Source organism: Hyperolius riggenbachi, chromosome 2 (genome assembly GCF_040937935.1).
Source record: "Hyperolius riggenbachi isolate aHypRig1 chromosome 2, aHypRig1.pri, whole genome shotgun sequence".
Taxonomy (NCBI): Eukaryota; Metazoa; Chordata; class Amphibia; order Anura; family Hyperoliidae; genus Hyperolius; species Hyperolius riggenbachi.
In genome coordinates, this window is record NC_090647.1 from 422,893,646 (window position 1) to 423,037,824 (window position 144,179).

General features: G+C 44.0%; 1 protein-coding gene across 9 annotated transcripts; it reads left to right on the forward strand.

The window, feature by feature from the left end:
- The first annotated feature begins 5,546 nt into the window (after positions 1 to 5,546).
- Positions 5,547 to 115,755, forward strand: PNPLA4 (patatin like phospholipase domain containing 4). 9 transcript variants are annotated; one of them, XR_011025901.1, is made up of 8 exons: positions 5,547 to 5,602; positions 28,609 to 28,794; positions 56,803 to 56,897; positions 57,140 to 57,275; positions 77,484 to 77,549; positions 105,922 to 106,098; positions 109,878 to 109,963; positions 115,587 to 115,755. XR_011025901.1 is itself a non-coding variant. In XM_068265616.1 (7 exons), the coding sequence occupies exons 2-6, from the start codon at positions 28,615 to 28,617 to the stop codon at positions 106,096 to 106,098; spliced, it is 654 nt and encodes a 217-aa protein (XP_068121717.1). In that variant the 5' UTR covers positions 5,547 to 5,602; positions 28,609 to 28,614; the 3' UTR covers positions 115,587 to 115,755. The 9 variants fall into 9 exon arrangements, 7 of the variants coding, with proteins under 7 accessions (XP_068121717.1, XP_068121715.1, XP_068121716.1 ...); XR_011025902.1 differs by having other exon boundaries at positions 105,922 to 106,074; XM_068265616.1 differs by lacking the exon at positions 109,878 to 109,963.
- Positions 115,756 to 144,179: the final 28,424 nt, after the last annotated feature.

The following is a 144,179-nucleotide window of genomic DNA, read 5'->3' on the forward strand; positions in this document are numbered from 1 at the left end:
GCCCTTACCCAGAGGTTGCTTGGCCTTTACAGTGTTGAGATCTTTACAATCCTTAGTATATTGGACACATTGCTATGCTTGTGCTTGGGAATTGAGTCCTCAGGCTAGGTTAACACTAAAATTGAAATGTTTCCATTTCTTGGACTAAGGACTGACTGACATGTCGGTGGACTATGTTAAGCAAAGGAATCATCCAGATATGTTCTAACATGCCTGATCTGGCCATTGTTTGTTATGTATGTTACAGTGATGGAAGTCAAAGTCCAGACCTACACAACTTTTCCAGACATTGGACTAAGGCCATATATGTTCTATAAAGCATGTTATCTATGACATGTAGGCTGCAAGGAACACAATGAAAGTAGTTTGAACTAGTGGGTCATACCATGGACGGTCACACTGAATCTGCTGTGACCGCCCATGGCAGAAACCTGTTGTGTTGGTAATATCTGTAGCAATTTCTGTCTCCTATTCTAATATTAACCTTCCCTTTTTTTACTACTAACACTTAACTCCCCTCTCTCAACTCCTAGCACTAACCTTTCACCACACTCCCTTCTTCACTCCCTTATTATAATTCCTCATTCCACCTCTATATGAGTTCAGCTACCATATAGCCAAACTCATTACCGAACAGTTGTGCTGTTGCCACCACATTGTGCGCTCAGCTGTCTCTTATCTCAGTACCCGCACTACTGCCAGGTGCCTGGGCTGAATACAAATACCCGGCACCCCTGTAGCTTCCGCCACTTCTTTTGCTAGGCTACATCATAGCCTAGCACCTGTTCTTCTGTAAAACACCAGTGCAAATCTAAGTACCACTACCCATAGCCACAAATTAGAATTACGATTTATGGAGGAGTTGAAATATGACAGGCATGCCAATTTATAGAGAAAATCCGAAAGCACTTATAGATGTTCTCAGAAACAACAGAATTTTGTTTAAAGTTCGGACACAAGTTGAATCATAAACTGTGTCTGAACTTAAAAAAGTTTGGTTTTCTGTGTTAAGTTTGGTTTTTGTTTTTTTTTTTTGAAAGTCAACTTTGCTAACACTAAAAAGATATCCACCTGCTTTATCCTTTCAATTAATTCCTCTTCCAGGCACCCTGTTCTACTTATAGCTCCCAGATATTTAAACAATGAATTTTAGAGGCTAAAGGGGCCCATACACCTAACGATTTTCCCGCCGATATACGGCCGGTTCGATCACAGTGATCGAATCGGCTGTGAAATCACTGCGCACACCGCTGACAGAACGATCAATTTCCGTCTGAAATCGATCGTTCCCGTCGATTCCCCTCGATACGTCCGTGCGGAACATTTTTCTCGATCGCCGGCGGGTCTGGAGTGCTTCGATAGCGGCGTTCGAATGCCCGACGACCGACGCAATACAGCGGGTATACACTACCTGTTCTGGCCGGTGTGAGTCCCATGGTCCCGGCTGTCTTCTTTCCGCACTGGGTTCCGGACCGGCTGCAGCTACACAGAACTTCCTGTCCCGGCAGGAGCGCCCTCTACTGTTTAAACTTCCCCTGGACAGGAAGTTCAGTAGCTGCAGGAACGGTCTGGAGCCCGGAGCGGAGAAGAAGACAGCCGGGGGACTCGCGCCGGCCGGAACAGGTAATGTATGCAGGGGGGCTATAGCAGCGGCAGCTCCACAGATTGTGATTGGTTTCAGGCTGAAATCGATTCACAATCTGTTTGCAGTAAAGGTGGCCATACGATCCCTCTCTGATCAGATTCGATCAGAGAGGGATCTATCTGTTGGTCGAATCTGATGGCAAATCGACCAGTGTATGGCCACCTTAATATGATGGTGCATGATATCCCTTGTAACCTGTTCTGTTTGTTTTTGCTGTGTTGATTTTTATGTTGTCTCTGGGTAACTGCTCATTCCAGATATTCAAGCTTTCTTGTGGCTTATTGACTGTTCAAAAACTACAATGTCTTCTACAAATGAAAGTTCACATATCCATAATGCTTACAGTCTATGGTACCACAAAAATATCTGAAATGCATTTAGCCGCATTAGAATAACTAGATCTAGAAATAGGAGAATTAGTTTCTAAGGCCAAGGTGCGTTTGTAGTTTCTGGGGGGGCTCAGCGCACCTCTGATTGGAGGCCATTCAGAGGCGGCCTGGTGTTGCGCTGATCCACCTTTTGCGCAATTTTCAATTTTCGATTTTATTTGATTAGCCGCACCCAGGCTATGCATATACATAGGTTAGGATTTAGTTAGTGTTAGGCCCCTCCCATGGAGGATCGACTTCTTCGCAGTGGGAGGGACGAGTGCTTAATAGGTTGCATGCAAGCTGTTACAGGAAACTAACATCCTCCTCCAGTGGTAGACAGGTCATGTGTATGCTCAGTGTGTATTCAACTCCACAAGTGGGGCTTGCACTCTTTTGCAGGTAGGCACTTGCCTGTTTTTAAGTAGCGCTGTTCATTTCCTTGCTATGTGGTTTCTAAGGGCGCCAGCGCCAGAAGCAAGGGTGTTAGGAGAAATAAGGCTGGGAAAATAAGGCTAATTGGAGCTAGGGGAATTAGGCTTGAGTCAGATCTCCAACAGCCAGTGCGAGTGGACAGTGTATTAGCCGCTCCGATGTTCCATTTTGGTCTAGTTGTTGCCTGGAGCAGATGTATTTCCCAACGTAAGCTATATGGCAAACGTATCCACTCTTCAAGGAAATGCACACCGCTCACTGTACCTGATTCATTGCAAATTGACAAGTGTGAACTGATCTTATTTGTAAAATAAGATATGTCCACTCTTTTTTCCATTGTGGCTAAACAGACAAAAATGAAGTTTTCTCCTATAGTGGGAATCAAGCCTTTAGATGACTAATGGTTAGGAGAATGAGGGTTATACATTCTTAAAGAGACACTTAAACCAGAAAACCATAAAAAAAATTAGTTTGACTCACCTGGGGCTTCTACCAGCCCCCTGCAGCAGTCCTGTGCCCTCGCAGCCACTCACTAATCCTCTGGTCCCCCGCTGCCAGCTAGTTTCGTTTTTGCCGACAGGCCCGTCAGGACTGGCCACGCGTAGCTTTTTCCGCATTCCCAACTGTAATTAGCGCTATTGCGGGCCGCAACGCGTACAAAAATACGCGTTGCCGCATTACGTACGCATAGATATGCGGCAATGCGTATTTTGGTACGCGTGGCGGCCCGCAATAGCACTAATTACAGTCGGGAGTGCGGAAAAAGCTACAGTGGCCAGTCCTGATGGGCCTGTCGGCAAAAACGAATCTAGCTGGCAGCGGGGGACCAGAGGATTAGTGAGTGACTGCGAGGGCACAGGACTGCTGCAGGGGGCTGGTAGAAGCCCCAGGTGAGTAAAACTCATTTTTTTTCCCTGGCTTAAGGTTCACTTTAAAGGGATAAGGCGGAAAATGGATGTGATCCCTTTGATGGGCACAATAGGCTGCCTGTCACATGACAGGCAGCCTATTGGGCCAAAGTACAGGGATCACGACAATTAAAGCCAATGGACCCATGGGTTCAGTGGAGGGGGTGTTATGAGCAAGGATTGCAAGGTACTTAGCAGCGCATGCTGCGCTGCACTACCCTACAAAGCGGTAGTATTTAAAATGCCTCCAAACACCACAAAAGGGCAGTCCCCATTATCCCACAGGCATGACGGTTAGTTGAGACTTGAATTCTGGACAATTGGGACTTTGCTGTACATATTTTGGGCCAGCCCCCTTTGCAGTGACTAGTACCTCACCTTCGTCTTCCACCATCTGCATCCGCCGTAATCCGGCCCAATAATCCTGGGAGTTGGGGGCTTACTGCGCATGCACTGCCTCCACAATCCGAGCCGGTGATTTAGCTAGTCGGTACATGCTCAGCCCGGCTGCACGTGTTCCACCATTGCACTCCCATTGCCGGGAGAGATCTGTGCCTACATAGTACAGGGAAGTGCATGGGCCGGGCTGCGCATGCGCCGAGTGGCCAAATTACAGGGTTGAATTGCAGAGGATGCAGGCGTCGGAGGATGGTGACGAGGGAGCGTTCAGGCAGAAGGGGGCTGGAGGTAGGCCCAGGTATGCATAAAACTTTTTTTATTCCTTCACCCCAGGTACACTTTAAGGACCACCAAAACAGCTTAGAATGGGTGGGACCATTGCAGTTTTGTGAGAAAAGTCTGAATTTGCATATCATTTAAAAGGAACCTGAAGTGAGAGGGGTATGGAGGCTGCCATATTTATTTCCTTTTAAGCAATACCAGTTGTCTGGCAATCCTGCTGATCCTCTGCCTCTAATCCTTTTAGCCATAAACCATGAACAAGCAGCAGATCAGGTGTTTGACATTTTTGTCAGATCTAACCAGACCAGATTAGCGGCATACTTGTTTCTGGTGCGATTCAGACACTACTGCAGCTAAATAATCAGCAGAGCTGCCAGGCAACTGGGATTGTATAAAAGGAAAAAAATATGGCAGCCCCCATATACTTCTTACTTCAGGTTCCCTTTAAGCAGCCAATATTTCTGTGGCAAATGATTGTTTTGGCAAGCAGATTTCACTGCAGGTACCCTCTAATTTCTTGTTGTTGTAGTTTTCTTAGATACTTATTAATTTGAAAGGTGAGTGTATAGTCTTTTCTCCCCTTTCCAGGTTTTCATTTTTGCAAGGACAATGCTATCAACATTACTTTTACTAGTTGACCTAAGCCCGTTTAAAAACGGGCTCTAGGTCTCGGTCCTGCCACCGCCTCCGCCTGTCAGTGCGCATGCGTGCACCCGTCCGCCTGGCGCGCGCGCAACCGTCCGCTCGCGCTAAACTCGCAGTACGCTCCCACTTGCCCGGCCCGCCTCCTGTCCCAACAGCTGTGTCAGTGCAGGACATGTGGAGCAAAAACACTGACCCACGGACAGGATGCAGAGACACTTGCTAATATTAGGTAGGATGCCCCATTCACACCTGGGCGCTTTTTTCCTACGATTTGCACTTTGCTGATCACTGGCGCGCTTTGGGATTACTCTAACTGCAGCCATTTGCAATTATCAGCAAAATGCAATCCCTGAAAAAAGTAATTTGCGTGTAAATGTATGAATGGGGCCTTACAGAAATAAAAATATAATAAATAAAAAATAATTAAAATGTACAGTATGTGGGATCAGCTTTATGTGTCAGTGCAGCCAAGTAACAGCGACATTCTGCGAATAATGCACTACACCATGATAGGATTCTTTCTCTATAATAGCAAAATATGATATATATACTGTATATAATTATTGTGAGTCCTGCAGTAGCAAAGTGAAGGTCTGTGACAGAATGAACCTGTATTATAAATCCTTGAAGGAAAGCAATACCATTCAAGTTACAGGTAGTCTTTTGTGCTAAAAGGACAAAATGTGTGATAAACGGAGAAAGGGAAAAGAAACCACTCTGCAGCCAGATATATAACAATCTGAATAAGCAGCTTTGCTCAGGGGAAGCAGAAACTTCTCTTATCTGACAGACGTACTACATCAGTCTGAAGTCTCTATTGGCTGTTAATATAATCTCTGTTATTGGTTGCTGCTGACATAGGAAGTAAGGCGTTGGAGGGGGAAAAAATCCTTCCCGGTTTCTATGGCAAGACAGAAAAGGTCAGAGAGCTGGAATAAGTAATGTTTACTGCTTGCAGCTCGCTTGGAAAGGGCAGCTGTGGGCTATGGGAGCTGGCACAGATCACCGCACAGAGTGACACGTCCCTTTCTATAGCGTGCTGGAGGAGGAAAGTGGCTGGGGAGCTCACATTCCCTGCTGCTGCTGCATTTCTCTTCTGGTTTTATGATAAGGCTGCTGTACGCAAAACAGCAATTGTATGCTATATGCTTACGCTGGAATTTTTAATAAGGCTGTTCTGGATTATTAATGATAGATGTGAACAATGTTAGTGATATAAAAACAAGCTTGCAGCCAGGAAGCCGCAAGTAAAAATATACAATCTAAGCAGAGAAAAGTTTTAGTAATGGATGGAGCAGTAGTGATCTGCAGAGTGCAATAACCCGGAGCAGACCATCAGCTATTCGTTTCCTAAAGTCAGGTCAGCTAATACTCTGCCTTGAGAACTGAAGTGAGAAGAATAGGGATGGGACGAATCCACAATTTCTTCGAATCCGAATCCGGATCCGAATCTATAAAGGTTCTCGAATATCTCGAACCTTTCGAATCCCGAATCTAACGAATCCTGCACATAAGAATTGTGCGATCCATGGTATAGTTGCCCGCAGTATAGGTACCCAGGCATAGGTAGCGAGGTAAAGGTGCCTTCAGTATAGCTAGCTAGGTATGGGTGCCTTCAATATGAGTAGCTTTCAGTACAGGTAGCAAGGTATAGGGGCCTTCAGTATAGGTAGCAAGGTATAGGGGCCCTAAGTATAGGTAGCAGGGTATATGGGCCTTCAGTATAGGTAGCAGGGTATATGGGCCTTCAGTATAGGTAGCAGGGTATATGGGCCTTCAGTATAGGTAGCAGGGTATATGGGCCTTTAGTATAGGTAGCAGGGTATATGGGCCTTCAGTATAGGTAGCAGGGTATATGGGCCTTCAGTATAGGTAGCAGGGTATATGGGCCTTCAGTATAGGTAGCAGGGTATATGGGCCTTCAGTAAAGGTAGCAGCATATAGGGGCCTTCAGTATAGGTAGCAGGGTATATGGGCCTTCAGTATTGGTAGTTAACCTCCTTGGCGGTAACCCCGTGTGTGACACGGGGTAAGCCGCCGGAGGGTGCCGCTCAGGCCCTGCTGGGCCGATTTTCATAATTTTTGTTTTGCTGGACGCAGCTAGCACTTTGCTAGCTGCGCCAGCACTCTGATCGCCGCCGGCCCCTGCCCGATCGCCGCTATCTGCTGCGGCGCGGGCCCCCCCCCCTCCAGACCCCAGCGCTGCCTGGCCAATCAGTGCCAGGCAGCGCCGAGGGGTGGCCCGGGACTCCCAATGACGTCCCGACGTCAGTGACGTCGGTGACGTCATCCCGCCCCGTCGCCATGGCGACGGGGGAAGCCCTCCAGGAAATCCCGTTCTATGAACGGGATTTCCTGATCGGAGATCGCCGAAGGCGATCGAAGCGGGCGGGGGGATGCCGCTCAGCAGCGGCTATCATGTAGCGAGCCCTCGGCTCGCTACATGATTAAAAAATATTTTAAAAAAAAAAAAACTGCTGCGCTCCCTCCTGGCGGTATTTTTCATACCGCCAAGGAGGTTAACTAGGTATAGGGGCCTTCAGTATAGGTAGGTAGGTAAAGGGACCTTCAGTATAGGTATATAGGGTATAGGACCTTAAGTATAGGTAGGTATGTAGGTAGGTATAGGGGCCTTTAGGTAGGTAGGTATAGGGGCCTTTAGGTAGGAATAGGGGCCTTTAGGTGGGTAGGTAAAGGGACCTTCAGTATAGGTAGCAGGGTATAGGGCCTTAAGTATAGGTAGGTATGTAGGTAGGTATAGGGGCCTTTAGGTAGGTAGGTATAGGGGCCTTTAGGTAGGTAGGTGTAGGGGCCTTTAGGTAGGTAGGTAAAGGGACCTTCAGTATAGGTAGGTATGTAGGTAGGTAGGTATAGGGGCCTTTAGGTAGGTGGGTAGGTAGGTGTAGGGGCCTGTAGGTAGGTATAGGGTCCTTTAGGTAGGTAGGTGTAGTGGCCTTTAGGTAGGTGTAGGGGCCTGTAGGAAGGTAGGTGTAGGGGCCTTTAGGTAGGTAGGTAGGTAGGTATAGGGGCCTTTACGTAGGTAGGTAGGTAGGGGGGCCTGTAGGTAGGTAGATGGGTGGGTAGGTATAGGGGCCTTTAGGTAGGTAGGTAGGTGGGTAGGTAGGTATAGGGGCCTGTAGGTGGGTAGGTAGGTATAGGGGCCTTTAGGTAGGTAGGTATAGGGGCCTTTAGGTAGGTAGGTATAGGGGCCTTTAGGTAGGTAGGTATAGGGGCCTGTAGGTGGGTAGGTATAGGGGCCTGTAGGTGGGTAGGTAGGTATAGGGGCCTGTAGGTAGGTAGATGGGTAGGTAGGTATACGGGACTTTAGGTAGGTAGGTATAGGGGCCTTTAGGTAGGTAGGTAGGTAGGTAGGTAGGTATAGGGGCCTGTAGGTGGGTAGGTAGGTAGGTAGGTATAGGGGCCTGTAGGTGGGTAGGTAGGTATAGGGGCCTGTAGGTATGTATAGGAGCCTGTAGGTAGGTATAGGGGCCTCCCATGCCTCCTCCGCTCACTGCCAACCCCCCTCCCCGGCCTCCTCCCCCCCCCCCTGCCTCCTCCGCTCCCCCCGTGCCTCCTCCGCTCCCCCCCCCCGTGCCTCCTCCGCTCACCCCTGCATGAATATCTACTCACCTGTCCGTGGAGCGCAGAGCGGCAGACCTCTTCGATACTTCCCTGTTCCCTCTAGTGGCCGGACCGGCTCTTACTGATGACATCATTGTAAGAGCCGGTCACTAGGGGGAACCAGGAAGTCGGCGAGAGGTCTGCCGCTCTGTGCGCTCCGCTCAGGTGAGTTGATGCTGGCGAACGGAGGAGGCGCGGGGGGGTCGGAGAAGGTCGGGGGAGGACGAGTGCGGGCCGAGGGAGCGGCGTATGCGGCGATGCAGCGTCGGGATTCGGCGGATTCGGAAAGTGAAAAATGGCGTCGGGATTCGAATCCACGAATCTCGAATATTTCCCAATATTCGAGGGATTCGTGGATTCGCCGGATTCGTCGTCCCACCCCTAGAGAAGAATATGGAGGCAGCCATATTAATTTACTGTTAACAGATACCTTAGCCCTTATTTCGTTTTGTAATTGACGCCATGTGTGTGTGGGGAGATGCGCATAGGCTGACTGCACCTCCCGTGCATCCTCTAAAAAAACTCCATGTACAAAGCAGGGGTCGGCGAATCTGCAGTATGTCCGGGAGTATGCGCGCACTCCCGCACGGGGTCACAGGTGCTCAAGCATGCGGACACAGTATGTCCGTTTGAGCACCTGTGACCCCATGCGCCAGCAACGTCTTCCCGCGGATGTGCGCGTACTCCCGCGGACATACTGAGGCTGCACCGACCACTGCTTTGTACCGGGAGCTTTTTTTTTAGAAAAACTGACACAGATACCGGGCCATGGGAGGTGCTCTAAGCCTATGCGCATCTCTCCACACACACACGGCGTCAATTACAAAATTAATCAAGGGCTAGGGTATCCGTTAAACAATACCATTGGCCTGGCAGCCCTGCTGTTCTATTTGGCGGCAGTCAGGGCCGGATTTACCATAAGGCACTGTAGGCACGTGCCTGTAGGCGCTTGATGCTGGAAAGGCGGCTCACTTACCTCCCCTAGTGCATCCCTCCCTCCTTCCCTATGCAAAGTCCAGAGTAGAGCGTAAATGAGAGGCTACTCACCCTGCTCTCAGCATGCCGCTGACGAGATCTCCCTTCAGTCAGGGCCCAAGGTTACCACTAGCTACTTAATACTGAGGGTATCTCTGTTGTCCTTTAAACAATAAGGGCCCTTTTCTACTAGGCTGCTACTGTTTTGCTAATTGTAACGGCATCACGTTAAACATATAAATTGTAATGCTGTTTGTCTTCCAGTATCGTGATTAATTTTTTCTTCCCAACTCGCAATCACTGGCCTGTGCGTTTTTGTTGCTACTGCACCCCCCCTGTTGTATTCGACAGATCGCAGTGCAAATACAGCAACATCGTGGCAGTGGAAATAGAAGTTAAAGTGATTGCAACGCAGGGCGATTGCGGTTGTGATTGCATTACTTATTGGAAAAGGGACTCAACGGTTGCCTGGCAGTCCTTCTGATCTTTTGTGCAGCAGTAGTGTCTGAATGCCCCATCTGTCATCCTTTAAAATATGCTGCATATTTTAGTGTCATGCAAATCTGTCAGCTGTACTAGTTTCTCAGTCTTGCAGTTGGAGCAAGTGCGCAGCATAAGTGGCGTCTATCAACAAACCGGTGCCAGGGAAATTGGGTTACCAATTAAAGCCATCATTTCACCAATATTCTATTAGTGCCTTAACTAATCTTTCTCTCACACTAACCCTTCCTCTATCTATAGTACTTCTAACACTAACCTACCACTATCTAAACCTAACACTAACCCTTCTTTCCTACTCCTAATTCTAACCTACCACCATCTAAGCCTAAATAAGATAGCAATGCTCTTTCTTAGCCTAACACTTACCCCCCCTTTCTTACTCCTAATTTCATCTAAGCCTAAATATGTTAACCAGCCCTGTCTTAGCCTAACACTAACCTATCTCTACCTACTAACACTGTAGCTTACTCCACTCTCCTCTGCTTTTCATCCCTCCATTGTCCCGATGCTTCTGCTGCAGTCATCATTTCCCATGCCCAAATCACCACTACTGGGTGTCTATATTCACAATTGCTATTGATATCTTAGCGACGCCCATGTTTCTTGTTGGCTGTGGGCACCTACATTTTGTTGGATCGGCATACCAGTGTTGGTATAATCTAAGGAAAGCATGATCACTTTTGGGGTACCACACCAATAAATATGGCAGGGCAGCATGTACACCACTGAAAACTGTAGCTATTATTAATATTATTATTATTTTATTTATATAGTGCCAACATCTTCCACAGTGCTGTACAATGTACAATACATACAATAATGGGGAGCATAGATACATGAGCAGTTCAACATATTTTGATAAAAAAACGGGAAACACAATGGACAGGTTCCTGCCCTTGCAAGCTTACAATCTAGAGCAGGCATGGGCAAACTTGGCCCTCCAGCTGTTAAGGAACTACAAGTCCCACAATGCATTTGCCTTTATGAGTCATGACTGTGGCTGTAAGACTCCTGCAATGCAATGTGGGACTTGTAGTTCCTTAACAGCTGGAGGGCCAAGTTTGCCCATGCCTGATCTAGAGGGTAGTGGGGTGGAGACAATGGGGGAGTAGATGAAGTGGTTCTCAGATGAGGCAGTGAGCTTCAAATTATAGGCTTGTTTGAACAGGCGTGTCTTGAGAATATGTTTGAAAATGTCCAGGCTTGTAGCAAAACAGGCTGTGGTAGAGAGTCCCAAAGGAGAGGTAACACTGTGGTAGACCGTACCAAAGTGACAAGTCCTGGATACCAGAGTGAGAGGAGATGACCAAGCTGGATGACAATAGCGTCTCATTGGAGTAGCGAAGGTTCCAGGAGAGATGATACATGGAGATTATTAAGGAAATGTATGGAGGGGATAGCCTATGTAGAGTTTTGAATGAATTGTGTGATGCTGGGAATACACAATGCGTTTTTTCAGTAGATAGATGGTTCGTTTTACAGCTCGACTTCTCATAGAAGTGAATAGAAATTGATAAGAAAAGATAAGAGAATGGAGTGGGAAATCGAGCGGAAAAACGAATAGAAAAACGATTAAATGACAAATCCCAAAAACGAATTGTGTATACCCAGCATCAGGAGTTTGAACTAGATCATTTGGGTGATTGGCTAGAAATAGAATTAGCTTTTCTTCCTGGATCTTTTGGGTGCTGTGCATAATATCTTTATTCTCTAAGTGAGGAAGTGTATTGACTTGGCATAGATGTTATAGCTAGGACACTGCTAAGAAGAAAAAGTTGACCTCTACTATCTCCACACATATTGCTATTTACATTACCCATCCCTTGCCTCCACTTTGCTCTTTTACAAGACCCCACAAGTGTATGCCTTTTATAAGGTCCTAATCATTTTGTCGTCTTACCCATTGCTCAGACAGTTTGACGCATATGCAATTGATTTTTCAGCACTCTACAACTGAAAAAATGCTAACATGTAGGTAAAAAGTACTAGCAAAATTATGTTGAGTATTTTCTTACCTGCTTGTGGTTTAAAGGGCATTTTATTGACAAATTAAAAAATATCACCTATTACAAAACTCAAGAGAAGAAGTTAAATGCATATGGGCCCTTATCCTATAAGGCAGGGGTGTCAAACTCAAATACGAAGTGGACTAAAATGGAACACAGGGAGGCCAACCCCAATGTCTAGTGGCCACCAGCTTCCTTATAAGTTATCTAGTTGCCACCTTCCCTCCCCTGTACAGTTCCCTGGTGTCTAAAATGCCTCCACCTCCCTTATACAGTTCTCTGGGACTGTCTAGTGGTCCCCTCCCTCCCCTATACAAATCTCTGGGGTCTATTTACCTTCTCCCATTCCTATACAGCTCCCTGTTGTCTTGTGGTTTATCTTGCAACCCTTAATACTTTCCTGATGTCTAGTGGTTCCCCTTGCACCCATAAACAGTTCACTGGTGTCCCACCTCTCTCCCCTATAAAGTTCCTTGGTGTCTAGTGCTATCCCCTTTTCCTATATGGCTTTCCTGGCGATCTAGGGCTTCACCCTCAATATAGCTTTTCTAATGTCTAGAGTCCGACATGCATAACCAGTGGTGCTCATCCGAGCTAGGATATCCGAGATACTCGGATATCCTTGCTCTTTTTTCACTATTCAAACTCGAATACCGAGCTCGAATAGTATTAGCTATCCGGGCTGTGCTATCCGAGCGCTCTCGGATAGCAAGCAGCTATCCGGAGATATCCTAGCTATCCGAGCTCGGATAGCGTCACCAGTTCGGATAGCGTCACGTCAAACGTCACCTCGAGTCCTCACAAGCGAATCAGAGGGCTCCCAGCCCTCTGACTGCAGCCAATCACAGAGGGGGAGCCTGGCCAAGCCCCCCTCTATAAATAGCGGGCGCCATGTTGCCTCACTCGTCCTGCTTGTGACTTACTGACTGACTGTACTGAGAGACTGCTCCAGTGCTTTTTGTCTGTGTGCAAGTGCATTTATTGTGTTCTAAACCAAGCGTTTTTACACTCCAACACTTGATATTCAACTGTATTGCTTTGTATTGTAGATAGATTGTATTTTAGGCAGTTTAGTTTGTGTGATTAGGGACTAGGGAGGGAGAATGGCACTGGTGCTGCTGCAGCTGCCGCCAGCAGCTAGGCCCTGTGCCTAGGCAAGGCAGCCTGCCCTGCTCTGTGCTCTAGTCTCTAGTTACCTGTGCTCTCACCTGTCCTACTGTACTGTACTACTTCTGTGTTAGATAGATTTGTACTATTTTGTAGTTAGCAAGGCCCAGCTTTACTGCTATACCTGTCCTGTATCTGCTCTCTGTAATCTAGTCACACCTGTTTTATTATTTAGCTATATTCTTCTGTTGTTTAGTTAGTACTGTAGTGTACTCTAGTCTGTGTATAGAGACCGTCTGTCACCGCGTTACCTAGGGTCTTTGTGTGCGCAGTGCACGTCTGCGCTGTCCGCACCCTCTCGTTAGTGCTAGACCCGTCCTATTTGTTTATATTACTTCTATTGTGTATTCGCTGAATTTTGTACTGTACTGTAGTCTGTGTATAGGGACACCGTCAGTCAGCGTCAGCTAGGGTCTTTGTGTGCGCAGTGCACGTCTGCGCTGTCCGCACCCTCTCGTTAGTGCTAGACCCGTCCTATTTGTTTATATTACTTCTATTGTGTATTCGCTGAATTTTGTACTGTACTGTAGTCTGTGTATAGGGACACCGTCAGTCAGCGTCAGCTAGGGTCTTTGTGTAAGCAGTGCACGTCTCCGCTGTCCGCACCCTCTCATTAGTGCTACACCCGTCCTATTTGTTTATATTACTTCTATTGTGTATTCGCTGACTTGTACTGTACTGTAGTCTGTGTATAGGGACACCGTCAGTCAGCGTCAGCTAGGGTCTTTGTGTGCGCAGTGCACGTCTGCGCTGTCCGCACCCTTTCGTTAGTGCTACACCCGTCCTATTTGTTTATATTACTTCTATTGTGTATTCGCTGACTTGTACTGTACTGTAGTCTGTGTATAGGAACACCGTCACTCAGCGTCAGCTAGGGTCTTTGTGTGCACACTGCGCACTCTCTCGTTAACGCTACACCGATCTCTGCTGTAGAGTACACCTGTCCGTCACCTCACACACCCACCACCACCACCAGTCCCACCCCATTAAAGTACCCCACTTGTCCCACCCGCCTATACATAACTTTTTTTTTCATTTGTATAATATAAAAAATATATGCTGTCTGGCACTGGCAGCCGCGGTTTGGGCAAGGGCATCGGCAAGAGAGGAGGTCGTGGGCGTGGCAGCCGCGCCACCACCACCACCATGAGCAGTTCTGCGTCTGCACCAGTGGCTATTCCGCCATTAGCCACTGGCCGTGGACGCCTTGGCCGCCCAACAGCTGGGAGTCACGCTGCAGAGACACAGCAGCAGCAGCAGCATGTGGCGCAGATGTTCCTCCCACCGCCAGGTCGTAGCCGTCCTATTGAGGAGAAGGACGCAGACTCTGTGGTGGAACTGATGGTGGATGAGCAGGCCACCATTAGCTCTGGAACCGAGTCCTCCACCCCCGCCAAAACTCCTGTTCGCAAGAGCAGCAGCAGCCGCCCAGCACTGCCTGGGGAGGAGGAGGAGGAGTGCAGTTCTCCAGCCCCAGCGGGCAACACCAGCACCCTGTCACTCAGCACCTTCTTATCCCCAAGCACAGCGGAGCTATGGAGTGCTGTTGCGGCAGAATTGGCAATGGAGGAGAAAGAAATGCTGATGGGCACTTTGGGGGATGATGCTTTGGACAGTCAGACAGTGGTGAGTGTCCATCAGCCCATGCATGCAGAAGGGAAGTTTGTGGGGTCATCCCAGCAGGACATGTTTGCGGAGGGGGAGGATGATAATGACAGGGTGAAGGACAGAGACTGGGTGGCAGATCCTGGGGATGTCATCAGCTCTGAGGAGGAGGAGGAGGATGCGTCTGTGGGCCTTGCTGGAAGGATCAGCATCGCAGGCATAGGCAGGATCAGAAGTGGGCGTGGTATGCAGGCCACACAGGGTGCTGATCCGGAGGCCGAGAGTTCTGCCAGTGCCACCAGCTGCACCAAGAACCCCCCCCCAACCACCACAGGGAGACCAGCGGCAGCAGCACCTTGCAGCCGAAGGGGCAACTTCACCTCCCTAATTTGGAGTTTTTTCACCCTGCAATATGTGGAGTGCAAGTATGCCACCTGCAACCAGTGCCGCTAGCAGCTCAGCAGAGGGAAGGAGCCCTCTGCGTACGGCACCACCTCTCTGGTGACCCATCTGGCAGGGAAACACTTTCATGAGCATGAGAAGTTCATGAAGTTGAAGGAAGCTGGCAGTGGCAGACCCGCCACCACTGCGAAGCCGTTGGCAGCAGCCACCCGCCCTCCTCCACCTCCTCCAGCAGAACCAGCAGGAGTGCATCAGAAACGCACTGCTCCTCCTCCCTCTGCAACTCCTGCTGCCGACACTGAGGCCTGTTCTGGCAGCCAGTCCTCAGTGGCCTCCTTTGCTCCCTCCAGGGATTCCCGTGCCAGCAAAAGGCGTCGCCAGACCCTGCTCAGCGACACCTTCCAGGGGGTGGTCAGGGTTCTGCCTCCCAGCAGCTGTCGCGTGCGTCAGCTGAACGGCTTGCTGGCACGGGCCATGTGCTCCCAACTCCTGCCTTATTCCCTTGTGCAGGAGGGGAGCGACATGCGTGCGCTCCTGATGTGTGCAGCCCCCGATTGGCCAATCCCCCTGCACTTCAATGCTCTGTGATGGCCAATGTCGGGAGAGGGCTGGATCACGCGGTGGGTCAACGGGTCCACGTCACCATGGACTCGTTGAGCAGCCGGTTTGGGACAGGCCGCTATCTGTCCTTGACCGCGCATTGGGTCAGCTTGGTGGAAGGGGGTGAGGACAGGGAGTGGCATCGGGCACTGTCAGAGCAGCAGCAGCAACAACGCAGTGGGTGGTGCCACCATGCAGGGTCAGCGGAATTGCAGCAGGTTCCTCTGATCCGCTTCCATCCTCCGGCACACCAGCCCAAACCCCCCGCCTCAGCAGCAGCGTGAAGCCCCGCCACTGCCAAGCGCTGCTGGAATTGGTCAGCCTGGGGAAGACCAAACTGACGGCGAACCATGTCCTGGCCAAACTCAGAGAGCAGAAGAGGAATTGGCTGACCCCCAGAGGCCTCAGAGTCGGAGAGGTGAAGTCCGACAATGGGGCAAACCTGGTTGCTGCAATCAGCAAGGGAGACCTGACCCACATCCCCTGCCTGGCGCACGTCCTGAACCTGGTAGTCCAAAAGTTCCTGCGGACCTACCAGGGGGTGGACCGACTCCTTGAGGTGGCAAGAAAGGTTGTGCGTCATTTCCGGCACTCGCCTGCAGCTGTAGCAAGCCTGAAAAAGGTGCAGAAGGAGCTGCACCTGCCACAGCACCAGCTCATGATCGATGTTCCAACTCGCTGGAACTCCACCCTGGCGATGTTGGAGCGTCTGGTTGAACAGAGGCAGGCTGTCAGCCAGTACGTTGCACGAGCAACAGTTGCCTCCCTCACTGCAACTGGGCGTGCCACCACCAACCTCCCGTCCATCATCTCCATGGAGGACCTGGGCACATGCAGCAGGTGTGCTCAGTCCTGGCACCCTTCCTGCAGGCCACCAACATGGTAAGCAGGGACCATGCAATGGTGTGCGAGTGGGTCCCCTTGGTGGGTCTGCTGGACAGGGCCCTGTATGCACTGCTGGAAGAGGGAGTGGCAGCCTTGGACCAGCAGGAGCTGCAGGCAGCTTCACAGGCCACCTCTGAGGAGGAGGGCTTGGAGTTAGTGGAGGTCCCTGACCTTGCTGCTGATGAGGGGAAGCAGCAGAGCGCAGCTGGACTGGTGCGGGGGTGGAGAGAGGATGAGGTGGAGGAGGCAGAGGAAGAGGAGGACAGCACTGTCGGCTCTGGGGCTGCCGATAATGTGCCAGCAGACATGGCCAGACTCTTCCCAATGGCAGCGCACATGCTGAGGTGCCTGCGCAAGGACCCAAGGGTCATCCAGATGAAGAAGAGGGAGGACATCTGGATCTGCATGATGCTGGACCCACGTCTGAAGGGGAAGCTCAGCCAGTTCCTGCCTGCAGGAGGAGACCATGCGCAACAAATGAGGGATTTGCAGCTGTCCCTTGTTGAGCGCTTGAAGGAAGCCTTCCCTCAGCCATCCACCCCCACTGTCCAGCCAGCACATAGGCAGCAGCAGGTGCCTGCATCCACCAGCAGCAAGCGCACACGCACCACAGACCTGCTGTCTCTGACCAACGAGCTCTACATAAGTGTAGAGCTGCCAAGGACTAGAGAGGACGTGCCTGCAGCAGCATCCTTCTCCGGTCACAGACAGCGCTTGACCCGCATGGTGACTACATGGGGTCCTTCAGCGGGCTTGACAGTGTTGCCCCTGTTGATCCCATGGAGTATTGTGTCAAGCACCTGCCGATCTTGAGCGAGCTTGCGCAGTACACCCTGGAAGTGGTCTCCTGCCCCCCTTCCAGCATACTGTCAGAGCGTTGCTTCAGTGCAGCCGGTGGAGTCGTCACTGAGAAGCGATCTCGTCTGTCTCACAAGTCTGTGGACAGACTGACGTTTCTCAAAATGAACCAGGCTTGGGTGCAAGGCGAATTCCTGGCCCCTGTTGTCGGCGAGAGGGGGACATGAAGTGGCGCACACACACATTACACCTGCTGCTGCTGCTGCTACTGCTGTATTTCTTCCTGCTGTCTGTCTCCCCACTGCCAGGGAACACATTAAAAGGTGCTGCTGCCCATGCGCCACCACCTATTACGCTCAAAAATAGCTGCCTGCATTATTTTGAAAAAAAAAATTGTAATTATTTTAGAGGTGTCCGGGTTGAAAACTGTGCTGTCCCAATTGTGTATTGGACACAGTGTGGGCTTCACGACCGCTGTCTGGAACCTCATTGTGTTTATTTACGGCCCTGGAACCACCGCTAGGACTAGTGATGGGCGAACACCTGGATGTTCGGGTTCGGGAAAGTTCGCCGAACATGGCCGAGATGTTCGGCATGTTCGGGCCGAACCCCGAACTTCCCGAACATCCCTATTTTGGGGGCCCTATGGGGTCGCAGGCATAAGGGGGGAGCATGCCCCGATCGCGGGGGGGGTCGGAAATTCCCCCCACCCCCTCCGCTAGCGCTCCCCCCTCTGCCCGCTTCCCCATTCAAAAGTTTCAAGAAGTACCTGTATAGCGGATGGCCTGGCAGTGGGCGGCACTGTGGAGTGAGGAGGAGGAGGAGTCTGGAGAGTGACGAGTTGAGGGAGGCCGGGCAGCGGGCGTGAGGTCAGCGAAAGGGCGGAACTTCCGCCCTTTCTCTGACCTCACGCCCGCTGCCCGGCCTCCCTCAACTCGTCACTCTCCGGACTCCTCCTCCTCCTCACTCCACAGTGCCGCCCACTGCCAGGCCATCCGCTATACAGGTACTTCTTGAAACTTTTGAATGGGGAAGCGGGCAGAGGGGGGAGCGCTAGCGGAGGGGGTGGGGGGAATTTCCAACCCCCCCCGCGATCGGGGCATGCTCCCCCCTTATGCCTGCGACCCCATAGGGGGGCCGTATTGCGGCCTGTTCGGCCGAACAGGGCCCTGTTCGCCCGAACAGGGGCCCTGTTCGGCCCTGTTCGGGGGCATACAGAAGTTCGGGGCGAACCCGAACTTAAAAGGCCGAACACCATGAGGTGTTCGGCCGAACTCGAACATCACCCGAACAGGGTGATGTTCTGCAGAACCCGAACAGTGGCGAACACTGTTCGCCCAACACTAGCTAGGACCCAGGGCCTATTATGTCTCGCTGCCTGCCCTCCTGCCTGCTGCCAGTCTGCCACACACTCAACCTCCTCACGCTGCCTGCTGTTGTATTTCCTCCGGCTGTCTGTGTCTCCACTGCCAGGGAACACATTAAAATGTGCTGATGCCCATGCGCCACCAGCTATTACGCTCAAAAATAGCTGCCTCACTGCCTGCATTATTTTGAAAAAAAAAGTTGTAATTATTTTAGAGGTGTCCGGGTTACATAGTTACATAGTTATTTTGGTTGAAAAAAGACATACGTCCATCGAGTTCAACCAGTATAAAGCACAACACCAGCCTGCTCCCTCACATATCCCTGTTGATCCAGAGGAAGGCGAAAAAACCCTTACAAGGCATGGTCCAATTAGCCCCTAAAGGGAAAAATTCCTTCCCGACTCCAGATGGCAATCAGATAAAATCCCTGGATCAACATCATTAGGCATTACCTAGCAATTGTAGCCATGGATGTCTTTCAACGCAAGGAAAGCATCTAAGCCCCCTTTAAATGCAGGTATAGAGTTTGCCATAACGACTTCTTGTGGCAATGCATTCCACATCTTAATCACTCTAACTGTAAAGAACCCTTTCCTAAATAAATGGCTAAAACGTTTTTCCTCCATGCGCAGATCATGTCCGCTAGTCCTTTGAGAAGGCCTAGGGACAAAAAGCTCATCCGCCAAGGTATTATATTGCCCTCTGATGTATTTATACATGTTAATTAGATCCCCTCTAAGGCGTCTTTTCTCTAGACTAAATAAACCCAGTTTATCTAACCTTTCTCGATAAGTGAGACCTTCCATCCCACGCATCAATTTTGTTGCTCGTCTCTGCACCTGCTCTAAAACTGCAATATCTTTTTTGTAATGTGGTGCCCAGAACTGAATTCCATATTCCAGATGTGGCCTTACTAGAGAGTTAAACAGGGGCAATATTATGCTAGCATCTCGAGTTTTTATTTCCCTTTTAATGCATCCCAAAATTTTGTTAGCTTTAGCTGCAGCTGCTTGGCATTGAGTACGATTATTTAACTTGTTGTCAATGAGTACTCCTAAGTCCTTCTCCAAGTTTGATGTCCCTAACTGTATCCCATTTATTTTGTATGGTGGTAGACCATTAGTACGTCCAAAATGCATGACCTTACATTTGTCAACATTGAATTTCATCTGCCATGTATGTGCCCATATAGCCATCCTATCCAGATCCTGTTGCAATATGACACTATCTTCCTGAGAGTTGATGATTCTGCACAATTTTGTATCATCTGCAAAAATAGCAACATTGCTCACTACTGCATCTACTAGGTCATTAATGAATAAATTGAAGAGCACTGGACCCAGAACAGACCCCTGTGGGACCCCACTGCTAACAGTCTCCCATTTTGAGTACGATCCATTGACCACAACTCTTTGTTTTCTGTCCATTAGCCAGTTCCCTATCCATGAACACAGACTCTTCCCCAGTCCTTGCATCCTCAACTTTTGCACCAGACTTTTGTGGGGAACAGTGTCGAAGGCCTTTGCAAAGTCCAAGTATATCACATCTACAGCAATTCCAATATCCATATTAGCATTCACTACCTCATAAAAGCTGAGCATGTTAGTCAAACAGGACCTGTCTTTAGTAAACCCATGTTGATGCTGAGAAATAAGATTATTTTCTACTATGAAGTCATGTATAGTATCTCTTAGTAACCCCTCAAATAGTTTGCATACAACTGATGTTAAACTTACAGGTCTATAATTTCCTGGATCAGATTTTTTGCCCTTCTTAAATAATGGGAAAACATGGGCTGTACGCCAATCCACTGGGACTCTGCCAGTTGCAAGAGAGTCACAAAAGATAAGATAAAGGGGTTTATCTATAACTGAACTTAATTCCCTTAGGACCCGATGATGCATGCCATCCGGGCCAGGTGCCTTGTCTATTTTTAATTTATTTAGTCTTGCCTTCACTTCTTCCTGCGTTAAGTATTTAATATTACAGTTAGAAGATTGAGACTCTTCCGCCTCTGTAGTTTGCAACAATGCTGTTTCTTTTGTGAAGACAGAAGCAAAGAAAGCATTTAATAACTCTGCCTTACCTTGGTCATCCACCATTGAGTTCCCATCCTCATCCTTTAGGAGTCCTATACAGTCAACCTTTCTTTTTTTAGAGTTAATGTACTTGTAAAACTTTTTTAGGTTAGATTTGATATCCTTAGCAATTTGTTTTTCAGCTTCAATCTTTGCCTGCCTAATTTCTTTTTTACAATTTGTATTGCACTCCTTATAATTGCTTAGTGCAGCCTCGGTCCCCTCCTGTTTTAAGACCTTATAGGCATTCTTTTTCCTCTTCATTTTATCTTTAACCTTTCTATTCATCCATAGAGGCCTTTTTTTTTATTCCTAGACATTTTGTTTCCATATGGGATATACATACTACAGTATTGATTGAGTATAAGTTTAAAAGCTTGCCATTTCCCTTCAGTGTCTTCCCCTTGTAGTACATTATCCCAGTTCACCAAACTTAGTGCCTGCCTAATTTGAGTGAACTTTGCTTTTCTAAAATTCATAGTTTTAGTGGTCCCGCTGCCCCGTGGCCTATCAGTCACCAGATCAAACGTTATCATGTTGTGATCACTATTTCCCAAATGTTCTTGAACCTGCACATTTGATACATTATCTGGTCTATTAGAAATGATCAGATCCAGTAACGCATTCCCCCTAGTTGGTTCAGTTACCATTTGAGTCAAGTAATTGTCCTGTAGTGCTGCCAGAAATCTGCTGCTTTTACCAGAATGGGTAGCCTCAATACTCCAGTCAATGTCTGGAAAGTTGAAGTCGCCCATAATTATGACCTCATTTTTACCTGCAGCTTTTTCAATCTGCTGTAGTAATCGCAGTTCTGCAGCTTCATTAATAAGAGGTGGCCTGTAGCATACCCCAATAAGCAATTGGCAACTTTTATTTCCACCATGAATATTTACCCAAACAGACTCCACATCTTCACAATCTTCCTCCATCTCATCGTTGAGGACAGCTGTAAGAGAATTCTTAACAAAGAGACAAACCCCTCCACCTTTTTCCCTGTTCTATCCCTCCTAAACACATTGTATCCTTTTAAATTAGCTATCCAGTCATGGCTTTCATCCATCCATGTCTCGGTTATTCCCACAATGTCATAGCCTTTGTCATTCAGAATGAACTCTAGTTTGTCTATTTTATTTGCAAGGCTCCGAGCATTGGTTACCATGCACTTTATATTTTTACCACCACATTTACCAATTTTGTTTACATGAAATGGGCTACTTGAATTTTTACCAACCTCCTTAATCTTTACACTGTCCCCACCCCCCTCTCCACCCTCCATAATGATAGGTTCCCACTGTCTTTTTACCTCATCTTGTCTACGTATTGAGACTTTATCCTCCCGCCTCCCCCCAGATCCTAGTTTAAAATCTCCTCCAACCATTTAGCCATCTTCTCCCCCAATGCAGCTGCACCCTCCCCATTAAGGTGCAGCCCATCCCTGCTGTAGAACCTGTAGCCAACTGCAAAGTCTGCCCAGTTCTCCAGGAACCCAAACCCTTCCTTCCTACACCAATTTCTCAGCCACTTATTTAACTCCCTAAGCTCCCTCTGTCTCTCAGATGTAGCACGTGGCACTGGCAGTATTTCAGAAAACACCACCTTGGAGGTCCTTGCTTTAAGTTTATCTCCAAGTACCTGAAAATCATTTTTGAGGACCTTCCATCTCCCACTAACTTTGTCATTGGTGCCAATGTGTACCATGACAGCCGGGTTTTCCCCAGCCCCACAGAGTAATCTGTCAATTCTTTCCGCTACATGCCGAACCCGAGCACCCGGGAGGCAACAGACTGTACGGCATTCGCGGTTTCTTCGACAGATTACCCTATCTGTGCGCCTAATAATTGAATCCCCTACCACCAGTACCTGTCTAGCCTTAGGGTTGAAAACTGTGCTGTCCCAATTGTGTATTGGACACAGTGTCGGCTTCACGACCGCTGTCTGGAACCTCATTGTGTTTATTTACGGCCCTGGAACCACCGCTAGGACCCAAGGCCTATTATGTCTCGCTGCCTGCCCTCCTGCCTGCTGCCTGCTGCCAGTCTGCTACACACTCAACCTCCTCACGCTGCCTGCTGTTGTATTTCCTCCTGCTGTCTGTGTCTCCACTGCCAGGGAACACATTAAAGGTGCTGCTGCCCATGCGCCACCAGCTATTACGCTCAAAAATAACTGCCTCACTGCCTGCATTATTTTGAAAAAAAAAATTGTAATTATTTTAGAGGTGTCTGGGTTGAAAACTGTGCTGTCCCAATTGTGTATTGGACACAATGTGGGCTTCACGACCGCTGTCTGGAACCTCAGGGTGTTTATTTACGGCCCTGGAACCACCGCTAGGACCCAGGGCCTATTATGTCTCGCTGCCTGCCCTCCTGCCTGCTGCCAAATGCCAGTCTGCCACACACTCATCCTCCTCACGCTGCCTGCTGCTGTATTTCCTCCTGCTGTCTGTATATTTCCACTGCCAGGGAACACATTACAAGGTGTTGCTGCCCATGCGCCACCAGCTATTACGCTCAAAAATAGCTGCCTGCATTATTTTGAAAAAAAATAAAATAAATTTGTAATTATTTTAGAGGTGTCCGGGTTGAAAACTGTGCTGTCCCAATTGTGTATTGGACACAATGTGGGCTTCACGACCACTGTCTGGAACCTCATTCTGTTTATTTACGGCCCTGGAACCACTGCTAGGACCCAGGGCCTATTATGTCTCGCTGCCTGCCCTCCTGCCTGCTGCCAAATGCCAGTCTGCCACACACACATTACACCTGCTGCTGCTGTATTTCTTCCTGCTGTCTGTGTCTCCACTGCCAGGGAACACATTAAAAGGTGTTGCTGCCCATGCGCCACCAGCTATTACGCTCAAAAATAGCTGCCTGCATTATTTTGAAAAAAAAAATTGTAATTATTTAAGAGGTGTCCGGGTTGAAAACTGTGCTGTCCCAATTGTGTATTGGACACAATGTTGGCTTCACGACCGCTGTCTGGAACCTCATGGCTTTTATTTATGGCCCTGGTACCACCGCTAGGAACCAGGGCCTATTATGTCTCGCTGCCTGCCCTCCTGCTGCCAGTCTGCCACACACTCATCCTCCTCACGCTGCCTGCTGTTGTATTTCCTCCTGCTGTCTGTGTCTCCACTGCCAGGGAACACATTACAAGGTGCTGCTGCCCATGCGCCACGAGCTATTACGCTCAAAAATAGCTGCATCAATTTGAAAAAAAAAATGTAATTAATTTAGAGGTGTCCGGGTTGAAAACTGTGCTGTCCCAATTGTGTATTGGACACAATGTGGGCTTCACGACCACTGTCTGGAACCTCATGCTGTTTATTTACGTCCCTGGTACCACCGCTAGGACCCAGGGCCTATTATGTCTCGCTGCCTGCCCTCCTGCCTGCTGCCAAATGCCAGTCTGCCACACACTCATCCTCCTCACGCTGCCTGCTGTTGTATTTCCTCCTGCTGTCTGTGTCTCCACTGCCAGGGAACACATTACAAGGTGCTGCTGCCCATGCGCCACCAGCTATTACGCTCAAAAATAGCTGCATCAATTTGAAAAAAAAATGTAATTAATTTAGAGGTGTCCGGGTTGAAAACTTTGCTGTCCCAATTGTGTATTGGACACAATGTGGGCTTCACGACCGCTGCCTGGAACCTCATGCTGCTTATTTACGGCCCTAGTACCACCGCTAGGAGCCAGGGCCTATTATGTCTCGCTGCCTGCCCTCCTGCCTGCTGCCAAATGCCAGTCTGCCACACACACATTACACCTGCTGCTGCTGCTGCTGTATTTCTTCCTGCTGTCTGTGTCTCCACTGCCAGGGAACACATTAAAAGGTGCTGCTGCCCATGCGCCACCAGCTATTAATCTCAAAAATAGCTGCCTGCATTATTTTGAAAAAAAAATTGTAATTAATTTAGAGGTGTTTGGGTTGAAAACTGTGCTGTCCCAATTGTGTATTGGACACAATGTGGGCTTCACGACCGCTGTCTGGAACCTCATGTTGTTTATTTATGGCCCTGGTACCACCGCTAGGACCCAGGGCCTATTATGTCTCGCAGCCTGCCCTCCTGCTGCCAGTCTGCCACACACTCATCCTCCTCACGCTGCCTGCTGTTGTATTTCCTCCTGCTGTCTGTGTCTACTCTCCACTGCCAGGGAACACATTACAAGGTGCTGCTGCCCATGCGCCACCAGCTATTACGCTCAAAAATAGCTGCATCAATTTGAAAAAAAAATTGTAATTAATTTAGAGGTGTCCGGGTTGAAAACTGTGCTGTCCCAATTGTGTATTGGACACAATGTGGGCTTCACGACTGCTGTCTGGAACCTCATGCTGTTTATTTACGGCCTTGGTACCACCGCTAGGAACCAGGGCCTATTATATCAGTCACATCACACTGCCTGACACACACTACTCCTCCTCCTGTAGCTGCATTGAGCTTCTGCTGTCTGTGTGCTGCTACCACTGCCAGGGAGAACAGAAGAAGAACTATTTTCTGCTGCCAGCCTGCCACCTGCCCACCCACTCTCCTACCAGCTATTACCACACTACAACTTGCAACTACTTCCTCCTCCTGCTGATGTCTGTGGTTTACCACCGCCAGGGTACACAGAAAAAGGCGTTGTGGCTTGCAATGTGCCACTACTTACCTATTATGCCATCAACACAAATATAACTATGGTGTTATTAAAATAAAATATTTCCACAAATTAAGTAAAAACTAAATATTACAAAAGAAAGGAAAAACAAGACACATAATATAATGATGAAGAAGAAGAAGAAGAAGAAGAAGGAGAAGGAGAAGGAGAAGGAGACTTTCAACAACCATTTTGGACACACCTTCTCATGCAAACACTTTTCATGAAGTTAATTTACTATTTTTGATACCTTTTTTTATAACTACTACATCACCACATAATCACTTGATGTTTTTCTTCATAAAAAAGGTGGTTTCATGCATCATTGACCTCCAATACAAGTTTTAAAAGCTATTTAAGGCCAGCTCGAATATTTTACTCGACTACAGACTCGGATAGTGACGTCGGATATCCGAGGTCGAATCGGATATTCGATTAACTCGAATATCGAACTTCGAGTGAATTCGGATAGTTTACTATCCGAATTTGACCAAACTCGAATAGGATAATGAGGTATCCGATCAACACTGTGCATAACACAAAGTGGGGAAAACAGTTGCAGGCCACATTTGGCATAAATACTCTAAGGTGATGCAAATATATTTGCGTTCTGCACTTATGCTTGCATGCTCTTAAATACATTGCACACTTCCAAGAAGCTGTGTACATTACCTATGCCCACTGATAAGCCTCACTTATTTTACCCCTTATTTTACCTCTTGACATGTTTCCAGAGAGTGCCTCAGATTTTCCCAGACATTTCAGTGCTTAGTCGCTGTGCACCCCTGAGAGTACAGATCTCTACTAATTTTAGCCACTCAGCTCTTCCAACTGCATGTATGAAAAAGGGACGTCCTAGAATTTGGGCACTGAGTGAAGTCGCTTGTAGAATAACAGTTAAATTACTGATAGTCTGCTATTGGTCACTGGTTAATGCGGCGTCCAAATTTTCTAATGGCTGCAGGCGCCAACATTTCCTGCTTCCCTCCCAACTACCCAACCACTAGTAACAATAGCACAGTTACTGACTAGCTGTAATACCAGTAAACAGAGTAAGAGGTACCCAAGATGATTGAATAATTAATAATTCAATTAAAAGTTTCTGGTTTTATTTAAAAACTACTGCAGCCAAATCGATCAGCAGGGCTGCCAAGCAACTGTCATTGTTTAAAAAGAAATAAAAACAGTCTCCATATTCTTCTCACTTCAGTTATCCTTTAAGGTAGGATTTTTTTTCCATCATTTAGTGCCCAGATCTGACTTTTCATTAGTTCATGCCAATTATTTGGATTCACTTAGAGGACAGCTGCTTCTCCTGGTCATGGTGGTTGCACAGTTGAAGTGTGAGCCCTAAGTGGCAGCAGCCTTTATTATTGTGGATATTTCACCTCTGGCCCAAGCCTTTAAAACTTTAAATTCTCCATATAACCAATCCAGTTCCCTTTCTTTTGTATTTATTAGTTGCACCTTGGATTTCATTGTCAACTTAATTAACTTTCATATTTTTTTTTATAGATGAAAGATGGGGCTTCTTTTATAAACTGATATAGTATATGTCTGTGGTCTAGAAAATTGTATTTAAATTAGCCCAATGATAATTTTCAATTAATTATGTTTGTTTAGAACTCTATGGTATCAACTATGTATGTTTTGTATTACATTTTGTATTGTTAAGTGCTTGCTGTACTGTGACCTGGATAAGGAATTGGGCTTTTTAAACAGCTGAAATTAATTTGGGACAGTGGGGTTGATGCAAAAAAGGCTGATAACATTGCACACCGCACACCGGTGTTACTGGCCTGCGATGAACCTAGTAATGCTTATTGGATCAATAGCGAGATGATCGTTACTATAGCAATGCACTTAAACAGTGTCATAGCGGTAGGGTGTGGCTATACTACAACCGTACCGCAGATACGCCATTTATGTGCAATGCTATGGCAACGTTTGTTGCGCTATCTGCACAATGAGCGTTACTAGTTTCGGTGCAGGCTGGTAACATTGCCATTCGGTGTGCAATGTTATTGGCCTTTTCTGCATCAACCCCAAAGGCAGAAACGATGACTATACAGTATATTCAATAAGGATGTGAGAGACGGGTTAGTAAGCTACCTTAAAGGACAACTTATCACGCACAAAAAAATACATTTTAAAAAACATATGAAATGTACATTTCTTCTAGAGTAAAATGCAATATATATTACTTTTATCCTATGTTGCTGTTACTTGTAGTAGGCATTAAAAAGCTGGTTGACAGATATGACAGGTTTTAGACCAGTTTGTCTCCTCATGGGGGATTCTTAGTATTACCTTTATTCTTTCAAAAGTACTCCCTGGAAAGGATCTATACAAGTGTACTCACTATTATGACAATTAAGTTAGAATGAGTAACTGCAGTTCAATAACTGCTTTTGTAAATAAACACCTGAGAATCCCCATGAGTAGATGGACTAGTCCAAAACTTGACAGATTTTCACTACCTGCTGTAAAGACAGCAACAAAAGAAAAATCCAATGTATGCTCTGGAAGTGCATTTACTCTAAGAGAAATTTACATTTTATAAGTATTTCATTTTTATTTTTTGCCATATTTGAACTTTAACCTCAGTGGGTGAGGTAGCCCAATTTTATGGGCAACCTATTTTTACAGGAGCTGGCTTTAATGGAGTTCTGTAGTAAATGCATTACTATATGGAGCTGCAGTTTAAGGGCTGGTTCAGACGGACGTCTGCGTGGCGTCGCGTCTTTGGGCGTTGCGGCGGCTGCGCGGTCAGGCTTTCAGTAGCCTTCGCGTCGCGTTCCGATGCGGTCACGTTTTTTGTTCCCCTAGGGGGACATTAGCCGTCGTGGTTGGCCGCCCCCTGGAAGCTACATGTCGCTTCCAGGGGCAGCTCGAACGCGATCGTGCAAACGCACGCAAAAGCTCAGTGTAAACGCTCCCATTCACTTGAATGGGAGCGTTTACTGCGACGTTCCGAACGCTTGCAGTAAACGCTCCGCAAGCGTCCGACTGAACCAGCCCTAAAGCAGATAACCAGAGTCTATTTTTTTGCAAACTTTGGGTGTTAGGTGGTTAATTTTTTTCCTTGCATTTTACTTTAATTCTGATGCATATGATTAAACTTCTTCCTAAGCTTGCTTTCTTTCTTCTCTTCCTTAGTCACAAAACAACCTACATGTGCATAATTTAGGCTGACACATGCAAATTCCTGATCAACATTGTCCATTTGTTACCATAGAAAGTGTCACACTCCATAACGTGTTGTTTTAATGTCATTTTGTAGATCACAATGAACCATTTAAACCTGTCTTTTGCTGCATGTGGTTTTCTTGGAATTTACCACTTGGGGGCAGCATCTGCTCTTTTAAAGCATGGTCAGAAAATGTTGAATGCTGTGAAACACTTTGCTGGCGCTTCTGCAGGATCCCTAGTTGCTACAGTTCTCCTCACAGCTCCAGACAAAATAAAGGTACTATGTTCATGTTAAATGGATGTTTGTTATTTTGTTGCATAGCCAATATGTTAGCTAATAGCTGAACCTGTGATCACATTGGGGTATGGTTTTATCTTTCCTAGTGTTCCTTGGTATTTCTGTACATACAGTACTTAACGGTAGGTCTTCCATCTATCTCTTCATTTTACAGACTGCACAGTATTCTTGTGTCTTATGTGCAGTACCCTTGCTTGGCCATGTAAATGTTTATTGTCTTGATCACTTAAATGTTACAACACCATGAAAAATGACACTGAATTGCAGGAAAAAAAACAAAACAAAACAAACACACACACACAAAAAAAACATGACATTAATTTTAAACAAAGTCAGCACATTAAAACTTGTGACATATCTAAATCTGTTCTTAGTAGAGAACTGCATTTCAGTACAATAATATTGTTATACATAATTTAGTAATTTAACATATTTCATTTAGTGACTATTTGATTGTTATAAGTGGAATATTAATATACAGTACATTTTTTATGCAGCCCTGTTAAAAACTCCCTTAAACAGGAACAGTAATGACATACATAATGGAATGTAATAAAGTATTCGTGATATCCATTTTTAGCCTAATTACCCTGTTTTAGCATCACTTCCTATATCTATATATTACTGTATATTGGTATGTAATCTTGCTCTCTAAGTGATCTTTAGCGTAGACAATGATGTCATGCAGCCTTCTCCCTCATAGCACTCCAGGAGATCATATAATATCTCTACTCACTTCATGGGGGGATCACACTGCATTGCCAGCAGTAAAGATACCGACATCTAAGGTATTTAAGGGGAACCTGAAGTGAGTAGAATATGGAGGCTGCCATCTTCATTCTCTACTAAAAAGTGTGCCTGATTCATGAAGCGCGAGCTACATGACACCAGCGCAAGGTAAATACAGGGCTGCACGCTATGCACGGTAGTGCTGCATAGCATGACTTCCTTAGTTACAGGCCCTTTTTGCATAGTAACGCCCACTCCTGAGTGCTATGAAGTATTGCGACCGCTATACTTCACTAGCGTGGCTGCTACTATGCTAATTAACATAGTACAGACCGCCCCAATGAAGTATCACCGTCGTGATACTTCACAGCACCCAGGAGCGTACATTAAACAGGGCCTGTAACTAAGAAAGTTATGCTACGCAGCACTACCGCACATAGGGCCATACGCAATTCACTTTTTCACCTGCGTTTTCTTTTAGGTAATATTTTCAGAACTTGTCATAAAATGCATTTTAAGCCACCAGCCAGCAAGAAAATACTAAAAATAAATTTGATAGCACTTTTTCACCAACTTTTGGGTACCTTTTCAATATTGAAATGCTAAAAAGTTAGTTTAAAGAGAAGATGAAAATTATCTCCTAGGATATAACTCAGGTGAAAAAGTTAATTGCATATGGGCCCTAGTGTGCAGCCCTGCATTACCGTGCGCTGGTGTCATGTAGCTCGGGCTGCTATAGCAGTGCAGCCTCATGAATCAGGGCCAATTTCTTTTGCCGAAACTTTGTGCTGATGCTCTGCTTCTAACACTTTGTCACTGGCCCAGAATGAGCATGTATATCAGATACTTTAAATCTGGAGTGACTCCACTGGCTACATGCTTGTTGCAGGTGTGTGACTGGAAAATAACTAAAGGCAGAAGCCCAGGGAATGAAGATAGAAGACTCCTTATTCCTCTCACTTTAGATGTGCTAGTTTAAGAATGTTAATTAGAGTGAGATAACATTTTACAGGGAGCAAACATTGATTAATAAATTAATATGGTAAAAATAAGCAATTTTATTCATGACATTATGTACAGTTGAGTCCCTCATTAAGTGTTAAAGGACTTACGAGGCCAAAACCACTAAAAAAGTAAAGTACCTGCATAATGTTTAAATGCACGGAGGACGCCATCGGCGCCCTCCGTGCAGTTACGCCGGGTCCCCTTAGTGAAATCGCCCCCCCGTGCCGCTCGCGACCCCACAGGCTAGGTCGGGCTCTCCTGCCACCCCTAGTATGGCCGCCAGAGCTGGCCGCGGCTGCGCAGCCCGCATTGCCGCGAGTGCAGCTGCGCAGCTCTAGGGCCTCCCCCCCTGATCCACGCCACAGTGCGTGGTTCGGGGGGGTTGGCCCAACCTGGCCTGTGGGGTCGCGAGCGGCACGGGGGGCGATTTCACCAAGGGGACCCGGTGGAACTGCATGGAGGGCGCGGATGGTGTCCTCCGTGCATTTAAACATCATGCAGGTACTTTACTTTTTTTAGTTGTTTTGGCCTCGTAAGTCCTTTAACCACTTTACCCCCAGCGGTGCGGATTTCTCTGTCCCTTTTTCCACCCTGTTAACACCAGGGATGGAGAAATCCGCACCTGACGCCGCTGTCGTGTTCCCGCTCGCTCATCCGCGCGCCCCCGCGCACACCGCCGCCCGCTCACCCGGAGATCAATGAACGGTAAAACCATTCTCGTTCGTTGATCCAAGCCCCCGCAATGATCAGCTGCTTCTACGAGAAGCAGCGCGATCATTGTGAAAGAAAAAAAGTTTCCCAGCCTCATAACACTTCCTGCAAGCGTCCTTCCGGACGCTTGCAGGACGCATAAACAAAAAGTAAAACTACACCCTAAAGCATTTTTCATATATAAATACATTAGTTATATACTAAAAATTAACTCATTACCTCCCACACTACCCAATTTTTTTTTTGTAATAAAAAAATGTACAATTAAAAAAAATACATAAGGAGTTACCTTAGGGACTGAACTTTTTAAATATTTATGTCAAGAGGGTATAACCCACTTACTTTATAAACTATGGTCTTGTAATTAGGGATGGACGCAAAACCGAAAAAAATGCACCTTTATTTCCAAATAAAATATTGGCATTGTGATAGGGACATAATTTAAACTGTTTTATAACCAGGACAAATGGGCAAATAAATTTCATGCGTTTTAATTACAGTAGCATGCAGTATTTAAAAACTATAAAGGCCGAAAACTGAAAAATAATATTTTTTTTCCCACATTTTTTCCTATTTTCCCATTAAAACACATTTAGAATAAAATAATTCTTGGCATAATGCCCCACCTAAAGAAAGCCTAATTTGTGGCGAAAACAAGATATAGTTCATTTCATTGTGACAAGTAATGATAAAGTTATAGACGAATGAATGGAAGGAGCGCTGAAAGGTGAAAATTGCTCTGGTGCTCAAGGGGTAAAACCCCTCAGTTGTGAAGTGGTTAAGTATAAGTTATCTATTTTCCTGATCTTAAAAGGAGAATTTCAACAAGTTTCATTGGACCGGACCTCAAAAGTTTTCAGTTGCCTAACTCTAGTATAGACAGAATGTAGAAAGTATTAAAGAGTACCCAGAGTACCCAGCAGTGCAGTTTCTAGGCTAAAATGCACCCAGGGGGCGAGGGTGTAAAAATTGTGCCCCCCGAAGCAAGGTATGGGTGCCCGCAGTATAGATTAGCCAGGTCAAGTTGCACTCAGTATAGATTCCCCCAGTATAGGTAGCCCAGAATAGGTACCCCAGTATAGGTAGCCAGTATAGGTAGCCAGTATAGTAGTCACCTGTACAGGTTAGATAAGTTAATGCTCCCACTATAGGTTAGATAGGTAGCTGCCCCTCAGTATAGGTTAGATAGGTAGGTGCCCCCCCATATAGGTTAGATAGGTAGGTGCCCCCCAGTATAGGTTAGATAGGTAGGTGCCCCCCAGTATAGGTTAGATTAGGTAGCTGCCCCCTCAGTATAGGTTAGATTAGGTAGCTGCCCCCCAGGTTAGATAGGTAGCTGCCCCCAGTATAGGTTAGATAGGTATGTTCCCCCCAGTATAGGTTAGATAGGTAGCTGCCCCCCAGTATAGGTTAGATAGGTAGCTGCCCCCCAGTATAGGTTAGATTAGGTAGGTGCCCCCCAGTATAGGTTAGATTAGGTAGGTGCCCCCCCCCAGTATAGGTTAGATTTGGTAGGTGCCCCCCAGTATAGGTTAGATTAGGTAGCTGCCCCCCAGTATAGGTTAGATTAGGTAGCTGCCCCCAGTATAGGTTAGATTAGGTAGCTGCCCCCCAGTATAGGTTAGATTAGGTAGGTGCCCCCCAGTATAGGTTAGATTAGGTAGCTGCCCCCCAGTATAGGTTAGATAGGTAGGTGCCCCCCAGGATAGGTTAGATAGGTAGCTGCCCCAGTATAGGTTAGGTAGGTGCCCCCCATAATGGAGGGGGAAGCCGCAGCCGCGGGGAGGGCAGCCCGACCTCGCCCTCCCTTACTCTCCCCGGGCCGCCCTCTGTGCTCCCCCCTCGGACTGCAAAGCAATGCGCAGGGAAGCGCTATACAAAACTACTCACCTCCCTGGTTCCAATCGCTGCTCACTCGCCGCCAGTCTCCTCTCTGCATAGACGCTGATACAGCTGATACCTGTTTAGCAGGAAGCAGTGTGTGTGAGTATTAGCATCTACTCTATGCAGAGAGGAGACTGGCGGCGAGTGAGCAGCGATTGGAACCAGGGAGGTGAGTAGTTTTGTATAGCGCTTCCCTGCGCATTGCTTTGCAGTCCGAGGGGAGAGCACTGAGGGCGGCCCGGGGAGAGGAAGGGAGGGAGAGGTCGGGCTGCCCTCCCCGCAGCTGCGGTTCCCCCCTCCATCACAGCGCCCCCCTCCCAACAGCACTCAAGGCCCCCGCACGGGCTGCACGGCCCTAGAAATGGCCATGGTACCCAGATAGCTCATGGTAACCCAGAACCAACAGGAGAGTATAGTGGGCGAAAAGAGATCAAAAAGCCCTCTTAAAAAAGGGATGCGGAATATAATTATTCCTTTTTAAAACAGTAGAGTATTGTAACATGTTCGCCATCAGTAATACTTAGGATGATACCATTTATGGGCTAACTTAAGTCTGCTATAAGCTGAATAGTCAAAAGCTTACACCTAATTCTTTTAAGTTAGCCAATATCCTGATTCAAAACTTCTTGATTCTTCTTAAAACAGAAGATATTTGAAATAATTCAGCCTGAAGTCAGCAAGTGTGGTTTCCCATGATGCATCAGTCCTAAATATGAAATTCATATCCCCCTAAAAGCCCATCACAATACAGAACTGCTGGCATATAGTGAGCCTATAGCTTATGCATTTTACAGAGCCACACCATTCCATACATTATGTCTTTAGAGCTTATTCTAAAGGTGGCCACTAACGATTCAATTTCTAGCAAAAAATCGTTCGAGTGATCAGATAATTCTGATTTGAAGAAAAATCGTTCACTACACCATCAAACAAACCAATCTTTGCTTTCTCTCTATCACAACCAACAATAAAATCCAAATTTTGGTTTGTTGAAAATCCAATCGGACCACTATTTTTATAATCGCTTTTAATCGATTGTGCCCATCAACGGAGATTATTTACAACCAATCCGATCAGAATTTCTGATCGCTCCAACAATTTTTTACTAGAAATTGGACCATTAGTGGCCACCTTAATACTTAGGAGTTAATTGCAGTCATGGGTGAGAGAAGGATGTACAATAGCATAAACCTGCATTTGACACCTTTATTCTGTCACATAGACAGTGAGAGGTATCCCTGAATGCCCAGGCAGGTGGGTGGCGGTACCAAACAGCTAACAGTTGTTTTGCGTACAAATCCCACTTGAACTGAAACACAGGTTGTTGGTGCTGTTGTCCTTTCTTATCTCACCCATTCCTCAAGCCTGTATACTGAACAGATTAGCAGAGCCTGTGAATGCCCAGGATCCTGGTTTTACAGTGAATTTGGAGGACTCTGTTACCAACTGTATACAGTCAGGTCCATAAATATTGGGGCAGCTACACAGTTCTAACATTGTTGTCTCTTTACACAACCACAATGGATTTAAAATGAAACAAATATGATGTGCTTTAACTGAAGACTGTCAGCTTTAATTTGAGGGTATTTACATCCTAATAGGTGAATGGTGGTGGAATTACAACAGTTTGCATATGTGCCTCCCACTTGTTAAGGGAGCAAAAGTAATGGGACAGAATAATAATAATCATAAATCAAACTTTCACTTTTTAATACTTGGTTGCAAATCCTTTGCAGTCAATTACAGGCTAAAGTCTGGAATGCATAGACCTCACCAGACGCTGGGTTTTATCCCTGGTGATGCTCTGCCAGGTCTCCCATTTTCCCTTCAGTTTTGTCCTCAGCAAGTGAAATGTATGCTCAATCGGATTCAGGTCAGGTGATTGACTTGGCCATTGCATAACATTCCCCCTCAATGACCCTGTTTTGGTTCATTATCCATATGCACTGTGAAGCACCTTCCATTGAGTTCTGAAGCATGTGGCTGAATATGAGCAGATAATATTGCTTGGAACACTTCTGAATTCATCCTGCTGCTTTTGTCAGCAGTCACATCATCAATAAATACAAGAGAACCAGTTCCATTGGCAGCCATGCATGCAAACGCCATGACACTACCACCACCATGCTTCACTGATGAGGCGGTATGCTTAGGATTATGAGCAGTTCCTTTCCTTCTCCATACTCTACTCTTCCCATCACTCTGGTACAGGTTGATCTTGGTCTCACATTTCCATAGCATGTTGTTCCAGACCTGTGAAGGCTTTTTTAGATGTCATTTGGCAAACTAATGTGGCCTTCCTGTTTTTAAGGCTCACCAATGGGTTACATCTCTAAATACCCTCAAATTAAAGCTGAGAGTCTGCAGTTAAAGCACATCGTGTGTGTTTAATTACAAATTGTAATGATCCGCTCAGCTGTCTGCACAGGCAGACAGCTGTTTGACCATTCCTTAGGTCTGAGTGCTGCAGGTCTCTGGAAAAGAGACCTGTCTTCACTTTGCAAGTTTCAGAGTTACTCTGCTGGTGAGGAATTTGCATACACTTGTCATGCAAATGGATTAGCTGCATCCTTTGATGGATTGCAGTATAAATACCTTTTGCTCCCAGAATTCCCTGCTGGTCATAGAGGTTTGTTCCTGCTAAACACACCTGGAGTGTCAGCCATTGCTATCTTAGTGTAGTTAATTCTTGGGGAGTGCTCCTTGCATTCCTATTTAGTGCAGTCAGTTTGTGTATAATTTGTACTGCCTATTCTGTCTTGTCTTGTCTGTGCGATTGCACGGTCGCCAGCGGTTGGCGATAGTGAATCTTTCTGTCTTGAACTTAGATTGCATTTGCCCTAGCGTTAGAGGTGGTGGATCTTTCTAGTCCGTATCTTGGAGTATAACCTCAGCTGCGGTTGCTACTGGTTACTCCTTCTGTCTTGCGATTGTCTTGTCGCCAGCGGCGGTCGACAGCAAATTGTTCTGTCTGTTGGGATCGCACTCGCCCTAGCGGTAGTGCCGGTGGTTCCTTCTGTACTGTTTTGTCTGGTACGAACGCTTGCTGTAGGCTCGGTGAGGTAACCGTTTAGCAAGCATTCTCGTTCTCTATTTCGTGTTTGCGTTACATTGGTTAGTTAGGGTGGCACGCTTATCACTGGGCGCCTAACGCGCGGTGATCGTGTCTTAAACGCGTTCGCTGTTGCGAATGAGTGAGGTGTTCGCGTTTAGCTAGCGTTTGTTATTTTCCTTGATGTTCTGATCATTGTTCGTTGCTATGTCTTTCTGTGCGCTGACCACGGAGATAATTCCACATTCGTTACACAAATCCGTTGTGGTTGTGTATAGAGCCAACAATGGTAGAATTGTCCCAATATTTATGGCCATGACTGTATATTTACAGTGCTAACACTGCTTTTCGGCATTAATGACAGAGTTAGTTGGCCAAAGGTAGCTACATACTTGTCGATTTTCCCAGCAGATTCAATCACTAAGATCCAGTCTTCTAGAAATCTATGCCCCAACATCCCAGCCCAATTGTAATTTCAATTGATTTTCACCCAGAATCGATCAACATTTTTGATCAGATGGAAAATGTTGATCATGCTGAAATCTATTGCTAATTTATATGCAGTGTGCGAAAGGAAAAAAGCTCTCTCTGATAAGATTACGGCAGCCATCTATCAATGTGTGGCTATCTTAAGGTACATCTTAACTGAAACAGGGAGATGGAGGCTGTCATATTTATTTTCTTTTAAACAATACCAGTTTCCTAGCAGTCCTGCTGATCTCTTTTGCTGCAGTAGTGTAATGTGATGTCCTGTTGCCAAGGAGACGCGATGCTGGATTTGGCGATCAGGTGAGTTTGTTTTCGCCCCCCTTGTGACCCTGCAGGGAGGGAGGGTGGAGGAATTCAAGGAATGCGGTCTGCAGCATCCGGCCTGGGCCAAGCAAAGTTTGCCCAGTCCTGGCCTAGGCTAGGATGTCACAAAGTGTTCTCCTCCCAGTGACGGGTTATGAAAGATTTTACAGTAAGCGGACAATAACTAAATAATCTATAAATTACTATTGTAACAAATACCCAATTTTATTCGTCAAGTTACATTCAGTTATGTTCCTCTTTGTGACCCTTTTTGGCTGAAATCTGCTGTTCAATCCACTGGAATGTATTCTTCACTGTTTAAATTTTGTCATATAAAACAAAGTGCATAATCCAATCTATGTCACTAAACAGAGAAGCCAATCTGTGTGAAAACAGCAATTATTGTTAGAGGTATTCCAAGTTTTTCTGCTATTGATTGCTGAAGGGCATACATATATATGACTCATGTAAATATTGAGCCATGTGTGCACCAAGTGAAAAGGAGCATCTGTAAAGACTGACTCAGTCTGTTAATAATGTGCACAGAGATTTCAATGCAGGGTTTTTAATCAACTGTTCATCACTACCTTTCTCTAGAGGATGGAGAGGGGGAAAGCATTTTGCAGTACAAGAAAGCTAATACTGAATCATAATAGTGTGTAATGTAAGAAAACATGAGCAAATCTCCAGTCCCCTGATCATTTAGAGATCTGCACATTCATGGTCATTCCATGAATACAGTATTGAGAAGAATGCCTGACAAGCATTGAATGACAGACATGCGTGGCAGGTAGAGAAAAGCTGCTTGGGAGTTGCATGTAAAGCTGTCGTGGATAAAATATGAATGCTGCCATTGCCGACCTCCAGGAAACATTCGTTTGCAGCTCTCTTTCTTTGAAACAGAACCCATTATATGAGAAATACTTTTTATTCCTGTGATAGCATTAATTAAGAAGTCATGCTTTGCAAAAAACTATAAATATTCTGAAAGGTAAACCAATACTAAGCAGCCCATGCCACTGTTCTCCAAAAACTGTGGTTCCCTGAGACCCTTTGGGAGGGAGGGAGGGAGGGCCCATTATTACGTGCACACCCAAGAATTTGGCACACCCCTACTTACATCATTTTCTAACCCCTGCTTTGAAAATGGTCAATGATATGCAAAGAAATCTGCATGGAGTGCAGAGTTGATGTAAATTGTTTGCAGCTTGGAAGTGTGGCAATCAGGTGCACTATTTGTCTCTTTTTTGATTGGTTCAATTCGCATGAAATTTGCACGAGTGCTTAGAGTATTTGCATCTAATAAAACATCACTATTGTACAGTAATGTCATTTTTGCAATCTTGTTTTACTGGGAACACCTGCCAATGATTACTGTTGATCTGTTTTACAGATGAAGCAATGTATAATAAATCCATTTTCTTGCTCTGATTCAGCCAATCCAATTCAGGATGCTATAAAATGTCGGAAGTGGTGGTGGGTGGGCGGATTTACACTGCCTGTCTGCTGCTCTGGGAGCACTTGGTATGGACAGTTGAAAGGTGTTCTTGATTGCAGTGTAACTGTACTGTGTGTCAAATGCTGACACCACGCCGTTTGCAAAGATTTATAAGGAACCAGATTTATCAAAGCATGTCTTCTTGAACAGTTCTAAAACATTACAGTTAAGAAACGTGCAAATCCATTCTTAAACTGCCGCAGATTAAGAAGTGCTTAATAGCACTTCTACGCAGATTGTGCAGTGTAGACTGGACATGATTTGTGAAGTGCTCCTCCCACCTGCTGCCAGGTATCCTGTGAAGCTGTTCTGTGCTTAACCCTTCCAGTGCTGGGCATTGATCCTCTGTTTCAGCCACGGCCGGCCTTTGACCTGTGCAACTGGAGAGGTCGCTCAGGGCGCCGGCTTTCAAGGGGCGCATGTGCAGGGGTTTCTATTCCCCTCACTCGCGGCTCCTTCCGATCACTGGAACTCACTGTCAGCCCTGTTCAGCTGTGGGTGAATCGGCAGCTTTGATGACAGAGGGAGCCCAGTGGTGGCACTGTGTATCTCAAATACAGGAAGTGTTAATTTCCTAAATGAGCACTTTCTGTATTTCAATGCTTCTGGGCCACCCACCGCTGAACTATAGGGCTGGCAATCTGAGTGCCGGGGATGGAGGGTGCCACCACAGAGGGAAACTTGTTGCAGCCCACAGGTCTGTGTGACAGGAGCACATCGCCCAGCTCCCCCAGAGTGCCAGCAAACTGCAAGCAAAGGGGACTACAGCACAGAGGCAGGTCAGTCACTCAGGGGGCTTTACATAGATCAAAATGCAGCCCTAATGGACTGGACTTTGTGCAGCAGTACACACACACACTCTCTCACACTCTCTCTGTCTCTCCCTATCTATCTATCTATCTATCTATCTATAATATATATATATATATATATATATATATATATATATATATATATATATATATATATCTTTCCTCCCCTCTCTCTCTGTCTCTCCCTACTCTCTCTATGTCTCTCCTCTCTCTTCTCTCTATCTATCTATCTATCTATCTATCTATCTATCTATCTATCTATCTATATATATATATATATATATATATATATATATCCCTTCTCTCTCTCTGTCTCTCTCTCTCCCCTCCCTCCCTCCATCCATCCCTATATCTGTGTCTCTCTCTCTCTCTCGATGTATATATATCTGTCTGTCTGTCCATCCCAATATTACCTATTCCTCTATCCTGTATGTATCCATCCATCCATATCTGTCTCTGTCCTTCTCTCTCTGTGTGTGTGTATATGATCCATCCCTATATTTTTTTTTATTTATTATTATAGTGCCAACATCCTCCGTACTGCTGTACATATGTCTCCCTTCCCTCGCTCTCTATTTATTCATCCCTCCATCCATCATCTATACCTACCTACATCTATCTATCTATCTATCTATCCTGAGAAGGGCAGTGTCATCTGGCTTTTAAGGGCAGCCGGAGAAAGTGGGCCTTGGTGGCGAACAAAGTACAAATCCGGCCCTGTGTGTCACTGAAATGTAAGCATTTGGCATGATGTGTTAAACTTCAAAAAGGTTGGGAAATACTTTCCTAGGAGAAAAGGTGAACGTGTGTGTAGAGGGTGAAGGGGGGGGGGGGGGGGGGGGGCACCATAATCAGGCTTCGCTCAGGGCGCTGTGAAACCTAAGGCCGGCCCTGGTTTCAGCTGTGATACATTTAAATTATATACTAATTTACATTAAATTTTGTCATTTAACATAAAATAATCTATGGAAAATAATATATTTATGCTATTATAACTTCTCTTTTCTGTATCAATACAGCAGATGTATTGGTTACCTCAGCAACCACAGTTTTAGAAGGAATCTGCACTATCTAATGATTTCTTAAGATGTCTGAGACAGTTCTGCACAGATTTCTAAAAACCTACCAATGTTTTGTCTCGGACACTCTTGATAAATGTCCCCAAAGAGCTTCTGCCAACTATCCAATACTGGACTGGCAAACAGCCTTATTTTTTAGCAGCTAAATTAGTAAAACTATATGCACTCTGCAGTGCCACATTTCTTCAGCTCCTCCCAAATGTGCCATCCCCAGCCTGGCAGCCTGTGCAGAGTGGTAAAGGGAGCCCTTTCATATTTACCTGTTCCAGATGCTAAATTGGCTCTCCTCTTCCTCCACTGAGTAGTGCTGCAATGCTGACATCCTGTTCTTGGTTCCAATCACATAATATGTCATGGATACAGAACAGGATGTCAGCATTGTAGCGCAGTGGGTTGAGAAGAGAAGAGGAATATTTGAGTCAATCCAACGTCCGGAACTGGTAAATATAATAGCGCTCACTGCTACTCACACAGTAGAATCGAGGAGCTGGACAAAAGACGGCGTAGAAGGGATGTGGGTATTGCGGGAATACCAGAAGAGGTCCCAGCATCTAAGCTTCTTAAGTTCTTATTTTTTTCTTTGGACATTCCTAACTTACTGAGGATCAGTTCCCCCCCCCCCCCCCCCCGAAAATTGAGCATGAGCACAGAGTGGGCCCACTACGTAAACGTCATGATGGAACCCCCCCCCCCCACCACCACTACCTGCCTCCCTGTATGGTAATGGTGAAGTATTTAGATTATGCTGACAAAGCAAAGCTGATGGCTGCCTACCATGCCCAGTCTCAAGATTTTCAATATCAAAGTAGCAGAATATGGTTATTTAATAATTTCTCAGCAGCGGCCTCTAAATAATGGCAAGCCTTAAGTCAGATCTGTGGAGCTCTGTATAAGAACAAAATAAAATTTGCTCTGGTAAACCTAGCGACCCTTAAAGTCATGGATTCAGATAATAAAGTGCATACTTTCAAAACACCAGAATGGGCACAGGACTTTTTGAATAATAGCCCCTCATACTTTGAAGTATGGGGCAGTAAGCCCCAGGGAAAGAAACTAAGTTGCACTTACTGGATGGAATTCTTCCAACTGAAGAGCTTAGATGTACCGTATATACTCGCAAGCAAGCCGACCCGCATGTAAGCCGACCCCCCCACTTTTACCCCAAAAAACAGGAAAAAATGATTGACCCTCATGTAAGCCGGGGGTAGGAAACGCTGGCCGCGTGATCCCCCCAGTATGTCCCAGTATAGCTAGTATAGTGCCCAGTATAGGTAGGTAGTGCTCAGTATAGCTAGTAAAATGCCCCAGTATAGCTAGTATAGTGCTCAGTATAGCTAGTATAGTGCTCAGTATAGCTAGTATAGTGCTCAGTATAGCTAGTATAGTGCTCATTATAGCTAGTATAGTGCTCAGTATAGCCAGTATAGTGCTCATTATAGCTAGTGAAGTGCCCCAGTTTAGCTAGTATAGTGCTCAATATAGGTAGGTAGTGCTCAGTATAGCTAGTAAAATGCCCCAGTATAGCTAGTATAGTGCTCGGTATAGCTAGTATAGTGCTCAGTATAGTGCTCAGTATAGCTAGTATAGTGCTCAGTATAGCTAGTATAGTGCTCAGTATAGCTAGTGAAGTGCCCCAGTTTAGCTAGTATAGTGCTCAGTATAGTGCCCCATTATAGCTAGTATAGTGCCCCATTATAGCTAGTATAGTGCCCCCAGTATAGCTAGTATAGTGCCCCCAGTATAGCTAGTATAGTGCCCTCAGTATAGCTAGTATAGTGCCCCATTATAGCTAGTATAGTGCCCCCAGTATAGTTAGTATAGTGCTCAGTATAGTGCCCCCATTATAGCTAGTATAGTGCCCCATTATAGCTAGTATAGTGCCCCCAGTATAGCTAGTATAGTGCCCCATTATAGCTAGTATAGTGCCCCATTATAGCTAGTATAGTGCCCCATTATAGCTAGTATAGTGCCCCATTATAGCTTGTATAGTGCCCCAGTATAGCTTGTATAGTGCCCCATATAGCTAGCATAGTGCCCCATATAGCTAGCATAGTGCCCCATATAGCTAGCATAGTGCCCCAGTATGGGTGGGTGGGTGGGTAGGTGCTGTCCCTCCCCGCTCCCCCCGCGGCCGCCGCTGCTATTACCTTAGGCGGCGCCGCTTCCTCTATCCCCGCCCTCCTCCGGTAACTCATTCACAGCAGCGCGCCTCTCGCTGCTGTGATGACGAGGAAACCATAGAGAGCGGCTTCCTGTAGCGGCGATGCCGTTACTATGGGAACCGCTCTCTATGGTTTCCTGCGTCGTCACAGCAGCGGGGGGCGCGCTGCTGTGAATGAGTTACCGGAGGAGGACGGGGATAGAGGAAGCGGCGCCGCCTAAGGTAATAGCAGCGGTGGCCGCGGGGGGAGCGGGGAGGGACAGCACCTATCCACCCACTTACCCACCCATGACTCGCAAGCAAGCCGACCCCCAACTTTTGGCCCACTTTTGGGGGGTCAAGAATTCGGCTTGCTTGCGAGTATATACGGTATTCTTTGCTCCTGTCGAAGATTGAAGTCAACTCACGGATTTAAGTAATGTGATACAATATGTTGGTTATGTGAAGATGTGGGCAAGTTGCTCAGTTATGTTCTATATTGTTTACTCGTTAATATTTGCTAAGCTGAATTGTACGTGCCAGTTATGGGGTCGGGTAGACGAAGTTAGTAACATGGGGAAAGAAGAGAAGTCATGTACTATGGGAGAGTAATAAGGGAAAGCAGGGGAAGGATATAGGGTTGGGAAATGGGTGGTCATCTTTTCGGTCTGTAGAAACACCTTACAGAGGTTTAAATTTATGCTAACATGAGCTGTGGCCTGAGGTTAAAGTTACAAGGCTACGTGGTTTAAAATAAAGTAATTTTGTGGAATGTTAAGGAGTTACAATCCCCTAATAAAAGAACGAGAATATTAAAACACCTTTGAAAATTGCACCTACTGTATGTAACAGATCGCGGAAAAGCCGCCGCGTGTACTGGCAGCAAGGCGGCTGATTCCACCTCCAGCGCGGCGGTTTGCACGCAGCAGCGTGCGTCTGGTGTGGCTGGGTCAGTTAGTTCACACAGGTTGAGGAATACGAGCGCTGAGAGGCAGAACCTTTATGACAAGCGAGAAGGGATCAGCTGACCAGGTTGGTCAGCTGACCTCAGAGCAAGTGACTATTGGTTGATCGGTGATGGGTGGCGCCGGGGAGCGCCGCTCTATATATAGTCACTGCTGGTCAGTCTCAAGTTGTCTGCCGTTGCGAACACTTACGTGAAAGCACTCAGACCATAGTCAGATCCCATAGTGTGTTAGAACCAGGAGGACCTGGGAATTCACACTGAGCCAGATTACTTCTGTGTTATACTTCAGACTAGTTCCAGGGTGTCAAGACCACGGACCTCACACCCAAGACTAGGGATTCTGTGTTATCATTGTGTTATACTTCAGACTAGTTCCAGGGTGTCAAGGCCACGGACCTCACACCCAAAACTAGGGATACTGTGTACCATCATATTATACTTCAGACTAGTTCCAGGGTGTTTAGACCACGGACCTCACACCCAAGACTAGGCATTGTTTGATATCTGTTATGACCTATTGCATTCCTGACTATCCCTCTGCTTTCTGATTCGGTACGTATGCATATCTGATTACATGTTGCCAACCCTGCTTGCCCTTGGTTACCGAATCAGCTTTCTGTCTCTGTACCTTATCTGTCCGTGTGTTGCCGACCTGGCTTGCCCGACCTTGAGAGCTATGCCTCTCCATTGAGAGATTAGTCTCTAGACCTGCTTGTGACGCCCACCTTCCAGGTGTCACTCAGGCACAGGTCCTTCCTGCTATCCAGCCTGGGGCTCCACCCCTTTGGATCTCTCAGGCTGCTGGAAGGTTTTTGCACTTCCCAGAGGGAGGTATTTCCCATACTGCCAAGGACCACCTGCTCCTCGGGTGGTCCCACTCAAAGTCCTTACTGTTGCACCAAACACTCACACTATATAGGTGTCCAGAGGTTAGTTATACTTGGATTATTAGTGATTCTGCAGATCATCAATAGTCAGGTATATATCTGTATTCTTGGTGATACTGCAGATCACCAATAATCAGATTCTCTCTGTGTGCTGACACCGATCATTACACTGTAGATATGTTTACTACAAGACACTCACTTGGACCAAAATAATTTTAAGTTTATGAAAAAAGTAAGTTCCGGGTAGGGGCCGTTTGCAGCACTCCAGCAGTGCAAAAGAAGGCAGGAGTGTTAACCATTATAGGCAAGCATGTACTGTACCACACCAGGTGGTTGCTGCCGAACAAGATGACAGGGGCCTATGTCTGTGCTTAAGGCTGCAGCTCTTAGGTGAAGTGAGTTTATAATGTTTACGCACCCAATGGGGAGAACAAGCCTTTTTCATAAATTATATTTAATTAGGTTGTGGCTAAGCAAGAAGATGTAACAGTCTTGGGGGGAAACATAAATTCAGTAGTGGAGACAGAAGTCCTATAGTAAAATACGTTAGAGCTAGTGACATGATATTAAAACATTCATTGGGCATGGGAGGAATGGTGGACACATGGAAATACTTGCATCCCTTGGATAGGGAATACACTAATTATTCTCTGAAAAATAAGACATTTTCAGGAATAGATTACCTCTTAATCACAAAGACCATAGCAAGTAGACTGATGCATGTTACCATTGAAGACGTGGTCATATCTGATCATTCTCCAGTTGCAATAGATTTAAGTGACAAAGCAGCGAGGGGACATATTGTGGAGGTTTCCTGTTACATTATGTGGAGATGAGGATTTTGAATCTAGCCTGGAATCATGGTGGCAAGTGTCACAGGGCCCCTAGTGACCGGACCTCAAAATGTCTTCCAATCGGTTTCAGCACACAGACCATGCAAGCTGTGGTCGCAATCGGTGCGCAGAAACCACTTTTTGGCAGCAGACCGACTAGAAGGGAGCCTGTGAGTTATGGTAATTACAAATTACACACTATTTCAGGGTATAACTGCCACCACCTCTGTTACCATGGGACAGAGGAACCCACTGACTGGCTGAGTCTAGACCTGCAAATAAAAACGATTAAACACACTCTATTCTGTCTAGCTAGCAACAATAATAGCGCATCTTCAGAAACCAGGGTTCAGTTTGTGCGGCTGAATAATAGGGTAGCTGAACAAATAAAAGACGTTTACCGTCGTTTATTAAATATGCAATATGAATAATTAATATATACAGAAAATCGTTAAAATCAACAATTATATAGACAAATGATAACACAATATATAAAATAAAAGGTAGAAAATATTTAGGTTCATGGAAATATGTCCTTCTGGGAAAACTCATAAAGTTCTTGGTTTCAGTTCAGTTCAGTTCAGGAGCAAAGTTCAGACAAGATGGCCACAACTGTTCCTCAGAGTGGCAGCATGCTCCCATGAAGGTGGAATTTGGAGGAATGAGGGAGGAGTCCCTCGCAAACACTTTTGACTGATCCCCATCTTTGGGTGGAGGCTTAGGTTCAGCCCAGGGGCTGGAAAGGTGCGGTTAACTCCCTGGGTGGGTGCCTGGTGAGCACCAAATATGACATTTTCCATATCTCGGCTTACGCTACCCGCACACACTTATCGGCCACAGATTCATGTTCCTCAGAATATGACAGTTCATATGACATCAAACTCGGGCGCGTTTGCATGCCTGGTTATGAAATAGCAGAATACCTCGGGTTCTGGGTATGTCAGTGGCCTCAATTTAATATCAAAATATTCACCAGATCCGGACCAGCAGAATGAGATAACTTCCATACCTCTCATATGAACGGTATTCCTTAACCATTTGAGCCGCGCTGACGTGACCTTCACGTCAGCAGCGGCGGGTGCTTTAGCCGCAGGGACGCATCAGTAACGTCCCTGGACTTCCCGGCTGTGTGAACGCGATCGGGAGCGCGCATGCGCGCGATCGCTACGAGTCTGGAGGCAGCGGGGATTGGCTGCAGGGGACTGAAGTCCCCTGAGCCAATCCATCATTGTGCAGCAAGAATGATCGCTGTTTTTGATCAAAAACAGCGATCATTCTGATCAGTAAACAGACAGGCAGCGTGAACGCGATCGGGAGCGCGCATGCGCGCGATCGCTATGAGTCTGGAGGCAGCGGGGATTGGCTGCAATGAGGCTAGTGGCAGTGGTCAGGGGTCAGCCAGGAGGAGGCCAAGGGTAAGCCAATTACCACCAGAGATGATTAACGCCCAGTGGTCGCCTCCATGTATGGTGCTGCCAGACATCCCTGCTTTCACAGCAGCAAGCGGTATTTTAGTGCCCACCGAAAATCTGCAGCCTGCTGACTTTTTTGCTCTTTTTATAGATGAGAGCATTTTACAGCATATTGTGCAGCAATCTAACCTATATGCTACACAGTATATCTCTGACAATCCTACCACTCGTTTTGCTGCGAGATGGACCCCCACGAATGTGCCTGAGCTGAAGGTATTCATTGGCCTGACGTTAAACATGGGCCTAGAAAAAAAACCTCAGCTTTGTGACTATTGGGCAAGAAACCCCATCATCTGCATGCCCGTTTACGCAGCAACTATGAAGAGGGAACGCTATGAAATGCTGATGAAATGTTTGCATTTCAATGACAACACACAACATCTGTCCAGGGACGATCCAGCGCATGACCGCCTTTTCAAATTGAGGCCTCTTTTATCCCATTTAAGTGATAAATTCAAAGAGGTTTACATGCCTGGAAAGAATATAGTGGTAGATGAGTCCCTTATGTCATTTCATGGCAGGCTTGGCTTCAGGCAATATATCCCCAGCAAACGTGCCCGGTATGGGATTAAGTTTTATAAACTGTGTGAAAGAGGTACAGGCTACACATTTGACTTAAGGGTTTATGAAGGCAAGGACTCTCATCTGGAAGTTGCTGGGAGCCCACTGTACATGTGTAGTACTGGCAAAATTGTGATTGACTTGATAAGTCCCCTGCTGAATAAAGGGTTCCATTTGTACATTGACAATTTTTATGTCAGTGTCCCGCTGTTTAAATTTTTATATGCAGCACAAACCGTAGCCTGTGGAACCGCAAGGCCAAATCGCCAAGGTCTGCCCCCGGAGGTCGTCAACAAAAAATTGAAAAAGGGAGAGGTGTGTAGTCTCCGCAGCAATGAGCTCCTTGCTCTAAAGTTTAGGGACAAGAGGGATGTGTTGATGCTGACAACCATCCACAATGAGGCTACCACGACAGCACTGTCACGGAGAGAGGAGATCCAGAAGCCCGTGGCTATTGTGGAATACACCAAAAATATGGGAGGTGTTGATTTGGCAGACAAAATGTTGGCTTTATACCAAATGCAGAGGAAGCGAAAGGCATGGTACAAGAAGGTGGCAATGTACCTGTTCCAGATAGCCATGCATAACTCTTGTGGTTTACAAAAAATCTGGCAATAAAGCCTCATATCTAAAATTTCAACGAGCTGTGATAGCATCCCTAATTTATGAATCAGGATATACATCTCAGCGCACAGGCCAACAGGATTCGGAAGAGGTAATGCGACTTCGCGACAAACATTTTATTGCCCCACTGCCCCCAAATCCTGGAAAACAGTACCCCAAAAAAGGTGCAGAGTGTGCGCAAGACACCAAATAAGGAGAGACTCACGATATTACTGCCCAACATGCCCATCACGACCAGGACTGTGCCTTATTGGGTGTTTTGAGGCCTACCATTCAGTGCTGAACTATTAGACTTTTTTTTTATTTTTTTTATTTTATTTTTATTTTTTTATTATAATTATTACTTATTATCCCTGACATCTCCTAAATATTTGCAAAGAAGAACAGAACCTGAGAGAACATACAAACTCCTTGCAAATAATTTATTTGCAATAACTGAACCATTGCCCTAACATTGCAAAGCAAGACTACTAGTTTCTTAGCCTCTTTCTGCCGACCATAATCTGGACTTCTGACCTTGGCTGATTATTTTCCTTGGCTACCACTGGCTACCACTACCTCCTGCGACTGGCTTTTGGATCGACTCCACTACTCCTCTACTACTGAATTTGCTGCATGTCAGACCTCCGAGGGTGAGTCCCAATATGTTTGTCATGCTTGTTATAGGGAAATGACATAGGCCTTGCTGTAATCATCCTTTGGTGAAAGCTGAGAGAATGAACTTCACTCAGAGTGGGCCTAATGCTAACAGCAAATACATGCCCTCAGTATATTTTGCAGAATTGCTCATTAAAAACAAATGCACACCTTAGAGCTAACAATCTACTACAGGCCCAACTAGTTTTGAAATTAGCCATATGTGGCACCATTTTAACCATGAGTATCACGTTAATATATTTTTGGGGCGATATAAAGCTTAGGCCTATGTCATATAAAAATATATTTAGTAACAAAGTCAATCTAACATTTTGCAAAATGTGATTTTTAATTTAATGGTCAAGTTTGGGAAAATGTTAGGAATACTACACGAGTCGGCAGCTTACAAAACACCCATATTTGAATAGCCCTGGTTGTTAGCTTTCCACAATGGTGACATGTGTGGCCTTTTTCTCATGTACTGACTCTTCTGGGGCTATGGAAAGAAAGTATGGCGCTATAACAATTCTTGCAAAAAATGAACTGCAAAAACGCCATTGATGCACCTTGAGAATAATTGCCTGCTGTGCATCCAGATTGTTTTCAAATAATGCATATGTGGTCTCATTTTTATCATAACGAGTTGTCGAATACATTTTGATGTGTCTTATAGCTTGAACCCATGTTACATAGAAAATAGGTAGGGACATACTCAATGCATCAAGAAAAATAATGTAATTTTCAATATTATGATCAAATGTGGGAAAGTTTCAGCAAAACTACACGAGTCGGCAGCTTACAAAACACCCATATTTGAATAGCCCTGGTTGTTAGCTTTCCACAATGGTGACGTGTGGCCTTTTTCTCATGTACTGACTCTTCTGGAGCTATGGAAATAAAGTATGGCGCTAAAATATTTTGTGGAAAAATTGCCCTGTACAAAGCCACAAGGACACTTCGTCGTTAATGGCATGCTAGATGCCCAGATAGTTATCAGATGACACATATGGGGTATCCTTTTAAGCATGACAAGTTGTAGAATAGATTTTAGGGTTTTTTTGGGTTGAGGCATGTGTCTTGTGAATTACTTTTAGTCACATTCTGAGCCAAAAGCAATATTTTTTTTATTTTCGTATGTTCGGTACTAAAGTATAAAGCTTGTAAAAATAAGGCAAAGTTACAGAATCTAAAACAGACTACATAAATAGTTACCTTAGGGTCTCAGCTTTTTAAATATGTATGCCATGAAGGTATATTACTGTTATATTTGCATATAAAGTCTTGCAGTTATTGCAAGGAAACAATGAGAGAACAAAAAACACAATGTAGAAAAAATACACCCTTACTTCCAAATAATATATTATACTCATACATTGCACTAGGGACATAATGTAAATGTTGAGTTTACCAGGACAAATGGGCAAATAAAATGTGTGTGTTTTATGTACGGTATCATTATTTATTTTCAAACCATAGTGGTTGGAAATGATGAAATAGCGTATTTTTTCATTTTTTTCCTATTTTTTCCCTTTAAAATGCATAAAGAATAACATCATTACAAAAAAAAAAAATATCAACCACAAAAAGCCTAATTGGTGGCGAAAAAAACAAGGTAGAGATTATTTTGTTATGATAAGTAGTGATAAAGTTATTAGGGACTGAATAGGAGGAGCGCTGAAATGTGAACATTCTCCTCGTGCATAAGGTGAAAACAGCCTGCGGGCTGAAATGGTTAAACAGGCAAAAAAATCAAACTCCATGTATTTCTAAGCTGTCTGTACATGGCTCTGGTAAGTCTGAGGGAAGGCAGCTTTTGACTCGGCCTTCTGCTGGGGGTTTCCCACCTATTCCTGTGTATGCTGTAGTTCACAGGTAACTGTGATGAGGTTTAATTACCTGGTCAGAGTTGTGACGGGTACGTGTGAACTGTCTCCTTTTGGTCCAGTTAATTAAGACCAACATGCCTTCTCTGCTCAGCAAACATACTTCATGAAAGGAAAAATTGTCATTATGATCGCTGCAATGACTGCGCACATCTAGCCGGGAAGCTATCAGAAAATCGACTGTGCGAATCTTCCCGATTCGCCTGCGTTGCTCACGGCTGTTCCGTGACATCAAGAGTTTGTATTTGACACTAACCAGCATAATAGTGATCCAGTGTTATTTTGGGAGTCAGCAAAAGCATTTTTTTAGGGGTAGAATTATTGCTTTCACAACAGTAAATGATCAGTATGATAATATAGTGGAATACGCAAGAGCAGCATACAGAAATATAGAGAGAGCTCATCAGAAATAACCAGAAAAATTGGATTCAAGAGAAATTGAAGGTAGACCTATGGTTAAAGGGAACCTAAACTGAGAGGGATATGGAGGTTTCCTTTTAAACAATACTAGTTGCTTCAGTCTTGCTGATCTCTTTGGCTGCAGTAGTGGCAGAATCACACACCTGAAACAAGCATGCAGCTAATCCAGTCTGACTTCTGTCAGAGCACCTGCTCTGCATGCTTGTTGAGGGGCGGATGCTAAAAGTATTAGAGACACAGGATCAGTAAGAGAGTTAGGCAACTGGTATTATTTTAAAAAGAAAAATCCATATCCTTCTCACTTTAGGTTCCCTTTAAAAACAAAAGATGCTCTAAACAACTTTTTAGGGACTTACTATTCTATAAGCAAGGGAAAAAAGCAGACAGGTTGGTAGCCAAGTCAATTAATGCATAAAATACCAAATGTATCCACTTAAAAGATGAGAAAAGTGCACTGTTAAAGTGAATCTTTACCGTTTAAAAAAAAAAAAAAGTCAGATACTCACCTAAGGAGAGGCAAGGCTCGGTCCTAATGAGCCTTCCCTCTCCTCTCCCGGTGCCCGGACCCACGCAGAATCCCCCGTGGCAGTATTTGACCAGTTCGGTCAAATACTGCCACTTCCGCAGCCGAAGGGATGTTTCGGAAGCCTGCGGGAGCACTCGGGCTCCCGAGGACGGGGCCGTTCCATAGTACGCATGCGCGAGTGCCCTCTATGACGCACTCGCGCGTACGTAGTATGAAGCTGGCCGTCTTCGGAAGCCCGAGTGCTCCCGAAGACCTCCGAAGTCCCTGCGGCGGCGGACGCGAACGGGGGAGCCAGCGCAGCACCGAGGGCACCGGGAGAGGAGAGGGAAGGCTCATTAGGACCAAGCCTTCCCTCTCCTTACGTGAGTGTCTGACTTTTTTATTTTTATAGCGGTACCCATTGGCTTTAACACACCCTGGGAAAGTAGTGGATATATTTGCTGATTTCTTTCAAAAGGTCTTGCAAAGCAGTCTGGAAATTTGTAGTTTTCTAAAATCCCTTAAATTACCAACCCTAATGATGGATGAAAAAAATGTGTTGAATGATGAAATCCACAAGAATAAGGTAAGGGGCACAATCAAAATATCAAAAATATGAAGTCACTGGGGCGAGATGGTTTATCTAAAACAGTGATGGCTAACCTTGGCACTCCAGCTGTGGTGGAACTACAAGTCCCATGAGGCATTGCAATACTATGACAGCTCTAAGCATAACTCGTGGAGGCAGAGGCATGATGAGATTTGTAATTTTGTCACAGCTGGAGTGCCAAGGTTAGCCGTCACTGATCTACAGAATTCTATAAAATCCTCCAACAAAATATTGTGAAAACGCTAACTATCATGTATAACACAATTCTAATAGAGAAAATAGCTCATCAAACTGGGAGATTGGTGTATATTTAACTGATTCCAAAAGATGGGCAGGACCCACTGGAGAAAGGCTCATATAGGCCAATTTCATTTATTAACTAGGTTGTAAAAATATTATCAAAAATACTAGCAGATAGATGGGCAAACAGATTGTCATTGGATGCTAAAAATGGCCTTTGACAACGTGGCATGGGGCCCTTTGTTGCTGGTACAGCGGTGGCTACTAATCAGCGGCTATTGCTGGTTGCACAGTAGCAGTTGCTAAGCAGTTGCTAATGCAGGCATAGTGATAGCTGCTAATCAGTTGGTGCTGCTAGCTAGTACATTGGTTGCAGATAACCAGTGGCTGCTGCTGGTACAGTGGTGACTGCTAATTACTGAATGTTACTGTTGCTGAGGATGCCATCTGTGTAGCTCTCCATGCTGCCCTCTCACACCTGGAAAAGCCAAACTTCTATGTTAGGATGCTCTTTGTTGACTACAGCTCAGCATTTAACACCATTGTACCTAGCCAGCTGACCAACAAACTCCATGCACTAGGTCTTGCTCCCTCCATATGTACTTGGTTATTGGACTTCCTTACTAATCGCCCTCAAACTGTCAGACTAGGAAAACAGACATCCTCCACCCTTACCCTGAGCACTGGCGTGCCACAGGACTGTGTATTAAGCCCTCTCCTCTATGCACTTTTCACCCATGACTGCCAGCCTATCCATATCTCAAACATAATTGTTAAGTTTGCAGATGATACGACTGTCTTTGGGCTTATATCAGACAATGAGGAAGCTGCATACAGAGAAGAAGTTAGGAACCTGACTGCATGGTGCGACATTAACAACCTGTTATTAAATACAAAGAAGACCAAAGAAATTATTCTGGACTTTAGGACCATGAAAAAGACCACTCACCTACCGCTAATGATCAATGCAGAGGCTGTGGAGAGAGTTTCCAGCTTCAAATTTTTACCATCGCAGAGAACCTGTCCTGGGCTGACAATGCTTTAGCTCTAACTGGCAAAGCACAACAACGCCTCTACTTTCTGAGAAAACTAAGGAGTGCTAACCTCCCACAGAAGCTGCTGGTTAATTTCTACAGATGCACTATAGAAAGCGTTCTGACCAATTGCATGACGGCCTGGTACAACAGCTGCACGAAGGCTACTAGAGAAGCCCTGCAGCGAGTTGTTAAAACAGCAGAAGCCATTATTAACACTGAACTACCATCACTGGAACTTTTGTATAATACTCGCAGCGTGAGAAGGGCCAAAAACATTATCAAGGACAACACTTACCCTGGAAATGCCCTGTTTGAGCTTCTTCCATCAGGTAAACTTTTAGATCAATCCGCACACACACAAACAGACTGAAAAACAGCTTTTTCCCATCCGCCATAAACTTGACGAACTCTGAATCCTCTCTGAAATAATTAACACTGTGTACAAATTGTTTAAATATCAGTAATACCTGGCATACTTGTATCATTTCTTCTCTTCCTTGTTACTATCACTATGTTTCCTATATGCACCATGGGGTTGTCATGAAAAGTAATAAAGTGAATTGAATTGCTGGCATAGTGGTGGCTGATTCTAGAACAGTGATGACTGCGGCTGTAGTGGGTCCCTTACTCCTTCCCCCACCATGTCTGTAGTTATGCTTCTCCTCCATCTCACCAGGCATTGCAGACATCAACAGTTGTAATAGCTAAAAGTAACAGAATATTGACACTATAGCAAAATGGAGCAACAGTGGTCCTTTAATTCATATAATGCAGGTGTCACTTACAACAAATGCAGCATAGATAAACAGGCAAAAGTGGATGGTGAGTGCAAAGAGGCAGCCTGACAGCCCTTTCTCACCCTGTGGCGCTTCTGGAAGCACACCACAGTGCAAAAGACCATCAGACTTTCTCTCTGCACCCATCATCTACTTTTGCTATTATGTCTATGCTACCCATGTTGTAATTGACACATGCATTGTATGAATAAAAGAAGCACTGTTGCTCCTTTTTGCAGCAGTGTCAAGATTCTTTTACTCCTATTCAAGCCACTATTTCCTGTCTCTGAGCAGACTGCAAGGAGTATACTGTCACTCGCTACCACCAAGATGGTCTGCCTTAATTGGTAGTTTGGACTGCTTTTTCCTACTGCACATCAACAGATGATGCAGCTGGTCAGTCACATCACTTGGTCGCCAAGAAGTTGTCTCTCTTCCCCTCTGCCTTCCTCTCTGCTCTCCTGTAGTGGTTGCTATGTAGGGGCCTCGATCTAGTTTTAATTGCAGCTGGACGTTCCTGAAAAGCAAGTAGCATGCACGGCAGTAAGTTGCCAATCTCCGTCATCCAAAGTCATTGCTCTGCCTCCCCATCTGCTCTCTGTAGTGCCATATTTGCTAAAGATCTACATAAAATGACTGCCAGTGCACACACTGTAAAAATGGCAGTGAATGTAGCAAATACTAGATTACATGTGTGTGTGTGTGTGTGGGCGGGGGGAGTTGGTAAGGCAATAATAATGACTTTGGGTGAGGGAGATCAGCGACTTCCTGGAGAGCAAGTAATATGTTGCAAGTGTGCCACAAGCAATTAAAACTAGAAAGAGTTTTGGGGACCACAAGAATAGGCTAAGCGGGTCACAAATGGGCCATGGGTCGGCTTTTGGACTCCCCTGTTCTTGGTCTTTGGCACTCCTTGGGCAGATTTCAGAGCTACTCGCATCCCCAAGTAGTTCTTAAAGGGGCACTATGGTGAAATATTGTAAAATGTAAAATATGTAAAAACATAAACAAATAAGAAGTACATTTTTTCCAGAGTAAAATGAGCCATAAATTACTTTTCTCCTATGTTGCTGTCACTTACAGTAGGTAGTAGAAATCTGACAGAAGCGACAGGTTTTGAACTAGTCCATCTCTTCATGGGGGGATTCTCAGGAATTTATTTATTTTCAAAGCACTAAGTGAATGGCAGTTGCTCTGTCCAACTGCCAAAAAACTATGTAGCGAGCATGGAGGCTGGCCAGCATCATTGTTTAAATACCTTTTTAGGGAATATCTTAAAATAAAGAATAAAAGCCATAGTACCCCTTTAAGATGAGCTCATCCATGCTGGGCAGCACAGATGTGCTCATATTTGGAGCTACTCAGAGTTGTGAGTAATTATGAAGTCTGCCCATGAGTGCTGAAGAGCTATTCACCCTAGCAGGTCAAATAGCTTCAACCAGGGAGGGTTCAGTAATGATAGGATGGGCCAAGGAAGGGGAAGGTTCTACAGTATCCAGAGCCCTCCCTCTATATAGGTATGTATTAAACCTAATGTGCATATGTACAAGGAACTCTGATTGGATGTTTGCCATGTTGCCATGCAACAGAAAAAAAACTCACTATGAGGCAGGAAGCAAATACAGTATATCCAGGCAGCCTCTGCAGTGGGTTTTCCTCTTTTTGCCACAGACACATAGCTTGTGATGCACAGCTGGGAGGGAAGCTAAGAATAGATTATTCAACACACGGTTTTTGAAGACCTTGTCACCTGTGAAGTTGGACTTATCTGTGGTACAGAGCTAATAGTGTATTTCTAGAATGGTGTCTTTCAGGTAAAGATGCATAGCAAACATCAAGAAAATAATATATTCTCATTATCACTGTCTTTTAAAAACCTCTATGTACTTTATTAATGGGGTTTACAGAAAGCAACTTCCTTTGATGGTTATCCTTTAAGCCACTAAATGGCCACAGTACCATATTAATAAGGAGGCAAGAAATGTGCCCCGACACAGAAGGATAAGGCTATTAGCGCCCCTAACCCATTTACACCTTGGAAAAGAAATTGTTGATAAAAGAGCAGGAAATTTTTTTTTTTGTTGATGTTCCATGTAGTATTCCCATTCAGGTTGAGGGTTCCAGTTACTGTATTTGAAGTTAGCAAGAGCCTTAGCTTTAATCCGCAATGGTTTCTCATTCTAAATTAATTGAATTTAGAGGTCTTTGTTTAATAAACCACTTATTTTTGTAGTGCTTGGAAAGTGGGGGAGCACATGGATGATGATCAAAATTCTTTGGCCCATATACAAATAACTTTTCTCTTCAGTTTTCTCCTGCGTGATATTTTCAAATGTGTCAATAAATTATATAAGTAAGCAAAAAAATGCTCAAAATAATTTTGATGTTACTTTTTCAACTACTTTTTGGTACTTTTTCAATTGTAGAATGATGAAAAGTTATTTGAAATAGAAAAAAATGAAAATTATCTTCTAGGAGAAAACTCAGGAGAAAAATTTAATTGAATATGAGCCCTAGAGAGAATTATTTTGATGCAAAACTAATGCTTCAGAGAAATGGTCTCAAGGCCTTCCTATTTGACACATCAGTCCTTGTCAAAATAGCAGGGAACATTTAGACCTAGACTAAGCCCACAGACTTGTCGCATTGGGCTAATAATGTTTGAGAGTACAGAGTTTTTTAATTGAATCTCATAAAAAAGAAAGAAAACTCGATAGGTAGACTGACTACACTAGATATGATTTTTCTGTTTTCTATGTTATACTGTAACTATAGAACTGCTGTGTTGAGAAATATAGTACATGGTTGACAGTTATCTCTAATTCTTCTTTTAGGAAAGTAAGGATTTCCTTTACCAGTTTTCTGAAGATGTTAAAAAGCAAACATTTGGTGCGGCTACACCAAGATATGATTTTATGAAATATTTAAGGTACATGTATGACAGCTACTCAGTTTTGAATGCTCGTGAATACTCAAATGGGGATTTGGGGGTATTGCTTTTATGAATACACAAACACAAAGCTTTTTTTGTTGTTGTTTCCTAGCTGGATTATGCATTCATACAGACACTTACTTTTCTTCTTTAAATATACAGCGATACTAAACGTGTTAAATATTTATTGCATACTAAATAATTGACTATATGTAATGTTTATCATTCCTTTGCCATAGGGAGGGTATAGAAAATATTCTACCTGCTGAGGCACACATGATAGCTGAGAATTGTCTCCATATATCAATCACTAACACCAGGAGCAGAGAAAACTGTCTGGTTTCAACTTTTGCTTCTCGAGAAGAGCTTATTCAGGTAACAGGTTTGTTGCCATTGAATGTGGCAGTTGTACATTTTTTGTGTTATGGTAAATAAAGTGCAGTACATGTATTCTAGCCAAGAGATATTTATAGAACTGATAACTGAATTATTTATAGCATATGTACAGTATATTTTTGCGAGACATACAATTGTTGCGCAACTTATAACTTGTCATATCTGGAGAGTGCTCTGTGAGGCTTTGCAAAGCTAAATACTTTATTCACCTTGGATTTCAGAACAGAAAACTTATTTTATAAGGCAATTCTCAAATGAATGTGCTTGAAATGTTAATACTCATTCTATAAAACAATGAATGTTAGAACAAATAGTCATAATGGAGGAAAATTACTAGAGCAAGAATAGAGTAAAAAGATAATTAGTTGAGTGCAGTAGTAAGGAACTGAAGGCTGCTTAGTGTTTCACAATCTGGTTTATGTTCATATTGGCGACCCCTGAAGTCTGTCCATAATCTGCATAGGACAACCATCAGAAGAAACTATAATTTTACAACTCACATTTAGTTCTAGTAACTTCTAGCAAGTAACAATACAAAGGTTTTCATACAGTTTTGTGTGTGTGTGTGTGTGTGTGTGTATATAGCCTGTGCGAAGATTCCACATGTGCCTGATCATAGAGCCCTGTTTTCAATGTGGACATTTCTATGGAGGACTGTACCATGCACAGATAGGGGTGCATTCCCAACTCCTCCACATTACAGAAGAAGTCCTTCCAAGCTGTAACCCTCTGACTTAGATTACTTCAGAATCACTGGAAGCAAATATGCAGGATACAGAGTTCAAAGCTGCTGATATGCAGTGTGTAATAAATAATTAGCTCAGAACGCTGTGTGCTCCAATTTTCTGTCTTTGCTTCTGCTACTGATGTCAGTCAGAAGATTACAGTGAGGGAGGACTAATTCTATAGGGTGGATGTATAGTAATCAGGAATAGCAAGAACATTTGTTATTTTCCCTTTATCAGCTTACAGTTTAGATGCAGAATCTCTTTGCTGTGCATAAAGAGTAGTCAGTCCAGAAATACAGGAGTAAATACTAAAGTACCATTCCTGCTTCAATATTCACTGGCTCCTGCTGACATCGTACAGTCCTGCAATCCAACGCTGACTGAGAAAGCAGTGCTCTGACACGTGATTTTTTTTGTTCATACAGGTTGTGATTAGATCCTAAAGAAAGCCTTCTCTGGTCACTTCTCAACAGTTAGTTTACAGAATTGTATGGTCTTTTTGATAGTTGTACTTTAACCTGAGTCTAGCTATTTCATTCCTACTGCTGCTGGTTAACACCACCCTATTCCATACAGATGGAATCTCCTCTCTGGCTAGGACTCTACTCAGGTATCGGGTCCTCAAACAATAATGCTGGTAGCCTAATACTTTACACATGCATTTTTGGATGTCACTCGCTCAGCAAAATGTTACAAATGAACCTTCTGTACTGTATAAAGCTTCTTACAGAAAGCATCAGGATGGCCCCTATAAAGGGTGAGTTATATAGACTTATTCTGTGGTGTCTCAGGACCTTTTTTCACAAAATCTTTGTTTGGCTGCTGTAATACTGGGCATAACTATCTATATTGCTTCTTGGGTAATTTGCAGAAAATTGGCAAAGTGTAACGATCGGTGTCAGCACACAGAGAGTATAAGATTATTGGTGATCTGCAGTATCACCAATAATACAAGTACAGCTAACCTCTGGACACCAAATAAAGTGTGTTTGGGTGCAACCGTAACTTTAATAGTTTGAAGAAACCTCACCAGAGGGGCTGGTGAGGTACTATCAGTACACGCAGCGTGCACTAGCGTACAAGTTCCAGCAATCTGGAGAACAATACTGAAGTGGCTGAATCTCCCGGGGAGCGGGTGATTCAGAATATACTGCTGGCAAATGAACACCCAAAGGGCGGGTGAGTCAAACTGTACTGTACCCTAAGCGATACAGTAATACTAAAATGACAGATACCTAGTGAGCAGGTAATTAAGGCTGAACTATAGCCTAGCAGAGTTGCTTAACCAGCGGAGCTGGCGCAGTACACACCTCACCAGTGGCGAGGGCCCACTGGCGAGTAGAATGGTCAGGCAGGCAAGGGTCGGTAACAGAGAGGTACGTATCGGTACAAAATCGGGAGACGAGAGTAAACGGTAATCAGACAGAGGTTTAGCAACAGGTAGACAGATGGGCGAAAGTACAGGATCAGAATGCAGGATAAGAGTCAGAGGTAATAGCTAAGAGTCATACACAGGAGATCAATACAGTAGTAATATCCTAGTCTGGGTGTGAAATCCGTGGCATCAACACCCAGGAACTAGTCTACAAGTAACAATAGCAATACAGCAATATCCTAGACTAGGTGTAAAATCCTTAGTATCAACACCAGGGAACTAGCCTAAGGTCTGCGCGCTAACACGCAAGTATTCACGACAACAGACACTCTTACAATGAAGCCCGGAGGCTTATGAAGCAGAGGAGACCCCACTGGCATGCCCCTAGAATCAGCCAATCCCGGGCGCCGTGGGACTCCTCTGACGTCAGCCGACCAGCCGGTCAGCTGACGCCTCTCCTCCCAGAATAAAGGTCCTGTCTGTGCGCACGCCTGCGCAAGACAGCGACCCTGTGTGCAGCAGAAAGCCCCATCCTCTGCGTCCTACACGCCGAGAAGACGGGCAGGAGCACCAAGACGGCGGCAGCGGCGGAAGCGTTTGCCGCAGCCGACGTCCCCCAGGTCCCCTCCGTGGAGGCAGCTGCAGCGGCGGCACCGCTCGCCGCTGCTGCTATTACACAAAGCTGCAAAATGAGCCTTCAGATAAACCTGCTGCCAAAGCTGATAGGTAAGTGCGTACATTGTAGGAGTTAAAAATAAATCATAGAGATTAGGATTAAGGAGGTTTAGGAGGACTCATAGACCCATATGCAATTAATTCCTGAGTTTTCTAGGTATTTTCACACCTTGGCCCATATGCAATTAATTTTTTTCACCTGAGATATCTCCTAGGAGATCATTTTCATATTCTTTTTAAACTAAATTTTCAGCATTTCACAATTGAAAAAGTACCCAAAAGTTGGTTAAAAAGTACTATCAATTTTTTTTGAGTATTCTCTTGTGTGCTGGTGGCTTAAACAGCATTTTATGACAAGTTGTGAAAATATCACCCAGGAGAAAACTCAGGAGAAAAAGTGATTTGCATATGGGCCCTTGGCTCACATGCAATTCGTTTTTTTCTCCTGTGTTTTCTCCTGGGTGATCATTTTTCATCTTCTATTTAGAATAACTTTCCAGAACGTTGCAGTTGAAAAAGTACCAAAAGTAGGTGAGAAAGTACTGTATGTACTCGTAAGTATGTACAAGTAAGTATTGTTTTGCTTGCAGGTAATTTAAAAGGCATTTTATTGTCAAGTTTGAAAATATCACTTAGGAGAAAACTCAGGAGAAAAAGCTAATTGCATATGGACCCTTATCAATAAAATGCCCTTTAAACCACCAGGAAGCAAGAAAATACTCCAAATAATTTTGATGGTCTTTTTTTACCTACTTTTTGGTACTTTTAATTGTGAATTGCTTAAAGGGGAACTTCAGCCTAAACAAACATACTGCCATTAAGTTACATTAGTTATGTTAATGAGAATAGATAGGTAATATAATCTCTTACCCACCCTGTTTTAAAAGAACCGGCAAATGTTTGTGATTCATGGGGGCTGCCATCTTTGTCATGGGAGAAGCCATCGTTTTGGTTGAAAGGAGGTGACAGGGAGCATGAGACACAGTTCCAACTGTCCTGTGTACGGATAACCCCTCCCAGCTGCACACACTAGGCTTCAAATGTCCAATTCAAAATGTAAAAAAAAAAAATTACACCAAAACAGCAGAACAAGAACATCAGAAATCCCATCATGCTTTGCACAGAATCAGGGGAAAAATGCCCGGGCAGTTTTCTTCTGTGCAGCTAAAAATGTGGCTTGTATAAGAGAAACAAAGTTATGATGCTTTGAAACTGTTAAAGAAACACTAGGTCTTTTCAGTGCTGCTGAGTCGATTTTTAGTCTGGAGGTTCACTTTAAATGTTATTGTAAAGAGAAGATGAAAACTTATCTCCTAGGAAAAAACTTGAACATTGGCTCGACCATTGGCCAATATGAAATTAACTTTTTCTCCTGAGTTCTCCTAGGAGATAATTCTAATCTCTTTAAAAGAACTTTTCAGCATTTTAAAATTGAAAAAGTACCCACAAGTTTGTAAAAATGTACTATTAAAATTATTAAGTATTTTCTTGTTTGATGGAGTCTGAATGGAGTTTTATGACAAGGTAAGAAAATATCACTTAGGAGAAAACTCAGGAGAAAAAGTGAATTTCATATGGGCCATTGTTTCTTGACTTAGGGTAGACTTAGGCCAGGGTCTTTAGTTGGGGTTCGGAAAAAGTTTATAAATAAGATAGAGTTAACATTAGATCAGGGGATAGATTAGTATTTAATGAATGATATAAAGTAAGGCTGCAGATGGGGAAACATGTTAGAAATAGGCATCAGGGTTTAGAAGATAATAAAATTATACGTTAGGTTATGATCATAATTATTAGTGGTAGTGTCATGGATGAGGTTTCATTCTGAGTTAGGTGGTTCATAGGGGTAAGGTTAGGGGTAGAGTACATAGATGAGGCTGGGAAGAATCAGGACCCCTAAAACCAAGTACTGTATTTGTAAAAATGTCTCCTGATTCTCACCACCTAAATAATGCAGCACCCAGTTTATAAATAATGTAACCATACCTATTTGATAATCAGGGATGCAAAGGGGAAATTCTACCTCCACTCCAGCAGGTGAAATCAGCAATAACATTTACTGGAAATGTCCATGCCAATAAAAGTCAATATGTTTAGTGTAATCCATGGCCTTAATCATGGATAGAAACAGTGTAGTACATTGACATAAAATGTAGCGGAAAGGCCTGCCACACATATCACAGTGAATAAATGGTTGAATCTAATCATACAACAGCTCTTATTGCTATCTGAGAAGCCAACACTAGTGGAGGTGAGAACGAAACTTTACCTAACAGAGAGTCAGTAAGAGAAAGACAAAAGTGCATGGAGTGTAATATTGGTGCTATATGCGAAGGTCCCTGTGTCCTGGTCCCCTGTTTGAATATGAGCAAGGAACTCTGTCTGCAAGGATTTCATATGTTCTCCCTGTGTTAGTGTGGATTTCCTCCAGGCACTCTAATTTTCTCCCACATCCTCAAATCATAATTGAAGTAAGTTCTCTCAAAATTTGCCTTGGACTGTAATGGACATATGACTATGTTAAGGATTAGATAGATAGTGGCATATACACTGTATACTCTATAGTGCTGTGGAAGATGTCAGTGCTTTTTTTAAATACTAAATCAATAATAAAACTAAAGATCATGTACAGTACTTCTCCTGGACACATAACTTTCCCTGTAGATTTCCCCCTCTGATGCCACAGAGAATTCTTTCCAATCCATGACATTTGAATAAATCCATTTTGCCTCCACTTATTAGTGGAAACGGTTTAGACTAATATTCACTGTCTGCTTTCAAAGTTTATCTGTTCATGCACACAGGGCCCATTTTTCAGTTACCAATTAATTATGATATGGAGAGATAGAGATTTGATTCTCTGACTATTTGCACACTGGCATATATTTTAATTTTATAGCATTTGTATTTTCCTACTTTGCGGTCAGTAGTGTGCCTTTCTGTGATGGAAATATTACGGTATATCTGAATGGATTCCTCTGGGTGTTCACAATAGATACCTGTTGCTGGTGGAAGTAGCTACTTTTAGTTTCTTTTTTATGTTGTTGTGTTACACTGTGTTTCTAGCCATGATTAAGGTTGTGGTTTAGGCTGAAGCATACTTGCATTTTACGTTATGCTGATTTCCAATAAAAGTGAGTACTGATTTTGCCTGCTGGTGTGGATGCAGTTTTCCCTTTGTATTGTGTTGCAAGCTTGCACTGCCTTTTCCAGATACATGCTCAATAGCAAGGTTTAGTAGAATCAGTTTCTCTATTTGCATTGGGGAATCCAGGAATACCATCCGGAATTATAGAGTCCAACTGACTTTGTATAATAAATGGGTAAGTACACAGTTACATTTTCAGACAGGAAGAGGCAGGTAAGTTGAGATGTTCCCTCCTTTCACCCGCTTATACTCTCCTCTTCACCACCCCCTGCCACTCCCCTTAAGAGGAGGGCGTGGGAGGGCGATAGGAGGGAACATGCAGCAAAATTGCCTCTTCCTGTCTGAAAATTCAAAGTTAGTCTCAAGTCAAAAATTTAAAGAAGCGATTATGGAAACCAGGAGGAACAGCGCACAGAGGTATGTGGATCTAGCATGAACTTGCCTTTGTACTTACCTTAGGGAATTTTGCCTTGGGTCACGTATAAATTGAGCCAATGTTGTTCTATCTTTTTACATGGATTTTATAAGGTCAATCCCTTTGTTGCAGTAGTAACACACTTCTCACATATGGGTTTGAGGAATTGGGGTGGGGAAGCTTCATGTTTGCTCTGCAGTCACATGACAAGTGGTGAGGAGAGACAAGAGTTTACCCCAGGGCTGGGCAAACTTTAAGCGGCCTGGGCTGCAAGTTGTGGACCGCAATCCTTAAATTCCGACCCCCTCCCTCCCTGCAGAGTTATGAGCGAGTAGCGGGGGGATTTTAAGCTCACCTCGTTCACCATTTCCCGTGTCGCGTCTCCTTGGCAACCGTACACATGACGTTGGGATGTGCCAGTGTATTACATGCTGGCTGCAAGCGTGTACTAGGCTGGCATGTCCCGATGTCCCGTCATGTGGCACCCTGTTGTTATGGAGACACGACACTTGAATCAGTAAATGAGGTAAGTTTCAATTCCCCCGCGTCTGCTTTCAACTCTGCAGGGAGGGAGGAGGAAAGGGGAGGAACCTATAGGCAGGCCAGAGTAACAACGCACCTAGCTGGCGGGCTGTAGTTTGCCCAGTGCTGGTTTAACCAGACAGATGAAAGTAAGTTTACGCAGAAAAAATATATCGTGTTGCAGATAAATATACATGGCAGTTCGTTTGTGTATGACTCTTGTACAGTATATTACTGGAAGAGCTTTTTTTTTTAAAACTGTGTTTTAGAAGTTATTTGGCTGATTGTGAAAGGGAAGTAGAGTGGGCTTTGTTTTCTAATATCTCTTTGATATGCTACTTGTAGTGGCTCCTGGGCCTTCATTATCAAAAATATCGCTCATTGTGATTACAGAATTTGGATCTATAGTAAGTCCTTTAGAATAGGTGACTTTGTGGAGACACTCCTATAACCCGTTTTGAATTATCCCTTTGCCAGTTGAATTTTAAAACCTTATTATAAGCAGCAAATGATCGTTTCTACAGTAGAGTGGGTTTTTGTAATTTTCTGCGTAATGGGAATAAGTAGAAGGCAATAGGGTTCAGCAGCTGTAGTCATAAAAGAAATGCAGTCTTGCTCTTAACTATGTGGTTATGTACAGTATGCTCCAAGTAATTTATTCGCACTTGGACTTTTTAATGTCTCCCTAATTGGAAATCTTGGAAAAGGCACTCCTTTTTTTCATCCACATTGACCTTACCATTGTAATTGTTTAAACCTTAACTTTCATTCTATGAACTTGTTCTTCATTGTTCAAAAAGCTCAATTTACTTTTTATTTTCCTGTGACCAGAATGATGCAGAATTAATTTTTTCCTATGTCCTTACTCCCTTTTATAGTGTGTAACAGCACTCCCCAATGTGTTGTAATGCTTTATACTCCGTAATATGCATCAAGTACCTGTTGACGTTCATTAGGTCACTACACATTAAATACCAGTACACCATAATTCTGCACATTTCTCAGATACAACTTAAAGCAAACTCATCGCTTTCATTACAGGTTTGCATTAAAATGTGTTAATTTATAACAATAATTGCTAACAGTATTTTATTTGATTTATCCATTTTATTTTGCTAGAAAACAGTTTGTTTCATTAGAAAATAAGCCCCCAGAGCCTCCATCAGGTGACATTACCTAGGCAAGGATATTCAATGCCTGCCTAGATTTTCCTGAAAAAGTTGCAGATATGAGGGGCCCAGCTGTGCCACAATAATGGTTGTCAACAATGGAGGTAAAGTCCTCAACGCATCAAGAAACTAGTCATAATTCAAAAATACTCCAGGACTTGTGTGGAATAGAAATCATTCAGTGGAGGAAAGAAACCACTAAAACGAATTTCTTAAAACAAATTATAAATTAAATAGGAGTGGCTTATTTTGCAGTCCCTCCCATTAGACTTATACTGTAGTCCCTTAATTTGCCTTTTTTTCATAAGTTTTCTCTTAGGTGCTGTTATCACTCCTTATCAATAAAATGCCTTTTTAGTCACCAGAACGCAAGAATATAATTATGACAGTACCTTTTACAGTGCTGAAAATGTAATAATTATCTCCTATGAGAAAACTTAGGAGAAAAAGTTAAATGTTTTATTTATAAAAATTAATGTATTTTATTGTTAAAAAATAAGGGCCATAGTGTGTTTATTGAGAAGTGCTTATGGTAATTTTGGAAGTGCTAAGAACTATGGTGTGTAATGTGGAATGCTATTAAACACTGATGGAATCTTGAGATATTCTTGCAATTTCTATTTTTACTGCATCCATAAGGATTTGAATCTGTAATATATCATATGGTATTTTTATTGTATTTACCATACCATATTTACCATTTTATGACATATGGGTTCACATGCAATTCACTTTTTCTCCTTTGTTTTCTCCTAGGAGATAATTTTTTATCTTCTTTTAGAATAACTTTTCATTACTTCGCAATTGAAAAAGTACCAAAAAGCAGGCAAAAAAAGTACAATTAAAATTATTTGAAGTATTTTCTCGCTTGCTGGTGATTTAAAAGAAATTTTTATTGACAAGTTTGAAATTATCACTTAGGAGAAAACGTAAATTATGTATATTCTGGCGTATAAAAGACTACTTTTTAACCGTTGAAAATCTTCTGAACGGTGGGGGGTCGTCTTATATGCCGACTGACATTGATGCCGGGGAATACGCAATGCTGATGTAAGGTCTCGGCAGGTTGCCGCCGCCGGCCCTGCCGCTGACTCACAGACGTGCAGGGTGGCAGGCGGAGGACGCATCTCAGTGCGCGCTCCGTCTATGCAATAGTAGTCACATGTCTTCCTGCATGTCAGCTGATTGCTGACACGCTGAACTCCAATTGGTGGGATGTTATATTTGAATCAGCTGAGCGCTCTGGTCTGTGCCCGTTTTAGCCTATGCTGGGCATGTATCTGAGATTGCACTCACACCAAGTGCCTTGTCTTGCTGCAGATCCTATATGTCTCTTGACCAAGCTTCTTGCAGATCTGATACCTTGTTGCCGACCCGGATTGAACCTGACTACTCTTCTTCTGATCATCTGTTATCGACTTAAGGACCTTGCATGATCGCTGCCTGCCCTGATCCTGGCCTGTTTGACCTTGCATCTGAATTGTGATTATACTTTTGTCTGGACTGCCTCAGTCCATAGGCCTCAGGTGACTATTTAATTATACTGTATCTGCATTTCCTTGCTGTGTTTGGTGAATGCTATATGTCAGTTTGTATGCTACATCTACCTGCAGGGTTGTGTAGTTTTGTTTGTTAGGCAGGATTGTAAGCAGGTGTTAGGGCTGGGTATAGGTCAGTCATATGAGCATACAGTCTGACCTATAGCAATTAGCCAGAGAAGCCTGACAGCTGATACGCGATGGACGTACGTGACATGCTGATGTTTACACGATGCTGATACGTGATGCGTGATGCACGTACATGACATGCTGATGTTTAATTACTGAGTGCATCACTTATGCTGCAAGGTCTGGGACGGCCAGGGTGTGGAAGAAAGATATTGCGCTTTGCCCATAAAGCATGCCTCTTACACCCATCTGGCCTAAATGCTCTCAAAACTATGGAGATGATAATAGACTTTAGGAGATCTCCCCCCCAGCACCTCCCCTTAACCATAAATGGATCCACAATAACCCAAGTAGAGTCATTCAAGTTTCTTGGGTCCACGATCTCAAACGACTTAAAATGGGACAACAACACTGCCACTATTGTCAAGAAAGCACAACAGAGAATGTACCATCTACGGCAGCTGAAAAAGTTTGGCCTACCTCAAAATCTAATGGTGCAGTTCTACACTGCAATCATCGAATCCACCATAACATCATCTATGACTGTATGGTTCAGCTCCTGCTCAGCATTAGAAAAGGTGAGGCTGCAGCGCATCATCCGAACAGCGGAAAGAATAATTGGCTGTAGCTTACCTCCCCTGCAGGATCTTTACGCTAGCAGGTGCAGAAAGAGAGCAACCAAAATTGCCTCTGACCCCTCTCACCCAGCTCACTCCATCTTCCAGCGCATGCCTTCAGGAGTAAGATTCCGGTCAATCGCTACCAAAACCTCTAGACACAGGAACAGCTTTTTTCCTCAAGCGGTAGCCATGCTTAATGCTGAACCACGTTAGAGCTGCTAGGACTGAAAGTAATCAGCACAGAACTAAACATGAACAATTCTCACATTGCTTACTGCCACTATACATTTAATGTCCTTAACTTGTAATATTCACACTGTCTGTCCTTGTATTGTTTTTGTTTGTGTTTGTTAAGCAACTGCCAAGACAAATTCCTTGTAGGTGCAAACTTACTTGGCGAAAATAAATTGATTCTGATTCTTATTCTGATGTTACTGCCTCTCAGATCCCGCTGCTGAGGACTGTAGTGAAGCGGTGCAGGTGCACTATGCAACAGGGATATGTGAGAGAGTAAGCTGGTGTTGTACTTTTTCTGGTTGAGCTTGATGGGCGTATGTCTTTTTTCAACCCAAATAACTATGTAACTATGTGTGAGATCTGAGAGGCAGAGAAGTTGGTAAATAGGATACAAGGGCGGGCCAGACGGGTGACAGAGGCATGTTTTATGGGCACAGCGTTATCTATTCTTCCATACCGCTCTGATAAAAAGGGAGACAAGGAGACGTGACCAATCCGCTTGGAGATAGGGAGAGTTGACTGTAAGCAAGTGTTAGGGCTGAGTATAAGTCAGTCATATGAGCATACAGTCTGACCTATAGAAATTAGCCAGAGAAGCCTGACAGCTGATATGCGATGGACGTATGTGACATGCTGATGTTTACGTGATGCTGATACGTGATGCACGTACACAACATGCTGATGTTTAATTACTGGGTGCTGGAGATTCAGAGGTTGCCACATATGGTGGGGGAGAGGGAGCTCACCACTTATGCTGCATATCTATTCTTCCATACCGCTCTGATAAAAAGGGAGACAAGGAGACGTGACCAATGCGCTTGGAGATAGGGAGAGTTGACCAGTCCGCTTAGGGAGAGGGAGAGTTGACCAATCCAACCAGTCAATCCCCTATATACTGTTATATACGAGGTGCCACGTACAGAACAGCACCAGTATCTGTTCATACATAGCACCAGTATATATATATATTTTTTTTTTATTTGGCGTGCGTTGGAAGAGGGGTAGTCTTATGTGGCAAGTACATCCTAAACTCTATATTTTAACTGGAAACGTTGTGGGGTCGTCTTATACGCCCAGTCGTCTTATACGCCAGAAAATACAGTACATATGGGCCATTGACCCATATCGTGTTAACTTTTCTTGTGAATTTTCTTCAAGGAGAGATTTTCAAACCTTTGCATTAAAATATCTTTAAAAGCTCTCACCCAGCATGAAATTACTCAACATGAATTTATTATTCATTTTTTACCTTTTGTATTGCTAAGTTCTGAAAAGTTGTTTTTTTTAGCTTAGATGAAAAATGATATCCGGGTAGAAACTCAAGAGAAAAGTTAAAGGGGCTCTTGGATAACTCTAGTAGCATGTTTCTAACAGGAAGAGCAACACATATAAGGTAAGGTTTTTGTTTTCAAAGGTCAGCAGGATAGGATGATTTACAGCTCATGTACAGATCCTGGTGTCAGTAAGAGGACAGTGACATCCTCTCTGTTCAGTTAGGCACCCACCCACCATGCTCCCACCCACAAATACATATGCACATATACAAAAAAATACCAAACTGTGGTGAAATTGGCAACTCATTCCTAAAGAAAAAACTACAAACAACTGGAGGTGCCCCAAATATAAAATATTTCAAACTAGTACTCTAAAAAAGTGTAAGTAATAAACTGGTTCTATCTGAAAGGAGGAGGTTCAAGGCAGAATTATGCGGGCAAAAAAAATAACATAAGGTAATGCTTAGGGCCACTGTGACACCCAACTGTTCACCTAATAAAAAAAAATAACCACACAAATACTAAAACTCATTATTACTGTATAATCATAAAACCATAAAACACATAATTAAACAATCACAGCATGCAATGACAATTATCATTTCATTGATAATCTGTTAGTGATTGTGTTACATTCTGAGGAATAGTATTAATCAGATTGCTCTGGAAAACCAAAAACAATGGATATTTAACTTTTACCTTAAAGCGGACCTAAAGATGTAGTAAAAAAAAGAGTTTCACTTTCCTGGGGCTTCTGCCAGCCCCCTGCAGCAGCCCTGTTCCGCTCCGCTCCTCAACCATCCTCCATTCCCCTGCTAGAGTGCAGTTTCAGTTTCGTCGACTTACAAGTCAACAGTCACTGGCCGCGCACATCCTCATATCCTCGTTCGCGAGTGTCCGGTGCAGGTGCAGTACAAGTAAATATCTACTGCGCGTCTACAAACTTAAACTGCACTGTGCGGGGGAACAGAGGATCGTTGAGGACTGGCGAGAGACAGGACAGCTGCAGGGGGCTGGCAGAAGCCCCAGATAAGTGAAACTTTTTTTTAATACATCTTCAGGTCTGTTTTAAAGGACAACTGAAGTGAGAAGAATATGGAGCCTGTCCTAATTATTTCCAGTTTCCTGGCAGCCCTTCTGATCTATTTGGCTGCAGTAGTATCTGAATAACACCAGAAACAAGCATGCAGCTAATCTAGTCAGGTTTGCCAATAATGTCAGAAACATCTGATTTACATATGTTTGTTCAGGGTCTATGGCTAAAACTATTAGAGGCAAAGGATCAGGAGGACTGACAGGCAGGTCTTTGTTTAAGAATTATATTTAAAATGTTAAAAGTTCTGAAAGTGTATATGTTTTATTTGTGTGTGTATGTTTGTGTTTGTGTATTTTAGTGTAAAGTAATGCATTCAAAACCCAGTGAGACACTTTAAAAAAAAAAAATTAATGTAGCCACAGTACAATTGTGCTACTAAAGGAAAAGGAAAGAAGCAGTACTGCTGCAGATATTGTCAGACCTTTGATTTGTTAGGCACTAATGATGACTGTTAAATCAATAGATGTTGGCATATAACAGCTGAAATTGTCATTGAAACACAGTGCAGCGATTGCTGAAAAGATTAAAAGGATTGCACTTAGTTTGAAAATTTCCCATTGTTTGTGTCCCTGTAGTGTTAGGACCTCTGTGTTAGGGCTGGAACCCACAGAAGCGCTTTTGGCAGCGTTTTGGCAGCACTGCGATACGCTAGCAGTTTGCCAAAACGCTGGGCTAATGTTAATGGATGGGGCAACTTCCACAGGAGCGTTTGCGTTTCCCAGAAACGCAAACGCAGGACCTGCAGCATTTTGGGAGCGTTAGCGCTTCAATGTAAAGTATTGAAACGCTAGCAGAAACGCTCAGCAAAACCTAAACTGAGCGGTTTTGCTAGCGTTTTGCGGTTAAGCACACTGTAACAAAATGAAAAATAATTCACAGGACCAATCAGGATAAAAACGCAAAACGCAAAACGCTAGGCACCCGCTGGGGAAAAAAATACAATGTTGCAAAACACGACCAAAAACGCGCATGAATCCGCTTGCAAACCGCTCAGACAAAACGCTAGCGGTTGCGTTTTGCGTTTGCGGTTTTCAGTGGGTTCCAGGCCTAAGTGTGTGTGTGTGTGTGTGTGTGTGTGTGACACTTCTGTACTAGAATGAGTGTGTGTGTATGTGTATAATTATTTATTTCTCATTGATTAATGTAGTGTGTATGTCTTCTGCAGCACTTTACAATAAAATTAAAAGATATGTATGCGTAAGACAAAGGAAGTATAACATAAGTATGACAGGTATTACAAAATGGTCAACAGTACAAGGACTGCACTGGCAAAACATATGGGCCTCGGTTCACTAAAGGGTGCTAACCTAGTTAGCATGCCTAAAAGCTTTGGACGTGCAAACTAGGGTGCTAAGTAGTTTGCACGTCTAAAGCTGTTACTGATCCCTCGCACCGGTGCGCGTGAAAGTGCCTTTGCATGTGTTAAGGGGCTTTTTACTGGCTTGCTGACACTTGGCACACTTTAGTGAATCAAGCCCATGGACTTGTAGGGTAATGGGTCCTCATGGAGATCAAAACATGCAAAAAACATGCAAAATAAGGCTAGTTCTAAGAAAAATATTACATTTAAATATGTGCCAAAATAAAGAGTGGTAGTGTGAAGAGTGTAGTCAAAGGCCAGGCATGAAGCAATTGTCCAGCCAAGCAGAAAGAAAAAGTGGCCCCTGAGCTCAAACCACCAACCATTAAGAGGCCCGTTTCCACTTGAGCGAATCTGCATGCAGTTTCGCATAGCCAATAATAGTCATTGGGCTTGTTTCCACTTGTCAGGAAATCTGTGCGGTGGACTGTGCAGAAAAAATCTGCTCAGCAGAGCCATCAGAATTCGCACACCGCAAGGCTAGTGTGCGATCTGCATGTAATGTATTTAATAGGAAATTGGCATGCGTTTTCGCTATGCGAATTTTCCATGCGAATTCGCATACGTTTACGTGTAAAATTAATGTAAAAGCGCCCAGGCACTGACATGGTTAAAATCGAGTTCTTACAAAAATACACGAAAACGCGTGCGAACTTGCATGAAAATTCACATACAAACGCTTATGAATGCGCATCTGCATGCGAATTCATTTATGCTTTTTCTGCAAAAAAAATCGCACTGCACTAGTGGAAATGGGCCCTAAGACACCATGGAGTCAACCAGCAAACACAAATGTGCGAAGTCAATCGCAAAGAATAAGCAGACTGGGTCTCCTCCTGGATTTTGTGGTTATAGCTTAATTTATTAGTGGTAACCTAGCCACAAACCGCACAGCGTTTCAGCACGCAGGCCTTTGTCAAATGCTAACATATCCCAATTGTCCAGCCAATTATTTTATCAAATAATTGAATGGATTTGTTTGAATTGTTTTAATTTCCTTGTTCCAATGTGTATGAATATATTATTATTATCATTATTATTATTATTATTATTATTATTATTATTATTATTCATAAAGTGCCAGCATATTACAGAGCACTGGACAATAATTACAATGTTAACAAGGGATGTCAGACAGAGAGGTAGTACAAGATCATAAGATTTTACAGAGACCCAGCAATTCAAGTCCGAGTTAGTCCATGGGAAGGGTGTCATTGGTGGGGTCGCAAGATCAAGGAGGACACACAGCGGGTGTGGGGAAAGAGCCTGTCAAGGGCTTACAATCTAAAGTTTACTGCACATAATTAAGTCAATGAGCGTTGGCATTAGGCCCCATGTCAGATGTTCTAACATGGCCATAGCTGAATGGGGACGATGGACCACAAACCTCTGATGAGGTCCCAGGAATGTGGACAAAATGGCAGTTAGGACAGCAGGCCATGGACACTACCCTGGGTGTTGCTGCATGCGTCTCTGCCTAGTTCCATAACGCCACCACTGAGTTTGGTTACGCAAGTATGCACAGCCTGCACTGCTAGCCATCTCCAAGCTTTTTATACTACTTATGCCTTGTTATGCTGCTATTTTGCTGTCACTAATTACAAAATGCAATAGTTGACTATACATGCTGACAACTTATTCCTGAAATGATCCGAATGTAGCTTGTGCAAGTGTCATTTGAAGGATTGCTAGTAAAGTTGTGTAATGTTTTTGTCAGTGGTTTGCCTGCCTGTTCCTTCCTTCAGTTTTGAAGTGACATAATGAAGTTTACGGCATGTTAGATTAAGCTCAGTCAAGGCAGACACTACAAACCGCCTCTGCTGAGAATCTTATGTGTGTACAGAGGCCCTCCATAGTAACAGGAAGCTAGCGATGTGTTTGTACATCAGTCCAGAATACAGAACCCAAGGTATCGATTGTTATTCTCTTCTGGGCAATAGCAGATGCATGTTTGTAATTTTCTAAATTGATTAACAGTTAACTTAATTCTTTACTTTTAAAGGGAAAAAAATAAATTTACACATTAGGCCTGAACGATTGCAATCACGGAAACAATGATTCCGTGATCGCCACAGTGGCGGTTTGTGGCGATATTCCGCCGGACCTGCGCCCTCCCGCTGTGCGCAGCTTTGTATACAAATAGCAGCAGATCTCACTGACTCCCCGCAGCAGCTTATTATCTTTCCTTCCACTTTGTTCCCACTCCTCCTCTTCCTATGTCATCAGCCCAGCAGTAGGCTCAGGCTCTCGCACTCGCATCAGTGGCAAACACTCATTTCCTCCGCTGATTGTTTAATGCCGCAGCTATGCAGACCACCGGGAGAGACAACAGCTATTTAAGCTGTCTGGTCTGACTTTTCCTCCCCCTTATTCAGCAGTTTGCATGCAAGCAGGGAGCAGAGAAGGAATTCCCTCTCTCCTCCCCCCCCCCCCCCTTCCAGAAGTTGTCATTGCCAAAATACAAGAGAAGAGAGCATGTGGATCTGCACAGCGTGGGGGAGATTGAGTAAGCAAGACTGAAGTGCGTGACTGTTTGTGTATCTCTGTGTGTATAAGTGTGTGTGTATCAGTGAGTGCTGGAGAAGTGTGTTTGTGTGTGCATATTAGTGTGTGCTGCAGGATGTGTGTATTAGTGAGTGCTGGATAAGTGTGTATGTGTGCATATCAGTTTGTGCTGTACGATCATCTGTGGGTATCAGTGAATGCTGAAAGATGGAGAAGTGTGTGTGTGTGCATCAGTGAGTGCTGAGTGCAAGATGAAGAATTAGGTGTGTGCATGTGTATCAGCGCAACCCCCCTCCCCCCCCCCCCGGCTTAAATTTACGCTACTTATCCCATGCCTAACATTAACTGTCCCCACAGCCTCTGTGACATGACTTTTATATCCCCCCCCCATAGTAATACATGCCACATGGGGAGACAAGGGAGTGGCATGATAACTCCCCACCCCCGTTGGCCTTGACTTGGTCTAATTTTTTTATTTTGGCCCCATGTCTATTTGAGTTTGGGCTTAGGATTTATCACATCTCCGCCCCGCCTCCTTTGCACAGAGGAAGTCTGGATAAGGCACATGCTAAAGCTTGATTTTGAAAATCATGAATCAAATCGAAATTGCAATTTCTGACAGAAATCGTGCAATTCAATCTTTTCCTAAAATCGTTCAAGCATATTACATATATGATTTTACTGTTATTTTCGGTATTATGACAATGTGTGTTTGTGTACTGTATGTATTTGGATTTTAATTTATTAATGATCTGCTGACAAGGGTTTCCTCAGTGTCTCTGAAGGATTGTTCCTTCTAAGTTGTACTAGGCTGATTGATAATCTGATAGGAAAAAGTTTCTACACCTTTTTGTTTCTTGAGATGTTTATTCTTTACTATAGTTCATTATAATAATTTTTTTGAGTGTGAGCTGTTGATAAATATTCAGGCTAAAATTAGCGTATGTGTGCAAGAAAAACAATAGACCGTATGCATAAATATTAATATTTTACTGCGGTTTGAGGCAGCCTTACAGCAATACACAAATGCTGAAATCCTATAGTTCAACAAAGATGTTTCCAGATGCATTAAATAAGAAATATTTAATGAAAAGAATTCCCAGTATATTTATTTCAAGGCTTGTTTCTGGCTTTTCATTTTGATGTCAGAACAGTAAGATGTTTACCCGCTGGTCCAGTTACTTCAGTATCCAGCATAGGCAATTACTTTCTTGTCAGCTAACGGTAATATGGGAAAACATGGCCACCTACTGCTTTCAACTTACACTGAAAGGAACACACCACTAAGACCAATGGAGATGGGCTCCAGAGATGAGGCTTGGAAAACAACGCAAGATAAAAGGTTCATGAAGAGATATGGTATAGCTGTCATTGTATTTAGCTCTTTAACATATTGCCTTACATGGGAATTACATTACAATATCCTTGATTTTCAACCATAAAGTCTAGTTTCAGTGAAAAAAAAAGATATTATTACAGTTCTGGAGACACAGGAAACAGCTTTAGCCTGGCCATCTTGCACTGATTACGTGATATATATTGTCTTGCTTTTAGTGATGAGTGAACATGGCCATTAACATTTTGGCATAATATTTGTGAAAACATTTTTTTTTCATAAATAAGAATATTTACAAAACTATATGGGCTTGAGATATTTCCCCCCCCCCTCCCCACCCCAATGCACTGTTGTCTATGCTAAGAGAGGAAGGGTCTGGCACTGCCGTTCACAAATGTATTAAAAGATTTGTATAAAGCACTTACAGTTGCATACTCAAGCACTTACAGTTGCATACAGTTGCATGCGGCTACGGGAGTGTCAGGTAAAAGTATCCTGATTTGCTTTGGGAGGGTTTAGAATTAGGCACTAAGCAACTGAAAGTAGTATATCACTGTTATGAAATGAATGATATTCTACCTAACAGCAATATCCAACACCCAACTTGACACACATTTTTAACGAAGTTCTTATTTTCAAGAAAATGTATAAATTGCAAGAATTACATTATCTTTTTGCAAATGTTGAGGCTGGTGACCTGTCTGTACTGAACTTGTCCCCGAAATGACACCCAATAGACCAAGTGCCGATCCCAGAGGGATATCTATGCCCTATGGACATTTTCAACATAAGGGTTATGCGTCTGAAGTATCTTGTCAGTTGTACTGTACTGTATTGTGTCTTGTTGGCTGTGGTTCATTTCACTATCCATCATGCTTCTACGTATTTGATTAAAGAGCCTGTTTCTGTGCCGTAAAACAGGGACATATGCACAAAATTGTTGCTGAAGTACTTATAGAAAATACTAGGCTGTCGCCAGGCAAAAGCAATGGTAAATTATTACAAAATCAAACATCTTGCACCTTTGCATGCGTGGCATGTGGTTGCCAAGTTGTAAAAAAAAAAAGTAGTGAACTCATAGGATAAGTGAGGGAAAATAGAAGATTCTAAAATGAAGTCAATTATTGTATCTACTATACTGTGATAGCATATCCCCTTTAAGTTCCCCAACTTATATTAGTGCCAGGGTTCATCTCTTGTATCAAAAGCAGCCTGGGGACATGGTTCTTTGCTATTATTCTCTGTGCAATTAAGTATCCTTTTCAGGCTTGCAATGCTATGCACTAGGGAACTTTGTTCTTTGCACTTGACAGTTCTTCACTTCTGGACATTGGTGCATGATGTACACATTGCAGTATATCCTTGTCTTTGATCATTGTTTTAACCCTGTGTCTTTTTATACTATTTTAATGAGCTTAGAATTATAGATTACAGTCCTCTAGCTTCATCCCATTTCAACCCCCATTAGCCATTAACCAGAAACAGAGTGTAGTTACTTCTGTATGATCATATGTAGAAATGTAGACTGCTCTTAAGCCATTAATACAGGCATTGCTTTTAGAAGGAATTACAGTGTAGATGTCAAAACTCTAGGTTAACTATATATTTTAACATCACCATAACCTGAATAATGCATCTTTAACTCAGAGGGAAAAAATGTATTTCAGCTGCTAACAAGTATAGGAGAGCAACTAAAAAGGGACTCAAGAAGTTGAGTGAAATTTCCAGCTTATTACTTTTTCATGGCTTTTATGTAACAAGGCATTGGTGAGGTTCATCACCTCCAATCATAAAGCATGTCAGAACTAAATTGTTATAGTTTGTAAGCCATTGCGAAGTCATTGCATAGTATTCTGTGTAAGCCAATTTAAATGTAATCATTTCTTACAAGAACAGTGCATGATTTTACAAATGTATAATATTGCTAACAAGGTTGGAATAAAAAATTAAATGTGGCTATTGTTACTGACATTTGCGATAGAAAATTAAGCTTCTAGTTAAAGCAGTGCCGAAGGTGTACGGATTGTACTAGAACAAGTGTTCTAATTATTTTATTTCAGGTACTCCTGGCAAGCTGTTTTGTGCCCGTTTATGCTGGAATGAAGGCTGTTCAGTATAAAGGTGAGGTAAGGAAACTACAACTGTTACGTGCCTCATCACTATGTTATACAATACATAGAATTCTTATTGGTTTAATATGACAAAGACGTTGACTGCCATTTATGAAATGGACCTTGGCAAGGCTATAACCCATCATTGGCAGTAATTTACAACATACATATTGCCATGGCTGACAAAGGATTATGTGCAATATGCAAATAATACATGGTCACAACAGAAAGTAAACACATATACAGAAGACTCCCTAACAAATCAGCCTTGTTCGTATTGATCTCAATCAATTAATTAATTTGCTGAGGGCAGCAAGACACTAAAGTGACATAGTGCAAGGAAAAAAAATATATATATTCATGAATCCACTATGGGAATATTATATAAAAAGTGCAAATATAATTCACAGTGCCCCACACTAAATAATACTGTATAAAAATAGAATACTAATAGTAACAGTGATATCTGGATTACTGCTGTGGGATCTGACTGGGATCTGTTCTTGGTTTTATCACTGCCACCAATAGTGTTGCAGTCTTAGGGCCTGTACACACTGGAAAACGCAAGCAAAATCGCAAGCGCATGCGTTTTTAAAATCAGAAGTGCATGTATTTTAAAAACGCATCGTATGCATTTTTAAAAACGCATGCGCTTTTGCCTGCGTTTTTGATGCGCTTGCGTTTTTCTTGTAACTGCTGATTGGCTAAAGAATCCTTTGGTTTTTTTCTAGTTTACATTTCAACAGGAATCAGGAAATTGCAGAGTCTTCTGGGATACTGACTTCTGAAAAACGCAGGAAAAACGCAAGCGCATGCGGTTTTAATGCATTTTTCAAGCGCTGTGCTTAAAAAAAGCGGAGCAGGCACTCCGATTGCGTTTTTCTAAAAATGCATTGCACCAGTGTGTACAAGTCATCACGATTTTCATTCTTTTTCAAAAGACCTTGCGATTTTAAAAACACATGCGCTTTTAAAAACGCAGCGCAAGCGCAGCAGTGTGTACAGGCCCTTATACTGTATTAATTAGTATGCGGTACTTGGAAATATATTTGTACTTTTTTTTCTAATTCCCTACTATGTCACTTTATTGAAAAAAAAAGTAAACAGCGTCTATGGGCTTGATTCACTATGCGGTGCTAACCTACTTAGCACGTCTAAAGTCTTTAGGCATGCTAACCAGGGTGCTAAGTAGGTTAACACCGGTTTTCTCAATCAGATTGCGCGCTAAGACCCATAGGCTTTCATGGGCACTTCGCGCGGAGCGCCCTGCGCTCTGTGCAGTGCGCGCGTAAAGTTTTGCGCGCTAAAGCTTTGTGCGCGAAAAGCTCATTTAGACGTGCTAAGGGGGTTTTCACAGGCGTGCTAACAGTTAGCACCACTTTGTGAATCAAGCCCTATATCTGTTTAAATTTGCTTTTCCATCAAAATAACTCAATACATAGCCATTAATGTCTAAACTGCTGGCAACAAAAGTGAGTACCCCCTAAGTGAAGAATGTCAAAATTGTGCCCAAAGTGTCAATATTTTGTGTACCCAACATCATTTTCAAGCACTGCCTTAAAGAGGAACTGTAACGACAAAACGGCCCCTGGGGGGTACTCACCTCGGGTGGGGGAAGCCTCCGGATCCTAATGAGGCTTCCCACGCCATCCTCCATCCGTCAGGGGTCTCGCTGCAGCCCTCCGTGCAGCGGTGACGTAATATTCACCTTCCTGGCTCCTGCGCAGGCTCTCTGACGGCTGTCGGCGCCGAAGTAGGCGGAAATACCTGATCGCCGTCGGGTCTGCTCTACTGCGCAGGAGCAAGTTTCCGGCGCCTGCGCAGTAGAGCGGACCCGACGGAAATCGGGTATTTCCGTCTATTTTCGTGCCGAAAGTTGCCACAGCGCCCCCGCTGGAGCCAGCAAAGGTAAATATTGAACTGACAGTCGGCACAGTCGCCGGCTGTTCGGAGGGCTGCGGCGAGACCCCCGTGGGACAGAGGACGGCGTGGGAAGCCTCATTAGGATCCGGAGGCTTCCCCCACCCGAGGTGAGTACCCCCCAGGGGATCTTTTTAATGTTACAGAGTCTCTTTAACCACTTCTCTACCACAGGTTTTTTTTCCCCTTCAAAAGCTCTTCACATTCATTCGGTAATAACTGTATCGCTAATTATCACACTGAAATGATCTATATATTATTTTTTGTGGGACAAACTAGGCTTTCTCTGGGCAGGAGTTTATGCTAAGAATGTTATTATTTTTTATGCATTTGACAGGACATAAGAAGAAAAAATGAAAAAAAATCACCATTTCCCAGCTGTCAGCGATTGTAGTTTAAAAATAAAATGTGCTATTGTAGATAAAACAGACACATTTTATTTGCCCATTTGTCCCGGTTATTACAATGTTTAAATTGTGTCCCTATTACAATGTATGATGATATTTTATATTGGGTTAGGAGTGAAGGCGTTAAAAAAATAATGAAAATCATTTAATTTTTCTATGGTAAGCGTATAATGGTGTATTTTGAAGTAGTTTTATTTTTTGACCACAAGATGGTGCTATACTAACTCCGTTTTCTAAAAATAGAAAACAGAACCAAGTGTTTACATGTGTTTGCAGGTGTTTATAAACAAGGACTTAGAAAAGCGTAGCAGAAGTTGCAAAGTGGTTAATTCTTGGACATTGAGTTCACTAAAGCTTGATGGGTTGCAACCGGAAACCTCTTCTGTGACAAAGCTGGTGGATGTTAGATACCTTGCGCTCCTCCACCTTCTGCTTGAAAATACCAGAGATGCAAAATAGGGTTTAGGTCTGGATAAATACGTGGCCAGGCCAGCACCTTTACCCTCAGTTTCTTTAGCAAGGCAGTGTTAGTCTTGGAGGTGTGTTTGGGGTCGTTATCATGTAATACTGCCCTGGAGGAAGTTAATAAAAGCATAATGCAATACTGAGACTGTGTAAGTTTTCAGCCAAAAGTTGTTCACTAATGCATGGGTCCACAAACAGGGTTGCAAGTCAGTCTGGGTATAGTTATATGTTTGCATCATCAAATTGTTACAAGTTAAGGAACTTTGCTGAGAGTCGCCTCCCCCCGTGGTAAGATTAATACTTTGTTACTGCAACTACTGCCCTATCTTTGGTTCACTGACACAGAGTCTTAGAGCCCATGTACACGTAATCAGTTGGTATGCGTTAGTGTGCATAGAGTCCTTTTGCACTTAATGCGTTGATATGTGTCAGGCCTCTTGCACACTACATGCGATTCCTATTTTTTTATACGTCCTATTTTTGATTTTGATAAAAAAAAAATACTGCATGCTGCTACAATTTTTAATTGGAATCATAAAATCGGCCATATAAAAAATTGGAATTGCATGTAGTGTGCAAGAGACCTTAGTGTGCGTTAGTATGCGTTGGTATGCATTTTTTCCATAGCAGTGCATTGTGAAAAAAAAATTCTGTTAAAACGCATATAGTGTGAACTGAGCCAAAGGAAAACATAGACAATACTTTGAAAATCAGTTTTCTTTCAGTTATAACTGAGAGCAACTGATTAAGTGTAAAAGTGCCTTACAGCCATCCTAAATCACTCCCACAGACTGGGAAGAACAAGGAGCACACAGAAAACAAGCTCCAGGCAGTAACCACAACCATGACTATACAAATTCCACTAGCAAAAGACACAGTTTTTTATGAACAGCTTGTCTTGTATTGAATCGTGCTTGTATTTTGGGGTGGAACAGAACTCCTTATTTTATTGTGATTGTGATTGCAACCACAGCCATGAGCTTATTGTTGGCCCTTTGGTGCCCTACTGTAGACTGCATCTTTAATAAAAGTAAGGTGTTATTTATTTATTAACAAAATGTTATTTTAGGGCATTAATATGACCACAGTCACAAAAATGAAAATGTTAACCTGTGAAATTTTCAGTGTTTTAATTTTGGGTGGAGACAACATAGAGTTTATGGCTGTATATCCACAAAGCTAGTGGTAGCAATATCCTAATCAACACTAGATCAAATTCCTGTTGAAATATGGTTGAATAGAACTGCAGGATAGTAAACCATGTAAATGATTTACATCAAGGAGATGTTAAAAGTTTACCTGACATACAGTAGTTGTCTAGTGTAAGGACAGCGTTCAGTGAGTGTGTTTGCCACATAATAGACAATTTTTTTCTGGCTGCCTTATGTTCTCCAGTGCTGTCCAACTCTGCTAAGCACAACACCACATTGTCTGCATTGTTTTGCAGAAACCTCTGTCTTTGGTTATCCAGTAAAAGTCATTACCAATTGTAACTTTTGTTGTCCTCACAAAAAGTATATTTTCTATTTCATGACTAACATCCTACTATACCTCATGTCACCAATGCTGTAGCTAAATACAAATAGAGGCTGAGAAATAACATTTTAAGTTTACTTGCTAACTTTGTATTATTTAGATACATGTAACATAAATTGGCAAAGTAGTGGAGACACTGCTATAAAATATAACCAGCTTGGTCTTAAATAACAGTGCGTGTAAAATATTGCATTAATCATATTATTTTGTAACAATGGCATCTTACAGTGACTAATGCTATGAGATCCATGAGACAGAGCGCATAAAGATTTTATGAACAGAGTATCACACACAAATGGAAGTAGTGTATAATATACTCAATAATTAAGACCCCGAAGAATTGACAGTCATTTGTTATGCATCATTAGGCTATTGTACAATGCACATATATTACTGCTGATATTCCAACAACCTGAATTGATTATAGTACTTAAGGAGTAGTGTAAAGTGATGATTTATAGGTTTTTAAATAGTTGAGAGCGCAAGTTCAGCATTTGTATGCCTATTTTAAAATATTTGCTAAATATTATGAGCTATAGCTATAGTTGAATATATTGATAGTTATTAATTTATTGCAGTTTTCTTTATTTGCAAAACATCAGATAGTAAAACGAAGCTGAATAATAGTATAATTGCAAAGGTTATAAAAGTAATGGCAACATTTAAAACAATTCTCGTAAAATAAAGAAAGTACATTTGTCAAAATTAGGCATCGTATGAATAATTTTTACTCTTTAACCACTTGCCAACCGCCTTAAGCTGATGGGCAGCGGCAAGGGCTGGGCCCAAACGACCGCAATATGCCCATCGGCGGTGGCGGCGGTGGGCGTGGTTATGCGGCGATCGCATCATTCATGACGCGATCAGCCGCCGGCGACTGGCTTCGCCCCCCTCACGCTGTAACCCGCCGGCCGTTCGGAAGCGCCGGCGGGTTACTAGCACCCGGATCACCGGTAACTACACGTATAATAGGTGTTATAAACTGTTCTTATCACCTTGCTTCGACACCATCGTCTCACAGACTGTGAGATCACTTGACTCTCCACACAGCAAACAGGATATAGACTTGCTCAGGCTTCTTTCAATGTTTCCGTCATTTATTCAAGTCACAGGAATACAGATAGATACATTCATCATATCCTAGCCATGCCAATCTTCATGTTGCGTTATAAGCTCATGATTAGACTCCCTCTTGAAGTCAATCAGGTACCTTCTTCCTAACTACGTTACACTAAACTACATATGTACAACATACATTATATCAGATTACAGAAAGGACGAACATGCTTAGGTCCCAGTCGGCCTTGCGAGCTAGTGCAGAAGGAAGAAGCAGAAGTGAGTTCTCCATTGCTCGCTCCAGATTTAATACCGGCTAGGAAAGAGTTAAATATGACATCATCTTCGCCACCCCCTAAATAAGTCTATTGGTGGACTCACTTGTGGTGTCATCATACACACCTACTCGATTAATAATCGATGAGGCACTTGACCCAGATGCGGGAATGTGAATGTTTAGTAAATATGGCCAATGTTTACTGTTCCTGTCCTGTAAGTGGAGGTCAGAGTAAACCGATGGCCTTCTCTTAGGAACATGTTCTCAGTATCTGCGTGTATCTTCTGCTACACGCAGACCCTGAGATGCCTCTGTCTATTTTAAAGGCATACACTGCGGACAAGCCTTTTACATAAAACTCAGGCCAAGTAACTGAGGCCTACTTAAATTATAAAGTACATTTGTCAAAATTAGGCATCGTATGAATAATTTTTACTCTTTAACCACTTGCCGACCGCCTTAAGCTGATGGGCAGCGGCAAGGGCTGGGCCCAAACGACCGCAATATGCCCATCTGCGGTGGCGGCGGTGGGCGTGGTTATGCGGCGATCGCATCATTCATGACGCGATCAGCCGCCGGCGACTGGCTTCGCCCCCCTCACGCTGTAACCCGCCGGCCGTTCGGAAGCGCCGGCGGGTTACTAGCACCCGGATCACCGGTAACTACACGTATAATAGGCTTTGTAATGTATACAAAGCCTATTATACAGGCTGCCTCCTGCCCTGGTGGTCCCAGTGTCCGAGGAACCACCAGGGCAGGCTGCAGCCACCCTAGTCTGCACCCAAGCACACTGATTTCCCCCCCTGCCCCCTGATTGCCCACAGCACCCCTCAGACCCCCCCTGCCCACCCCCCCAGACCACTGTTTGCACCCAGTCACACCCCCTAATCACCCATCAATCACTCCCTGTCACTATCTGTCAACGCTATTTTTTTTTAACCCTAAACTGCCCCCTGCTCCCTCCTGATCACCCCCCACCCCTCATGTTCTCCCCAGACCCCCCCCCTCCCCCGTGCACTGTCAAATACCCATAAATCACCCCCTGTCACCCATCAATCAGCCTCTAACCTGCCCCTTGCGAGCAATCTGATCACCCACCCACACCAATAGATCGCCCGCAGATCCGACATCAGATCACCTCCCAAGTGCAGTGTTTACATCTGTTCTCTCCTCTAAACACCCACTAATTACCCATTAATCACCCCCTATCACCACTAGTGTTGGGCGAACACCTGGATGTTCGGGTTCGGGCCGAACAGGCCGAACATGGGCCAGATGTTCGGCATGTTCGGCCCGAACGCCGAACTCAATGGGAGTCAATGGGACCCCCGAACATGCCCATTTTGGGGGCCCCATGGGGTCGCAGGCATAAGGGGGGAGCATGCCCCGGTCGTGGGGGGGGTCGGAAATTCCCCCCACCCCCTCCGCTAGCGCTCCCCCCTCTGCCCGCTTCCCCATACAAAAAGTTTGAAACAAGTTCAATAGTACCTGGGCTGGTGGCACTGGCTGGCAGTGGAGTGAGGAGGAGGAGGAGTCCGAGTAGCAGAGTGACATTGAGGCCGGGCAGCGAGCGGTTCAGCGCTAGTACCCTTGTGGTACTTCCGCCCTTTCTCTGACCTCACGTCCTCTGCGTGATGACGCATACGAGGGTACGCGTGATGCGTACCCTCGTATGCAGAGGACGTGAGGTCAGAGAAAGGGCGGAAGTACCACAAGGGTACTAGCGCTGAACCGCCCACTGCCCGGCCTCAACGTCACTCTGCTACTCGGACTCCTCCTCCTCCTCACTCCACTGCCAGCCAGTGCCACCAGCCCAGGTACTATTGAACTTGTTTCAAACTTTTTGTATGGGGAAGCGGGCAGAGGGGGGAGCGCTAGCGGAGGGGGTGGGGGGAATTTCCGACCCCCCCGCGATCGGGGCATGCTCCCCCCTTATGCCTGCGACCCCATGGGGGGCAGTATTCGGCCGAACAGGGCCCTGTTCGGCCGAACAGGGGCCCTGTTCGGCCATGCATTCAGTAGTTCGGCGAACCCCGAACAGTTTGGCCGAACACCACCAGGTGTTCGGCCGAACTCGAACATCACCCGAACAGGGTGATGTTCTGCAGAACCCGAACAGTGGCGAACACTGTTCGCCCAACACTAATCACCACCTGTCACTGTTACCATCAGATTAGACCCTAATCTGCCCCTTGCGGGCACCCAATCACCCACCCACATGCTCAGATTGCCCTCAGACCCCCCCTTATCAATTCGCCAGTGCATTATTTACATCTGTTCTTCCCTGTAATAACCCACTGATCACCTGTCAATCACCTATCAATCACCCATCAATCACCCCCTGTCACTGCCACCCATCAATCAGCCCCTAACCTGCCCCTTGCGGGCAATCTGATCACCCACCCACACCATCAGATTGCCCCAAACCTACCCTAAGATCACCTCCAAAGTGCATTGTTTACATCTGTTCTGCCATCTAATCACCCACTGATCACCCATCAATCACCTATCAATCAGCCCCTGTCACTGATACCCATCAGATTAGACCCATATCTGCCCCTAGGGCACCCAATTACCCGCCCACACCCTCAGAACGCCCTCAGACTCCAGCCCTGATCACCTCGCCAGTGCATTGCTTGCATCTATTTCCCACCTCTAATCACATCTTGAGACGCCCATCGATTACCTCCTGTCACCACCTGTCACCCCCTAGCACACCTACCCATCAGATCAGGCCCTAATTTGCCTAGTGCTGGCCTTAATGGAAAAAACTACGCTTACGGATCATTACGGGTAATTTTACGCTATTACGCATTACGGAGTTACGGTTACGGCGTAGACATTTATCTATGTTTCATGTCTGTAATTACGCATGGTCCTTACGCAATTACGCGTAAGAATACCGATGCAGGTTGTTACGGTAAGGTCTTACGCGTAATTTCCTACTAGCAATTAATGCGTAAGGCCATGCTCCCAAGCGGAAAAGTTGACGCATGGATCAATGTTAGGTAGCCGCCGACTTTAAGGGTTAATAGCAAAGCCCCCTTAATTGCTAAGAGCCTCAAATTTGAAGAATATATTAAGGAGATCAGAAGGAATAAGAGGAAATTTTTTTTTTTCAAAAAGACCTTATAGTTTTTCAGAAAATCGATTTTAAAGTTTCAAAGGAAAAATGTATACATTTAAAAACCCGCCGATTTTAACGGTTAATAGCAAAGCCTGCTTAAAATTTAGGAACACCAAATTCCCAGGGTATAATAAGGGGATCAGTGGGAATAAGAGGAAAAATTTTTTTTTCAAAAAGACCTTATAGTTTTTGAGAAAATCGATTTTTAAGTTTCAAGGGGAAAAATGTCTTTCAAATGCGGAAAATGTCAGTTTTTTTTGCACAGGTAACAATAGTGTATTATTTTCATAGATTCCCCCAAGTGGGAAGAGTTTTACTTACTTCGTTCTGAGTGTGGTAAATATAAAAAAAAAATGTGGAGTCCCCCCTCCCAGACCTCTTTAACCCCTTGTCCCCCATGCAGGCTGGGATAGCCAGAATGCGGAGCACCGGCCGCGTGGGGCTCCGCACCCTGACTATACCAGCCCGCATGGTCCATGGATTGGGGGGTCTCGGAAGGGGAGGGGCGGCCAAGCTTTCCCCTCCCCTCTGAGCCCTTGTCCAATCCAAGGACAAGGGGCTCTTCTCCACCTCCGATGGGCGGTGGAGGTGGAGGCCGCGATTTCCTGGGGGGGGTTCATGGTGGCATCTGGGAGTTCCCTTTAAAAAGGGGTCCCCCAGATGCTCGCCCCCCCTCCCAGGAGAAATGAGTATAGGGGTACTTGTACCCCTTACCCATTTCCTTTAAGAGTTAAAAGTAAATAAACACACAAACACTTAGAAAAAGTATTTTAATTGAACAAAAAACAACCACAAAAAAAAAAAAGTCCTTTAATATTCTTAATTAACCATTAATACTTACCTGTCCCTTTAAATAAATGATCCCTCGCAATAGCCTCGGAAATGTTCTATCAGTTACAATGTAACAACTTTGTTACATTGCAACTACGCTGCACCCGACGTCACTCGCCGCTCAGCCGCCGTATACACTTACGCGTCCTTGCAGGACGCTAAGTCCCCGCCGGCTCCCGCTGTCCACCCCGCCCACATCTGTCACCCACATGTCACCCACATGTGGGTGACATGTGGGTGACATGTGGGAGAGGCGGGGAGGGCAGCGGGAGCCGGCGGGGACTTAGCGTCCTGCACGGACCCGACAGAGCTCTGAGCTATATAGCTCAGAGCTATCTAAGCATCTTTGAATTTGGGCTCCAAGGAGCCCCATTGGTCCTTAGCAGGCCAATGGGGTTCCTTCAAATCAGAAGGAACCCCATTGGTCTGCTAAGGACCAATGGGGCTCCTTAGAGCCCAAATTCAAAGATGCTTAGAGAGCTCTGAGCTATATAGCTCAGAGTTCTGTCGGGTCCGTGCAGGACGCTAGGTCCCGCCGGCTCCTGCTGCCCTCCCCGCCTCTCCCACATGTCACCCACATGTAGGCGGGGTGGACAGCGGGAGCCGGCGGGGACTTAACGTCCTGCAAGGACGCGTAAGTGTATGCGGCGGCTGAGCGGCGAGTGACATCGGGTGCGGCGTAGTTACAATGTAACAAAGTTGTTACATTGTAATAACTTTGTTACATTGTAACAGATAGAACATTTCCGAGGCTATTGCGAGTATAGGGGTACAAGTACCCCTATACTCATTCCTCCTGGGAGGGGGGGTGGGCATCTGGAGGACCCCTTTTTAAAGGGGACTCCCAGATACCACCATGAACATTCCCCCCCCCCCAGGAAATCGTGGCCTCCACCTCCACCGCCCATCGGAGGTGGAGAAGAGCCCCTTGTCCTTGGATTGGACAAGGGCTCGGAGGGGGAGGGGAAAGCTTGGCTGCCCCTCCCCTTCCGAGACGCCCCAATCCATGGACCATGTGGGCTGGTAAGAAAAGACATTTTTCCCCTTGAAACTTAAAAATCGATTTTCTCAAAAACTACAAGGTCTTTTTGAAAAAAAAAAAATTCCTCTTATTCCCACTGATCCCCTTAGTATACCCTGGGAATTTGGTATTCCTAAATTTTAAGCAGGCTTAGCTATTAACCGTTAAAGTCGGCGGGTTTTTAAATGTTTACATAAAATCTTCTATGAACTCACCATACACCTACCGGAATACCTTGGGGTGTCTTCTTTCTAAAATGGGGTCAACTGTGGGGTTCCTATACTGCCCTGGCATTTTAGGGGCCCTAAACCGCGAGGAGTAGTCTAGAAAACAAATGCCTCAAAATGACCTTGTCCAAACCATGGACAATGGGCTCTTTCCCACCTCCAGTGCCCCAGGAGGAGGTGGGGGCGATGACTCTCTGGGGGGAGTTCTTGATGGCATCTGAGAGTCCCCTCCAAGGAGAAATGAGTATAGGGGTACAAAGTACCCCTTACCCATTTCCACAAAGGGTTAAATGAAATAAAAACACAACAACGAGAAAAGTATTTTATTAATCTTAATAAACATAAATACCAATATCCTCGGAAAGGTCCCACGCCAATATCCTCTATCTTGCGATCTTCACCTTGATTGAGGATCAAAGACGCACCCCCGCTAACACACATCGCTGCTCCCCTTCGCACAGCACACAGCTCTAGCTATAATCTGTATAGCTAAAGCTGAAAGCATCTTTGAATTTTGGCTCCAAGTCTCCCCATTGGTCTATTAACAGACCAACGGGGATCCTCCTGACTCCCATTGACTTTTTCTTAAAGGTACAGGTAAGTATTTGTTAATTAAGATTAATAAAATACTTTTCTCGTTGTGTTTTTATTTCATTTAACCCTTTGTGGAAATGGGTAAGGGGTACTTTGCATCCCTATACTCCTTTCTCCTGGGAGGAGGGCTGGCATCTGGGGTCCCCTTCTTAAAAAGGACTCCCAGATGCCACCATGAACCCCCCCCCCAGGGAGTCTTCGCCCCACCTCCTCCTGGGGCACCAAAGGTGGGGAAGAGCCCCTTGTTCATGGATTGGAAGGCTTGGCCGCTCCTCTCCCCCGGAGCCCCTCATACCATGGATCTTGCGGGCTGGTATAGCTCAGGGTGCAAAGCCCCAGTCGGCCAGGGCTCCACATTCTGGCTATCCCAGCCTGCATGGGTGACAAGGTGTTAAATATGCTGCGTAGGGGGGAACCCACGTCATTTTTTTTTTAAATTTCCCCCACTCTGCACATATATATATTTTTTTAAAATAGGAAAATAATATTTTTCCCCACTATCTTTTTAATAAATCCTGCAAATTTGGTGTTTCTACCATGTAAGGGGGCTTTGTTATTAACCTCTAAAGTCGATGGGTTTTGTTTCATTAAGAACTGCCATTTACCACATTTAAAAGTATACCTTTTTCCTTTGAAATTTTAAAATCTATTTTCTCAAAAAATATAAGGTCTTTTTGATTTATTTTGTTCCTCTTGTAGTCACTGCCCCCCTCCACATAACCTGCAAATTTGGTGTTTCTAGCACGTAAGGGAGCTTTGCTATTAACCACTAAAGTCGGTGGCCGTTTGCTTGCCATTAAAGTCTATGGAGCCCACTGCAAACAGTCTGTCCACAAACTTTTACGAAAATTCGCGTTCGATGTTTGAGAACTGAAAATGTGATGTTCGCTATATCTCTAGTTTTAGCATCACAATATTTTGCAGCAAACACCTAACTGGACTAAAGATGTTTCCACCTGTGTTAAATTGCAGAATGTTGATTTGATAAATTGCAGAATGTAAATCAGGTTGAGGAAAGATTTTACAATGGGCACAAACACTGACTTATTTACAAATGAATATTGTAAAAAAAAAAAAAGAAAAACCAATTTTATACATTATGTTATTTTTACTATGGTTCCCCGTTAAATAGTATTCTTCTGCTAAATACCTGACAAGATGGACTTGGAGAATTAGATTCCCACAAGTCAAAAATCTGGAACACAAATAATTCCAATTCAGTACCTTTCCCAACATTCCCTTCTTTACGCTGTAGCTATATATGGTTATCTATATTATACTTTTTAATGTTAGTTAGCGTAAGCCCAATCTTCCAGTTGGTCTGATCATGGTCTTATGTTTACAACTTTTTCATACAAATCTGTTCATGCTCGCATACCCCCCTACACCAGCACCATAATACGTTCTGTTAGACACCCTCTCAACAGATGCATTTATTGTCTCCACCCCACCCTTTAGATTGTAAGCCTCTGGCAGGGCCCTCCACCCTAGTGTTTCCAGCTTGATTATGCAATCTTACTGTCAATCACCCCTCTTGTGGACTAGAACAGTCTCTATGTTGACATATGACACCGTACTGTTATCAAATAATTTGCATGATCGTCTTTTGTTGTGAGTTTCCTGCAAGTCCAACCTTGTATGTTTACCCATTTATCTATTGTGAAGCGCTGCATAATATGTTGTCACTTTATAAATGCAATAAATAATAATAATAGTAATAATAATACAACTGCAGTATTTATTGTGTATGCCAACTAATGCGCACTTGTGTGGAAGCCAGGCTTTGTGTGAAAGCCAGTGTTTGTTTTTGTATGTTCATCTCTTCCTTTGCTGGTTTATTGTATGTACTTGATAGGGAAATATAAATCCACTTCATATTAAGCAATGTTCCTGTATAATACTCTATTGTGCTGTCTGAATACATATCCCATTATTTTTTGACAAATAGTGGTTATACAAAGAATGATTTCTAGAGCATCTCTTTGATCTATAGGTACTGCAAGAGGCAGAGTATATGTTTCAAATGTTGTCAGGCTCTCTCAGTTGTAAATGATAAATTCTGAAAGTTGGCAAATACAATGTAAGCCACTGTCACCTCCATAACAATAGGTATAACACTTTCAGTTACTGTTGGTCTTGAACAAATAGTACACTTGCAAGGTCTTTGGCATTCAGCTTTCCAAGTCTTATTATTATTATTATCATTGATTTATATAGTGCCAGCATCATCCATGGTGCTGTACAACAAAATACAAGGTATAACAGTACAATATAAACAATACAATTGCAGTATACAGTACAATACTCAGGTGGATTACAGCTTATGCAGTGAACAAATCAATAACAGATTGTTACATAATGATGGAAGATATCCATGAACATTACACAGCATTAAGAGACAAAGGGAAAGGGTGCTGGCCAATTAGCCTTACAGTCTGAAGGGTTAAGGGATAGGACAGTAGGTGAGGGAAAGCTGTGTATAGGATGGTAAAATTGTGGTCAGTTGCCAGGGCTAAGAGAGAGAGTATGCTTTCCTGAAGAGGGGAGCGTTCAGATGGCGCCTAAAAAAGGGTAAGTGTGGGCAAGTGGTGGATGTGTTGAGAGAGGGTGTTCCAGAGGAGGAGAGAGGATCAAGAGAAGTCTTGTAGGCGGGAGTGCGAAGCGGTAACCAAAGAAGAAGACCGGAAAACATTGTTAGTAGATTGGAGATTGCATGTAGGATGGTGTCTGGAAAATAATTTATTTAGATAAAAAAGTTGTAATGTGCTTTGTAAGATGAGCATTAGGATTTTGAATTGTATCCTTTGTGTAACTGGCAGCCAGTGATGAGACTGGCAGAGTGGGATAGAGCTGGAGAAGTGGGAGTCGATGCAGGGCAAGCTGCTGTTAAAGGGTCCCTGAGATGAGAAGCATCTAAGGTTCCATACTTACCTGGGGCATCCTTAAGCCGCTTTAAGGCCGATTGTCCCTCGCCATCTCCCTGGGTGGCTCCAGTCCCCTGTAATTTAGCAATGAAGCCTGGCCAAATAGTGCTTAACCACTTGAGGACCTAGGGCTTTCTACCCCTTAAGGACCGGCCACTTTTTTTCCATTCAGACCACTGCAGCTTTCACGGTTTATTGCTCGCTCATACAACCTACCACCTAAATGAATTTTGGCTCCTTTTCTTGTCACTAATAAAGCTTTCTTTTGGTGCTATTTGATTGCTCCTGCGATTTTTACTTTTTATTATATTCAGCAAAAAAGACATGAATTTTGGCAAAAAAATGATTTTTTTAACTTTCTGTGCTGACATTTTTCAAATAAAGTAAAATTTCTGTATACATGCAGCGCGAAAAATGTGGACAAACATGTTTTTGATTAAAAAAAACCCATTCAGTGTATATTTATTGGTTTGGGTAAAAGTTATAGCGTTTACAAACTATGGTGCAAAAAGTGAATTTTCCCATTTTCAAGCATCTCTGACTTTTCTGACCCCCTGTCATGTTTCATGAGGGGCTAGAATTCCAGGATAGTATAAATACCCCCCAAATGACCCCATTTTGGAAAGAAGACATCCCAAAGTATTCACTGAGAGGCATAGTGAGTTCATAGAAGATATTATTTTTTGTCACAAGTAAGCGGAAAATGACACTTTGTGAGAAAAAAAAAAAAAAAGTTTCCATTTCTTCTAACTTGCGACAAAAAAAAATGAAATCTGCCACGGACTCACCATGCCCCTCTCTGAATACCTTGAAGGGTCTACTTTCCAAAATGGGATCATTTGTGGGGTGTGTTTACTGTCCTGACATTTTGGGGGGTGCTAAATTGTAAGCACCCCTGTAAAGCCTAAAGGTGCTCATTGGACTTTGGACCCCTTAGCGCAGTTAGGCTGCAAAAAAGTGCCACACATGTGGTATTGCCGTACTCAGGAGAAGTAGTATAATGTGTTTTGGGGTGTATTTTTACACATACCCATGCTGGGTGGGAGAAATATCTCTGTAAATGACAATTTGTTAATTTTTTTTACACACAATTGTCCATTTACAGAGATATTTCTCCCACTCAGCATGGGTATGTGTAAAAATACACCACAAAACACATTATACTACTTCTCCTGAGTACGGCGATACCACATGTGTGGCACTTTTTTGCACCCTAACTGCGCTAAAGGGCCCAAAGTCCAATGAGTACCTTTAGGATTTCACAGGTCATTTTGAGAAATTTCGTTTCAAAACTACTCCTCACGGTTTAGGGCCCCTAAAATGCCAGGGCAGTATAGGAACCCCACAAATGACCCCATTTTAGAAAGAAGACACCCCAAGGTATTCCGTTAGTAGTATGGTGAGTTCATAGAAGATTTTATTTTTTGTCACAAGTTAGCGGAAAATGACACTTTGTGAAAAAACACAATTAAAATCAATTTCCGCTAACTTTTGACAAAAAATAAAATCTTCTATGAACTCACCATACTCCTAACGGAATACCTTGGGGTGTCTTCTTTCTAAAATGGGGTCATTTGTGGGGTTCCTATACTGCCCTGGCATTTTAGGGGCCCTAAACCGTGAGGAGTAGTCTTGAAACGAAATTTCTCAAAATGACCTGTGAAATCCTAAAGGTACTCATTGGACTTTGGGCCCTTTAGCGCAGTTAGGGTGCAAAAAAGTGCCACACATGTGGTATCGCCGTACTCAGGAGAAGTAGTATAATGTGTTTTGTGGTGTATTTTTACATATACCCATGCTAAGTGGGAGAAATATCTCTGTAAATGGACAATTGTGTGTAAAAAAAATTAACAAATTGTCATTTACAGAGATATTTCTCCCACCCAGCATGGGTATGTGTAAAAATACACCCCAAAACACATTATACTACTTCTCCTGAGTACGGCAATACCACATGTGTGGCACTTTTTTGCACCCTAACTGCACTAAGGGGCCCAAAGTCCAATGAGTACCTTTAGGATTTCACAGGTCATTTTTGTTTCAAGACTACTCCTCACGGTTTAGGGCCCCTAAAATGCCAGGGCAGTATAGGAACCCCACTAATGACCCCATTTTAGAAAGAAGACACCCCAAGGTATTCCGTTAGGAGTATGGTGAGTTCATAGAAGTTTTTATTTTTTTTGTCACAAGTTAGCGGAAATTGATTTTAATAGTTTTTTTTCACAAAGTGTCATTTTCCGCTAACTTGTGACAAAAAATAAAATCTTCTATGAACTCACCATACTCCGTACGGAATACCTTTGGGTGTCTTCTTTCTAGAATGGGGTCATTTGTGGGGTTCCTATACTGCCCCGGCATTTTAGGGGCCCTAAACCGTGAGGAGTAGTCTTGAAACCAAATGTCGCAAAATGACCTGTGAAATCCTAAAGGTACTCATTGGACTTTGGGCCCCTTAGCGTACTTAGGGTGTAAAAAAAGTGCCACACATGTGGTACCGCTGTACTCAGGAGAAGTAGTATAATGCGTTTTGGGGTGTATTTTCACACATACCCATGCTGGGTGGGAGAAATTTCTATGTAAATGGACAATTGTGTGTAAAAAAATCAAACAATTGTCATTTACAGAGATATTTCTCCCACTCAGCATGGGTATGTGTAAAAATACACCACAAAACACATTATACTACTTCTCCTGAGTACGGCGATACCACATGTGTGGCACTTTTTTGCACCCTAACTGCGCTAAAGGGCCCAAAGTCCAATGAGTACCTTTAGGATTTCACAGGTCATTTTGCGACATTTGGTTTCAAGACTACTCCTCGCGGTTTAGGGCCCCTAAAATGCCAGGGCAGTATAGGAACCCCACAAGTGACCCCATTTTAGAAAGAAGACACCCCAAGGTATTCCGTTAGGTGTATGGCGAGTTCATAGAAGATTTTATTTTTTGTCACAAGTTAGTGAAAAATGACACTTTGTGAAAAAAAACCAATAAAAATTAATTTCCGCTAACTTTTGACAAAAAATAAAATCTTCTATGAACTCGTCATACACCTAACAGAATACCTTGGGGTGTCTTTTTTTTCTAAAATGGGGTCACTTGTGGGGTTCCTATACCGCCCTGGCATTTTACAGGCCCAAAACCGTGAGTAGTCTGGAAACCAAATGTCTCAAAATGACTGTTCAGGGGTATAAGCATCTGCAAATTTTGATGACAGGTGGTCTATGAGGGGGCGAATTTTGTGGAACCGGTCATAAGCAGGGTGGCCTTTTAGATGACAGGTTGTATTGGGCCTGATCTGATGGATAGGAGTGCTAGGGGGGTGACAGGAGGTGATTGATGGGTGTCTCAGGGGGTGGTTAGAGGGGGAAATAGATGCAATCAATGCACTGGGGAGGTGATCGGAAGGGGGTCTGAGGGTTTGGCCGAGTGATCAGGAGCCCACACGGGGCAAATTGGGGCCTGATCTGATGGGTAGGTGTGCTAGGGGGTGACAGGAGGTGATTGATGGGTGTCTCAAGGTGTGATTAGAGGGGGGAATAGATGCAAGCAATGCACTGGCGAGGTGATCAGGGCTGGGGTCTGAGGGCATTCTGAGGGTGTGGGCGGGTGATTGAGTGCCCTAGGGGCAGATAGGGGTCTAATCTGATAGGTAGCAGTGACAGGGGGTGATTGATGGGTAATTAGTGGGTGTTTAGGGTAGAGAATAGATGGAAACACTGCGCTTGGGTGGTGATCTGATGTCGGATCTGCGGGCGATCTATTGGTGTGGGTGGGTGATCAGTTTGCCCGCAAGGGGCAGGTTAGGGGCTGATTGATGGGTGGCAGTGACAGCGGGTGATTGATGGGTGGCAGTGACAGGGGGTGATTGATGGGTGGCAGTGACAGGGGGTGATTGATGGGTGATTGATAGGTGATTGACAGGTAATCAGTGGGTTATTACAGGGGAGAACAGATGTAAATATTGCACTGGCGAATTGATAAGGGGGGGTCTGAGGGCAATCTGAGCGTGTAGGCGGGCGATTGGGTGCCCGCAAGGGGCAGATTAGGGTCTGATCTGATGGGTAACAGTGACAGGTGGTGATAGGGGGTGATTGATGGGTGATTGATGGGTAATTAGTGGGTGTTTAGAGGAGAGAATAGATGGAAACACTGCGCTTGGGTGGTGATCTGATGTCGGATCTGCGGGCGATCTATTGGTGTGGGTGGGTGATCAGATTGCCCGCAAGGGGCAGGTTAGGGGCTGATTGTTGGGTGGCAGTGACAGGGGGTGATTGATGGGTGATAGGTGATTGGCAGGTGATTGACAGGTGATCAGTGGGTTATTACAGGGAAGGACAGATGTAATTAATGCACTGGCGAATTGATAAGGGGGGGGGGGGTCTGAGGGCAATCTGAGCGTGTGGGCGGGTGATTGGGTGCCCGCAAGGGGCAGATTAGGGTCTGATCTGATAGGTAACAGTGACAGGTGGTGATAGGGGGTGGTTGATGGGTGATTGATGGGTAATTAGTGGGTGTTTAGAGAAGATAACAGATGTAAACGATACATTTGGGAGGTAATCTGACGGCGGGTTTGCGGGCGATCTAATGGTGTGGGTGGGTGATCAGATTGCCCGCAAGGGGCAGGTTAGGGGCTGATTGATGGGTGGCAGTGACAGGGGGTGATTGATGGGTGATAGGTGATTGGCAGATGATTGACAGATGATCAGTGGGTTATTACAGGGAAGAACAGATGTAATTAATGCACTGGTGAATTGATAAGGGGGGGTCAGAGGGCAATCTGAGCGTGTGGGCGGGTGATTGGGTGCCCGCAAGGGGCAGATTAGGGTCTGATCTGATAGGTAAAAGTGACAGGTGGTGATAGGGGGTGATTGATGGGTGATTGATGGGTAATTAGTGGGTGTTTAGAGGAGAGAATAGATGTAAACAATGGATTTGGGAGGTGATCTGATGTTGGATCTGTGGGCGATCTATTGGTGTGGGGGGGGTGATCAGATTGCCCGCAAGGGGCAGGTTAGGGGCTGATTGATGGGTGGCAGTGACAGGGGGTGATTGACGGGTGATTGACAGGTGATTGACAGGTGATCAGGGGGATAGATGCATACAGTAACAGGGGGGGGGGGGGGGTCTGGGGAGAATCTGAGGGGTGGGGGGTGATCAGGAGGGGGCAGGGAGCAGGGGGGGGGATAAAAAAAAATAGCGTTGACAGATAGTGACAGGGAGTGATTGATGGGTGATTAGGGGGGTGATTGGGTGCAAACAGGGGTCTGGGGGGTGGGCAGGGGGGGGTCTGATGGGTGCTGTGGGCGATCTGGGGCAGGGGGGGGAGAAATCAGTGTGCTTGGGTGCAGACTAGGGTGGCTGCAGCCTGCCCTGGTGGTCCCTCGGACACTGGGACCACCAGGGCAGGAGGCAGCCTGTATAATACACTTTGTAAACATTACAAAGTGTATTATACACTTTGTATGCGGCGATCGCGGGGTTAACATCCCGCCGGCGCTTCCGTATAGCCGGCGGGATGTTGCGGCGAGCGAGCGGTGACAGGCGCCGGCGGAGGATCGCGTCACGGATGACGCGATCGCTCCGCCCATGCCCTTAAATGGACCGCCGCCTCTGTGGGTGAGCCGGTCCTTAAGGGCTCCACTTCCCGGCCGCCTCTGTGCGTTAGGCGGTCGGGAAGTGGTTAATCACGCGGCTGGCCATGCGCGCACCCCCGTCGCGCTCCCTCCGAGCTATGGGAGCGAGACAGGGGAGCACGGGGGGCCACAAATGCGTGATGAAGCGTGACTCGGACAGGCTTTCCAGCTGAATTATGAGGGACTAGAGCTACCCAGGGAGACGGTGAGGGACGAGTAGCCTTAAGGGGGGTTAAGGAAGCCCCAGGAAGGTTTGGTGCCTAAAACGCCTCTCGTCTCAGGTTAACTTTAAGTCCATATTTACAGTTGTATGTTACTGCATAAGTAATGCATGCATTCTCATACATAGACCAAAAAAATAGTATAAGTTATTTTAATTTTAAAGATAGCCATTTAGATATTTTAGGTTTTCAGTTTTCAAATCTATGTTGTTCTTAACAGAGATCTGCACTTTGAAAACCGTTTTCACGCTCATTTAAAGTGAAACTACGGTCACTATATATACCACTTGTAAAATGAATGTTTTGTTTTCCCTTTAGTAGAAAACCTAAAACCTCACAAACATAATTATTATTTTAAAGTTAAAAAGTGTTACTTTAATTTTCTTTGGACTGTGATCACATGATTATGCCTACATGAAGCTGCTGGGAGAGAAATTCACTTTGTAACACATGAGAAATTGTTTCCCAGCATGCATCCCTTCCTGTGGACATCCAGAGCCCAAAGAAAATAAAAGGGACGCTTTTTCACTTCTAAAAAATGACAATGTGTATATATACTGTGTATATATATATATATATATATATATATATATATATATATATATATATATATATATATATATATATATATATATATATAGTTACGGCATTATTTGATTGTAGCAAAGGTGTAGGCAATGGTATAGAAGAATTGTGAATTTTGTATTGTTGGTTACCCAAAAAAATAATTGCAGAACAATGGAAGACTACAGGATCTTCTCAAAAAATTAGCATATTGTGATAAAGTTCATTATTTTCTGTAATGTACTGATAAACATTAGACTTTCATATATTTTAGATTCAAATACACACAACTGAGGTAGTTCAAGCCTTTTATTGTTTTAATATTGATGATTTTGGCATACAGCTCATGAAAACCCAAAATTCCTATCTCAAAAAATTAGCATATTTCATCCGACCAATAAAAGAAAAGTGTTTTTAAAACAAAAAAAGTCAACCTTCAAATAATTATGTTCAGTTATGCACTCAATACTTGGTCGGGAATCCTTTTGCAGAAATGACTGCTTCAATGTGGCGTGGCATGGAGGTAATCACCCTGTGGCACTGTTCAGGTGTTATGGAGGCCCAGGATGCTTCGATAGCGGCCTTAACCACTTCCCGACCGCCGTATGTACAATTGGCGGCCGGGAAGTGCACCCCGCAAGGACCGCCATATTGACAATTGGCGGCGGTCCTTGTAGGGGCATGGGCGGAGCGATCGCGTCATCAGTGACGCGATCCTCCGCCTCCGCCTGGTGCCGCTCACCCGCCGCAACATCCCGCCGGCTATACCGACCACCAGGGCAGGCTGCAGCCACCCTAGTCTGCACCAAAGCACACTGATTTCTATCCCCCCTGCCCCAGATCGCCCACAGCACCCATCAGACCCCCCCTGCTCACCCCCCAGACCCCTGTTTGCACCCAATCACCCCCCTAATCACCCATCAATCACTCCCTGTCACTATCTGTCAACGCTATTTTTTATTTTATCCCCCACCCTGCTCCCTGCCCCCTCCTGATCACCCCCCACCCCTCAGATTCTCCCCAGACCCCCCCCCCCCCCCCCCAGACCACCCCCCCTGTTTACTGTATGCATCTATCCCCCTGATCACCTGTCAATCACCTGTCAATCACCTGTCAATCACCCATCAATCACCCGTCAATCACCCCCTGTCACTGCCACCCATCAGCCAGCCCCTAACCTGCCCCTTGCGGGCAATCTGATCACCCCCCCACACCAATAGATCGCCCGCAGATCCGACATCAGATCACCTCCCAAATCCATTGTTTACATCTATTCTCTCCTCTAAACACCCACTAATTACCCATCAATCACCCCCTATCACCACCTGTCACTTTTACCTATCAGATCAGACCCTAATCTGCCCCTTGCGGGCACCCAATCACCCGCCCACACGCTCAGATTGCCCTCTGACCCCCCCTTATCAATTCACCAGTGCATTAATTACATCTGTTCTTCCCTGTAATAACCCACTGATCACCTGTCAATCACCTGCCAATCACCTATCACCCATCAATCACCCCCTGTCACTGCCACCCATCAATCAGCCCCTAACCTGCCCCTTGCGGGCAATCTGATCACCCACCCACACCATTAGATCGCCCGCAAACCCGCCGTCAGATTACCTCCCAAATGTATCGTTTACATCTGTTATCTTCTCTAAACACCCACTAATTACCCATCAATCACCCATCAATCACCCCCTGTCACTGTTACCTATCAGATCAGACCCTAATCTGCCCCTTGCGGGCACCCAATCACCCGCCCACACGCTCAGATTGCCCTCAGACCCCCCCCCCCCCCCCCTTATCAATTCGCCAGTGCATTAATTACATCTGTCCTTCCCTGTAATAACCCACTGATCACCTGTCAATCACCTGCCAATCACCTATCACCCATCAATCACCCCCTGTCACTGCCACCCAACAATCAGCCCCTAACCTGCCCCTTGCGGGCAATCTGATCACCCACCCACACCAATAGATCGCCCGCATATCCGACATCAGATCACCACCCAAGCGCAGCGTTTACATCTATTCTCTCCTCTAAACACCCACTAATTACCCATCAATCACCCCCTATCACTACCTATCACCACCTGTCACTGTTACCCATCAGATCAGACCCTAATCTGCCCCTTGCGGGCACCCAATCGCCCGCCTACACGCTCAGATTGCCCTCAGACCCCCCCTTATCAATTCGCCAGTGCAATATTTACATCTGTTCTCCCCTGTAATAACCCACTGATTACCTGTCAATCACCTATCAATCACCCATCAATCACCCCCTGTCACTGCCACCCATCAATCACCCCCTGTCACTGCCACCCATCAATCACCCGCTGTCACTGCCACCCATCAATCAGCCCCTAACCTGCCCCTTGCGGGCAAACTGATCACCCACCCACACCAATAGATCGCCCGCAGATCCGACATCAGATCACCACCCAAGCGCAGTGTTTCCATCTATTCTCTACCCTAAACACCCACTAATTACCCATCAATCACCCCCTGTCACTGCTACCTATCAGATTAGACCCCTATCTGCCCCTAGGGCACTCAATCACCCGCCCACACCCTCAGAATGCCCTCAGACCCCAGCCCTGATCACCTCGCCAGTGCATTGCTTGCATCTATTCCCCCCTCTAATCACCCCCTGAGACACCCATCAATCACCTCCTGTCACCCCCCTAGCACTCCTATCCATCAGATCAGGCCCAATACAACCTGTCATCTAAAAGGCCACCCTGCTTATGACCGGTTCCACAAAATTCGCCCCCTCATAGACCACCTGTCATCAAAATTTGCAGATGCTTATACCCCTGAACAGTCATTTTGAGACATTTGGTTTCCAGACTACTCACGGTTTTGGGCCTGTAAAATTTTATTTTTTGTCAAAAGTTAGCGGAAATCAATTTTTATTGGTTTTTTTTCACAAAGTGTCATTTTTCACTAACTAACTGACAAAAAATAAAATCTTCTATGAACTCGCCATACACCTAACGGAATACCTTGGGGTGTCTTCTTTCTAAAATGGGGTCACTTGTGGGGTTCCTATACTGCCCTGGCATTTTAGGGGCCCTAAACCGCGAGGAGTAGTCTAGAAAACAAATGCTTCAAAATGACCTGTGAATAGGACGTTGGGCCCCTTAGCGCACCTAGGCTGCAAAAAATTGTCACACATGTGGTACCGCCGTACTCAGGAAAAGTAGTATAATGTGTTTTGGGGTGTATTTTTACACATACCCATGCTGGATGGGAGAAATTTCTATGTAAATGGACAATTGTGTGTAAAAAAATCAAACAATTGTCATTTACAGAGATATTTCTCCCACTTAGCATGGGTATGTGTAAAAATACACCCCAAAACGCATTATACTACTTCTCCTGAGTACGGCGGTACCACATGTGTGGCACTTTTTTACACCCTAAGTACGCTAAGGGGCCCAAAGTCCAATGAGTACCTTTAGGATTTCACAGGTCATTTTGCGACATTTGGTTTCAAGACTACTCCTCACGGTTTAGGGCCCCTAAAATGCCAGGGCAGTATAGGAACCCCACAAATGACCCCATCTAGAAAGAAGACACCCAAAGGTATTCCGTACGGAGTATGGTGAGTTCATAGAAGATTTTATTTTTTGTCACAAGTTAGCGGAAAATGACACTTTGTGAAAAAAAAACTATTAAAATCAATTTCCGCTAACTTGTGACAAAAAAATAAAAACTTCTATGAACTCACCATACTCCTAACGGAATACCTTGGGGTGTCTTCTTTCTAAAATGGGGTCATTAGTGGGGTTCCTATACTGCCCTGGCATTTTAGGGGCCCTAAACCGTGAGGAGTAGTCTTGAAACAAAAATGACCTGTGAAATCCTAAAGGTACTCATTGGACTTTGGGCCCCTTAGTGCAGTTAGGGTGCAAAAAAGTGCCACACATGTGGTATCGCCGTACTCGGGAGAAGTAGTATAATGTGTTTTGGGGTGTATTTTTACACATACCCATGCTGGGTGGGAGAAATACCTCTGTAAATGACAATCTTTTGATTTTTTTACACACAATTGTCCATTTACAGAGGTATTTCTCCCACCCAGCATGGGTATGTGTAAAAATACACCCCAAAACACATTGTACTACTTCTCCCGAGTATGGCGATACCACATGTGTGGCACTTTTTTGCACCCTAACTGCGCTAAAGGGCCCAAAGTCCAATGAGTACCTTTAGAATTTCACAGGTCGTTTTGAGAAATTTCGTTTCAAGACTACTCCTCACGGTTTAGGGCCCCTAAAATGCCAGAGCAGTATAGGAACCCCACAAATGACCCCATTTTAGAAAGAAGACACCCCAAGGTATTCCGTTAGGAGTATGGTGAGTTCATAGAAGATTTTATTTTTTGTCAAAAGTTAGCGGAAATTGATTTTAATTGTGTTTTTTCACAAAGTGTCATTTTCCGCTAACTTTTGACAAAAAATAAAATCTTCTATGAACTCACCATACTCCTAACGGAATACCTTGGGGTGTCTTCTTTCTAAAATGGGGTCATTTGTGGGATTCCTATACTGCCCTGGCATTTTAGGGGCCCTAAACCGTGAGGAGTAGTCTTGAAACGAAATTTCTCAAAATGACCTGTGAAATTCTAAAGGTACTCATTGGACTTTGGGCCCTTTAGCGCAGTTAGGGTGCAAAAAAGTGCCACACATGTGGTATCGCCGTACTCAGGAGAAGTAGTATAATGTGTTTTGTGGTGTATTTTTACACATACCCATGCTGAGTGGGAGAAAGATCTCTGTAAATGGACAATTGTGTGTAAAAAAAATTAACAAATTGTCATTTACAGAGATATTTCTCCCACCCAGCATGGGTATGTGTAAAAATACACCCCAAAACACATTATACTACTTCTCCTGAGTACGGCAATACCACATGTGTGGCACTTTTTTGCAGCCTAACTGCGCTAAGGGGTCCAAAGTCCAATGAGCACCTTTAGGCTTTACAGGGGTGCTTACAATTTAGCACCCCCCAAAATGTCAGGACAGTAAACACACCCCACAAATGACCCCATTTTGGAAAGTAGACCCTTCAAGGTATTCAGAGAGGGGCATGGTGAGTCCGTGGCAGATTTCATTTTTTTTTGTCGCAAGTTAGAAGAAATGGAAACTTTTTTTTTTTTTTTTTTCACAAAGTGTCATTTTCCGCTTACTTGTGACAAAAAATAATATCTTCTATGAACTCACTATGCCTCTCAGTGAATACTTTGGGATGTCTTCTTTCCAAAATGGGGTCATTTGGGGGGTATTTATACTATCCTGGAATTCTAGCCCCTCATGAAACATGACAGAGGGTCAGAAAAGTCAGAGATGCTTAAAAAAGGGAAAATTCACTTTTTGCACCATAGTTTGTAAACGCTATAACTTTTACCCAAACCAATAAATATACACTGAATGGGGTTTTTTTTATCAAAAACATGTTTGTCCACATTTTTCGCGCTGCATGTATACAGAAATTTTACTTTATTTGAAAACTGTCAGCACAGAAAGTTAAAAAAATCATTTTTTTGCCAAAATTCATGTCTTTTTTGCTGAATATAATAAAAAGTAAAAATCGCAGGAGCAATCAAATAGCACCAAAAGAAAGCTTTATTAGTGACAAGAAAAGGAGCCAAAATTCATTTAGGTGGTAGGTTGTATGAGCGAGCAATAAACCGTGAAAGCTGCAGTGGTCTGAATGGAAAAAAAGTGGCCGGTCCTTAAGGGGTAGAAAGCCCTAGGTCCTCAAGTGGTTAAGCTCATCCAGAGTGTTGGGTCTTGCGTCTCTCAACTTTCTCTTCACAATATGCCACAGATTCTCTATGGGGTTCAGATCAGGAGAGTTGGCAGGCCAATTGAGCACAGTACTACCATGGTCAGTAAACCAATTACCAGTGGTTTTGGCACTGTGAGCAGGTGCCAGGTCGTGCTGAAAAATGAAATCTTTATCTACATAAAGCTTTTCAGCAGATGGAAGCATGAACCCACTTTTGAAACAGAAACAGCGGCAGAAGCGCCTGACCTGGGCTACAGAGAAGCAGCACTGGACTGTTGCTCAGTGGTCCAAAGTACTTTTTTCAGATGAAAGCAACTTTTACATGTCATTCGGAAATCAAGTTGCCAGAGTCTGGAGGAAGACTGCGGAGAGGGAAATGCCAAAATGCCTGAAGTCCAGTGTCAAGTACCCACAGTCAGTGATGGTCTGGGGTGCCATGTCAGCTGCTGGTGTTGATCCACTGTGTTTTATCAAGGGCAGGGTCAATGCAGCTAGCTATCAGGAGATTTTGGAGCACTTCATGCTTCCATCTGCTGAAAAACTTTATGGAGATGATTTCATTTTTCAGCACGACCTGGCACCTGCTCACAGTCCCAAAACCACTGGTAAATGGTTTACTGTCCATGGTGTTACTGTGCTCAATTGGCTTGCCAACTCTCCTGATCTGAACCCCATAGAGAATCTGTGGGATATTGTGAAGAGAAAGTTGAGAGATGCAAGACCCAACACTATGGATGAGCTTAAGGCCGCTATTGAAGCATCCTGGGCCTCCAAAACACCTGAGCAGTGCCACAGACTGATTACCTCCATGCCACGCCGCATTGAAGCAGTCATTTCTGCAAAAGGATTCCCGACCAAGCATTGAGTGCATAACTGAACATAATTATTTGAAGGTTGACTTTTTTTGTTTTAAAAACACTTTTCTTTTATTGGTCGGATGAAATATGCTAATTTTTTGGGATAGGAAATTTGGGTTTTCATGAGCTGTATGCCAAAATCATCAATATTAAAATAATAAAAGCCTTGAACTACTTCAGTTGTGTGTATTTGAATCTAAAATATATGAAAGTCTAATGTTTATCAGAACATTACAGAAAATAATGAACTTTATCACAATATGCTAATTTTTTGAGAAGATCCTGTATATCTACGCCTGGTTTGAATGAATGGAGGGATACAATTTATTTTTATTTAAGTATGAAGGAAAATAATGATACAGATATCTTGGATGACCAATCGGATTCCCCCGTAAATTCCTACAGACTATGGTTTTCCACCCTACAGAAATAGCCTATGAGGGATAATTATTTTTTGCCCTGAGTGAGATATTCAAAATTTACTAGGTGTAGATAGAAAATTACTCCACTGTTTAGTCTGCGGATGTTTTTGTCTTTTTTTTTTTTCTTTCTCTCTGTTGTCTGAGTTGGTTTTTTTTTTTATCATTGTAAAAGTGTATGTACTAAGTGGTCCAAATTATGAATAATTATAATTAAACATTTAAGCGGACTATGATGCAAAATAGGCCCAAGCAAATGAGCATGCTGAAGATGCTGTTTTATATTGCTCGGGCCCCGTTATTTAACCAAAAATGCTGATTGTCTGTAAAAAAATAAAAATAAAAAACGACAATGTTATTTTTTTTTTTTTCCGGCTAAAAAGAGTTCAGGATTCAGCTATTGTGAGATGCATCCACCTCTGATATCAATATTGTTCCGGTAACCAAAAAAACTGCAAAGTGTAACACATTTTTACATAAGTTGACTTATTTATTTATTGCTTTTGCAGAAATGGTTTGACGGTGGATTTACAGACAGTCTTCCTATTTTGCCTACAGGACGGACAGTAACCGTGTCACCATTTTTTGGTCGGCAGGACATATGCCCAAAAGACAAAGGACATCTGGATTTGTATTTTAAAATTGTCAACCTGGAAATACTGGTAATGATGTTTGCCCATTTGTAGGTAAAGTGCTTGTGAGGTGTATATTGCAAATTATGTAAATGAAGTTAAAGAGTGAATTGTTGTTTACTGCAAGAGGTTTTGCTTGTGGAATATACACAAACACAGTACATGGTGCTAATTCAGCATTTTAAAAGCGGATACTTTAATGTGCATACAAAACAAATCTAATGTGACTCCAACTACATGAAGAGCCAACCCCTGCTGTAGGAAATGCCTACCCGATGCTGTCCCCATCTTATTAGCAAGGTGGACCAGTCCCAGATAACGCAGCTTATACCATTAGAAAGCCAGCACTCCTACATACAGTTCTGACTAACAGGGCCATGCATTATGCAGAAACAGCTGCCCGCTGTAGCACAGTGTGCAAAAGGTAATGGCAGTTCAGGTGGGAATGTTGTATGTCACCCAACCACCAAGTTGGTCCTGGAGATACCATGTCTTCCTTGTGATTTGGTAAGTGAACCTGCATCCAGACCAGGAGTTTTGGACCACTTCAGAAATTGTGGTCACACTGCAACTTGAGTATGCTGGGAAGTGCTTCCGTATCACAGTGGGGTATGCTACAGGCTGTGTGGTTCCACCTCCTCCTTCAATCCTCCACACACACACACACGTGCGCGCACACACACACACACACACGCCCACCTGGGCTTTAACAAGTCTTGCTTCACAGGGAGGAGAAATATATGATGTTCAGCATCTAATGTCCACCAATCATAATGCAGCCATCAGCTGAGTCTCAATTGCCTTAAAGGACAACTGTAGGGAGAGGTATGTGGAGGCTGCTATATTTATTTCCTTTTAAGCAATACCAGTCGTCTGGCTAGCCTCCTGATCCCCTGCCTCTAATGCATTTAGCCATAGACCCTGAACAAGCATGCAGCATATCAGGTGTTTCTGACATTGTTAGATCTGACAGGATTAACTGCATGCTTGATTCTAGTGTTATTCAAACTCTACTGCAGACACATAGATCAGCAGGGTTGTCAGGCAACTGGTACTTCTTGCTGCAGTTGTCCTTTGAAGCGGTATTGCCATTTAGCACTCCAGCATCGAAAGTCTATCTTAAAGGGAACCCGATGCAAGAATAATACAGAGGCTGCCATATTTATTTCCTTTTAAGCAATACCAGTTGCCTGGCTGCCCTGCTGGTTCTCTGCCTCTCATACTTTCAACCCTAGACCCTGAACAAGCATGCAGCAGGTTGGGGGTTTCTGACAATATAGTCAGAGCTGACAAGATCAGCTGCATGCTTGTTTCTGGTGTAATTCAGTTCACTACTGCAGCCAAATAGATCAACATGACTGCCAGACAACTAGTAATGTTTAAAGGGAAATACATATGGTAGCCTCCATACCACTCTAACCTCTGGTTCACTTTAAATGGACCCTCTCCATCATTTCCAAGCTATATTCATTTGCATTAATGTCATGCAATATGGAGCCAGAGGAAGGAACCTAGGCAAAATAAGCCAGTAAATATAGCAATATAGTGATTTGCACATTTGTCTTACTCCAGATGCCCCCCCCCCCCCCCTCGCACCCAGTGAAATGGGTATAGGGGTGCAAATGTAACCTTTACCTATTTCAACAAAGGATTACATTTAAAAAGGTTCTTTCGCGAAAAAAGTAGGCAGTTAAAAAATGTGACAGATGACAGGTTTTGGGCCAGTCCATCTTTTTAAGGGGGATTCTCAGGGCTTTCTTTGTTTTCAACAGCATTTCCTGAACAGCAGTTTAACTGCCAAAATAGCAAGATACCAGCCGGCCTCCCTAATCACTTGCACACTATTATGTCAGTTAAATTTTGCAACTGTTGTTCAGGAAATGCTGTTGAAAACAAAGAAAGCCCTGAGAATCCCCCTTAAAAAGATGGACTGGCCCAAAACCTGTCATCTGTCACATTTTTTAACTGCCTACTTTTTTCGCGAAAGAACTCCTTTAAAAAAAAGCATAACAATGAAACAATAAACCTTTTTTAATTTACTTTTCCTAATACAAATAATAGGTATATTTGACAGGGATTATACAACAGCGTTGTGGCTGTACAGCGATTTCTGGCAAAAGCATTGCAACTTGCCCAGGAAATACACTACTGTTTCTGGGGATATACTGTATGTACATTTTAAATACTGATGGGTATATACATTACCTGTCATTTAACCACATGAAAAAACAACAACATTGTTTCCTCTTGTAACTTTAGAAATCAATTTTATCAAATGTACAACATATTTTTCAAACTACAAGATCTTCTTGAAATATCACCCCCACCTCCTTTCCACTATTCTCCTTAAATTACCTAGCAGATTTGGTGATTATAGCATGTATGGGCAGAGCAGCTGTTTAAAAGGGTTTGTGATATGCGGCTACAAGTAGTGGACTCAAATTGACGACTATTTGTAGCCACAGTTTGCATAACGAGTGCTCTTTTAAATAGAATGTGTCTGGAGTTAAGGATAGGCACCCACGGGGTTGGGGAGATTAAATCTGGTTACCCATGGGGGTGGTGGGGGGCTGTTAAGGTTAAGCACCACTAGGGGGGATTCTGTGTGAGAGTAGGGGGAGGTTGGGTCATAGTGAAATATCGGTAAATATTACCGATGTTTTACTACATGAATGAAGTAGTGGAATACTGGTAAAGTTACCGATATTCTACTACCACCATCCTGCACCATTTTAAACAGGCACCTTTATCTAAATATACACTGGATGGGGGCTTTACTTTTAACCACTAAAGTCAGCGCTATTGACTTCAGTGCAATTTTACCCCAAAATCTGCCGTAAAATTTTCAGCAGAAAAAATGCAGTAAACAAAAATGGGCCAATTCGCTGTCAAACGAAACTTAAAAAATTCACCTGCTTAGCCCTGATTCTCACACAGTTGTGCTGGGTTCAGAATCTGATATCACAAATTCTAACAATGACAAAATATCATTTTAAGCAAGAATTGGATCAAAAGTTTATGATACTTTTTCAATTTCTGTTTTCAGCCAATGTTAACTTTTTAATTAAAATATGCTGTTTTGCTCAGGGTAGATGTAAATTAATATCTACATGCAAACACAATGTACACCACTGGTTTCACATAGTGAGTACTGTAAAAATGTTGAACTTGTAATTAAAAATCCTTTATATAGCATTCTTTTAAAGAAACTTAAAACTTTAATTAAAGGCATTCATTTAAAGCCAAACTCCAGACAGACATCTGCACAATTTAACCTTTTAAACACTAATTGAATTAGTAGTTTGGCAAGTGCTCTATGCCTATTTCAATGCAAAAACGAAACAAAATGTCCATGATATTGCACTGTCAAGTGTGGGATAGTAATGATTAGTGTAAAATAGGATAAAACAGGGTTAAAAACGGTTTAAAAGAGGAGGTAGTGGTGGACGTACCTCCCCAGTAGACCAAACAGGCACAGTTCTGTTATTTCATCCAAAAATAGCATTTAATAGGTATTCCAAATTGCAACATGTTTTACAGGCACAATCCTGCTTCATCAGGCAAATCGAGGAGAACAAACTAGTAAGGGTCTACAGCAAGCACCTCTGTCTCAGAGGCGAGAGAGACAGAGGCGCTTGGCTGTATACCAGACCCTTACTAGTTTGCTCTACTTGATTTGCCTGAATGCTGTTTTAAGTAAATACATCACTACCTCCTCTTTTAAATTGTTGTTAACACTGTTTTATCCTATTTTGGTGCCTCTGTTTAGGCTACACCATAGTCTAGTCCACCCCAGGTGGAGGGGTGTAACCCTTTTTTTTTTCTGTATACAGAGAGTGACTTCTTAAACCCGAGTGGGGTTGCGAAATAATCGCCCCACCTGCCTATACAGTGGTTGCCTGTGTGGTAACCCATTCTTGTGAGTATAACTTTCCTAAGTCATATACTTGTTTATTTGTGATTTACAAACATAATACACCATATTTGGCTCTTGGTCTCCATTTCTTTTTCCTATGTGCAAACTATAATGAATAGGCTCAAGCTCAAGTATAAGGACTACAGGAATAAAAGAGAAGTAGGTGGAGCATAATCCTAGTTACCCAGAATTCAACTGACCAGCAGTCTCTACCAACATGCACAAATCACCCGCAGTACTCACAGTGGTGAAGGCCAATTTCTTAGGCTGTTTGTGGGCTCTGCTGTGCTTAATGACTGGGTTCCATGGCTCCACCAGGGTTAATACTATTATTAATTTATGAAACGCCAACATATTCAGTGGTGCTGTACAAAGTGATATAATTTCAATAACTGTGTTTTAATATGTAATACAGAGTTCATGGTATGTATATAGAGTGGGGTATTAGAACTGTGTTAGCTAGGCCTATTTTTAACATTAAGTCTCAAGCAACCAGAAAGCACAGTTTTCTGGCATCAGCCGATCCTTGCCAGTGCTGGATAGCTAAGACTCTACTGTAGTAGGCAGTATATGAGGCAATGTAGGAGTGTTTTTTCCCACTAGAGGGCTGTGTTGGAAGGCAGGAAGGAGAGCAGAGAAATTCTACTATGAATCCCTTTCTAGCCCAAAGTCATGTAAACGCACAGCATTCTGAAAATACTTATAGTCGCCAGTGGTGCTCTTGCATGAGATTAGACATGGGTGGTGCCTAAAAAGCTAAATAAAGTTTAAGTGAAATGTGCTAGAATATACTCAGGCAAGGCAGCTGTTCAGAGCTCTCTCACCCAAGAACCTAGCACATATATAGGTGCACCCAGAGGTCACTTAAAGATCTGGCAACCCCATATTTTTCACAAATTGGCCCATATGCAGTTCATCTTTTCTCCTGAGTTTTCTCCTAGAAGATAATGTTTCATCTTCTATTTAGCTTTTCAGCACTTTGCAATTGAAAAAGTACCAAACAGTAGGTGAAAAAGTGCTATCAAAACTATTTGAAGTATTTTTTGCTTGCTTTTGATTTAACCACTTCAGGACCACAGTGCTACCCCCCCCCCCCTAAAGACCAGGCTATTTCTTTCAAAATAGGCCACTGCAGCTTTAAGGCCAAGCTGCAGGGCCGCACAACACAATTATCAATATTTATCTTGTTTATTTTTAAATATAACTATTTTTGTATTTTTTTCCCTCCCCCCCCCCCCCCTGCTCGCAGTCAGCCAATCATGGTGATCGGCTTTCATAGGCTTTAGCCTATAAGAGCCGATTGCTCTCCTGTGCCCCAGGGGGACAGCCGTGTCACACAGCTGTCCCCAGTACAACGCTGCCGCTGTACTTAGTAAAAAGACGGAGGTTTCACCGTGTAACAGTCTCCCGAGCAGCGATCGCCGCTCGGAGACTGAAGGCGGGGCGGAGCTCCACCTCCCAAGCAGAAGATGCATGCGATCTCCTGCAGTAGCCGGCCCCAGGACTTGATGCAAATTGGCGTTAGGCGGTCCAGGGGCTGCCACCGCGATTATGCCCATTGGCGTGATGCGGTCTTGGGGTAGTTAAAAGGCATTTTATTGACAAGTTTCAAAATATCACTTAGGCTAGGTGCACACATAGCAGAAACGGTGGCGTTGCGGAAAATGCTGCGTTTTTGCCGCTAATGGAAGTCTATGGCCACAGGAAAAAATACATATAAAAACGCGCATGCGCTTTATATGCGTGTGTTTTTAAAACCGCTGATTTTGTTGCGTAATGTGCAAAAACGCATCAAAAGCGCACATGAAAGTGAAAGTCAATGGGAACGCAATGGTATGCATTTTTCATGCGTTTTCAATGCGTTTTTACATGAGTTTTTTTCCCAAAAAAGTGTTTTGTGATGTATTTCCGCTTCCTGCTGTCTTTCTAGTGATTTGCATAAATGGAACTATAAAAAACGCTTGGAAAACGCATACAAAACGCATATGCGTTTTGTATATGGGAACTGCAAATGCATCAAAACTCACGTAAACCGCTTGAAAAACGCATCTGTGGTAAAAAAACGCGAACGCTCTAAAAACGCAGTAAAAACAGCAAAAACGCACACAAAAAAACACAACATGAAATAAAAACATTAGATAAAACGCAGCCTTTCATGTTATGTTATGTGTGCACCCAGCCTCAGGAGAAAACTCAGGAGAAAAAGCAAATTGCATATTATTATTATTTAGTATTTATATAGCGCCGACATATTACGCAGCGCTGTACAGTATATATATATTGTCTTGTCGCTAACTGTCCCTCAAAGGAGCTCACAATCTAATCCCTACTATTATCATATGTCTATGTTTTGTATTATGTAGTGTAAGTACTATAGTCTAGGGCCAATTTAGGGATGAGCCAACTAACTTCTCTGTTTGTTTTTGGGATGTGGGAGGAAACCAGAGTACCCGGAGGAAACCCACACAGACACGGGGAGAACATATAAACTCCTTGCAGATGGTGCCCTGGCTGGGATTCGAACCGGGGACCCAGCGCTGCAAGGCAAGAGCGCTAACCACTACGCCACCGTGCTATGGGCCATTGTGCACAAATTTTCATATTGACGGCCTGTTTTTTTGGGTTTTTTTTGCATAAAACTTTGTGTGAATACCAATGTATATGCGAAAAGAATACTAGCTGTTGTTTGTCATCACTAGGAAAAGTGTGCGTATATGCACCATTACCTTGATAAATAGGTAGCAACATAATATTTAGTAGAGCCAGTTGACACTGTTAACCCTCTTGCTTTCAGCCTGAGTGTGTAGCTGTGTATTGTTTAAATGAACATGGTATCCACACAAAATCAGTTGTTTTTTTACATCTTTATATGGATATATAAATGTAAGCATTCCTCACTGACTGCGTAAAATTGGCCATTAACGATACAATGTGGCGGCCGACCGATCGTTTCCCATTAAAAAAAGCGGGGGGGGGGTCGGCTCGTTTAAAGTGGGTCTCCTGAACTAGAGCAATGTCCACTTCCAGTCTCTTGAGGTCTTTAAGGAGGGCATACCTTTTTTGGGGGGTGTTTAGCCCCTTAGCATTAGCTGTAAGGAGTCTAACCATTGTCCAGGGGAAGAGCTGAAAGGCGAAGAGGGGCAGGGAACCAACCTAAAATATTGCGTATTAGGATACCTTGTGTAGGGGAGGGTAACATAAACCAGAACCTGTTAAGGATATTACAAGAGGGATTAACATTGCCACTGTAAAGGTCGTGGCTACATTTTGAGGTGACATAATTAGGCCACCAAAGTGAGGGTACCCAGGGAGGGAAGGCCCGGAAAAGCGGGTGTTCCCTGAAACTGGGAAGCCTCCTGAGGTACATGAGGGGTCTCCAAGTGACCGCCACCGATCAAGAACTTATTTTAGAGAAACCTCCTGGGTTATATATTTTAACCATAACATCAACAGTAGTGAAAGGTAAACATTAATTTAGGTAAAGGTAGCACCAGAAGTTATCTGGAGTGTATTCGTACATAAACATATATTCCTCTTTCCCCCCAGTGTAGTAAAATGTCAAAGCTTATATGGTAAAGATTAAACATGGAGGGGGTAGCATAAAAATAAAAGGGGAACTCAGATGGTAGAAGAAAAGGAAGAGATACTTAGGAATATCCGATGTGGCGATCAGGACAGTCAGAGAGCTGGTCTAAAAAGGCCGGGGATCCATTAGGATGGGAAGGTGGATGTAGAGATGACCCAGGTCAAGCTGGTTGGGAGTCCATAGATTCCACTGATTTCTGGGTAGAGAGACTGCGGAGGGGTACTTTGGTCCACTCTGAAATGTGGCGGACTTTGCGTGGCGGAGAGGCCTCAGGCGATCGGCGTCTTGGGGAGCCGGAGTTTTGTGCAAGTCGAAGGCCCATCTGTTTAAGGAATAGATCGGCATCATCTATATCGGATAGTGAGAAAGTGGCCCCCTGTCTGATGACAATCAATCTGAAGGGGAATCCCCATTTGTAGGGAATCTTGGCTTCTCGGAGAAGTTGCGTCACAGGCTTGAGGGATCTGCGTTTAGCCAGTGTGATTAGAGAGAGGTCGTTATATACTGAGACCGAGTCCCCTTTGAACTCGAATGAAGAGACATTGCGTAGGGCTTTGAATAAAGCCTCCTTGGCCTCGTAGTAATGTAGGCGGATGACTACATCTTTAGGTCTGCCTGCTGTGGTTTGCCGTTCGCCCAGTGCTCTGTGAGCTCGATCCATTCTCCATAATTCGTTGGGAACATCAGGAGCAATTGTGTGGAAAAGCTCTGAGAGGTGGGAGTTTAGGTGTTCATTAGATACCTGCATTGAGATTCCTTTTACTCGAACGTTTTGCCTGCGCTCTCTATTTTCCAAGTCTTCGTGTGCAGATCTGAAGCTTTTTAGATCAGAGAAGATAATACGCTGGTCGTCCTCTATGTCTGCTTGTTTTTGTGCTATAGTGTCCACCCTGGTTTCTAGGGCCTCTGTGCGGTTCCCTATCTCTGTAATCTCCGTTTTTAGTTCCTTAACAGCCGATATAATTAAAGACTGGAGGTAGATGTAGAGAGACTGGTAATGCTTTTGCAGGGTTGCCTCTAATATTGCAGCCGTGACAGGGTCTGTGGGGGAAGCAGTACCTTGTTGCGTGGTGCTCTCTGTGCGGAGCTGCGCGGATAGGTCGGCGCCATCTTGGGAAGGAGGAAGGCATAGGAATTTGTCCATCGTGCCGGTAGCTGCTGCCGCATTGTTGGAGGCTTTGCTGGACATATCTTCCGATGCCTGCTGATGTCCGCAGGAGGAGCGGGGTGGAGCCGCGCTGATAAGGCGACTGGAAGCTGAAGTGCGGCTGGTGTTAAGAGCGGTGAGGCGGGAGCTCTTGGTCTAAGCGGCCATCTTGGTGAAGCCCGCCGATCGTTTCCCATTAATGTCAGAATTCGTATTAACCAATTTGATCAGATAAATGGAACCAATCTGTTTTTCTGATCATCTCCAGTGATCTGATCGGATTGATTAGTGGGAAGAATGCCATTAATGGCCACGACCAATTGTTTATGATCAATTAGGGGTATTTACCTTGGGAGGGGGAATCCTCTGGATCCTGGTGAGATCCTAAGCCTCGGTGATCCAGCGCAGGCAGCCCCCGAACAGCACACGTCAATATTTACCATCTGCACTCCTGCACAGGCGCAGTAGCGGCTTTCTAGTGGGCTCTGGCGGAAATAGCTGAGTTTGATTGGTTCTGCTCTACTGCGCAGGTGCAGACCCGTACCTGTGCAGTAGAGTGGACCTGATTGGGCTTAGCTATTCCAGCTCATCGGAAAGCCGCTACTGTGCCTGCGCAGGAGCCAGCTGGTAAATATGCTGAGCGCTGCAGCCACTACTGCGCCTGCAGGATTTTTCAGGGGCTTACAGCGCTGTATCCCTGAGGCTTAGGAGGATGTGGGAAGCCTCATTAGGATCCATAGGCTTTGAGTTAAGTACTCCCCAGGGGCTATTTTATTTTTTTTACAGATCCCCTTTAATGGCTAACTTCAGTAGGTTAAATTGTGTGCATGTGTTTTTGTAAATATGTACATAAATTCAAAAGCTAATTGTCTGCCTTGAAACTTTATTCTTAGCTGTCAAGAGCAAATTTTGAAAGACTCAATCAAGCACTATTTCCACCAAGCCAAGCTAGAATGGAGTCCATTTTTCAAGAAGGATTTGAAGATACAGTGATATTTTTGCAATGCGAGAAGTGGTATGAATAAAGAAACAGCTCTGCAGTAGCTGCTAAATTAACCATCACACTTGTAAATATTAAGTGAGTTTTTCTTAACCACATAACGACCGCCCCCAGCCGATGGGCGGCGGCAAAGTCTGGGCCCAAACGACCGCAATACGCCCATCGGCGGGGGCGGCTGCGGGAGTGGCTATGCGGCGATCGCGTCATTCGTGACGCGATCAGCCGCCGGGGACTGGCTCCGCCCCCCGTTCGCCGTAACCCGCCGGCCGTTCGGAAGCGCCGGCGGGTTACTGGCATCCGGATCGCCGCTGCAACAGTGTATAATAGGCTTTGTAATGTATACAAAGCCTATTATACTGGCTGCCTCCTGCCCTGGTGGTCCCAGTGTCCGAGGGACCACCAGGGCAGGCTGCAGCCACCCTAGTCTGCACCCAAGCACACTGATTTCCCCCCCCCCTGCCCCCTGATCGCCCACAGCACCCCTCAGACCCCCCCCTGCCCACCCCCCAGACCACTGTTTGCACCCAGTCACCCTCCTAATCACCCATCAATCACTCCCTGTCACTATCTGTCAACGCTATTTTTTTTTTAAGTCCCTAATCTGCCCCCTACTCCCTCCTGATCACCCCCCCACCCCTCAGATTCTCCCCAGACCCCCCCCAGACCCCCCCCCCCCGTGTACTGTATGCATCTATCCCCCCTGATCACCTGTCAATCACCTGTCAATCACCTGTCAATCACCCGTCAATCACCCCCTGTCACTGCCACCCATCAATCAGCCCCTGATCTGCCCCTTGCGGGCAATCTGATCACCCCCCCACACCAATAGATCGCCCGCAGATCCGACATCAGATCACCTCCCAAATCCATTGTTTACATCTATTCTCTCCTCTAAACACCCACTAATTACCCATCAATCACCCCCTATCACCACCTGTCACTGTTACCCATCAGATTAGACCCTAATCTGCCCCTTGCGGGCACCCAATCACCTGCCCACACGCTCAGATTGCCCTCAGACCCCCCCCTTATCAATTCGCCCGTGCAATATTTACATCTGTTCTCCCCTGTAATAACCCACTGATTACCTGTCAATCACCCATCAATCACCCCCTGTCACTGCCACCCATCAATCACCCCCTGTCACTGCCACCCATCAATCAGCCCCTAACCTGCCCCTTGCGGGCAATCTGATCACCCACCCACACCAATAGATCGCCCGCAGATCCGACATCAGATCACCTCCCAAATCCATTGTTTACATCTATTCTCTCCTCTAAACACCCACTAATTACCCATCAATCACCCCCTATCACCACCTGTCACTGTTACCCATCAGATTAGACCCTAATCTGCCCCTTGCGGGCACCCAATCACCTGCCCACACGCTCAGATTGCCCTCAGACCCCCCCCTTATCAATTCGCCCGTGCAATATTTACATCTGTTCTCCCCTGTAATAACCCACTGATTACCTGTCAATCACCCATCAATCACCCCCTGTCACTGCCACCCATCAATCACCCCCTGTCACTGCCACCCATCAATCAGCCCCTAACCTGCCCCTTGCGGGCAATCTGATCACCCACCCACACCAATAGATCGCCCGCAGATCCGACATCAGATCACCTCCCAAATCCATTGTTTACATCTATTCTCTCCTCTAAACACCCACTAATTACCCATCAATCACCCCCTATCACCACCTGTCACTGTTACCCATCAGATTAGACCCTAATCTGCCCCTTGCGGGCACCCAATCACCCGCCCACACCTCAGAACGCCCTCAGACCCCAGCCCTGATCACCTCGCCAGTGCATTGCTTGCATCTATTTCCCCCCTCTAATCACACCTTGAGACACCCATCAATCACCTCCTGTCACCCCCTAGCACACCTACCCATCAGATCAGGCCCTAATTTGCCCCGTGTGGGCTCCTGATCACTCGGCCAAACCCTCAGATCCCCCTCAGACCCCCTTCCGATCACCTCCCCAGTGCATTGATTGCATCTATTTTCCCCTCTAACCGCCCCCTGAGACACCCATCAATCACCTCCTGTCACCCCCCTAGCACTCCTATCCATCAGATCAGGCCCAATACATCCTGTCATCTAAGAGGCCACCCTGCTTATGACCGATTCCACAAAATTTGCCCCCTCATAGACCACCTGTCATCAAAATTTGCAGATGCTTATACCCCTGAACAGTCATTTTGAGAAATTTGGTTTCCAGACTACTCACAGTTTTGGGCCCGTAAAATGCCAGGGCAGTATAGGAACCCCACAAGTGACCCCATTTTAGAAAGAAGACACCCCAAGGTATTCTGTTAGGTGTATGATGAGTTCATAGAATATTTTATTTTTTGTCAAAAGTTAGCGGAAATTGGATTGTTATTGTTTTTTTCACAAAGTGTCATTTTTCACTAACTTGTGAGAAAAAATAAAATCTTCTATGAACTCACCATACCCCTAACGGAATACCTTGGGGTGTCTTCTTTCTAAAATGGGGTCACTTGTGGGGTTCCTATACTGCCCTGGCATTTTAGGGGCCCTAAACCGTGAGGAGTAGTCTAGAAAACAAATGCCTCAAAATGACCTGTGAATAGGACGTTGGGCCCCTTAGCGCACCTAGGCTGCAAAAAAGTGTCACACATGTGGTATCGCCATACTCAGGAGAAGTAGTATAATGTGTTTTGTGGTGTATTTTTACACATACCCATGCTGGGTGGGAGAAATCTCTCTGTAAATGGACAATTGTGTGTAAAAAAAATCAAAAATGTGTCATTTACAGAGATATTTCTCCCACCCAGCATGGTTATATGTAAAAATACACCACAAAACACATTATACTACTTCTTCTGAGTACGGCGATACCACATGTGTGACACTTTTTTGCAGCCTAACTGTGCTAAGGGGCCCAAAGTCCAATGAGTACCTTTAGGATTTCACAGGTCATTTTGAGACATTTGGGTTCAAGACTACTCCTCACGGTTTAGGGCCCCTAAAATGCCAGGGCAGTATAGGAACCCCACAAGTGACCCCATTTTAGAAAGAAGACACCCCAAGGTATTCTTTTAGGTGTATGATGAGTTCATAGAAGATTTTATTTTTTGTCACAAGTTAGCGGAAATTGATATGTATTGTTTTTTTTTTCACAAAGTGTCATTTTCCGCTAACTTGTGACAAAAAAAAAATCTTCTATGAACTCACCATACTCCTAACAGAATACCTTGGGGTGTCTTCTTTCTAAAATGGGGTCACTTGTGGGGTTCCTATACTGCCCTGGCATTTTAGGGGCCCTAAACCGTGAGGAGTAGTCTAGAATCCAAATGCCTCAAAATGACCTGTGAATAGGACGTTAGGCCCCTTAGCGCACCTAGGTTGCAAAAAAGTGTCACACATGTGGTATCGCCGTACTCAGAAGAAGTAGTATAATGTGTTTTGGGGTGTATTTTTATACATACCCATGCTGGGTGGGAGAAATCTCTCTGTAAATGGACAATTGTGTGTAAAAAAAATCAAATAATTGTCATTTACAGAGATATTTCTCCCACCCAGCATGGGTATGTGTAAAAATACACCCCAAAACACATTATACTACTTCTCCTGAGTACGGCGGTACCACATGTGTGGCACTTTTTTGCACCCTAAGTGCGCTAAGGGGCCCAAAGTCCAATGAGTACCTTTAGGATTTCACAGGTCATTTTGCCACATTTGGTTTCAAGACTACTCCTCACGGTTTAGGGCCCCTAAAATGCCAGGGCAGTATAGGAACCCCACAAATGACTCCATTTTAGAAAGAAGACACCCCAAGGTATTCCGTTAGGAGAATGGCGAGTTCATAGAAGATTTTATTTTTTGTCACAAGTTAGCGGAAAATGACACTTTGTGAAAAAAAACAATTACAATCAATTTCCGCTAACTTGTGACAAAAAAAAAAAATCTTCTATGAACTCACCATACATCTAACGGAATACCTTGGGGTGTCTTCTTTCTAAAATGGGGTAATTTGTGGGGTTCCTATACTGTCCTGGCATTTTAGGGGCCCTAAACCGTGAGGAGTAGTCTTGAAACGAAATTTCTCAAAATGACCTGTGAAATCCTAAAGGTACTCATTGGACTTTGGGCCCCTTAGCGCAGTTAGGGTGCAAAAAAGTGCCACACATGTGGTATCGCCGTACTCAGGAGAAGTAGTATAATGTGTTTTGGGGTGTATTTTTCCACATACCCAAATATCTCTATAAATAGACAATTGTGTGTAAAAAAAATAAAAAAATTGTCATTTACGGAGATATTTCTCCCACCCAGCATGTGTATGTGTAAAAATACACCCCAAAACACATTATACTACTTTTCCTGAGTACGGCAATACCACATGTGTGGCACTTTTTTGCGGCCTAACTGCGCTAAGGGGCCCAAAGTCCAATGAGCATCTTTAGGCTTTACAGGGGTGCTTACAATTAGGCACCCCCCAAATGCCAGGACAGTAAACACACCCCACAAATGACCCCATTCTGGAAAGTAGACACTTCAAGGTATTCAGAGAGGAGCATAGTGAGTCCGTGGCAGATTTCATTTTTTTTTGTCGCAAGTTAGAAGAAATGGAAACTTTTTTTTTTTTTTTTTTTTGTCACAAACTGTCATTTTCCGCTAACTTGTGACAAAAAATAAAATCTTCTATGAACTCACCATGCCTCTCACTGAATACTTTGGGATGTCTTCTTTCCAAAATGGGGTCATTTGGGGGGTATTTGTACTATCCTGGAATTTTAGCCCCTCATGAAACATGACAGGTGCGCAGAAAAGTCAGAGATGCTTGAAAATGGGAAAATTCACTTTTGGCACCATAGTTTGTAAACGCTATAACTTTTACCCAATCCAATAAATATACACTGAATGTTTTTTTTTTTATCAAAGACATGTAGCAGAATAACTTTCGCGCTCAAATGTATAGGAAATTTTACTTTATTTGAAAAATGTCAGCACAGAAAGTTAAAAAAGTCATTTTTTTGACAAAATTCATGTCTTTTTTGATGAATATAATAAAAAGTAAAACTCGCAGCAGCAATCAAATAGCATCAAAAGAAAGCTGTATTAGTGACAAGAAAAGGAGGTAAAATTCATTTAGGTGGTAGGTTTTATGACCGAGCAATAAACCGTGAAAGCTGCAGTGGTCTGAATGGAGAAAAAGGCTCTGGTCCTTAAGGGGCGAAAAGACTGTGGTCCCGAAGTGGTTAAGGTTCATGCTGGCAAAATACTACATCAATTGCAAATACATTAACTTTAAGAAACCACATCTTCAAAAATGCTGTTTATCTGGTTGATATGCCAAAGTAATGAAACTTTAAGCTAAAATGAAGGTACAAATAAGAACCAACAAGACACAGATATTTTGTGTACACACACTGTAAATAAATGAACATTTTATACAGCGTTAGAGAGAGCCCTACATACAGTATGGCTGAATGGATGCGCATAAAAGAAGAGGAAATCTGTTCTCAGCAGGGATTTTCTGGAGTACAAATACAACCCTTTAACTTCACTTCTGTATTTAAATGACTTTTTCATATTTCCCTATAAAATTACACAAGCTTATATTTTGGAAAACATGTTTGCTTAGTTTGACTACAATTGATTATGTAAATACAGTTTGGTATTGCACAAGACTCTTCATGGGTATAATTATACGCATAAGTGTTTTCAATGCATTTGTCCTACAGGATTACACATAAAAAACTTACTTTAGCTGTAGAGAACACGGTTTATCCCTTCCCCCCACCTCCTCCATCCCAAGCTATGAACAGATTCCTAGAGCAAAAAAATGTTTTCAATTGGAAATAGCCAAACTAAAGGGAAATATGTTAACCACATCGCCCCAAAGATGTTTTTACCCTAACAGACAAGAGCGATTTTCCCCTTTCAGTGCTCATCCCTTTCATTTGCCAATAGCTTAATCACTACTAATCACAATGAAATGATCTATATCTTGTTTTTTTCACCACCAATTGGGCTTTTTGGGGTTCATATTTGTTTTTAGTAATCACTTTATTTTCTATGCATTTTAAAGGGAAAAACAAGGAAAGAATGAAAAAATACACTATTTCTCCAATTTCATCCCCTATAGTTTTAAAGGAAACCCCATAGGGTGAGGAATATTGAAGGAATGATAGCTGTCTCACATTTGAAAATGCCACTTTTTGACTGCCTCCAACCAGGGGAATTGCTAGGATCCAAGAAGATCTGGGGCACCCTTGAGCACCAAAAGTGAGACAAGTTTGTGGTGTGCATAATGCAGCATGGCAAAGTAGGCATAGTCATGACAGTGAACCTAGTTGGTGGGTCTCACAGCAAAATATTTTGAGTAAACCTACCTCTCTCCTTTAATTATCATACAAACAGCCATATGAGACATAACAAAACATATTTTTTTCTCCACTATTTTCAACCACTTCCTAAATTATAAGTAAGCATGCACAGCACAGCTGTGGGTGGTTTCCCAGGTGGTGGCAGTACTTGTGGCACTGCCAGCTCTGCTCCTTTCCACCTGGTGTGTAGTTGCAGGTGGTGTTCCCAGGCAGTATAAGGGCTCTTTTCCACTAGCAATCGCAAAAGAAAATACAAACACAAGCAATTGCGGTTTTTCATCAATTTTGTACTGCGATAGCAATTTTGATTTAACATACATCATTGAAGCACAATCACTTAAAAAAATGCTCCAAAAAGTGATTGCGATTTACAGAAAATTGAATCACTTAAGTGGAAATACTTTTCATGATTCCTATGTTAAAGTAGCAACACTAGCGATTTAAAAATTGCTAGCATTTTGCAATCTTAAGTAAATAGCTCGAAGTGGAAGAGGGCCCTAAGTGCTTAGGGCGCTGTCTGCACTGCAAAATTTCCCTTTAGGTAAACGCTGATCACAAGTCACATAACTAACATGTTCCCAAAGCTTGGATAATGCTCGAGAGAGGTTAGGGAGGGGTTACAAGACTGCATACATGTGACACCCCCGTCAACCTGTAAGCATTGTCATGTGAAACTACGTCTCTTTGTTAGTAGAAGAGATTGTGTAGTTGGTTTCAGACCTTGCTATTTCTGGTACTGCAGATGCAAGTTCACATGCTGTGCCTTTTAATTTTGCCAGGAGGCTTTTTCTGTAGTCATTTATAAGCCAGGTGCTGATTTATAATCAGTGCTTACCACTCTTGTTTGTGGTGACAATAAATAGCAAACACCTGTCAATTAGTACATACACTACCATAGGAAGATGGCAATGGTAAATATCTCCATCTTCACACTTACAATAGATATGTAATCCAATATGTTCTACTTTGTGTGTTAATCATTATTGCCTTGCTTAGTTTAAATAAACACGTAAAGGAGGAAACATTTGTGTGATATGTTTTGTAAGACAATTTTTGAAGAATTAAGCAATATAATGCAAACCTTTCAAATCTTTGCATAGTGGTACAAAATGCTTTACTAATCCTTTCCTTTCCTTGTTTTCATTATAGTGCCTATTTAAGCAAAGGGATAGCTTGTATAGTCTCTTTACAGACTGCAGAAAAGAAATAAAAATCTGTTTATATTACTTTTTCCGTAAGACTATCCTTTTCTGCAGTGTGCAGAAAACATTGACTCATGTATTCATGTCTGAAATGAGCATATATTTTGCCACATTTATACTCACACCTGTTTGTTCACTTCATGCAACTTGGTATGAGAGAAAACTCACTAAACGAACTAATATTCTTTGCACCTCCACTCAGTAAAGAAGATAAATTATCAAAACCATCCCATAAAGTAGAGTTCTAGTAATACTTTCCCATACCTTCACAGCAGGTAATCCTACAGTGGCTTGACTGATTGAGGCACATTAGAAAGTTATGAAAATCTTTCACTCATAGTTATCAACCATTTAGTTGTCAATTTTTTTGAACTTACGATTTTTATTGGAGATTACAAGAGTGGATCACAATAAAATGTTGAGGGTTACAGTATATTTTTTTCCAAATAAATTTGTGCCAAGAGACAATCAATTCAACAAGATAAATTTTACAATGATTTAAAAGCAACATTTGACATCTGTTGTCCTTTTATCAAAAACAGGTGCATTCCAGTCACCTCTTCTTAGATGTGATGTTGTGTACTGATACAGATAATTTTGGCACCAGAAGCAACTTTGTAAACTGTGCACTGTCGTAGGCGCCTATGTTAATAGCCGTGACTAGCGCCTAATACTTGTAATCTGGGTGCCATTGGCAGCCAGTAATATAGTGGGCTCCGGGGCTGCCCTCTGTGCAAACTGCAGCTACAAACATCAGTGGGAGCGAGGACAAGGCAACGCAGGCGCAGTGGTTTTCAGACTTAAAAGTCTGAAATTCCAGAAGTGAACCGGAGGCAGGGCCGGAGGATCTGTGAGTGGCTGCGCGGGCACAGGATGTCTGCGGGGGACCATTAGAAGCCTCGGGTAATTTCAACTCATTTTTCCCGACCCCTACAGTATTCCTTTAAAGAGAACCTGTACTGAGTAAAAATATTTAAAATAAACACATGAGGTAACTTCAAATGAACATTGCATAGTTACCTTGCCATCAGTTCCTCTCAGAAGCTCACCATTTTCTTCTGACAATAATCCCTTCCAGTTCTGACAATATTTTGTCAGATCTGGAATATATCAGTTGCTGTCAGTAAAATATCAGTTGCTGTCAGTTATAGCTGAGAAGAAAACTGATGTACCAGTTAATGTCCATGTTTCCCTATGGCTCAAGTGGTCGATGTTACAGTTTAACTGTGTGCTGACCAGAAAGCTGTTATGGGTAACGGCCATTTTCAAAATGGAGGACGGAAAATTCCCTTAATCACAGTGAACAAACAGGACGCGGGAGAGGAGAAAGACACTGAGGAGTAGACTACATGGAAGGTAAGTATGACTTGTGTATGCTTATTTTGACTTTTAATTTTCAGTTCAGGTTTTCTTTAAGGAGATAAAGTTTATATGGGTTTGAATGTTTTATCTATACCAAACATGTAATAATATATACCTGACTTTTGACAGGAACATCTCTTCATAGCAATAAGAATTTCATCATCCGCATGTTTGTTTCAGTTGTTATTTGAGGCTTATCTTCCTGGATAAACTGTACGGTGAACAGTTGTTTATGTGCCTTGGTTAAAAAGGCATACAGTAGACATTCAATTTGTCACTACATCTAGCCACTAGAGATGGCCCGAATGGTTTTCCGGCAAACGGTTCCAGGTGAACTTAGGGTGGTTTGCCTTCGCCGGCAAAGGCGAACTTTCCTGGAAGTTCGATTCGCCCCTATAATGCTCCATTGAGCAGAACTTTGACCCTCTACATCACAGTCAGCAGGCACATTGTCGCCAATCAAAGTACACTCACTCCTGGAGCCCCCCGTCCCCCCTTATAAAAGGCAAGGTTCTCCTGTCGTTTTACTCACTCGTCTGCCTACAGTAATTAGTTAAGGGACAGCTGCTGACAGACTCTGCTAGGGAGAGTTTAGTTAGGCTCTTGTAGACGTGTTCCTAGCTGATTGTTATTCCTTATATCTCTCCCTCCTCCCGGAGGGAGGGAATTGTAGTATGTCAAAAGCCAGCTTACATACCTTGGCTGGGAATTGAACCCAGGGCTGAGTGCGTGGTAGGTAGCTCACTTCACCACTATACCACCACCAACACTACATGCTGAAGCCAGCTTAGCATGTACCATTATGATACAAAAACAAAACCGGACCTCCTTCCTCTGGGAACACACGATATCACAATCGTCCAGCCGATGCTCAGCGTCTAGCAGGTACACCACCCCTGCACGTCCATAGACAAACATCAAGGAAGACACGGCACTCAGGAGCTGTATGCAGCAACAAGCTGTATTGGAGCAAGCGATGACACTACCCTGATGAAGGGCTCCGTCCGAAACATGTAGTGTCATTGCTTGCTCCAATACAGCTTGTTGCTGCATACAGCTCCTGAGTGCCGTGTCTTTCTTTGATGTTTGTACCATTATGATATCCAAGAAAAAAATAAGCTTGCTTAAGGATTTGTAGTATGTCAAAAGCCAACTCACATTGGCCAGGAATAGAACCCAGGCCTACTGCTCTGTAGGCTGCTATCCTAACCATTATACCACCAACACTACATGCTGAAACTTCTTGGAGCAGACTTACTTCCTCCCTCCAAAAGACACACATACATCCCCATAAAATCATTCAACAGCAACTGCGTGCACAGTCTTTGTGGTACACAGTCTCTGTGGCACAATTGGTTAGCATGTTTGGCTGTTAACTGAAAGGTTGGTGGTTCAAGCCCACCCAGGTATGGCCTTGCCTTTTGTGTTCAACAGTTGTCCGAAGAGAACCCCAGATAGCCATGTAGATTCATCTCTCTCTAGTAGGGATGGTCACCACTTTCCGCGGAATTGTATTTTCCGCAATTTTGAGCGGAAATGAGTCATTCCATTCCGTTTGGTCGGAACGGAATTGCTTTTTCAACCCGGCAGAATTCTGAAAATTGCCTGTGAAATTCTGCTGGTATCCGTTGATGGTTTTAAGCTGAAAATTCACTTCAAATCAAGTCCTAGAGAGAGAGAGAGCGCTCATTTTTCTCTTGGATATATCACAATGGTACATGCTAGGCTGGCTTCAGCATGGTGCATTGTAGTGTGTTGTGTTGGTAGTATAATGGTTAGGATAGCAGCCTACCACGCAGTAGGCCTGGGTTTGATTCCTGGCCAATGTGAGTTGGCTTTTGACATACTACAAATCCTTAAGCAAGCTAATTTTTCTCTTGGATATATCATATTGGTACATGCTAGGCTGGCTTCAGCATGTAGTGTTGGTGGTGGTATAGTGGTGAAGTGAGCTACCTACCACGCACTCAGACCTGGGTTCTATTCCCGGCCAAGGTATGTAAGCTGGCTTTTGAAATACTACAATTCCCTGGAAGACAAGACCCTCCTCCGTGAAGGAGTGGAGGAGGAGGGAGTGAGGGATACACTGCCTGATGTTGTAAAGCAGTGCAGTGTCCCCTGGGGGACAAGAGAGCAATCGGCTCTCATAGGCAGAAGCCAATGACAGCCGATCGCCGTGATTGGCCGGCTGGGGGGAGGTAGGGGATTTAAAAACAAAAATAGATAGAAAATAGCAAAAAATATTAAAAAAAACAGACCTCACCTGTTGGTTGGGAGAAAAGGGGGGGGGATCACTTGTGTGCACAGTTGTACGGCCCTGCAGCTTGGCCTTAAAGCTGCAGTGGCCAATTAAGCTTACATTAGCCTGGTCACTTGGGGGGTTTAACACCATGGTCTTCAAGAGGTTAAAACATTTTTCTATCATTTTTTTTAGTCAGCAGAAATTTTTCAAAATGTATAAGTTCGCCTTCCCATTGAAGTCTATTGTGGTTCGCGAAAGTTTGCGCGAACCGAACCTTCCCCAAAAGTTCACGAACGAGGTTCATGAACCGGAAATCGGAGGCTCGCGACATCTCTACTAGCCACCAGTGCTAATGGAATCTAGATTAGAACTTACTCCGTCTCATTTAATAATACCTATTCCTCAGAAACCGTGAGTTATGTTAAATAAAGTTATTACAATTTGCACTTTAGTTTGCTACTGTTAAAATATGCAAAATGCACCGTATTTATCATTAGCAAAGTATAAGCAGAATGAGCAAACGTTATAATTCAATTACCATCAATTAGTTTTCCTATTGTTATAGTGCCTAAAGTTACCTATTAAAGCAAGTTGTTCAGTTATATGTCTTGTTAAACAATGAATCCAAATCACAAAATTATATGCTTGGATACATTTGCAAAAGAATGGATTAAACAATTACAACTGTGAATAGCCATTGACTAAATTAGTACAATTATATTTTGCTGAGTAACAAGAAGGGCAGACATTGAGGATCATTATGATACACCATGAGTCCCTGCTTGTTTATGCCAGTGCTGTCTGTATAGGAGGTGATGTGTTCTATCCTTGAGCTTTTCCCTGGTGGTATTGGATATAAAAAAACCTCAACAAGCAGCAGCTACGTGAATAATGCTGTGAAGTCTGTGTTGTTTATGTCTCACTAAAGGTTCCTCTTGTCCTACCAGTGTGCTATCCACAGGAGCAAGAGAGGACATGTACAACATATCTTGTTAGCTGCATAATGCAGACTTATCAAAGAGTCTTGTGGATTTTACAGGGAACAAGACTTATAGATTTACCAACTTGTGAATCATATGAAAAAAACACATCACAAAAACTTTATAGGATATAAAGTCACAGCATAATTTATGGACTAATGACATCTTGGTCCCATTTTATGCTTAATAGACTAACTGGTGATCTTTGGTATTAGAAGAGATTTTAGAAGTGTTGTGGGGTTAGAAAATAAATAACACTAGTAACATTTATTTATTTTTCCTTCAAAAGTTGTCAGTTGCCAAAGATTTAACAACACCCTGGCCCCTATTCAATAACATTTTCTCTTTAGTTTTCTCACAGGAGATCATTTCAATACTTATCAATAAAATGTTTTTTAAGACCCCCAACCAGCAAAAAAATATTCAAAATAAGTTTCATAATACTGTGTAATCTACTTTTAATCACTTTTTCCATTTTCCATTCCTGAAAAGTTACTTTTTGTGGGGTTGAAAACCCAGAAGAAAAGTTAATTGCATAAGGGCCCAATAATCTTTATTTTGTCATCTACTCATAATACCTGAATGTGTCGGACAGGCAGGTCATGAACCCAGTTCCATGGTGAACAACACCAGATATAACAACATTTTCCTTATAGTCAATATAAAGGTTGTTAACAAAACAGGAGATGTAAAAGAAATTACTTAAGTTCATTTAAACTCAAGCTGTAACATGCAGGAGATATAAAAGTTTATTTAAGCAATGCATTACAAAAGATAAGCACGAAAAATAGTTTTTAAAAGAATCTTGCAAAAAAAATCCACAAAAGACAAATCTAGAGCCCTTGATCCTGCAGTATGTTTGAGAGAATGAAATATGAATCTAACAAAGGAAAAGTACTCACAAAGGTAGGATACCACTAAGGCAACAACTGTATCAGCAAGTGGGGAGATTAGATCTGGCACCACTCAGGTTAAAAAGTCGCTCTCTGTAGACAGGAAGGAAAACGGCTATCACTCCTCCACCAAGGATGGACTGAGTTTGCAAGTGGAACTTATTTAACAGAGGAGGTAAGAGGAAGGGGAACACCGAGAGCCCAATATAGTGTAGTATGATGGGTATAAAGGAAAAGTATAATATTATACTCACAAAATCGGGTTACTGTAGCAGGCAATCACTATGTAGGCAGGTGGGGAGTATTAGACCTGTCCCCACTCAGGATTAAGAAGTCATTCTCTGTAGATCGGAAAAAAGGAACGAAGTCCCCTCCACCAGGGTTGGACACGCTTATTGTGTGTCTTTTTTTATGCTGACAACTAAACCTGTTTCACTGCTTCACTTATGTCACTGCATCATGTCACTGCACTATGCCCTGATACTAAATTTATATAACTAATATAACTTGCACTATGCCCTGATAGACTTATATAAATAACAGGCAAGCCTGCACAACCATTGGCACACCACCTTAAGGTATACCTGTTTATCTAAACATAGAAGTCCCCCCCCCCTTTTTTTTTTTTTTTTTTTGCCCATGACCAGACCACAAAACCATGCCGAACACCTCACCTATGAATTTTAAAGTAACAGTAAAATAGATCAATTAAGCATCACACATAAAAACATTTTGTTATTTGTATTGTTATATGCTAGTGTTTAGCCAAAATTGTTTTCTGTCTCTGTCTACAGTGTATTATATTCCACTTTTATTGCCTGATGAAGTGGGATGTGCCCACGAGACGTGTTGCATCTACTCGGAGTATTTAAATAAATTGTTTACTTGTTGAATTAATCAACAATTTTTGAGTATCTTCTTGGACCCCCCCTTTGTTCTCTTTTAAAACATTTTATCCTACTTTTATACTTTTGCCACCTCTGTACAACTGTACAATTATTTAACTACTTTGGCCTCCTGGACGTACTAGCTACGCCCAGGAGGCCATGTGCGCGTCCGCGCGCTCCCACGGCCGATCGCGCGCGTGCACGCGCGCTCCCGGCCGCGGATCGTTAGCCCACGAATCAGTGAATCGGGCTATGGTGCCCGATCACTGATTCCTCTCCCCCGCAGAAAAAGCGACAGCTTCTCTCAGAAGCTCCGCCTTTTCTGGCTGTTGCGTCCCCATGCGTCCCTCTAAGCGTATGTTACGCTTCGAGTGACGTCATGTAAACAAACTCATGGCCGCCATCTTGTGGCCAAAAAGTAAAACTACAACTGAAAGTAAAAAAAATTAAACTCAACACACATTTACATTATAAAAGTACTGTTTACATCCCACCCTCCCAAAAAATACCCAAATAAAATGTTTAATATAAAAAAAAAAAAAAAAACATTACAAGAATAAAAGAATACAAGAATAAAAAAAAACATGTAAATATTTACCTAAGGGTCTAAACTTTTTAAATATCAATGTAAAGATGAAATATTTCTATATTTTTTTTATTCTAAACTTGTCAATAGTGATAGATGCAAAACGGAAAAAATGCACCTTTATTTCCAAATAAAATATTGTCGCCATACATTGTTATAGGGACATAATTTTAACGGTGTAATAACCGGGACATATGGGCAAATACAATACGTGAGTTTTAATTATGGAGGCATGTATTATTTTAAAACTATAATGGCTGAAAACTTTGAAATAATGAATTTTTTCCGTTTTTTTCTTATTCTTCCTGTTAACATGCATTTACAGTAAAGTGGCTCTTAGCAAAATGTACCACCCAAAGAAAGCGTAATTGGTGGCGTAAAAAACAAGATATAGATCAGTTCATTGTGATAAGTAGGCTAATGAATGGGAGGTGAACATTGCTCAGATGCATAAAGTATAAACGACTGAAGGCTGAAGTGGTTAACTGAGGCGCCGCTATAGAAAATATTTTAAAAGGGAGGTAGTGGTGGACTTACCTCCCCAGAATATCAAACATTCAGTTATTGTCAGCTAAATGCACTTTATTCTTGACTCCCAAGTATTGCATCGTGTTTCGCAGGTCAAAAGCGTGATTCCTCAGGCTGTAACTGGAGCACCAGGAGGATCAAAATATGCTAAATTAAAAAATATTCACTTAACAAAAGAAGGACACAGAGAGCCCAATATGGTGTAGTATGTACTGGTAGTAGAGGAAGAGATGATCGAATCAATGCATTATACTCTCAAGTTACAGTTACCTCACAGGCAACCACTGATAATGCAGGTGTGAATATTAGACCTGACCCCATTCAGGGTTAAGAAGTCACTCTCTGTAGATAGGAGAAAATGGGAAAAAAACACCCCTCCACCAAGGGTGGACTCTGTCTTCAACCTACAGTATATGCTCCATCCTTATTGCTTGAAGAAGCGGGGTCAACCCAGCGAAATGCATTGTATGATCTTGTGACGTGTATAAATAAACTGCTTTATTGATATAACATCAACATTATCTTGTGTCTGCTTGGAGGAAGTAAGTCCACCACTGCCGTCTCTATTTTTAAACTTTTTTGATACTTTTTATCCTTTGGGGCCTCTGTATTCCTATAACAATATCTATTCAAAGTAATATTAATCAATATAAACTTATAAAAAAATTGTACACAAATGAATAATTGAATATATATATATATATATATATATATATATATATATATATATATATATATACACACACACATACATATATATACATACACACACAAGATGAACAAAATACATCAAGGCTATGACAATTATGATGGATATCACGTATTATGAACAGTTTTGCATTTTCTAAAAGAATATTTTTACAATTATTGCCACTCATTTATATGGCTATGCCATTTTATGCTGCACTTTACATTAAACTATATGTCAATAACTGTCCTTTAAAGAAGCTCACACTCTAATGGCCTTACGGCAGTCCTTAGTCTAGGAACTTGGGAAAGTCTATAGACAATCTAGGAAAATAAGCCAATTAAGCTACCAGAGTACTCAAAGGAACCTATACAGACACATGAAAATTACACAAATTTAATGCAGGACCCAGCATGCCCAGAGGAAATCCATGCAAATGCGGGTAGCACATAAAACTTGGTGTAATGAGTAACCATGAGCCCTACAGACAACTTTTTATCCACTATGCTGTCCTACTGTAGTGACTGCTATGACTGTCAGGGGTATATTTACTTGCACATGCTGCAGTTTTCTAATTCAAAAATATACTACTGGCTGTAACAAAATTCAGTTGTAAGCACCAAAAGTCCAAAGCTTATGTTTTTATTAAGAGAAGTTTAATTGTCCTTTAAATTGTAAGCTCACAAAGGCAGGGCTATCACCCTTTTGTGTGACAGCTTGTAACTTGAGGGGAACACCACAACTAATGGCATATGGAATTGAAAGAAATATAAGAGGACTTTAAAAATGGGGCACTAAATAAGTTGGATATGCTATAAACAGGGCACTATAAATGGGGAGAAAATTGTGGAGGGAAATTACATAGGAAGCAATATAAACTGGGGCAATTTGAATTGGCATCACTGTATAGGATGGCACTTGTTTATAGTACAAGGAGAAAGTAGTACAGAAAGCACAAATAGACTAGCTTTTGTTTTAACATAAAATATAACCATACAATGTTCCAGTAACAAAATTTTCATGTTCTTTAAAGGGATACTGTAGGGGGGTCGGGGGAAAATGAGCTGAACTTACCCGGGGCTTCTAATGGTCCCCCGCAGACATCCTGTTCCTGCGCAGCCGCTCACCGATGCTCCGGACCCGTCTCCGGTTCACTTCTGGAATTCCTGACTTTAAAGTCAGAAAACCACTGTGCCTGCGTTGCCGTGTCCTCGATCCCGCTGATGTCATCAAGAGCGCAAAGCGCAGGCCCAGTATGGTCTGTGTCTGCGCAGTACACTCCTGGTGACATCAGCGGGAGCGAGGACACGGCAACGCAGGCGCAGTGGTTTTCTGACTTTAAAGTCAGAAATTCCAGAAGTGAACCGGAGGCGGGGCCGGAGCATCGGTGAGTGGCTGCGCCAACACAGGATGTCTGTGGGGGACCATTAGAAGCCCCGGGTAAGTTCAGCTCATTTTCCCCCGACCCCCCTACAGTATCCCTTTAAATAAGAACGTTAACCTTAGATTGAACTTTATAGCAAGTCAGTAGCTGATACCCCCTTTGTCACAAGAAATGTTTACCTTTTCCCAAATAGATTATCCTGTGTCTGTACAGCTGATATTGTGGTGAAACCCCTCCCACAGTGTGATGCCATGACCAAGGTCATGGCAGTTTCCTGTTTGTGAACCTTGTTGCATTGTGGGAAATCATTTTTTTTGTACCTGCCAAGCAAGCGTTTTCTCCCTCTGTGTGTATATATATATATATATATATATATATATATATATATATATATATATATATATATATATATATATATATATATATATATATATATATATTATAATTTTTAGCCTATGACATTGTTAGTGAGTGTGTTTATTGGTAATGGTAGTTGGTGCTTTTTTCCCTTGTCTGTCAGTAGTAAAGATGATTACCCACAGGCTCTTTGTTGATGACAATATGAACTACTTGTTTGAGCATCAATCATTTCTTGATCTACTGTATCTTCTATTATTTAACTTGACAATGTATTGGTTTATCTCCCCCCCCCCCCCCCCACACACACACACACATACACTGCTACTTTTGAGAATGTGTGGTTTTTATCTACTCTGGAACAGTTTATTTTAATAAATGAGAGTAAACTGAAAAATTGTACACAAACTAAAAAGGAAAAAAAGAACCCAAAGAAATCCTTATTTTTTTCCCAATCTGTTACTTTTTTTCTCTCACCACATGAACACAGCGCTGCGTAATATGTTGGCGCTTTATAAATTCAATAAGTAATAATAATAATAATTATAGACCCAGAATTATTATAGACCAACCACCTTCTGTCTTTTAGGAGGATGTCTATGTAACAGTTAGCTGCTGAGGCTGTCTGTATATAATGTTAGCCTTCACAATCATATCTGAAAACACTCAAATAGATAGCTGATAGAAGTGAGAGAACCTGAAAATAAAATGTGTTGAATGATTTTCTGTGGAAACAGTTACATGATGACATTAAATGGGCTTCCATAACAATTCCTCCTTTATGAGGAAATACACTTACTTCTGTTGGATCAATTTCACAGAATTAAAGGCCTACATCCCTATAGATAAGGGAAAATTCTCATGGTGCTTAAATATAGCTGAAAAAATATAATAAATGCTACTTTTATCCTAACTGTATCATGATTAAACGGTTAAATTGAATAGTGCTGTAATGAAACTATCTACTATTTCGGATGAGTAGGCAATCTGTTATTATATGGCTAATGTTAGGTTGTTGGTAAAAGTAATCTAACACTGCTACCTTGGTTAAAAAAAATTGAAATAAAAAATAGTGCAATCTCATATAAATACCAACAGGTAATGATGATATATGCGATGAACAAGAGAACATGCTGCATTTTCCCAGCATTTGTGTCGTGATTCTCATTCACTTGTGGATTGTTTGTTTAACACAATCGCCAAAAAAATCTCAGGATAGCACAATGCAAAATCGATATTGCAATCACCGGGCGATTGCAATCGTGATTTTGCATTCCCAAGTATGAACGGGTGTTAGTGGCTAAAACTGTAATAGATTTGTAAGTAAAACCTATTATGAAGGAGGGATTTATAGCTAAACTATGTAGTGCAGGGGAGAACGGGAGACACAGTCCTGATCTCCATTGCATTACCTACACAGCTAAGTTACCTCCTTACTATCCTGATTTACCTCAGAAGTCCTTCAATGGTCCTAGTTTCAGCTTCATAAACACTTCCTATGTGTATATATTGTGGTATATTGATATATAGCCCCGCTCTCCCAGTGATGATCAGCCTATGCTATTTAGTTATGCAGCCTCCTGCCCCAGACCACTCTGTGAGACCAGTTCCCATATGCAATTCACTTTTTCTCCTAAGTTTTCTCCTAGAAGATACAATTTCATCTTTGATTTATAATAACTTTTTAGCACTTTTCAATGGAAAAAGTACCAAAAAGTAGGTGAAAAAGTACTATCAAAATTATTTTAAGTATTTGTTTTCTTGCTGGTGGTTTAAAAAGCATTTTATTGACAAGTTTAAAAATTTCACCTTGGAGAAAACTCAGGTGAAAAAGTGAATTGCATATGGGCCCAGGGGCCATATGCAATTTACTTTTTCACCTGAGTTTTCTCCTAGGTGATATTTTCACAACTGCATTTTAAATCACTGCCAGCAAGAACATACTCAGAATAATTTTTATAGTAATTTTTCAAATATTTTGGGTACTTTTTCAATTGCAAAATGCTGAAAAGTTATTTGAAATGCAAGATGAAAAATTATCTCCTAGGAGAAAACTCAGGAGAAAAAGTGAATTGCATATGGACCCGGGTGTTGTTTCTGCTCACATCGGAACACACGGCAAACATTCTGCAGTAATGCCAGCAGTAAAGTTGTTGCCACCCGGGATAAATTTAAGACTAAATCTGGAAGAGGAGAGATATTACAAAGGGCAAACCTTGACTTTATAATGTATAAATGAATAATCTAAATAACAAGCAATGTTAGCAAAGTTCCATTTTCCGTACTCTTTAAAGGTAATGTGCATTTGTATTATTGTTATTGTCTTTGCAAGAAAATGTGTTTTCAGATCTTGTGAAATCTAACACTTGGTTCTTAGGCTTGATGCTGAATCATTTTAGTGACTGCTGTGTGAAGCTACTTTTAGCTCCTTGCTTATGAAGTGCAAAATTCTGCTTTAACAAGCAACATTATTCTTCTTTACAGAGCATACAGATACTAATAGTGGAAATATAAGTCTATTGGGAAATCTAAGTCCTTGAAGACCTAGGAGATGGAAAAATGGTGGCCACTGTAATTTTGTTTACAGACATATTTTCTTTGTGAACACTATGCCAGTATTTCCTCTGTTGGGAAAATTATTAGAAGGGATGCATGCTGATATCTGCACAGCAGGTATAGTATGTTCAAGGATAGTTAACAGGTCTACTTTTACAGAAAACATTTGAAAGTTCAAGGAAGAGTCATTGAAAATATCTGTATCTGGCTATTTAAGTCATTACTGTACATTTGTTTTCTGTTTAATAATAGATATTTTAAGTTCCCTTGTACATATAACACTGCTTGGCACTGCTCCTGGGTACAGTGGAGTGCAAGCTAGTTCCAATCTGTTTATTATAAGAAAAAGAGAAGCATCCATCCATCACTTTGAATTGTGCCCAGGTGCTTGTTTTTACAGCGCTGCATTTCATCACCAGTGGTGTCAACAGGATTGTATAAAATAAGTTGCGGTTGATTCACTATAACAAATAGCATGCCTTATCAGAGTTAACACACCTTATCAGAGATAACGTGCCTTATCAGAGTAGCATAGTGAGTGCTACAAACCCACACTTTAATTGGCCAAATAGGCTGCCTGTCACTTGAAAGGAAACTTGAAAGGCAGCCTATTGGGCCAATCAAAGTGCGGGGATAATGTCCTTTAAAGTTATTGGACCCGCAGGGGCTCAGGGCAGGACGAGTGGAGCTCTTGTCATTGCCAATTAGCAGGCATACAGTATGTGTGTAGTGCTAGCTATGCTACTCTGATAAGGCATGTTAACTCTGATAAGGCATGTTAACTCTGATAAGGCTGTTATAGTGAATCAACCCCATTATATCCCTATAGAGGAGTGATAGATGATACAGATCAGTGTGCACTACTCTGCACTAAGAGTTGTGTACATAGTAGATACTTGAATGCACGCTTTAATTGCAGTATACTTCCTTATTCATTTTGCACCTTTTTTGGATTGTATAAAATATATGATATTCCTAGAGAGCAGTGATATAGGATACAGAACAGTGTGCACTACTCCCCACTAAGAGTTGTGTAAATAGCATCAGGATGTCTTTAAATTGTTAAGAGACTTATATTTAAATGTGCTTTAATTGCAGTATACTTCCTTATTTATTTTGCACTTTTTTTTTAAGATACAGGCATGTCAACCTTATTATGAACTACTTCACTTTGCTCATACTAATAGTAAACTAGGCACAGTGTGCCCTAACCCCTGTGTTATTCAACTATTTCCTCAATTGTTAGAGATGTAAAGGGACTTCCTACTGTATACTCATAATCATCCCTCTACTGAAGAGTGCTGATAGCATTAGCCGTCACTGTGTGTAGAAGTGTAGGCTGGTACTGGCTCATGTTTTGTAATGTATACAATCACAGTGACATATTCATGCCGGCTCCATCCACCCATCAGCTGCTGCTCCACCGCAGCAGGGACACCTCTGGTGTAGTCCCTCCATGATGCCAGTCGCTAATCCAGAAGTAAGGGCCCTGGCAGCCACATGCTTCTGTAACAGCCAGATTATCTCGACCAGCCCTGCTGAATGCTGCCCAGGAGTCAGGACCCACCACAGAAATTAACACTACTGCCAGGGCCGTGCAGAGGGTCCTTAAGAGGAGGGTGCTCAAATTTAAAAAAGGGGCCTGTCAATGCCTTCCTCCGCATGCCTCCCCCTTCCTCGTTTCTGGCAAGGGGGGTATTGATTGTCATGCTGCTGAATGCAGATGATGGGTGCCATGTGGGTTCTGGGTGCTGGCACAGGGTGTCGTGGATTCTGGCTGTATGGGTGTGTATCTTGCCAAGATCTAAGATGGTGCCAGGTTCGGTCACCGCGGCCACAGGGCTCCGGCCTTCTTTCTTTTTTTTTACAATGATTTCGGCCTCCTCCGGCTCCGAGCTCCTCCGAGCTCCTCTTCCTGCGGGTAGTATGCGGAGGGCAGGGGCGCACAGGTCTCGCTCTGCATCCCGGCCTTTGCCGGCCAAGTGGTCCATCGGCTGTTTGGGACCCACGTGCTTGTGATGTGGATCCCAGGAGTCAACTGCTGCGGATGTGGGGAAGCCGGAAGCAGCCGTGAGGGAGCGGGACACCGAGCCAGCCGGGAGCGTCGCCTCTGCAGCCATGAGGGAGCGGGACACCGAGCCGGCCAGGAGCGCCGCCTCTACAGCCAAGAGGGAGCAGGACACCAAGCCAGCCGAGCTGCCGCTGCTGGTCCTCTGGCATCGCCACCTGTGTGGAGCCCACCATGGCAGCGCTGCACAGGACGCATATCGGCACTGGGCTAGGCTGCCGACAAGGAGACCAGACGCCGCTGAGGCCCCCCGCATCCACGTGGACTGTGATGCTGCTGCCAGGGAGGACAGATGCCGCGGATTGTGAGCGGGCCACCCACCCCACAGCTAGGTGAGGTCTGACTGCCGCTGCTTCCCCCGCTGGGTCAGGGTCGCTACATCACTGTGGCCACAGCAGGCCGGTGCTCCACTGCCTCTCCAGCTATGCTGTCCTCTCCACTCAGCAAGTAGGTGAGAGCCAGTCTCTGCCATGCCTGATCCTGCAGCCACCATCTGTGTGAGCCTAAGAGCTCCGAGCGCCCACAACGTACTAGGCCACAAGCCGGAGGAAAAGGTACGAACTTCGATGCCCTTGAGTAGCCAGGCTAGTCAGCTGGCCAGCCAAGACACCGCTGCAGCCATAGGAGGACTCTTTCTTTTCTCTGCAGCAGCCATGGGTCTTAGCCTGTCCATTCGGGTACTAACCAGCCAGGTCACCTTATGTCCAAGGGAGCTCTCTTTCACTTTTCACTGCTTTCACTGTATGCACTGTACTGTATGTATCTGTATATCTTTACCTTCTCTCTCTCTCTCCCCCAGGATGGACCAGGGGCATCTGATCAAAGTATCGCTGCAGAAGCGTTTTGAGTGCCATAGACTGCAGCAGATCCCCCCTGGTCCTTCTCTTTGGGTCCATTCCTATGGGTTCTCTACCTATGCTTTGCTTCACTCTGTAATTATGCATTGTACCTACTGTATGTATCGCTGTATATATGTATGCGCTATATGTATTTACTGTGTACCTACTGTATGCTGCCTGTTCAATTTATGTACTGTACCACCACCGACCCTGTTGTGCCAAAAACAATTCCGGGTTCAACTCACGTTGTACTTGGCGAAATAAATGATTCTGATTCTGATCAACCATCATGTAGGTGTTGATTGCAGGTACTCAGTCCCTTGTGAGTTACGGGTGCATGTACTGGATGTCATATGTGAGTGCTTGGTGTGGGTGCTGGGCATCAAGTGGAGGCTTAGTGCAACTGGAACTACTGCAGATGAAACATGTGGGTGTTGGGTGCAGGTACTGGGTATCACATAGGTGCAAATACTTGGTGCCATGCCTGCACTGGGTGGAAGCTCTGGGTGGATGTTGTGTGTCACGTGGGTTCTGAGTGCAGGTACTTCGGGTGCTAGTACTGGTTATGTGAGTGGGTGCCATGTGGAGGCTGTGTGCAGGTGTGAGTAGTAAGTGACATGTCAGAGCTGGGTGCAAGTACTGTGCCATGTAGGTGTGAGTACTGGGTGCCAGTTATAGGGTGAAGGGGTGCAGGTATTGGGTGTCATGTGGCTGTTTGATGCAAGTACTAAGTGCCATATTGAGGCCGGATGTGAATATTGGGTGCAGGGTGCTTGGTGCAAGTACTGGGTGCTTGCTATAGTGGGGGTTACTGGTTGAGTGTAATGTGGGTGCTGAATATTGGTGGGATTGCTGTGGATGCAGGGGGTGGGAGGTCACTGTGGGTACTGCTATGAATGGCATAGTTGCTGCTAGGGGAGGTCGAGGTCAGTGTGGTTGATGGGGGAAGGGTAGGTCACTGTGGGTGCTAGGGGAGAAGTAACTGTGGGTGCTGTGGAAAGTAGAGGTCAGTATGGGTGCTGGAGGAAAGGGAGGTCACTGTGGGTCCTTTGGGGGTGGGAGGTCACTATGGGTGCTGCTATGAATGGCATAGTTGCTGCTAAGGGAGGTAGAGGTCAGTGTGGGTGCTGGGGGAAGGGTAGGCCACTGTGGGTGCTGGGAGAAGTCAGTGTGGTTACTGGAGGAGGGAGTGGATGCTGGGTGTTGGAAGAAGCCACTGTGAGTGCTGGCAATGGGAGAGGTCACTGTAGGTGCTGCTTTTGGGATGGGAGGTCCCTGTGGGTGCTGCAGGGGACAGGAGGGTAGCCACTGGAGGAGGGAAAAATCACTGTGGGTGCTGGGGGAGGGATAGGTCAGTGTGGGTGCTGTGGTAGGCAGGATCACTGCTAGAGCTGGGGAGGGAGAGGTCACTGTGGGTGCTAGATGGAGGGAGAGGTCACTGTGGGTGCTGGGGGAGGGAGCGGTCACTATAGGTCCTAGGTGGAGGGAGAGATCACTGTGGGTGCTAGGTGGAGGGAGAAGTCACTGTGGGTGCTGGGGGAGGGAGAGGTCACTGTGGGTGCTGGGGAGGGAGAGGTCACTATGGATCCCAGGTGGAGGGAGAGGTCACTGTGGGTGCTAGGTGGAGGGAGAGGTCACTGTGGGTGCTGGGTAAGAGAGAGGTCACTGTGGGTGCTAAGTGGAGGGAGAGGTCACTGTGGGTGCTAGGTGGAGGGAGAGGTCACTGTGGGTGCTAGGTGGAGGGAGAGGTCAATGTGGGTGCTGGGGAGGGAGAGGTCACTATGGGTCCCAGGTGGAGGGAGAGGTCACTGTGGGTGCTAGGTGGAGGGAGAGGTCACTGTGGGTGCTGGGTAAGAGAGAGGTCACTGTGGGTGCTAGGTGGAGGGAGAGGTCACTGTGGGTGCTAGGTGAAGGGAGATGTCACTGTGGGTACTGGGTAGGGAGAGGTCAGTATGGGTCCTAGGTGGAGGGAGAGGTCACTGTGAGTGCTAGGGGAGGGAGTGGTCAATGTGGATGCTGGGGAGGGAGAGGTCACTATGGGTCCCAGGTGGAGGGAGAGGTCACTGTGGGTGCTAGGTGGAGGGAGAGGTCACTGTGGGTGCTGGGTAAGAGAGAGGTCACTGTGGGTGCTAGGTGGAGGGAGAGGTCACTGTGGGTGCTAGGTGAAGGGAAATGTCACTGTGGGTACTGGGTAGGGAGAGGTCAGTATGGGTCCTAGGTGGAGGGAGAGGTCACTGTGAGTGCTAGGGGAGGGAGTGGTCACTGGGTACTAGGTGGAGGGAGAGATCACTATGGGTGCTGGGGGAGGTAGAGGTCAGTATGGGTCCTAGGTGGAGGGAGAGGTCAGTATGCCACACTAGGATTCCTGTCTGGGCCTCTTCACTTGAAAGTGTCCCAGGCGGGGCGGAGCTTCCCACAGATGGGTGGGGCTTATCGCGACCGGGGGCAGAGCTTATTTTGTGCAGCGAGAGGGGCCTTTTTTGAAGATTTTTAAATGGGGGGTGCCTGGGCACCCAGAGCACCCCCTGTGCACATGCCTGTGACTACTGCACCTTTTGAGCTGGAACACCTTTGCCTGCACTGCCAGATGTCAGCAACCGGGATCCCTAGTAGCGTCATCCATCACCACACATTTCTATGAAGAACTGGGTCATCACTGCTGAGCCTTCAACTCCCTCTGTCCACCTCCCCCATGTCTCCTTAGGGATGACAGATGATTGACAAGTGCAACTGGTGGCACCGTAGTATGGCAGCTTTGGCTCTTGACTTTCGGACATTATCCCCCCCCCCCCCCCCCCATCCTTCCAGAACTTGTATGACCAAAACCAATTCCAGGTACAACCCCTGTTTGTTTGGCAAAAAAATAAATGATTTTGATTCTAATACTTGTATTTTAAAATAGAACTGTAATGATTGTGGGATATCTCCGTGGTCAGCGCACAAGATGTGCGCTGACACTGCGGAAGTCCTCCACAAGCGTGTCAAGATACTAGAACTCAGCTTTTGGTGCAAGCACCAGTAGAGGGGAATTCCCACCGGCAGATGGAGCTGTGGAGTACAGAGGAATAAACCCTCTGCGCTGCCACAAATGCCAGATGGAAATTGTACGAAATGTAGCAACGCAAGGCAAGATAGCCTCCAAAGAGAGAGAGCATAGAGACAGAATCAATGTGTGTCCACCAAACTAGTCGCCACCCAGCGACAGTGAACACACAACGGCGGAAACAAAGTGGGAATGCAATCGCAAGAATGGCGATTGCCAAATAGTGACACCAGACTGAGCAGGACAGAGCACGAGAGGTGCAAAGGAACAGCAAACCACACTCAGAGGATAAAGAAAATAACAAACGCTAGCTAAACGCAAACACCGCACTCATTCGCAACAGCGAACGCGTTTACAGCGCGATCTCCGCACGTTAAGTGCAACAGAGATAAGCACACCTAACTAACCACCGACAGACAAACAAAAAACAGAGGACGTGAGCGCTTGTTTAACGGTTACCTCACCGAGCCTACAGCAAGTGTTCGTATCAGATAAGACAGACAAACGGACGGGAAACAGGATAGGAAAGATCCACTGCTCTTTCCGCCAGAGCGAGTGCGATCCAGGTACAGGAACAGGATAGCAGATCAGAAGGATCCACAGCCGCTACCGCTAGGGGCCAGTGCGATCCAAACACGACAGACAGATGAGGTAGCCGGTAGCAACCGCTGCTCCTGCTTACACTCCAGGAACTCAAATCAGAAGGATCCACAGCCGCTACCGCTAGAGGCTAGTGCGATCCAAACAAGACAGAGCGATTCGCTATCAACCGCCGCTGGCGACAGCGCAATCGCAACAGACAAGACAGGACAGAATAGGCAGTACAAATTATACACAAACTGAGTGCACTAACTAGGAATGCAAGGAGCACTCCCCAAGAATTAACTATACTAAGATAGCAGTGGCTGACACTCCAGGTGAGTCCAGCGGGAACAAACCTCTATGAGCAGCAAAGGACTCTTGGAACATATGGTATTTATACTGCAAGCCTTCAAAGGAGGCAGCTAGGCCATTTGCATGACAAGTGTATGCAAACTGCCCAGCAGCAGAGCAGGTCTGAAACTTGCAAAGCACAGGCAGGTCTTTTTTCCAGAGATCTGCAGCCCTCCGACTTAAGGAATGGACAAACAGCTGTCTGCCCGTACGGACAGCTGAGCAGACCGTTACAAGAACTAAATTCTGTAATATACAATAAATATGGCACTTGATAAGGCCTGTAAATAATATCAGTACAGAAGGTGCAGAGTGTGTGTGTATGTGTGTGTGCATTCGTTTGTCTGAAGCTCTACCAACTGTACTGTAGTGTCAACTAACTGGCAGTACATGGGGGGACAGAATGATGGTGTTCCACTATGATTATGCAGAGCATTGTGCAGCAGAGATTGCTTACAAGAGCTCTGAGCACCGTCTTCTTCACTTCTGCAGCTACTGGCTGCTTTGCTGCATCCTTGTACAGCTCCTGATATGTCACTTAACCCTATTAGGTTACTTGACGTATCAGGATGTATACATAGAGGATGCAGCAAAGCAGCTAGGAACTGCAGGAAGTGGACCAGCTCCCGGAGCTCTTGTAAGTCGTTCTCACTGCACACTGCTCTACATTCACTCTACTCTGGGATTAGTGTTAAGTGGAGGTCCCCGGTTGCTTGACTTCTCGAGCAACCAGAAATAAATATTTATCCACCATTAGGCAATCCCCGTCTGTGCTGGATAACAGGGACTTTACTGTATCTCACATGCTTATCTGCTGTTTTACAGGATCTATGCACATGGGTCCAGCCTTGTAAGTGATGCATCTTTTTTTCATATTAAAGCAGATCCGAGATGAAAAACTAACTATAACAAGTAACTTGTCTATATATCTTATCTAAAGTTTAGATAGTTTACACAGCAAATCTAGCTGCGAACAGCTTCAACAGAATATGATTATTTCTTCCCAGGGGCGTCGCTAGCCCTATTTTGGGGGGGCACGTGCCCCCAATCTGTCCTGGGGTGCCACGGATCTCCGCCCGGTCGCCCCCTGTAGCAGCGGCTCCCTCCAGCCGCCGCCGCGTCACTCAGACCTCAGGATCAGGCGGCGAGCCGGCGACCAATCGTGCGGGCGCTAGGACCCAGCGCCCGCACTGATATGCGGAAGTGACATCACTTCCGCATATCGAGCGGGTGCGTCCAGCGCCCGCTCTTACTGGTCGGGTCGCCGCTGATCCTGAGGTCTGCTACAAGGTAAGGGGGGTGGGGGGAGCGGCGGCGGCAGGGGGGCCTCCCTGGCACTCAAAACTCCCTAAAGGGCCTCCCTGGCACTCACTCCCTAAAGGGGCTCCCTGGCACTCACTCACTCCCTAAAGGGCCTCCCTGGCACTCACTCACTCCCTAAAGGGGCTCCCTGGCACTCACTCACTCCCTAAAGGGGCTCCCCCTGGCACTCACTCACTCCCTAAAGGGGCTCCCTGGCACTCACTCACTCCCTAAAGGGGCTCCCCCTGGCACTCACTCACTCCCTAAAGGGGCTC

Bases quoted from the DNA above. Each gene is read 5' to 3' on its own strand.
- PNPLA4 (XM_068265614.1), top strand. From the start codon at position 28,615: ATGAACCATTTAAACCTGTCTTTTGCTGCATGTGGTTTTCTTGGAATT. The intron at 56,898-57,139 runs GTACATGTATGA...CCTTTGCCATAG, and splicing joins GATTTTATGAAATATTTAAG to GGAGGGTATAGAAAATATTC. The intron at 77,550-105,921 runs GTAAGGAAACTA...TTGCTTTTGCAG, and splicing joins CTGTTCAGTATAAAGGTGAG to AAATGGTTTGACGGTGGATT.